We start from the raw sequence: 144,179 nt of genomic DNA on the forward strand, positions 1-144,179 counted from the left end.
ATATACTGTAATGATCAGTAAAGTATTATAATTAAATGACGGTGTGCTTAGCACATATTGAACTAGAATGTATTCAATGAATGGATGAATTGCATTCCTTTTCTGTAGTTTTAATTAAAAGATTCATTTCTCTTAAATAACAGCCTTGTGTTAGATCAGCCTGTCCCACTGTGTATACAGGTTTTAAAATGGGCGTTGGCAGACCAAGTAGTGGGATAAGCAGTTTTATTCTGAGAGTTCTGTTTACCCACGGGTGAGGCCGGGTGGTTACTGTAACTCCACACCCAACCTCTTTGGAGGTCCTGGTGAAGTCAAACATGGCACTTTGAAGTTTCTACAGGCTGAAGCCATTTGACAAAAAAAAGTTAAGCTAACTGCAATGGTTATCTAAATCAGTGCTTCTCACACTCAGTCCTGGGGACTCACTGAGGCTGCAGGTTGTTGTTCTAACTTCTGTTTGTAGCTGGACTCCTTGTCTAATTAAACAAACTAGTGTTTCCTAGTTTCTCTTAGTTTTGTCGTTTCAACATTGACAATAAATAAGCTTGATAATTTTTCCTAAAATGTATTAAAGAGTTATACTTTTTTTTTTCCTTTTTAACAATATTTTCATTCTGCCTTTCCAGGGGTTCTGCTTACTTAATCCATTATTTACTCTTTTTAATCAGTGAGTCTGATGCTGAAGTAGTTGCAGGCTTTCATCATTCAGTGTTGTTTGTCCGGGTGTCTGCCCTGCTTGTTGTTAATTGTCATCATGAGGATACAATGAAGGGAGCAAACTACATAGAAAAAGGGCAAAAAAACAGGAAAACAACAAAACAGTCAAGCATTTAAAGCTATAGCAAAAATCTAAATATTTCTAAAGATTTTATCTCTCTATTATATAAAAAATCCTGGGACGAGACAAGACTTTCATGTCCTGTGAGATGAGACTTTGTGCCAAGAAATTTAACTACGCCCAGGGCCGGAAATAAAAGACAAAGAGTAGATGACAAAGTAGAATGTTGTAAAGAATTCAAAAACGTTGGCGTGATACACATGCAGAGCAAAATAGATAATGAAAGTACTAAAATTCAAAAGTCTCAAAAACATGATAGTAAAGATCACATTAGCACAAACAAACGGAAATTATTACTCAGTGAAATAAAGGAACTAGTGAAAAGAGATTGAATATATCGTTCAGATTTCAACTTTAAGTCGGAGACTTGTAGATCGTCTAATTCATGTTGCCATCAGGGAAAAGTAGTGTTTCTTCCCAATGAAGAGGCCTGACCGCGAGAATTAAAAGATTTGTTGTTTGGTGAAAGTGAAATCCACATACATGAGCAACAGAGACGTGAAGTGGCTGGCGCGTAGAGCAGGCTGGGGAGTTTCACTCGCCAACGGCACGTAGCGCAGACCGGGGGGTTGGTGAAGCACCCTAGTAAATGTAAAAATCATACTACTGTGTTGTTCTGAATGCACAATATGAAGAGAGAAAAAAAGACCACCTAATTAAAAGAGATCAATAATTATGGTCACTGATTGTGAATCTGGTTGGAACAAAAACCGGCAGCTACAGTAGGTTCTATTTTGGACGTTTGTCTTGAAAATAATTTACAAGAGAGATTATTCATAAAATTTGAAAGGAATAAGTCATGTAAATGAAGACTGAAGAAATTCTTACTGGTGATCGGACCATTTTATTCTAGATTTTTTTCCTTGTGTTTTGTGGGAAAACCTTACATGATGGGAAAAAATGGAAGTTATTTTTTTAATTCAGCGCCCCAAAAGACATAAGGTACAGTTGAAAGATTGAAGACAGTTTTCAAGTCATTGAGTTCTGCAAGCCTGTGTTATAGTAACTGATTGTGAATCTGCTTGGAACAAAAGCCTGGGGCTACAAGTGGCTCTCCAGTACCGAATTTGAGAACCACTAATCTAAAGGAATGTTTAGCCAGACTTTGGTGTTTCTACACTGGATAGACCCTATGATACAAAGGACTGGCCTGAGAATATAAGACAGCAAAGCACTTTGATACCAGTTTATAGATGGTAAAATAAGCAAAAGGAGACAGAAAACGGTTTGGGGGTAACCACACTATATACTTGTTGGAAGTGGAAAAAAAATGCAAAAAAAGCAATAAGAGGTCTTAACAGACTTGAATCCAAAACAGAACTGAGGTATAATGACAAAGATGGCTGATATATAGTTGACTGACAGGAAGAGGTAGAATTGGAAGCGGACATGATGTGATAAGGAGGCAGGTTCTGAGGGACTGGAGGTGGAAGTGACATACAGAAAGGTCCATAAATATTTGGACAGAGACAACTTTTTTCTAATTTTAGTTCTGTACATTACCACAATGAATTTTAAATGAAACAACTCAGATGCAGTTGAAGTGCAGACTTTCAGCTTTAATTCAGTGGGTGAACAAAAAGATTGCATAAAATGTGAGGCAACTAAAGCATTTTGTTAACACAATCCCTTCATTTCAGGGGCTCAAAAGTAATTGGACAATTGACTCAAAGGCTATTTCATGGGCAAGTCCGTCATTGTGTCATTATCAATTAAGCAGATAAAGGCCTGGAGTTGATTTGAGGTGTGGTGCTTTAATGTGGAAGATTTTGCTGTGAACAGACAACATGCGGTCAAAGGAGCTCTCCATGTAGGTGAAAAAGGCCATCCTTAAGCTGTGAAAACAGAAAAACCCATCCGAGAAATTGCTACAATATTACGAGTGGCAAAATCTACAGTTTGGTACATCCTGAGAAAGAAAGCAAGCACTGGTGAACTCAGCAACACAAAAAGACCTGGACGTCCACGGAAGACAACAGTGGTGGATGATCGCAGAATCATTTCCATGGTGAAGAGAAACCCCTTCACAACAGCCAACCAAGTGAACAACACTCTCCAGGGGTGGCGTATCGATATCCAAGTCTACCATAAAGAGAAGACTGCATGAAAGTAAATACAGAGGGTGCACTGCAAGGTGCAAGCCACTCATAAGCCTCAAGAATAGAAAGGCTAGATTGGACTTTGCTAAAGAACATCTAAAAAGCCAGCACAGTTCTGGAAAAACATTCTTTGGACAGATGAAACCAAGATCAACCTCTACCAGAATGATGGCAAGAAAAAAGTATGGAGAAGGCGTGGAACAGCTCATTATCCAAAGCATACCACATCATCTGTAAAACACGGTGGAGGCAGTGTGATGGCTTGGGTGTGCATGGCTGCCAGTGGCACTGGGACACTAGTGTTTATTGATGATGTGACACAGGACAGAAGCAGCCAAATGAATTCTGAGGTGTTCAGAGACATACTGTCTGCTCAAATCCAGCTAAATGCAGTCAAATTGATTGGGCGCATTTCATGATACAGATGGACAATGACCCAAAACATACAGCCAAAGCAACCCAGGAGTTTATTAAAGCAAAGAAGTGGAAAATTCTTGAATGGCCAAGTCAGTCACCTGATCTTAACCCAATTGAGCATGCATTTCACTTGTTGAAGACTAAACTTCGACAGAAAGGCCCACAAACAAACAGCAACTGAAAGCCGCTGCAGTAAAGGCCTGGCAGAGCATTAAAAAGAAGGAAACCCAGCATCTGGTGATGTCCATGAGTTCAAGACTTCAGGCTGTCATTGCCAGCAAAGGGTTTTCAACCAAGTATTAGAAATGAACATTTTATTTCCAGTTATTTAATTTGTCCAATTACTTTTGAGCCCCTGAAATAAAGGGATTGTGTTAAAAAAATACTTTAGTTGCCTCACATTTTTATGCAATCTTTTTGTTCAACCCACTGAATTAAAGCTGAAAGTCTGCACTTCAACTGCATTTGAGTTGTTTCATTTAAAATTCATTGTGGTAATGTACAGAACCAAAATTAGAAAAAAGTTGTCAAATATTTATGGACCTAACTGTATGTATCAGGATGGTTGTTCTGATGGTCTGCAGAAGGAAAGAGGAGAAAGATTTACATTATGGTGCCAACCTCCTGTCCAGCAGAGAAACGCAGATTTATTTATTCAAGCCCATAAACTGTCTCCCATGCGCACGTGTGTTACAAGATGGATGCTGATGTCAGCCGTCTGCCCTTGAAGGGTAGAAGAATACAATCCGGCAGCTCATCATTTTGTATTGAACTGGTATAAAAAAAAACTAGAGCCCTCTTTCATTACAATATTTTATCTACTCAGGAACATGGAGGAGAAGGACAGGAATTCTTTAAAAAAAACTTTTTTCAGAGATTGTTCACCCTTACAGGAGCTAACTGGTAACACAATGCAGTCTGGCCTATTTAGTAACATGTGAACTACTGACACAAACTGACAAAACACTTTTCAGTTGTGTCTGTTAGCAAAAGTAATCTTTTGTGGGCTTTATTTTTCAATAAATGCATGGCTTTTATAAATCTGGCATTATCCCGAGTGTAGCTGACTTTTCTGTTGTAACAGTTTTTGCAAACAGTGAGTGTTTCTGTGCAATTTGCAGTAGTCGTAGTAGTATTGTTGTGTAGCTCCATTTTATTGAATAGAAAACAAAAAAAGCTTACCTGCCGTACTCCCTACCCACATTCATACCACTTGTTCAGTAACGCTCTCAGTGCCTGAATGCTTGAGGAACAAACCCGGACAAAATCTGCACTATAATTAGCTGCAGGGAGACATTACTATTGGAGAACTACTGTAAAATAGCCCTTTGGCAAGCCCTTTCAACATTTAATCCCTTTAACTTGATATTATGTTGTTTAAATTTGATATCAGGCTCATAAAATTTGATATTACACTTTTAAAATGTGATATTTGGACTTTAAAATGATAAAATGACCTTTGATACTTGTCACATAAAAAAAAAAACAGCATTCCTGCACAAGCGAAGAGACAGAAAGTGAGCACACAGATAGGACTGCGGCCGGTTTTAAATATTCTCTGCATCAACCAGTGGGCCACTCCTAGTATTTTGTGTAGGTAGGGCCCCAAAAATGCCCCCAGCACTGAGGCCTCTGCCCACCTTAATCTGGGCCTGGTGTCCATATTAAATCAATGCAGAATATACCCCAGTGTTTGTGTTTACTGTATATCCCTGATCATTGAATAGCTGCAACTAGAGACACGGTACAGCAATATAATAATAAAAGGCAAGTCCTTAGATATATGTTACATCACTGTCATTTATTTCATTACACATGTACTTTTAAAAATAACTAGAGTTAGACCTCTTATATCATTAAGAGATGCTGAGAAATTAGTTCATGCGTTTGTTTTCAGTCGACTAGATTACTTAACGCACTCCTCTCAGGCTACCCAAAATAGACATAAATCGTTTGCAACGAGTGCAGAATGAAGCTGCTAGAATCCTAACTAGGAAAAGAAAATCTGAACACATTACTCCAGTTTTGATGTCACTACACTGGTTACCTGTGACTTTAAAATTCTGCTTATGATTTATAAAGCCTTAAATAATCTCGCCCCATCTTATATATCGGAATATCTGACACCTTATATTCCAAATCGTAACCTTAGATCTTCAAATGAGTGTCTGCTTAGAATTCCAAGAGCAAAACTTAAAAGAAGTGATGAGGCGGCCTTCTGCTGCTATGCACCTAAAATCTGCAATAGCCTGCCAATATGAATTCGCCAGGCTAATACAGTAGAGCACTTTAAAACACTGCTGAAAACACATTACTTTAACATGGCCTTCTCATAACTTCACTTTAACTTAATCCTGATACTCTGTATATTCAATGGTGGCTCTAAAATCCGTACTGACCCCTACTCTTTCTTCTGTTTCTTTTCCTGGTTTTCTGTAGTGGCGATCTGTGCCATCGCCACCTACTCAAAGCACCATGATGTTCCTACATTGATGGATTAAAAGCCGGAAGTCCACATGACCGTCATCATCAAGTCCTTCTAAGAGAACCCTGAATACAAAGAGGACTGTCTCATTTATGGTAGGTAGAATGCCCAGAGGGCACTGGGCGGTCCCGAGGCCTAGAAACCCTGCAGATTTTATTTTTTCTCTCCAGCCGTCTGGAGTTTTTTTTTTGTTTTTTCTGTCCTCCCTGGCCATCGGACCTTACTCCTTTTCTATGTTAATTAGTGTTGTCTTATTTTAATTCTTACTTTGTCTTTTATCTCTCTTTTCTTCATCATGTAAAGCACTTTGAGCTACATTATTTGTATGAAAATGTGGTATATAAATTAATGTTGTTGTTGTAGACACCCTCAACAAACACCTCCTCCTTAGGCGTCCAGGACAATGTCATGTCAGTCCTTAAATTTTATTAAATGACACTTGTGAAAGCTTTGAAATTATTGCTTTATAAATTGATAGTACTAGGGTGTTGTACTGTGTTAGCCATTATGAATGTAGAGAAAAGCCAAGCAAAATGACACCTTTTATTGGCTAACTAAAAAGATTACAGTATGCAAGCAATCGAGGCAACTCAGGCCCCTTCTTCAGGCAAAATGTAATACAGAAACTGGAGTTCCCTGTGTTTATATACACACTAGGACAATTAGGACAAGAAACAACACTGGTAAATCTTTAAATGAGAAATCTTAAATGTAAAAAATTAATACAGTAGATTCCTTCAGGCTAGGGTTAATTTTTTTTTTTTTTTATTAATTTTATTACAATCCATACAAAGCAATCAAGTTTTTACAAAAAGAAAAATTAAGTTAAGAACAGATTGATCCCCACCCCTAAGAAAGAGAGCAAGCCAAACGGCATTAAATTTAAGGCTTGTAAACATACCTAAATTAATAAATTCTCTGTGCTTTATAAACTTATTTTAAAATATTACTGATTAGATCCTGCCATGTTTTGAAAAAGGTCTGTACAGATCCTCTAACTGAGTATTTGATTTTTTCCAATTTTAAATAATATAACACATCAGTTTCCCACTGACTTAAAAGAGGAGAGTTTGGATTCTTCCAGTTTATCAGAATAAGTCTGCGTGCCAAGAGTGTAGTGAATGCAATCACAATTTGTTTGTCCTTCTCCACTTTAAGCCCCTCTGGAAGAACCCCAAACACAGCTGTTAATGGGTTAGGAGGGATTGTGAGTCCAAGGCTGTCTGAGAGGTAAGTAAAACTTTTTGTCCAGAATAATGTTAATTTGGTGTACACCTAGAACATGTGACCTAGTGAGGCTGGGGCTTGATTGTAACGTTCGCAGGTTGGATCATGCCCTGGAAACATTTTGGAGAGTTTTAGTCGAGACAGATGTGCTCGATATATAATTTTGAGTTGTATAATTGTATGCTTTGCGCATATGGAGCTCGAGTGAATTCTCTGCATTGCTACTTTCCACTCCTTTTCTGATATATTAATTGAGAGATCTTTTTCCCAGTGTCCTCTTGGATCTTTGAAAGGGAGGGATTGTAAAATGATTTTATATATTGTAGAGATGGAGTCCTTGAGATTGAGCAATATTTTTTCCAGCATGGATGAGGGTGCAAGATAAGGAAAATCTGGAAGGTTTTGTTTAACAAAGTTTCTGATTTGAAGATAGTGAAAGAAATGTGTAGCTGGAATGTTAAATTTGGAATGTAATTGTTCATAGGATGCAAAGACATTGTCTATATAAAGATCTCTAAGCAAGTTAATTCCAAATTTTTTCCAGATATTAAAAACTGCATATGTTTGTGAAGGTTGAAAGAGGTGGTTCTCTTGCAGAGGTGCCACAGATAGAAGCTTCTCGGTCTTAAAATGCTTTCTACATTGGTTCCAGATTCTAAGTGAGTGGAGCACAATTGGGTTATTAGTGTATTGCCGATAACGTGTGTTTATTGGAGCGCAGAGCAGGGAATACAAAGAAGTACTGCAGGATTTTACTTCTATTGCGGTCCAAGCCTGAGTATGTTCTTCTATTTGTGTCCAGGTTCTTATCGCATGTATATTTGCCGCCCAGTAATAAAACTGAAAGTTAGGTAGAGCCATGCCACCTTCATCCTTTTGTCTTTGTAGGGTCGCTCTTTTGATGCATGGATGTTTTGAATTCCAAATAAATGAGGTTATTGTTGAATCTAATTGCCTAAAGAATGATTTATTAATGTATATTGGGATGTTTTGAAATAAAAAAGGAGTTTAGGAGGAATATTCATCTTAATAGTGTTAATTCTTCCAGCTAGTGTGAGATGAAGGGTTGACCATCTATGCAAGTCTTGTTTGATTTTTTCCATGCAGGGTTAATTTAACAAGAGAGAGAGGAACAATGTATGGTCAAGATCTTTGGATGAGATAACCGTCCAACAAAGTCTTTTGAAGTTTCTAAGGAGTTTTTCCATACAATGTGGATCTGTAGTCAGGTTGTCTGTGTTAGTCTGGGAGATGCAAACAATTCTCATACCTGACCATAAAACTCTTGTCTCTATTCAAACCATGTTGTAATGTATTACATTTTAGCATGAGTTTAACTTCCCATTCTTTTCTCTCTTGCTTTGTTCTGAAGTTGCCCATAAGCACTGTGACTTTAAAGTCCCTCTCACAGTGTCCATGGCGCTGTTGAAGTAGGCCACTACAGGAACATCTGTGTTGCCATGTTTAATGTGGAACCTGTGTAAACTCATTCTCTGGAAGAGCGTTTGTCCAGTTTCTCCCACATAGCATGCAGTGTCAGGACATTTCATGCAGAGAATTAAGTAGACCACATTAGATGATCTGCAGGAAAATGATCCCTTTATGTGATGTTCAAGTTGGCAGTGTGGTCTAACTATACAGTCTGTATTATAAATGTGAGCACACATTTTACATCTTTTCTGTAGGCAGGGAGATGAGCCATTTTCTGTTGGTTCACTTAGGGAGCTTCGGACAATTAATTGCTTCAGGTTTGGTGGTTGTCTGTATGCCAGGAGGGGAGGTTCAGGAAATACATTTTTCAGTGTTTGGTCATTGTTTAGCATTGGCTGAAGTTCTTTTATAATTTTTTTAAGTGTTTCAGGATGTGGGTTGTAGGTGACAACAAGGGGGATGTGGTTCTTGTTGTCTTTGTTTTTATATTCCAGAAGGTTGTCTCTGGGTATGGCAGTAGTTCATCTTATTTGAGTGCCTGTTGTTTTGGGGGTATAACCTTGACTGATGAAATCTTGTTTGAGCTCCTGCAGTTATTTATCCCGGTCTGTCGGGTCTGAGCAAATACAATTGTATTGTATTGCTTGGCTGAAAATAATGGACATCTTATATGCTTGGGGTGGAAGCTCTCACTTCTTGGGTAGGTCCACCTTTCTGTTGGTTTGTGAAAAACAGAAGTTACAAGGGTGTTGCCTTTCAGTTGAATGGTGGTGTCAAGGAAGCTGACTTCTGTTTTTGAGTAATTCAGCTTCAGCTTTATGTTGGGGTGAAAAGAATTGTATTCATTATGAAAATGGAAGAGGTCTTCCTCACTGGCAGTCCAGATTATGAAGATGTCATCTATGTTTAAATTGCTATAATGGATTGCATGATGGACATACTTCCAGAGATTATGTTCTTTTAATTTATTCTAACATTCGTATCTTTTTAATTGTGCCTTTGCCTGAAAGCAGTTGTTTAACATATTTAGAATTTTCTTGCATGCACTTTTTAACTATTTAGGTCTGTTAAATTAAATGAATGTGCGCGGCTGTTACATCCTTTGGGGCTTTTTTTCTTTGCACCAGTGGTGAACCTTGAGCAGAGCTCCGCATTGGCTTCGCCTTGCACTGCTTAAGTAAAGTCTTCCCCAATTATATCACAATACTGTAATAAAAGCCAATCCCTCATTTATTTGTGTATTCCGTTTAGGTCATACCTTATTAGTTACTGCACATCCGTCTACAGCTAAACTTTTACAGTTCCGTAACCTCCTCGCTGTGACTACCCGACTTGGACCGGAAACCCGATTTGAACTACGCGACACCCACCTTCTATATGTTTTCTCGTAATATTTAATAACTTACGTGGAAAGGTGAGTTGGTATCCAGCTATGGGCTGTGTTAAAAGGCGGGGCTTTCCAATAAACGAAAGGTTACTTCCCGGAAGCGCTGGAGTGACAGCAGGTGGTTCTACGCTCTACTGTGCGCTCGGTGGGTAAGTTCGATCGCTTGTCTCATTTGCTCGCTGAGTCACTGAGGAGGACGTTACTGGTGGGATGTCGGGTGCTCTTTTCATCTAAGTGGTAACTCTGAGCTGAAGGGTTCTGGAGTCACTGCGCGTGTTTTCTACGCTTGAGCAATTCACTGTACCTGTGCGCTTTCTGTTTTGTTCATGCGGATGACTCATAATTCGATGGCCGCAGGTGTGTACCAAAGGTTCAAGACATTGTGATTCGCGCCCCTGAAGTGCGTGTACTTCGGAGCTCGTGGGCGCAGTATACCGCCGCTCGGGGTGCTCCGTCTCTTATGCTCACATGTCACGATATGGAGAGTCGACTCGTTTGTACTGCTCATAGGCAAGGCGTACAGTCTGCGATTAAACGGACTCGTGAAAGGATGGAGGCCTTTTTCAACAATCTCACGCGAGATTGCGTAGCGAGACACTGTACCCGGACAATTTCACGTATATATCTCTGAAGCCAGGAGCAGAATGTCGAGTGGAACGGACTACAGCATCGAGTGGGAGGGGTTTATGGCTTGTTAACATTTGGAAATATTTCCCCGAGTCCTTGTTTTTTGCAATAAGTTAAACGTACGTATGTTCGCTATCAGGGTTTACTTGGTTAGCTCGTACAGTTTATTTATAGCTATGTAAATTATGCTGAGATGTTTAAAGTATAAACCTGCATTATTACCAGGATCTGTGTAGCCGCTGGGCTCAGTATTTCTTCTCTGAAGACCCGATCATGATGTTTCTCGGAAGCGATAAGAGACAGTGGGTTGTTCCTTTTGCACCTACCTGACCAGTTTGCCCTCTCTATCTCGCGTCCACAAACATTCCACAGCCCTGCTTGCAAAATAATAAACATGGAGTCGCTTCCTGATTGGTCAGTGGGAGTTGAAGGACAGAATTGGCTCATGTGACCCCTCACACCTGACGAGCTCATGCCGACAGAGTCCGAATTTGTTTTTGCTCATGGCAAAAAGCATTGGGAGTTTTAGTTGCGACATTAACACCTTCCTTGACTTTCTTTCGATTTTGTGCCGATTTAAAAAAAAAAAAAGAACAGAAACCCACAGGTTAACATTTTCCGTCGTTGATTTGTCTAAAACATTTAATCCGTGGGGTATTAAAAAAAGTGTTTCCTCCGGGCGCTCCGGTTTCCTCCCACAGTTCAAAGACATGCAGGTTAGGTGCACTGGCGATTCTAAATTGTCCCTAGTGTGTGCCCTGCGGTGGGTTGGCGCCCTGCTTGTTTCTTGCCTTGCGCCCTTTGTTGGCTGGGATTGGCTCTAGCAGACCCCCGTGACCCTGTAGTTAGAATATAGCGGGTTGGATAATGGATAGAATTAAACTTAAGAACGGTTACTGAATCAAAGAATAGGTAAGTAAGCAAAGCACAAGATGAAACAGCAGTAATGCTCTTAATGCCGTATGACCATAAGTGGAATTAAAGGGGGGCTTGCAGATTGTTACTAAAAAATACATGTCCAATAAAAGACTTGTTACTAAAAATACATTTCCAATAAAAGACTTGTTACTAAAAATACATTTCCAATAAAAGACTGTTTTTTTTTCTTCTAAGGGTTGTTATTTTTAAAAGTCACTGATAATCAATGAATGTGATAATTAAGTCCATCCTACCTAAGCAACTCTCACTTGCATGTCCTTACAACCAACCTAAAAACCTTCTGTACTCTATAAATTACAGATTACTGTTTCAAATTCAGCTTTAGAGAGCTTACTTCAATTTGTATATTTTGTATACAGTGTTTTCCTCTTTGACATGTCACACAGCCACTCCGGTCAGGAAATAGCTCCTCATTCTTTTATTTAAATGGCTGCAAAGTTGCATATCTCCATCTTGTGCCTGTTTTATACTTACTGTGTGAAGACTGAGCTCATACCACAAAGTAATGTGGGTGCATGATGAGTGACGAAAATCCATTTATACTTGTTATGAGTCTGTTCGATAAATGCACTCCTAGTCATTAAGTTACAGTTTCCGTCAAGACACATGGCTCACAGTCAGTGCATTTATATGCGTCAATGACCTGGGTATTCACAGAAACCTGATTTCTAAGATGCCATGTAAACCCTTATTCCAGTTAGAGAAATTGAGTTATTGGCCTCTGAGAAACCTGATTCTCCACTAATAACCCAGGTATAAACCAGCCTTTATGCCTGAATGTGCCGCATCTACAAGCAGCAGTGTGACGGTCTGAGCAAACCTCAGTCTCATGTCACACACACCACTGTGGCAAATATTTGTCAATCCAAAAATGTCTCTTTGATGAAGTGAGTGCAAAATTAAAAGTGCTTCAACTTTCCATTTTCTAAACCCACATATCTAGAGCAGGTAAGCAGAGAAACTCATTGGGCACAAGGCTGGTACAATCCCTAGAGAGGAGGCCAGGCCATTGCAGGGTGAACAAGCACAACACACACACACACACACACAGGCCAATTTAGCATTACCAATCCACCAGAACTGCTTGTCTTCAAAAATAAATCAATCCCAGAATATCTGAGACCATACATACAGTTTTTAACTTCATTTAAAAAATAAAATGTTTAAAATTTTGCCACAAGTACAATAAGCAAGCAAGAAAGGTTTTCTGTCATTTTAATATTGTTAAAGGTACTTGTGTAATTGTAATTGAAATTTACGTTATAACTTTATATTATAAAAATGTTTGATACCTGACTTTGCATATGATATATACATACAGTATGTAGCGGTATGGTTGAAATGGCCATACTCTGCCCCTGCCTATGACCTTTTCACAGCCTTCTCATCTAATGCACTCTCCAAAATGAGCAGAGATCCTCCTCCAAGGGGAAGCACTCAATGCCAGCCTTGCTAAAACCATGGTGCTCTTCTCATTTGTTTTTCCTTTTAGCTAAAATCTGCAAGTGATGACTGGCTACAGAAGACATATTGCACTGCGGCTTATTGTTCTGACAATTGTTGTTCTGGCTCTCTTCAAAGTGTTCTTCAGAGCAAGGTAATGCTGAGAGGGTGTGTTTGTTTGTCTCTCTTTTGGTGCTCTGTAATAAATGGCACTTGTGCAGGGTAGGCATAAAAGACCACTGTGTCATACATTGTACATAATGCTTCATTGTGTGTTGCAGGTTAGTACCCAAGCCTACGTTACCATCTAGTTTCTGGGGGAACAATGTCAAATTCATGGCACCCATTGCACAGGAAGGTAAGGCGACATCAGATGAGAAACATTTCAAGGAAGCTTTGCCACCTCCAGAGCCAGAGAAGCCACAAAGACCCATGGTCACATCACCCTTGAGACTCGTTCATCTAGACCTTAAAGGAGCGGCCCCCAAAGTTTCCTACTTAGAACAAGTGAGTACTCTGCTGTCTTTCCCTTCTTGATTAACCTGTCAGTATGTGTGACCATCATAGGTATCTCCTGTTATATTTGTTCTTGCATTTGACTGCAAGAAGATGCCTCTTGCCATCAAGGAGGCTACAGCTGCTACCACACGGATCAAATCCGAGTCCTGGTATATACAGGCTGCAAGTGGGTCTGAGAATGTTTTTGTAAGATTATGTCTGGGAAAGTTAGACCACTTTTAGTTGTCGGTGTGGTATTTATGTCGATTTGCCCCCTCCAGTGACAATGTGTGACTGCCCAGAATGGCCCCTTCTCATCGCTCCACACTTCTCAGTCATCATCTTCTGGAGTCTGTTTGTCCCGTACAGGTTTGTGACAGGATCTGTTCATAAGGCAGCTCTGTACCCGAACAAATGGCAAAAGGGAAGGGAAGCCATTAATAACCCTGACTACAACTAAATTAGAATATTAAAGACATTTTTACTTAACAAAAAAGTTCAGAACAAAATATCAAAAAGTAGAAATCTCAGTAACACTAAATACAAAAATTTAGTAAAAGAGTACTATAGGAAAAAGGTAAATAAGTCATATCTCAAAAGAGAAAACGGACGTTTTGAAGTTTCACTACATACACTTTTGCAAAAATTGACATTAAAAATGGTTTGCGAAAAACAAAGCTTTTTTTATTTATTTATTTATTTTTTTGAAGAATTTTATGAAGTAAGGAATATTGCTCCTTAAGTCTTTGCATACATGTGGCATGATGTATATCTTCTACATACATCGCAGTGCACCATCGCATACATTACAGCATTTTCTCTGCAGAAAAAGGCACTACACGGGAAGCCCACCACTTGCCATTACCTAGCAACTATCATTTCCTGTGTCTTGCTTCCTGCTGATGGTGCACAAGAATTGCTTCAGCCTTTGATGCCTCTTTAGGATTGCAATCACAAAGATTCTCATAATTGGCAAAACAGGAATCATGCTGAAAAATTTGCTGGACTTGTAACAATAATGACCCTAGAAATACACATCTCAACAAAATGTCAACAACGGGAAGTGACTTGTGACTTCTTTTTTTCCCCTTTCTAGAGTTTTTTATTTAAACACTAAGAGCCAGGCAGATGCATGTGGAATAAGCACATGACGTTGCTCTGAGATGGGAATGAAACACCTTTCTTCCCCGCAATTATGCTCATTTCACTGGTTGCGAAACACCATAGTTTTCTTTTTGACAAGTGAACTGTAAGTGAATGTAAGAAATCAATTTTTCACAAATCGTTACATTACTACAGAGAACTACAAAACAAATATAAAGATCTAGGTCAAATATCCAAAAATCAAATACATAATTTAAATGCCAGGAATCAAAAGTCCAAAAATGACAAACAAATTCAGACTTGAAGCTCATCTCTCCACAAAACCATACAGATACCACAAGTAAAAGGGAGCAGAAAGCACAGTTAGAATTAACTAATGGCACTGCAAAGATGGAGAGGCTTCCAGTGATTTCACTATACCTTAGGTGCTGTAAGAAAACTAATTACTGCAGCTGAGAGAAGTTTCCTAAGTCATCATCCTCATCCACACTATTAGCATGATTGGTAATATTGAGCAGAGATAATTAAGCTAACAGATGGAACAAGAGCTACATAATTAACATTTACTAAATGATTAAGGTATGAAAACCTCAATGAAACAACAAAGACAACAGAAAAGGAAAAACATGCAAAAAACAAACACTTAGTTCTAGACCCATGTGAAACAACAGCTACCTATTCATCCTGAGAAAACACAGAGCTGCTGCTTTCATTGCTGCTTTTTCTGCCACTTTGCTGAAGGAGATCATTTTAACAGAAGAACTTGCTGCTTGAAATTCCATTGTCCTGAATTAACAGCCCACTGCTGACATCTCAGGGAGAATACTTCAATGCGAGGGAATGGTTGAAACCCTGAGTGAATTTTTCACTAGAGACACCCTGAAAAAGACTGGATGCCAGAACATTCCGGAAAACTCAGTCACACCAGGGCCAGTTTCGTACTATCTGTTAACCTCCCATGCATGTGTTTTGACATGTGGGAGAAAAACCCATGTGGGCAGGAGGAGAAAGTTCTAGTCCCACAATAATGGCACATGGTGGCTTGGAATAAAACCCAGGATGCTGAAAATAAGAGGCAGCAGTACAAACCATCCTGCCACCACGTTGCTTTGAAGAATAACTCGATCCATCCATCCATTTTCCAACCCGCTGAATCCGAACACAGGGGTCTGCTGGAGCCAAACCCAGCCAACACAGGGCACAAGGCAGGAACCAATCCCGGGCAGGGTGCCAACCCACCGCAGGACACACACGAACACACCCATACACCAAACACACACTAGGGCCAATTTAGAATCGCCAATCCACCTAAACTGCATTGTTTGGACTGTGGGAGGAAACCGGAGCACCCAGGAGAATAACCCATCTTCTCAAAATGATTCCCCTACAGGTCTTCCCCCTGCTGTCCACCCTGGGTGCCACAGGAATTCTTCTTGAGTATGAGGACATGTTTCCATATGAAGGTGACCTTGCAATCTTGCGGTCGCCACATGCATACAGGTGAGGAGGAAACTACTTGCCATGTTTCATGCATCTAATACATTTTATTGGTAAACTCATGCTGATGCCCATCCATCAAAGCTGATAACCAAGTAAAACTTAGTGCTGCACTTCACACCTGGCTTTAATTAACTAGACAAGTCATTCATTTTGTTTTTCTTTTTTGATTCAATCTTTAAAGATGATAATGAAAGTCTCTTTATTTGTAACTTGGGAAGCAGGTGATGTGGCAAGTGAAGTCATTCTGTAAGTCAGACTGTTGTGCATAGTCGAAGCTGGACATTGCTACATTGCCCTCTAACTCAAACTTGGGAATCACCTTTGCATTTGCTTATCTAGTTTTTGTGTGCTCTGTGTTACTGCAGCATTGAAGATGTGGAGAAGATTCAGCAACTTGCAGAATTCAATAAACTAGAGGTTATTCCTCTGATCCAGACATTTGGTCATCTGGAAGTAAGTGAAGAAAAGCAGGGCTGCTCCGTGTCTACAGGCTAAGTGGTGACATTCTGACACAGTCTTTTTTTAGACACAGTAGCTGGATAGTTTTCAGAAATAGAAGGGTTAATTTTTGTGGCAGTGGAGTGTTTGGGAGTTCCACCCCAGAGACCTCCTTGAACGCGTGGGTAGAAGACATCCTGATGTCAAATGTGAAGCAGATGCTTTGTCAGCACAACTTGCCTGATATATTGGGAGTGGTCAGCTCCTTTCATGTGGTTTCTTGCTAAGGGAGAGAGAAATCTGCCGTTTACAGACATGTGCACATAGTACTGCTTATTCTTTTTCTGATGTCCTCCTCTAACATGTCTTGGCAGTTTGTCCTGAAGCATGAAAAATACTGGTCTTTCAGGGAATTTCAACGCTTTCCCAACAGCCTAAATCCTCATCATCCAGAGTCTCTGGGGCTGGTGAAAGCCATTCTAACTCAGGTGCTTGATCGACACCGTAAAGCCAAGTGGATTCACATTGGAGCAGATGAGGTAGGATTGGTTACCCATCCTGATCAGCAGATGGCTTTTGGGTTGAAGGCTTATCATTTTCCTGGTCTTCTTTTGGAACAGGTTTTCCATCTTGGGGAGGGAATAGATTCCAAGAACTGGCTCAGGAACAACAATGGTAACTTGGGCCAGATGTACTTGAACCATGTGAAGGCGGTTAGCGCCTTTTTGGTGGATAAATACCCTTCAATGGGTGTGATATTGTGGGATGACATGATGAGACGGACAAGCATTGACCTGATTAAAGGTGAGCCATCTTGTCACATGCAGTTTGCTTGGTGGAGAGTTGCATACAGTGAAGCACCCTGAAAGACTCATTTTTCTCATTACTTCTTGACAGAATCTGGAATAACTCGCCTTGCTGCACCTATGATCTGGCAGTATGGTGAACAACTAAATTTTGAGGCCATTGGTAAGGAGAGTGCTTATTTATTCTGGTTGGACTATTAGAAAGAGTTTTCTTTCAAACATTTTTCTTCTCTTTCTACAGACAAGTACATCACCAGCTATGCTAATGCTGGCTTTCAGACTGTATGGTTTGCCAGTGCTTTCAAGGGGGCATCTGATGTGGCACAAATATGGACTCCTGTTGGAGTCCACCTGAACAACCACCTTTCCTGGCACAAGGTAATCTCTTCCATGGCCAAATACCCGGGCATCCAGTGGCAAGGGATTGCATTGACTGGTTGGCAGAGGTGAGTGTAGTCTATACTACACATCTAATGGGCAAAGGCAGTGGTTTGCAGGAAGCTCCAGTGTGTTTCTGTTTCTAGGTATGACCACTTTTCCGTATTGTGTGAACTGCTGCCTGTGAGCCTGCCATCCCTGGGGGTCTGCCTGCAGAGTCTTATTCATGGTAAGCCAGTCAACAGCGTTCCATTACTGTACAAGCCTTAGTTGCCCAAGTTTATCTCCCAAATCTCTCCTGTTTGCCACAGGTGCCTTTAATGGTGAGTCAAAGAAGACCACACTTGACATTTTGGGTTGCACCAATATTGACATAAAGAACAATCTATGGTAAGCCCTTCTATTCCACAGTTTGGAAAAGGGGACTAGTGCTATTGATAGTGTAAGGTACCCTGCTACAACAATCATTAGAATGACAATAGCTAGGGTTATTCTGCTTGGCTAATTGTTTCAACTGCCACCTGCATTTTTACACCAGACTACACCAACACATGGAATTGCTTCTCCTCATCTCCCTCTTAGTGATAATTCCCCTCATTGAAGATGGAGACTCCAACTCCCCAGGCATTTAGCATTTCTATAGAAAGCTTAATAAGTTGTCTCTTTTTGGTTGAATATGACTATTTCACACTTTTGGTCCCTTGCCACTCTTCTATACCATCAGTCTTCATGCAAGAGTGTGTCTGCTCCCATGTTGTTCTCCACTCATATCTCTGCTTCTTTTCTTCTTTGTTAAGTGAGGGTGGCGGGGTGTTTCCGGGCAGTGACATCTACCGGATGGTCCTTCATATCAGAGACAAACTGAAGTCGGAGACAGAGACATTCTTAAACCATAAGTGAGTGACTCGCTGCAGCTCCACTAGGACCTAGATTTGGTTTGATGATATGTCATGAATTCAGTCACAGGACCTCTTTTATTCATCTCTTTCAGGTACATCAGAGGATGGTTCTCTCATTACCAAAGAAAATATCGCTTTGGGAACCCACGTAATCTGGATTTATTTGGCGAGAAAATGCTGAAGTAAGTTTAGAAGCCATTGAGCTAAGGGGCTTCCTTCATTCACATGCTACCTGTTTTGGGTAGAGAAGCCTACTGGATTATGACCATAGCTGGCAAGTAATGGATGTGTTACATAATCCACAAGAACAGTCTGGTGCTCATTTCAACCTTTGTTTTCTGTGTGAGCCAAAGGCCTCTTGGTAGTTGGTGAGTGGTTAAGGAAGTCAAAATGCCCCTTTCCAGACAGTAAGAGTCCTAATTCTGAGTATTTTCTGTCCATCATGGTCCCTTGATGACCAATATCGTGTTCTTCTGTGAATTTTGTACATTTTTTTTTCCCCTCCATTTTTTGAAATTAGATAGGTGTGTATTAATTATTGTATCATTTTCCATACCGCATCCACTTCAGAAGAGGTCATCCACCTGAAGCTAAGCATGCTTGAGCCTGGCCAGTACTAGAATGGGAGACCATCTAGGAAAAGCTTGGGTTGCTACTGGAAGAAGTGTTGGTGAGGCCAGCAGGGGATGCTACCCAGAGGTCTGAATGCCAATCCCAATACCCCAGTGCAGTGACAGGGACACTGTGCTGTAAATATGGCAGTGTTCTTCGGATGAGACATCAACTCGAGGTCCTGACTCTATTTGGTCATAAAAGATCACCGAGCCTCCTTTGTAAAGAGTAGGGTGTATCCTGATGTCTAGGTTAAATTGCTCACCACATCCTAATCATTCTGACCCCCTAATTGTCCCCTGTCTCTAATTAGCTGTGTCTTTCACCCCTTCACCACCTAACAGCTATTGTGTGGTGAGTGTACTGGTGCAAAAATGGCTGCTGTGGAAAAATTGTCCAGTGGCTCCTCACTCACTATATAAAGCATTTTGAGTAGTGAGAAAAGTGCTATAAAAACGTAAAGAATTATTTTTTTATTTTGAATATAGTATTTGTTTGGCTGAAATTTTTGTTAATATAATTCTTTGAGTGGCCAGGGTTTTTCTCAATAGGTTCCTATTCATTTTTTGTTATTTTGGCCAGTCTCTGATCACTATTTATATTTTTTTAATGTTGGTTTTGTGCAGGTTCCTAGAAGAATGGGAGAACTTTATCCAAAGTTTTCGCACCCAAATGGAGAGTATCTACTTCCCTGATACAATAGAAGAGTGGATGGAAGATAACGTGAATATCTACATGGATCCGTTGAGGAAGCTGGCAAAGGATTTTAAGGAGGCCATTGACAAAAACGGTGGCGTGAAGAAAGCATTAAAGTGAGATCGTGATCTTGGTGCAATAGCACATTTCCCAAGGTCCCAGGAACAATGGAAGAACTCTATAGACATGTCAATCATGAACTTGGAAAGCACCAGTCCATGTAACTGTTAACATTATTTTGGATGGTGCGTCCAGAACACTGCCCTTTTGTGCTAGTGTGTTCAGGACAGGGACAGAGCCGTAGTGTGGCCTAATGGCTGAGCTCAGCTGTACAGTCAGCCGCTGAGGTATAGCATCAGTAATGGAGTTACAGGCTACTGATCTCTTGGCTGTTGAAAGAGGGGGGAGATGGGAAATCACTGTAACTATACCTGGACAAATTCAAAATGTTTGCTGTCGATCAATGAGCATGTGCTCCTCTGTGAGGAACTACAGCTTGCTGTAACACACTTTCTTGGAGTGGCCATTTGCAGGAAGTCTTTGGGTGAATGAGTGGTATTGTGAATGTGAAGTTACCAATACGAGATGAGCTTCCAGGCCAGGATTATATCAAATAAATAATAATTTAAAAAAAAAAAGGTACCCTGTCAATTTTTGTGTGTGGTATCCAACACTTTTGGTGCTGTGGTCTAGAAATCCGTATACTTAGTGTTTATCCCCTGGCTTTGGCTGCCGCCTCAGAGGAACAGCACTAAGCAGGACAAAAGGTTGGCATGTGTACCAATACTTGAACCAAGAATACACGTCTTGCACTTGCCACTAAGCAACCAGTCACTGTGATTAGACATACTGAGAAAGTGGGGGATCTGAAGGGTGTGAACCCCATTCCTCTTGAATATGTCGGGGTCAGAACTGCTGTAAGTAAGGTGGGAAAAGCTGTTGTGTTCACGTGAATATGGACATGCATGCATTTTTTTTATAATTTTGTCTTTTGATCTAGGTTCCACAAAAAAAAAAAAAAAAACTTCTAGAGATCCAAATGTAAAAGCAAAGTGAAAAAAAAATTAAATTAGAGGAAAGAAACGGCCAAGACACAATACACTATAAAGTTCTGAAGTTAGCCAAGGGTTGATTGAATTGAGAAGTTGTGGTTATTCCAAAACTTGTGGGACTGTTGTGAAGAGACACATCTTCAGGGATCATCTAAAACTTCCTTGTCCATCACATGATCATCATGAGCTTTCTCAGCAAGTATCAGTGGCCACCACCTTCATGAATGTTTGCTTCTGAAATCTGCTTCTGTTTGCTTCCTTGAGTTGTCCAGTAAGATTTATTAAAAAGGGCTATTTAAGCACAACAATGGGCAGACATCTGTGATGAATGATACCAACTATGAAAAATGCTAACAGCAACACAAATGGGGGAAAAAATGACCACGGCCTGGTGTGGTTAAAGTCTAGTCATGTGAGAAAAAGAATCGATGTTAGTCAATTGATCAACTAATTATCAGTTTTGCCTTTGGCAATTCCAGTAATGTAATGATTTGGTAAGGTTCCCACTTTATTTTGCTTCCATTTCTCTAGCTGTTAAGAAATTTATCAAGGTAACTAAAGGCCACTCATTTTAAGAAACAGAAAAATACAACTTATTGATCAACACAAGGATTCTAAAAGTATGACAGCTACTGACGTGGACAAATCTGGTGGTACCTTTACTGCTCAATTAAAAAGTGCTGCATGCCCCTGACAAGTGATGACATGACAAGCAATTGTGCCCTGAATACGTGCCTGCCTTTTGATATGTCATCAAGTACAGCAAAGCAAGTGTGAAAAGCGATCAAGTATTGCCATTCTAAAATGATCTGGACACATTTGTTGGTACCCCTAGAAAAGATGATAATAATTTGATTAGAGCAGGGGTCTCCAACCTTTTTTCCCCTGAGACCTAGTTTTACAAAATTAAAAAAATGGCAGAGAGCTACTCATGTTTTCTAACATTTATTCTCATAGCTTATTTCAACCCAAACAAACTGAATAAGTTTGTTTTACCTGAAACTTTACAAAATGTTGGTGCCCACAACTCACATTTTGCATTAAAACATCACAAAAATAGTTAGTTCACCTGCAAGTGCATTTTGTATGTCTGTATGCATTTTCTAGTGTATCTCAGAATATTGAATTAAAACATGAATACTGTCAAAATAAAACAATGCAACTATAAATACAAATCCACAGATATTCCTTATTCATTTGTCATTTTGTCACATGTCACTGTGTCACTTTATTCACATGTCCAGTTGCATGTGTGATGTGTCTTTTAGTTAGTCAGATGACTGGCACTGAGGTGTATGGTGGAGTGTAGCCACTCAGGTTCACTCTAATGGAGTCATTTAAATGTTCGTCTGTCAGTCTTGTTCTGAACTTTGATTTCATGACATTCATGTCAGACTCACAGAGGTATGGAGACCCAAGCAAAGCAGACATTTTCAGAGCTGCTTGGTGAAGATTCTTATAGTTATCTGGCTCTACTAAGCTCCAGACATGCTGAGAATGCTGTTGAAATTTTAACTGCACATTATTTTGAAGGTTTACTAATATATAATACTAGGGGGCTTCGCCTCCTGCTCGCTTTGCTTGCTAACCCCCGTTTTTGTTTTTCCGGATACACATTTTTAAGATTTTTTTTTGTCTTTGAATTGTTGCTATTTCATTAGTTTCACTTTTATATCAGAACTTCTGTAAAACAATATTTGGGTATCTTTCGAGTCCCAATGTGCTGAATTTTTTTAATGAGGTCAGTGAGACGTGTTTAATGACTTTGTACCCTAATTCAGGATAGGTTTCTCTGGAATTTCAGCACAGACAAAATGATCATCAGCAGTTAATAATTTTTTTTGCAAAGTAACCAATAAATGCATGTGAGGTAAACCACGTTTTTGAAATTCTCTTGATTTAAACGTCAAAGCCTTACAATATTTACATACTTCTGACATATCACCTATGTCCATATATTAGATCTCTATTCGCCTTTTCGTTATTTCTCTTTGTTTGCGCTAATGCGATGTTTACTTTCTTTGTTTTGACACTTTAGTTTTCTTTCTACTTTCATATTGTGTATCTTGGTCTGCATGTGTTTGGCCCACTTGTTTTTTAACCTCTTTATGACGTTTTACTTTGTTTTCTACTCTGTCTTTTATTTCTAACCTCACTTTATCCTGCTTTTTTTCCAATAACACCTGGGGCCTCATGTATAAACGGTGCGTACGCACAGAAATGTTGCGTAAGAACTTTTCCACATTCAAATCGCGATGTATAAAACCTACACTTGGCGTAAAGCCACGCACTTTTCCACAGTACCTCATGCCTTGTCGTACGCAAGTTCTCCGCTCGGTTTTGCAGACTGGCGGTACCCAGCGTCAAAGCAATGGTACTGTTCCTGTGTGGTTACTCATTATTTTCATGACGCGGCTTTATAAATACACAGAAACTAACCGCATATTGTTTATTAGTGTAATGCATCTGATTGTAATTAACTCGTAACAATATAATGGTCCACAGAATGGTCAAACTATTCTAAATACCATAACTGCTTTAGCGTTGTTACTCTCACTTCTCCTTCTTCTTCTTCTTCTTCTTTCAGCTCCTCTCGTTAGGAGTTGCCACAGCAGTTCATCTTTTTCCATATTACTCTCACTGCACGACTCGGAGTATTTATATCACTGTATCTGAGTGTGAATCACAGCAGCAGCTGATCGGAAAGAGAATTATCGGTATACAGCTTTAAGGACACGCTACCTCAGCCACTGCAAAATGTTTTAAAGCCTTTCCTGTACGGACCTCGAGGTTCAGAAACAGTTTAATCCCAAGAACTTTAAATGCACTCAATCAATTGCTCCTTGTAGAACGGTTTGTACTTATAAGTACAATCACCTCACTGTAAACTTGCACTACAGTTATAATATCTCACAACCTGGGCCACTTTATAAAGCGCGATTTACATATGATGACGATATCATTTTTAAGGTGAAATGCAGCAAAATATGTTTGTTAAATTATACAGATAAAACTTTAACTTCATTTAAATAATCTATATTCTTCACTGGGAGTGTCGTGAAGGATAGAATAATTAAACATGTACTACGAAGATATTTCAATGTTCTTTAAACGTTTTGAAGAATCGGCGCTAACCTTACAGATGGCTTAACGTCTATTACAGAGCTGATTGTATGCCGATCGGTTACTTGGGGAAAGAAAAGCAAGGACTCTTGGGACGGCCACGCCAATATATATTGAATATAAAACAGAAAGAGAAAATAACAACACAGCTAAAAACGCAGACAAATTTCGACAAAAGATAATGCTTGTCATGAGCACGAGGCTCATGAAACACATGTTTAATAATGTGCTTTAACTCCTATCATCATGAAAATGACATCACGTATACATCTCAGTATTTTAGTTATTCAGAGAGCTGTAATATCACAAATGTAATGGATTCTGTGTCCAGTTGGAGGAAGAGAGCCAGTTTAAGAAGCAAGTAGTGATTCACACACATAGATCACATACAGTAGAAGATCAAATACAAAACAAAGCATTTAACGTGCTACTTTAATTACGATGTGATTTGAGAAACTGGTTAATTAAACGATTTTAAGATGAAGTTTATGATGTTCTACTAAATGACAAAATAAACTACGTGATTAAAGTGGAAAATTCGAGATTAAAGTTGACATTTCGTGCTTTTTCCCCACCGTGTGCCTTTTTTCTCTGTACCCTAATAAGCTTTCATATGACACTCAGACAGTGGGCTTACAACTCTTCTTTTCACGGCAACCTTGATATGTGACTTCTTTTTTATTTCCGGCACTGTGCAATTTTGTGAATGTGAGCTTTCAAGTTTGTCCAACACGCTATGTCACTCGATCAACTTCCTATTGTTGATTATACCACGGTTTATTTGAACAAATAGTATGTTTTTCCTTTGCCTCCACTTGGTATTCGCTGAAATTCTTATATTTTCCCAGTGCTTTTCCCATTGTCTTTTCACAGAAGGCTGCGCTTAAGGGCGATTTATATTGATTTGCATATTCAAATAGGCGTAATTCTGGGAGGATTTGGGGCATTACATAATGCGTGCACGAGCGTTAGTTTTCACGCTGATCGGGATTTATGTAGCGGAAGAACGTGGAAGTTGGAGTACGCACAGATTCCTGCATCTGGATTTTTCTGTGCGTAAACACATTTTGGCTTTTGTGCTTACGCCATGTTATAGTGCGATTTCTACGCACGGCGTTATACATGAGGCCCCTGGTCCGTGGTGATTACTTTCCCTTTTTCAAGTAATAATTTCCGTTTGTTTGCGCTACTGCAATCTTTACTTTCTTTTTTTTATACTTTCTAATTTTCCTACTTTCATATTCTTTAACTTTCTCCACATGTGTATTGTGCCAATGTTTTTTTTTTGAGCCTTTCGAATTCCACTGCTTTCATAATCTCTAACCTGCTCTGCATGTGTATAGCGCCAAAGTCCGGATTGGACATGCTTTTTTTTCAATTCCACTTGTTCCAGGTTGATAATTACTTTCCTTATTTTGCAACTTCTCTCATTTTGTTATGTATGATAATTCCCTTGTGATACCGATTTATTTGTGTGAATCCGAGAAACACGCAGCGGGCCGAGGGGAGGGTCCTTCCTCACTCACTCGCCAGCTTCAGGACGTGTTCCTTAACTCCGCTTAGCTAGCAATTGAACAATTGAATTCAACTTTGTTTGATATTTAACTCTTTCAGGGCTGATGTTGACTTTTGTCGAAATTCAGGGTAGAGGGCAGTAATTGGCTATAAACCACGACAAAACTCGCCCTTATGTTTTAATTCGACTCTCTTTGCTTGAAGTACAGTTACATAGTTTTCTTGATTTGACCTCTACAGTATTCCCTGCACATGAATGAGTAGTGAAGAGTAAACAGCCTCTAAAATAGCATCGACATCTGGCGAGACCAAAGCAAATGTGCAAAGAAAAATACTCCATGGACGTTTTACGTATTATTGCTGAATCAGGCTCTGAGTTTGATGCAAGTGATCTATCTGGAGATGAATATCGAAAATGAAAATGAGTTACCAGCATCAGCCTATCGGTCCCCAGTTGATTGTGCTGCTGAATGCGTTTGTGTACCAGATGCGCCTACAACAGCGTTCACCTAGGAGGACCACCACTTATGATGACAAGAGATACAAACCATATTGCGTCACACTGCGACTGCCACCGTTGCCAACCTGCTGTGCAAAGACAGAGAGTTAGCTGGCCCGCCATGCATTCCTGCTGATCATCAATCCGGCCCTGTGCATCCACTGCTGACAGAGATGCCGAACAGGCGCCAACAGCAGCCACAGCACATAGCAACAGACGGTTTATGTTGATTTTATGTGTGAAACCAGTGCATTGTGTGCTTTTCAGAAAACTGAGTTTTTTTTGGAAAAAATATTCAGTCCTCAAAGAGTTAAAATAAAGTGTTACTTAGGTCTTGATGAGTCTGAGTCCAGATATTCCCTTAAATGTATGTCACATTGAAAAGAGAGATTGCAGTTTAGATTGTGGATCGTGATATGATTTTTTGGAAAGATCGCCCACCTCTAATTTGACTAATCAAGTTTTCAAATTTATGTAGGATTCATTAACCCTTTGGAGAGCTACTTGGAAAGTAGTGGTGAGCTAGCGGTAGCTCGTGAGCGACGTGTTAGAGACCCCTGGATTAGAGTGATGTTTCAGATTAGTTGTTTTCTTTAATTAGTATCACACTAAAGTGCAGAGCTGACTGAAGTGTTGGTAGAGCTGAAGTTCAGCCATTCACCTTAGTGTTCACTCTGAGATGCAGGTGGGGATAGAGCTGGAGTTCCATCTGGTGTCATAACAGGCATGGTGTGCCACTGAAAGCTGAGCAAAATGACCAGTGCCCACTTTGTCCTACTCTGTTAAATGTGCACACAGCATGAATGGCAGGCTTTCACAAGATGGTTTTCTCACTCTGCCTTAGCCTCACTCTCCTTTTATTATACGTATTTTAAATGATGGCTAATTCAGAATGATCACAGTAAACACGAAAAACATTACATTAGAAAAAAGCACCAAAAAACTGAACAAGAGGATGATTGGAAATTGATATTTAAACCTGAACATCGTAACAGAGATGTGTCACTTGTATTAACACTAAGGCCTGACATATGTAAGACATCAGCTGAAGGAAGTTAGTAAACCCTAAGCCTAACCCTAAAACTGACTGAAAGGCAGCTACCCACTCACCAATACAGTGTATTGCCGCACCCACCACACGACGAACCACCTCATATTAGGACCCGAGGGCAGCCGTGCAACATGTGACACCTCAGCACCACACTGGCTCAAATGGAATGGAATAGTGTGTGTTATACAGCAGCTGGAGAGCCAGTCCTGCCACCAACCTCCGAGTTTTCCCTGCAGGTTTGTGGACCTTGCATGGAAGGATAACGGTTAACGTCATACACACTCACAGTCAGAAACAAACCCTTTAACATTCACCTGTGAAAAGCAGAGTCACTCACAACCTGGCATTGAAGCACAGGCTGCTTAATTTTTTTAAAAAGTGTGATTTCAGTTCAGTGCTAAATCTGGCATATGGAGTTGAGATTTATTTTAAATTTCAAATTGTAAACTTAGTTTTCACTGTTCTAGTGATGGGTAGCACAGCAATCTGCATTGCAGCCTCGTGTCTCCAAATTTAAATCAGAGCCCAGACACTCTATCTGGCCACTTTGTGCGTAAATCTTTGTCCTGTTACTCCAGTTTTCCTCCCACATCCCAAAAATGTGTGTTCAGTAAGCTGGTCCAGTGTGAGCGATTCGGCTTTACAAGGTCTGGTAAGATAAGCAGTAGTGCTATGATATTCTTACTTGCATATCTGACCAATATGCAAACATGCTTACCCTCCAGCACCACGATAAACAAGAAAGTACCAAACTTAATTTTAATTAATAGAAAATAAGTCTGCCTACCTGATGTACCCCTTCCTCCTGATTCTATGGCCTACAGCCAGCACCACCCAGAAGTGCATTAAATGAGTTCACTTATGGAGGGATGCTGAAGATATGACTGATTACGTACAAGTGTTAGGCAGCATGAAAATTGTCTTGCCCAGTGGTGGAGTGGCATCCCATTCAGGCTTGGTTCAAACTGTGTACTTATGTTGCCGTGTTAGGCTTTTGCTCCATCTAACCCTGAATTGTATTTATTGATTAAAGACTGGACAGATAATGCATAATTTGCCTATGTTAAGTACTAGAGGGCTTTGCCCCCTGCTCGTTTCGCTCACTAACCCCCGGGCCGGCACTATGCACTAGCCACTTTGTGGTTCAGCCGCTCACATAAGGGGAAGCGGATGTACTGTACAATTTAAACAGATTGTTATTTTCATGGGAATTGTTACATATGCACAATAGAAGTAACTATTTTATATTACAGCAAGTAATTAACCATAGTACAAAATAGTAAAACATAATAATTTGAAAGAAAATTATGTTTCATGTTGCGTTAGAAGTATTTGTTGCGTAATACATTTTCGTTCTGTTTGGAGTGGAAATTAACACACAAATACTTTTTAAACTTACACTTTTGCTGTGAAACTTCAGTAAAAACAATTTTTTGAATTCAATTTTCATCAATATCAAATTGAAGTTTGCTTACGTTTTTGGACTTCCATTATGACAATGTATAACTAACTGCCCGTGAGTGAATTTCGTTTCTTTTTGATAAACTGACTTTTTCGAATGTTTGTCTCTGTGATTTGTCAATTGTCTTTGCAAAAGCTATTCTAATGGGAAACTGTAAACGTTTTAATATGAATGGCATATCAAGAATTCCTTTGGTGCTGTCACAAAAAGACTCCAGACAGTCAGAAAGGCTTGGGCAGCTACCTGTATATTATGATCCTGGCTGCAAAAGGTTAAAAATTGATTGAGTAGTTTACAAGACTGTGTCCAAAACAGAAATAAACTGGTGGAGGTAAGATGTCAGTTTTAAGGGCTGGTGGAGAAAATGACATCATCTATACCGGAGCTGGAAGTAACATCATCAGGGGTGCCGGAGGTGCAAGTGACATCATCAGGGGTGCCGGAGGTGCAAGTAACGTCATTACAGGTGCTGGGACCTGGCGGGATTTCCTGGGAATGGTCTGCAAGGAACTGACAGTCAGCACACTCCGCCACCCCCTGGTCTGATGTAGTCTCCTAATTGCACGTGTGTAGCAGTGTCTAATATTATCCGCGGGAGATGTACTACATTACCTTTCTTGGATACATCCTTCTTTCAACAGTAATTCGGGTGGTGGAAGACCATACGGTGTTAATGGTTGTAGATATTCTTTGGAATATTGTAAGTTGATGTTTTCATCTTCCTCACGATCACCACCAACTGTTTGAGCATAGTCTATTGATACGCATTTAACCAATTTTCCGTGTAACCAATCGACAATTTTCACGTTAATTAGTATTACTACGTCATTTCTTGGTGCTAGGATTGCCTGTGCACTCATTTCTTCGGGATGAAATTCTTCAATAAGATTTGGACATAAGTTTTCTTTTATTGGGAACTTAAAGTGAGAAAAAACGTAAAAATGTATAAGAGCTAAGAGAGCAGGAACTGTGTCTGTCAAAAGCATTCACACGAATGGGAGGTGAGAGGGCTGCGTGCATCATTGAATATGGTTGAGAGGAGGGTGGGACTTGAAAAAATCTCATGTCCAAAGTCTCGTCTCGTGGGACTTGAAATTATCTCTTTCAAAAAAAAGAGGATTTCCTTTTATAATAGAGAGATATATAAACAGATAAACTATTAAACAAAACAAATAGTTTGATTAAAGGGTGATGATCAATACCTTTAACATAACTGTAGTAATGGACATTAACAGAGGGTACATTAAGCCAAGTGCAATAGACAGCAACACATTAAAGTGAAATGGTGTTTTTCACAGTGTATTACAGGTGAAACTTAGCAATTATTAAAATAATGCAGAATTGTGGGTTCAAAAATAGTGGCTGCATGTATGTACTGTCACACATGTGCATCAGAAGATCCCCTCATGTTCTCTATCGAGGTATGTAATAACCACCCGCTGGGATGACAGGGTGAACTGATGCTAACAGTCTTCTTCTTCTCTTCCTGCAGAACTGAGAAACCACCCAGTGATGACACTTAGCCCAATCCCTTCCAGTTCCCTAGTTATAAGAACCCCAGCTGCTCGGAAGGAAGCGTCTTTTCGGCTAGAGTGACCCGCCGGATGAAGTTCCAAAACAAACAGACCCTGAACCCATGGTAAAAGCTGAGCATTTTTTGTTTATTTGGAAGTCTGAGGGCAAGATGCCTATACGTCATAAAGTATTTATTTTTGTTTGAACATCTGTTAAAATTAAACAGGACAACCCAGTTGGTGCCCCAACTTTTATTTTGAGGCCTGTTATTCCTGCTCTGGGCTACAACACCTGCTGTAAATGATCAAAGCACTTGACATTTACACACTTTTGTCAATTGCTGAGAATAGCTGGTCCATTGCAATGGCTTTACTGGTGCATTGATGGAGTCAGAGATAAAGCAGCAAATGGAAGTGGAAGACTGGAACCTGAACTTGGTGTGGTAGCTATGAACACATTTTAATGGGTGCACACCACGCCAAAATGTTTGCCAGAGAGGTCCAAATGGGCAATATATTGGAAATGTCCCCTCATATAATTTTATTTCAATGACATACAGTATGCCCGCCTTATTTGGCTCTCATTACAGTTTGTTATGCCGAGATAACGCTGCCCACTTTTGATTTAACACTGGGTTGGAGGGGAGCCTACTAGCAGTTAATGTGGCCAACTCAAATTCAACAGCATGAATTTCAATTAGAACTAATGCACACTGCTCAAAAAAAATTAAGGAAACTAAAATTAAATCACTCATCGGACGTCGATGAACCAAGTATTCAAGTGGAAAATCTTTACTGAGTAAACTATGTAATTTGCTGGGAACAAAATGATGTAACAACGTTCAATAGAAACCAAAATCATCAACCAATGGAGAGCTGGAGTCAGCATCGAAAATCAAAGTCAAAAATTGAAATCACAGGCTGATCCAACTTGTGTGAATTTCATCACGACAACTCATAATCTGACTCAGTAGTGTGTAAGACCCTCAATGTGCCTGTATGTACTCCTGACAACGCCTGGGCATGCTCTTAATGAGATGGCAGATGGTATCCTGGGGATCTCCTTCTAGACCTGGATCAAGGCATCAGTGAGCTCCTGGACAGATTGTGGTGCTATTTGGTGGCATCTGATGCACTGATACATAATGGCCAAAGGATTTCTGTTGGATTCAGGTCTGGGAAACATGCGAGCCAGTCAATGACATCAAAACCTTTTTCATCCGGGAACTGCCTATACACTATGGCCACATGAGCCCGGGTATTGTCTTTCACCAGGAAGAACCCAGGGCCCACTGCATCAGCGCAAGGTCTGGCAGCAGTTTCGAGGGATTCATCCTGGTACCTGACAGACGTCAGAGTAAGTTTAGTTATAGCACATTGACCCTCCAATTATACACTTCCCTAGACCATCACTGACCCACTATAAACCGGTCATGCTGGATGATGTTGCAGGCTGTGATAACGCTCACCTTGGCATCTAAGGAGTCTTTCCTGTCTGTCACATGTGCTCAGTGTGAACCTGCTTTCATCTGTTAAGAGATTGGGGTACTAATGGTGGATGTGCCAATTTTGTATGCTCTGCTGAATGTCAGTCAAGCTGCACAGTGATGGGCTATGAACACAGGTCTCACTAGAGGATGTTGGGCCTTAATGCCACCCTCATGGAGTCTATTACTGGCAGTTTGGTCAGAAACATGTACACCAGTAGCCAGCTGGAGGTCATTTTGTTGGGCTCTGGCAATGCTCCTCCTGTCCCTACTCGCACAATGGAGAAGATACCGGTCCTATTGCTGGGTTGATGTCCTTCTACAGCCCTTTCCAGCTCTTCCTGTGTAACAGTCCCATATCTGGAATCTCCTTGAGACTGTGCTAGGAGACATAGCAAACCTTTTTGCTATGGCACATATGGATGTACCAGCCTGGAGGAGGTGAATGATCTGTGCAACCTGAATTGGCTGCAGTTCCCACCTTATGCCATCAGTAGCAACAAGGACATGAGCAAATCTAGAGAAGAATCAGTCAGGAAGGATAAGGAGAGAGCAATTATCTGTGGCCACCACCTGCAAAACCATTCCCTCTTGGGGGGTCTTGCTGTTGCCTCTCCAGTGCGCCTGTTGTCACTTTCATTTGCACCAAAGCAAGTGAAGCTGATTCACAGTCGCTTATGCTTCTTATCTTGACAAACTGATATCCCTGTAGCTTCATTGACTTGGTGTTAGACTGTGATGACAAGTGTTCCCTTATTTTTTTAAGCAGTGTAGATTTAAACTGTTGGTTCATTTATTATTAACTGAAGTTGAGAATAATATCATAGAAATTAAACCATTATCTCCCATACTATGATATTTGTTGATGAATTTTGTTTTGTAAGTTTCAGATACCAAAAGGAAACATACCTAGTATGAATCAAGACCAAATATAAAGTGCTCAAAAATGAGCACACTGTGACCAAAAGAAGCAGACATCAAAAACAAAATTCCCACTTTTATTTTTATGCAAATCAAAATCTACAGTATAGTAAAACACCTGCACATACCCGCCACAGTCCTTTTCAAGACTGAGAAATGGCAAGAAATGCACAATTGAAATCCCCCTTACCAGTCGATCAGTGCCCAGCCAGCCCAGTCAACTGGCAGAATTAAAGGAAACACATTACGTCCATAATTTGAGCTCCAGAAGAGAATAAATAAAGTAAGATATGCCATCAATGGGTTAAGGCACGACAACAAAAATGCTCTTCTAAAAATAGAAAAGGAAGTAATAACCCTTCCGATAATAAAAGCAGCCCTCACAACTCAGTAGCCCTGTAGTTATTGCATTGTATTATAATTTAATTGCTGTATGCCCATTATATGTGAATGCACCTTTAGGATTGTTGCAGTTTCGTGGTAATACATGCAATTGGCAATGAAAGATAGATAGATAGATAGATAGATAGATAGATAGATAGATAGATAGATAGATAGATAGATAGATAGATAGATAGATAGATAGATAGATAGATAGATAGATACTTTATTAATCCCAAGGGGAAATTCACATACTCCAGCAGCAGCATACTGATAAACAATATTAAATTAAAAAGTGATGAAAATGCAGGTAAAACAGACAATAACTTTGTATAATGTTAATGTTTACCCCCCCGGGTGGAACTGAAGAGTCGTATAGTGTGGTGGGGGAACGATCTCCTCAGTCTGTCACTGAAGCTGCTCCTCTGTCTGGTGATGATCCTGTTCAGTGGATGCAGTGGATTCTTCATGACTGACAGGAGCCTGCTCTGTGCCCGTCACTCTGCCACGGATGTCAAACTGCCCAGCTCCGTGTCTACAATAGAGCCTGCCTTCCTCACCAGTTTGTCCAGGCGTGAGGTGTCCCTCTTCTTTATGCTGCCACCCCAGCACACCACCACGTAGAAGAGGGCACTCACCACAACCAGCTGATAGAACATCTACAACATCTTATTGCAGATGTTGAAGGACGCCAGTCTTCTAAGGAAGTATAGTCGGTCTGTCCTCTCTTGCATAGAGCATCAGTATTGGCAGTCCAGTCCAATTTATCATCCAGCTGTACTCCCAGGTGTTTATAGGTCTGTACCCTCTGCACACATTCTCCTCTAATGATCGCGGGGTCCAGGAGGGGCCTGGGCCATCTAAAATTCACCACCAGCTCCTTGGTTTTGCTGGTGTTCAGTTGTAAATGGTTTGAGTCACACCTTTTAACAAAGTCCTTGATTAGGTTCCTATATTCCTCCTCCTGCCCACTCCTGATGCAACCCACGATAGCAGTGTCATCAGTGAACTTTTGCGCGTGGCAGGACTCCGAGTTGTATTGGAAGTCTGACATATATAGTATGACAGATAGGGGGTGCTATCGCTCCCTTGAACCCTTGTCCATTACGCCAGACACCAGATAAAAGTCCAAATGTTGACTTTATTCATAAGCCACAGTGCACAAAGCACCCTCTCCTCCACTGTACTCATAAATACAATAACAATAATCACAATAAACAATTCCTCCACTCCCAGACGCATTGCCCTCTTACCACCCAGCTCAGCTCAACGTTCTGGTGTTTTGTAGTCCTTTTTATAGTCCTTGACCTGGAAGTGTTTAACCCTCTCTGTCAATGTGACCTGGAACACTTCCGGGTCAGATAAAAATCCTTCTTTTCTTCACCCAGGAAGCACATCATTCCCTTTGTCCACGTGACTCTGACATACTTCCTGGGCGTAAGGAAAATAACCATTGTTCCTCCCTGCAGCGTCTCCTAGTGGTTCCTATGGCATCCAGCAGGGCTGTGTATAAAAACTGCAATGTCCAGGATGCCCTGCTGGTCTTCGGGGAACCTCCATACTGCAGGGAGGGCTCCACCTGGCGGCTTGGGGGTATTGGCCGGGATAAACGGATAACCACCACCAATAGGCTGAACAGGACTGGAGAAAGTACAGTGCCCTGCGGCACTCCTGTGTTGCTGACCACAATGTCAGACCTGCAGTTCCAGAGACGCACATACTGAGATCTGTCTGTAAGATAGTCCATGATCCATGCCACCAGATATGAATCTACTCCCATCTCTGTCAGCTTGTCCCTAAGGAGCAGATGTTGGATGATGTTGAAGGCACTAGAGAAGTCCAAAAACATAATTATTACAGCACCACTGCCTCTGTCCAAGTGGGAGAGGGATTGGTGTAGCATATAGATGATGGCATCCTCTGCTCCCACCTTCTCCTGGTATGCGAACTGCAGAGGGTCGAGGGCGTGGCGGACCTGTGGCCTCAGGTGGTGAAGCAGAAATCTGAATCTGAAGCAGCCCTCATGCAGAGCTACTTCAGCACTGCCACCTACTAAGAAATGGCCACTAACTCTCCACCAGGGTTGCCAGACGTCCTGATTTGAGTGGGACTGTCCCGAGTTCAACAGACAAATCCCAAGTCCCGCATTGCATCTGAAAATCCCCATTGAACAAAAATTGTGTGTAGAAAAAAATCTTAATTCAATTGTTATATTGAATATCTAATTAAAGAAGCTTGCTAACTTTTTGCAGACAACTTGGCATACCACCTTTTGTGAATAAAATCTGTAACTGTCAGCTGAATCCGAGTATTTGAATCGTGTGTATTTGTGTCGTCGTACGTTTCTCGTACTCATCATGGCTGCTCATGTGTAATTCATTTTGAAAGTGAAATGATAATGATCAAAACTTTTCGACTAACAACGTTGGTCATATCTACATTTCTGCATTCTATTTATCGTGTTGTATTATATGAAACATAAAATATGTTACAAGTTATATCAAACATACCTGTACCTAAGTTTTGAATGAAAAAGAAATGATAAGTGAGGTTCTTTCGCCTTTTTTTTTGGTCACACAAAATGGTGGCTATCCTGATCAGTGATTTTGGAAATCTGGTAACCCTGTTCACCCACCAGCTCAACACTCTCGCTCTTCCATTGCTTTGTGCTCCTCGTTTAGCAATTATCACTCTCAGCTGTTCTTCATTTCACCGCTTTAATATTTAATTAAAAGCAGTGAACGGGACTTTATTTATTTACTTCCTCTAGGAGCTACAAATGTATAAGGGGACGTGGGTTGTTTCTCCATCAACATGAAGTTTTAAGATTCTAAAAATCAGTAACATTAAAGTCAAGCTATACTCCACTCAACCCCCCACATATATTTGAAAGGGAGACAGAGCACATAATATTCTCAAATCCACTAAATCCAATTGAGGGGCACAGAGGGGCAGAGTCAATCTCAATAGAAATCAGCACTTGGCAAGAAACAACCTTGAAGAGACCACCAGTTCATCAGGGGGGCGATTCACTCATTTACACACCACTACTCACTTTGGGCCAGTTTGGAATCCCCAGTCAACCTAACCCAGTGGTTCCCAAGTTTAGCCCTCGAGACCCACTGTGGCTGTAGATTTTTGTTCTAACCAGTTTCACAGTCAGTGAGTAATTTCCCTCTAACTGATCAAATTCAATTGACTGCTCTTTTCCATCCTCTTGTTACACATTCATAACAGCAGAGCAGTGTGATTTGTACATTTATAGGGCATTTAAAATATTTGTATTTTGCTTTATTTTTAAATGCTTCACTATGTTTATAGTTTCCTATTAATTTGACTTTTTCTGTGTATTTTGCTCCCTTAATTGTGACAATTAACAACAAGTAGAGCAGACACCCTGGCAAATGACACCAAATACTGAATGGATGGAACTGCTTCAGTGTCCGATCCACTAATGTGCTAATTAGGAAATAACAGCTTAAATAAACAGAACATCTGGAAAATTGAATGAAAATCCTGATGATAATGAAAATCTTAAAAACCAAATTAACAAAAAAAACCACTAAGGTATCCTCATGTAACACATAAATGCTTGGTATTTTCTAATAAACATTTGCCATACTTAGCTTTGTAACTTTTACATTGACCCCAAAACACTAAAACTGGAAAATAACAGTGTGTCTTATTAGGCTGCAGTTCAATTATAAACAGAAGTTGGTTGGAACAAAAACAAAGACACATGAAGTCCCCAGAACGGAGTCTGAGGACCTCAAGAATGCCTTTAGGGATGAACTCAGAGGAAAACCAACATCAGACACAGGGAGGCCATGCAAACTTCACACAGACATTTACTTGGTGGTACATCTGAACCAAGAAGGCTGGGCCTATGAAATAGCAAAGCTACACTTCAGCACGTTTACATGCACTTTAATAGCCCAGTTATTAGATTATCATAGATAATAGCAAAGCTACACTTCAGCACGTTTATATGCATTTTAATAGCCCAGTTATTAGATTATCATAGATAATAGCAAAGCTACACTTCAGCACATTTATATGCACTTTAATAGCCCGGTTATTAGATTATCATAGATAGATAGCATAGATAGATAGTTAAAAAAACAGTGAGCAGCTTGGTTATGTGGCCCTGTTGACTAATAATATCCAACCGCAGTGCCCGAGCACCACATGTCATTGCAGGTCTACACCAGGGGTTAGTATGGTTAATGTGAAGGATAAATGGTTAATGTTAGGGGTTAGTTTTGTTAAGGTTAGATTTTGGTGTTGTTAGCGTGTCAATCAATTTGATTTGTGATGAGTTATAAACGTTTATTATGGTCTAGACATGTGAAGATATCACTTCCAACCCTGAAACTGCTGGTGCAGACCTGGGGTGACATATGGTGCTGTGACTCTGCAGAATGATACATCTCCTGATACCCCTTAACCTGGTTATTGTTAAGGGGTCCATTGCGCTCTCAACCAGCACATGTATTTTTCCTTTGCATTTCAGAAATAGGTACATTTATATTGATTAGCTGAACATACAGTGCTTGACACTGCAACACAATCACAAGAACAGTAGGGTAACACATCAAAAGTAATGTGTGTTACACAGTTTGATTACTGTTTAAGATAACAAGTAATGCAACACAACACTTATCTTATTGAAGTAAAAATACCTGTGTTGTTATTATTCCAGCAGCACTGGATGTAAGGCGCACTTATCGGATCCTTTGAAGGCCTCAATTGCCCCGCCAGGCAGTAAAAAAGTGTGCTGCATGGGCACAATTCTTTGGCAGAAACCTATAAAGTCAATTCGACTGAACATATTATAACACAAGAAGAATATCACAGTCATGATACATATTTTTGGATTCACAGTGGCCAATGATGAGGTTTAACTATTTTTTGTGCAGTTTAATTAGGTTGGAGCATTTTGCCAAAGTAGAATTCCAGAAGATTACTTGTGCATGTAAACGTGGTTTATTAAGAAATCAGGCTTCTTCCTAAATTGGGTTATTCATTTTAATCCAGTTATGTGTGTATAAACACACTCAGTGTGCCGCACTCGTTTTGGATAAGGAAGGTAAATAAACATGAAGCAATAAAATACCACTAAGGTATGTTAATGTCAAATGACATTGGAAGAGCTGTGTGAAAGCAGCAGTATGGTGGTAATATGATCATCTAGATACAATAAAGTGTTGTGAATGTATCACACAGTTACCTTCAGAGTCATCCTTGACCAATCATAGTCACAAACTAAATGAGAACATGGGCTGCAACACTGAGGTGGATCTGAAACCCCGTAGTTGAGAAGATTTCAGTTGGAAATCACTTAAACCAAAAAGGAGGCCTGGTAACTCGTTTTCACCCTGCTCTCAATCTACCATACCAAGTAGGTGATATCAGGGAACATTAATGAAACTCCAAGGAACCAGAACAACATCAGGATGTTTGGGATGGGGGATCAACAAAGAAAAACACAAAAGAATAAATATACAGAATATGAGCTATCCAAAACTGAACTCTGGACCCTGGAGCTGTGAAGGCCCATTGCCTTAATGCAATGTTCCATAAGCAAGCAAACAAACAAAAAGATACACAGCATGCACATAAAACTAAGAAAATGTTGAAGTGTGCAATTTGGTGTAAAAGTGTCTAGGAAAGGCACTTTAATGTCTGAGGTTCTTTTTATACTGATAGACAAGTTAATACTGGAAATGCCTAAACCGTTAGGCTTGATTTGTACATATGTCCTGCAAAACATATACCCTAACAGAATACCCTAGAAAAAGCCAGGAACAACTACTCCTGACGGTCTTCTGTATCCAAGTGGCTACTTTTGAAAGGGCTACACAATCTAACAAAAACTGAAGGGCTAATCGCTAGCCCAGAGAGTACATAACCTACATGGACACAGTTTGTTTCATTAACAATCATTGGTCATTGCTAAATGCCAATAAACAATGGGGTCAACTTCAGCAAAGCAATAATCAGACTATTTCAATCATTACTTACATTTATTTGAAGAAGAAACCAGGTGTAAATGTTAGATATGAAAGCATACAACCTGAGCGAGCGATTCAAGTCAGGGTCACACAGCAAGCTTCATACCAGGTAGCTGGCTGCAACTTTGATTGTTGTGGTCTTTGTTTTCTTAAACCAATTGTGATGATTGGGAGTGTAGGTGTGGTCTGTAAATGTCAAAGTCTAACCAAGTTTTCTTCTTTTTGGCATTTGTTTCTCTCTCTCTCCTCCAAATGCTTCTTTTAAAATCCTTTGAATTTTATAGTGCCATGTTGGCTGCCTTATGCCAGATACTGTATCAGGCAAAAAACTGGGACAACTGGCATGTTGTCACAATCTGGTTGATTGTTGATTAAGTTTTTTTGAAACGTTTATTTTAGAGTTCCAAGCTTCCATTTCATATATTCATACAAGCATACATAAGCTTAAGCATATACTGTACATTCTAATAAACAATGCAACTCATGGTGTTATGGCTATGCAAGTGGATAGTATTGGAGAATGTTATCCATGCCCACATCTGACACGCTTCGAAAACTACGTCATGAATAATTAGGGTCCAACGGGAGCTCTGGGTCCACGAGTTAAGAATCATCTAAATTATTGTAAAATAAAAACATACTGAAATAAAACACATACATGAAATATTATGAGTTGTATGCTACAAAAGCACAATTTTCCAACACAATTACACATGGCAGTTATCAGAACAACGATATTATAAGTATTAGTTATGTAGTAAAATTAATGAATTGATTGGCAAAATAAGCTTATACTGCAATCAAAATGAATAAATGAATTAACCAGATAAGGATTTGGACAAAGTTTATAGGGAAAGGGAAGCATGAATTGAAGTTAAAGCCTACGTGTTTCTGTCAGATTAAAAAAAAAGATACTAAATTCACATCATTTGTTCGCGCCAGGTTATTTTTAGCTTGACGCTAATCGATTGACAGTGACAGGAGTAATACTAAAAATCTTCACATCTCGAGAATAGAGTTGTCCAGCAAACTGAGCAGAGCAAGCCTATGGAGAATGGCGTGAAAAGGCGTTGAATGAATAATACAGCCCACGGAAAATAGTGCAGAAGTTCCTCTATGCAATCTAACTCAAAAAATGTATTTTTAATTGTAATTTACTTATGCTTTTAGTATCCTTTTGTGTTGGAATGGATGGATGTTTCTCTAATCGGTACAGTTTCGACGCTTTTCCGCTTTTAGCCCCGCCCTTTTCCTCAAGTAGCGCTATGTCTTAGCTGACGTCATGCGTTCGCGACAATGTTGTCAAGTTAAAATTCGTCTGGCTTCAAAGAATGGCGTCGCGCTTCAGTGGGGTGCTACAGTTAACTGATTTGGACGATTTTATTACTCCTTCACAGGTGCGCATTTTGCTTTTTTGTTTTGGAAGATATTTAGAGATGCATTAGTAGCTTGCCGATATGTTTGTCTTACAGTTTTCGGAATGACAACGTTCTGTTCAGTGGTAACCGGCTAGGCGTACCTGGGCTGACGTTTACCTGGTTCGATTAGTTTCTGTAATTACTATTTTAAATTCCGATTATTTCTTTAGACGTCAACGAGCATACTCAACATACATACATATTTGGAGGAAAGTCAAGTTATCCTTTATAGATTGTTATTATTTACTTATTATGGTTGATGCCTTTATTCTTTGCGATTTACACTGAGATACAATTGGTTACACTTCTTTAGTTTTTCCAGTTGGCGTACAGACAAGTTAAATGATTTGAGCCCACAACTTCGGGCTTTGAAGTCCAAAGTCTCAACCACTACTCCTTCCAGTGTGATTCGAATGTGTTAATTATGATGTAGTTTCATGTCGAACAAATGATTCCTCTCAAATGAATTTGCTCAGACTGATAACCCATCATCTCATAAGATAGATCGATAGATTCATCGAAGTTTATTTTGCCCGGGAGAAAAGTGATGTTATCAGGAAATAGTGAAGTTTTATCCAAGATTTGGAATAAACCTGCTTCTTGTTTGTCAGCTTTTCTAAGGAGCCATTTATTAAGAATTTCGTTGTACTGTATACACATGACAATAACCCTGACTTGACTTGTGTTGAAGGAATGTGTCAAACCAGTCAAAATCGAGAAGAAACCTGGGAGATCTGTGGCCAAGATTAGAATTGAAGATGACGGAACTTATATTCAGGTTAACTCGGTAAGAAAACATTTTTCTTGAACTGTTGTGTGAAGTGCTATGTACAGTGTAAGAGTTCCTATAGGACATTTCTCCTCTTAGCAGTTGTAATACCTGCTTCCTGAAACACTCTGTCCGTGTAGTCACTTACAGATTCAACATTTACAAAGGTTTCTCAAATTTAAACAGACTCTTCTAAACTTCAAGAGTGTAATGAAAAGAGATGGCAGCCAAGTCACTAGTCAACTGTGAGCCCTCCTAGGCTACTTCTTTAATTAGGCATCCAGTTATCTGCTAATTTTTCTTGACCTATTATGTTTATTCTATCAGCCTGGAGATGTGCAGAAGCTGGAGAAAGCTAAGATTACTCTGAACGATTGCTTAGCGTGCAGTGGCTGCATCACCTCTGCAGAAAGTGTCCTAATCACACAGCAGAGTCACGAGGAGCTGCTCAGGGTGTTAAATGAGAATAAGGTAAACCAAAAAAGAAATGCTGTGTATGTCTTGGTGATATTTTTCAGAACAAGAGGGTTTTGTAGCAAACTGAGGTAAATAAGTTGAAGAAGATCGACTGTACAGGGGAGGTGACCCTTAGAGACCAGTAACACACTCAGTGTGTACACCACTTTGAGCTACTGTTTGTATGAAAATGTGCTATATAAATAAATGTTGTTGTTGTTGTACCAGTGGCAAGAAATGTGTAAGGGGAAGGGAGGACACTGAGCTAAATCTTAGTTTCATTCAGGTAAGCAATTCATCACATGTAGGACCTACAAAGCCAATAAGATTGTGTATTCTTTGAGGTATTTGTTTGTATACTGTTTTTATTATGGGTCTGCTTTGTTATAACTACTAAATGAAGTGGTAACCTTTTAAGTGTATCGGAGAAAACATACAAGTACAGTAATATGAAAAAGTAAGTAAACTCCAAGAAATCTTTTCTTTATATATATGTGTGTGTGTGTATATATATATATATATATATATATATATATATATATATATATATAAAACTGTGATATAACAAACATCATGCGACATTTCTATTTTGCAGTCCATTGTATAATTTAAATAGCATTAATGCAAATTTAACATTTGGAAAAAAGTAAGTGCACCCCTTTATCACTACTTCAAATAACAATTAGAATCTGGTGCACCAGATCGGTGCCATTGATTAGAACATCATTATAGAGAATCATGTAGGGCCTTGTCATATTTAAACCTCAGATGTTTGGTTTACTCTTGGTTGTCAAAGTGTGTGTTAACACCATGCCTAGATCAAAAGAGCTCTACAATGTCTTCAGAAGAAGGTTGTAGATGTCTGTGAGTCTGGGAAGGGATTTAAAAAGATTATGACTGGAAATCAACCACTCCACTGCCCATAAGATCATCTACAAGTGGAGAAAGTTTCAAACAACTGCCACATTAGTCAGGCCAGAATGCCCCAGATGCTGAAATAAGTCTTTAAGAACCCCAAAATTTCAAAATAGGTCCTATATTTAGCTCTTGCCACTTTTGATGTTAAACTGCATAAGCCTACTATTTGAAAGATACTGCACAACATGGGAGGAATACTTAAAAAATGCTGTCCAGGCTGAGGGAAAGATTGTTATTTCGTCACAGAACTAACAGTCATGCTTAATGACTAGAAGAACCAGATTCCATCTGTAAAGCATGGTGGTGGAAATGTTATGGTGTATCTTATTGCTGCTTTGTTGCATCAGGGCCTGGGCAACCCATCATTACAGAATCCACTATGAATTCTTCATTATTCTAGGGGGTGCTTGATAATAAATTGAGACCAACCTGTCAGAAGCTTGAAGTTTAACTGAAAATTGAGGTTGCAACATGATAATGAACCTAAACATACCAGTAATTCTGCCAAGAAGTGGCTGAAAAGAACAAAATGGATTGTGCTGCAATGACCAAGTCAAAGGAGCTTAATCCATCAAGATAGTGTGAGAGGATCTGTAACTGGCCGTGCATTCAAGACACCCCTCAAACATCATGTCAGGAAACCTCTACTTAAGGTTGTTGCCATCAAAGGGGGCAAAACCAGCTATTGAAGACATGGGGTATTTACGTTTTCAACTGACAACAATGGAATATGTGTTTGTTTCTTTGAATACAACTTTTTTTTCTTCAATTAAGTTATCTTTATGTAAAGATACCATCTAAATTAAGATTAAATCTTGCTCTGTCCACATTATTGAAAAAGGAAAAAAAAAACATGAGATTTATGGGGACCATGATGCCTAATTGATGTGCATAATACAATAATAAGGAGGCATTTGGGATTTTTAGCTTGGTGAGGTGATGCTTACTGCAAAAGGGTGATCATTGGCACTACAGAGGAATGCTGTGTGACACGAAGCAAGAAAGAAATGGTTCAACCAGAAAGTGTGTAGAGGAGGTCTGCCAAGGTGACCCACGAATGGAATATGGAAACAAGGTAACTTGACGTGTAATGTTGGTTCCCTCATTTTACAGACTGGACTTCAGCAGAAGGTGATTGTTGTGTCTGTGTCCCCACAATCAAGAGCCTCTCTAGCTGCAAAGTTTCATCTTAGTGTGACTGACACAGCAAAGAAGCTGAGTGCATTCTTCAAAAGCCTGGGTGAGCCAAAACAGCTCCTGCATGCTCTCTATTTTCTCTTTTTAGACTGGAAAGTCTTCCACGTTAAAATTTAACAACTTGATTATCTGACTCTTTGTTGGTTATTTTTTTCTAGGGGTGCACCATGTTTTTGACACCACCTTTGCACGCAATTTCAGTCTGTTGGAATGTCCGCAAGAGTTTGTTGAGAGGTTTCAGCGTCAGGCTGAAGATTCAAAGGCTTTTCCTATGTTAGCATCCTCCTGTCCAGGTAAAGATAAAAGAATGAAATCAGTGACTACAAAGGCTTATTTATAGTTCATATGGGTATATAGAGATAGAAAAGAGGACATCTACTCTCACTTTAACAATAGTGATAACATTGATATTTATGCTACTTTAGGTAGAAGCTATGTAACCCTTTAGGTCACTGTCTTTCACAGGGTGGATATGTTATGCAGAAAAAACACATGGTGATTTTATACTGCCCTACATCAGTACTACCAGATCTCCACAGCAGGTCATGGGCTCACTGGTGAAGGACTATTTTGCCAAGCAGCAGGTACACAAGATTGCAAAAACAGAGCTTTTTTGGTGCCACTAGGTGAAATGCTAGCCTTAGTCTTCTACTGTTAATCTTCCATGTCTAGAATCTGAGACCTGAGCAGATCTACCATATCACCATCATGCCTTGCTATGACAAGAAGCTTGAGGCATCCAGACCAGACTTTTACTTTTCTGAGTCCCAGACGCGGGAAGTGGACTGTGTTATTACTTCAGGTAAGCAGGATAACAGAGAAGTTGGCCACGGAAGAAACACCAGCTGCAAAATGGACTTGGAGTGCTAGACAGCTATGGGAAGGTACAAAGAGCAACACATTTTGGAATTAGCTGATTTTTTTTTTTTTTTTGCTTGCATATTTGACTACTGATGTTTGGCCTTTTTTGTCTACCTGAAGTGCAATAACACAATTATCATTTATTTAGGAGAGGTACTCCAGTTGCTGGAACAGGAAGGAGTTTCTCTGGCAGAAGTCGATCCTGTACCTTTGGATGCCTTTCATGTTTCTAGGTGAGATTCCACTGTTGGAATCTGGCTAGCTTGTACTATTTACTTGCTTTTTATGTCTTTTTTTACTATATAGAACACCCTAATCATATAATTTGAGCAATTGTTGAGCCAACTGCACATTGCAGGGGCACTTGGCAAAGTGAATAGTTTATCCTTAAGGTTAAAGAACCTGAGACTGGCATCTTGATTGGTGATGTATAGTTAAGACAACACACTTGTTTGACACTATTAGAGTGTCAACGCTGCAGCTTTGCAATATATTCTTGCTGTAGCTTTCATTTGCTAAATAATGATGTTGTGAGTCAAATCATAAGCATACTGAAGAAAACATTGCTTGTAGGCTAAAGGGAATTTGTAAAACATGTATCCACTCCTCAATTGTCTAACCTGATCATCAGAGTTGTAGGAAAGTGGTGACTGTTCCAACAATGCTGACTGCAAGGGGGGAAATAAACCCTGAATGGGGTGACAATAAATTAGAATATATAATTGTTTTAATGCAAGATTTTCATGAAGAAAATGAGAGATGTCACAGAGTGTCAAATTTGACTATATTAGCAACCCCTGCCAATAGAAATGAAAAGAAGGAAAATGTCCCAAAGGATACTGAACATTTTATTTTACTGGACAAGGTTTAATGTCTTAGAATCATTACAATCACTAGTGGCTGAGGAAAGCCCATGGCATTCTTCAATTATAATACCATGGCTGTTCATTTGTCTGTCCAGGATTTTAAATCACCTGTAGCTCGCAAACTGTTTCACCTATTTACTTGAAATTTGGTACACATATACTACGTGACATCTACTATCTGCTTTCGGGGAGATTATTTTTATTACTCTTTTTATTTTTACTTTATTGTAGAATAAACTTTGGACAGCGCGGCCGTGCAGCGCATGCGTATGGGCGCCGTTCTCATCTCACGAAAAGATGCTGATGAAAGAAGAGATGCAGCAGGCTGTTAGGGTAGAGAAAAGAAGAGCTACTCAGGAAGTAACAAGCGCATCAAACTCTGAGCAAATGAAAGCTAAACGTACAGAGAAAGAGGAGGAAAACTATGAATGCTCAAGTCAAGTGTATTCACTGCATGTTATCGTGCAGTATGCCGTTACTGGTGTAGAGATAATCCCTGCATCGAAGTCTTAAAAGTCAATTCAGTGCCAACTCAAAAGAAGTGTAGAGAGTATTTTAGGCACTACATAATATGTTGGGCATATTATTCTAGTGAGCTTCAAAAACGTTTGACTTGGGATCCTAGTTAAATGTCTTATTGCTCTATCCATGAAGGCAGGACAGAGTTATTTGATTGGTTACAAGATGGTTTCTTAACAGGCTAATACATGTGTTGTTCTAACCTGTGAACTATTGGGAGTGTGTCAATGGTGATGAGAGCAGATGAGTTCTTTTTCCTTATCAGTTCCATTCAATTCAGGTGATGCCAACTATTATTTTTTTTATGAATAGAGAGTTGCATTTGATGAAAAACTGCAAAAATAACCTTCACGTAAAAACTTGCCAGTCAACCTGAGGCCCATTAATACTAAAATATACCAAAGGTTTTTAAGCCATGCTGAAGTGGCAGTACCTATAACAAAGTACAATATCAGAAGTATAGCTGTCATTAGCACATTTCATAGCAGGCATGAACAAATAGTGTTAAATTGTTTGTTATACCAAACTTTATGCACATTTTTTTAAAAGGCCATTAGCAATTTTATTGTTACCGAATTAACTTAATGCCAGTAAAATGTGTGCTTTTCTGTATTGCATTTCTATTTACTTTTACGCAGAACGTTTTTAATTTTAAAGAGTTTCAATGTGAACACCAAGATTTTGTTTAAAATTGTCATTTTTGTTGAAGAAAGAACCAAGACTTGTTCCTTAATAATAATTAAGATGACAACAATGGTCCAGCAGAAATAAGAGCGAGATTGCATTTTCAATTGGAAATTACAGATAGGGTTCTGTTGAATTTCTGGCATGATTTAAGTCCTGTTCCTGCCTTGTCAAAGCAGGAGAAACGTGACTGCTTGTTGAAATGTTGTGATGATTCAAGTTTTTCAGTATTGAAAATAGAATTATTTAAATTCCCTTTTTTTTATTTTTTTAAACTGATGCAAAGCCTTAATGCATTTACATCTGGGACTATGGCTACAAGTCAACTTTCAACAAAGCTGATACTGTTGCAGCAAGTTTAATGTGTCCTGGTGAGGTCTCGCTCTTGCAGCCTCATCACTGAACTGTTTTCTGTAAATGAATGTCTGGGGAACTATCTGACATGGATACCAGGTGCTGAAGAATGAATCTACTGTGCCTGAAGAGCACTTACATGAACTGGTTGCCTCTTTTATTGAAAGTCGAACACTGGTGGACATTTTTTGTTTAATGGAAAATTTCAGAGAGCTGTTAGAATTTTTGTCTTGTGAGAACCATAGATAAGTTATTACTTTGGGGACCCTGATAATACTTTGGATTCATTACGTTCATAGGGATTGAAAAGTCTTTTTGCGCTAAGTGGTCTTTTCTCATTAAAATTTTTCATATTATAAAAAAATCCATGCGCTTCACATCTCCCCATCCACACTGTCATTAATTGAAACACATCGCAGCCACCATCTCAAATTTAATTGATATTACTTTTCTTTTTGCCAGCATTAAACAAAAACATAATTGTATTTACAGTACCAGCTTTTAATCAAGGGAAAGACAAGTAATCGCAGGCACTTTTTTTCCCCCTCTTTGCTGTAAAGAGATTGCCACAAAAAGAGATACAAACTTGTTTTAATACGATATCATGACTTTGTGTGAGAGAGACAAAAATTTAGATTGCAAATGGAATTTATCAACTGTTCTTGAACTGCGGTGTGGCCATGATGACAAAGTGCATCAGAATATGGATAAACGGACATTGATATATATTTACTTTCTGTGGTTTCTAGTTTTTATAAATGTTACAGTACAATTTAAATTTTACAGGTGTCAAAAACAATTAGGAAAGATCTTTTAAAGTTCCAGAAGTGGGTGCATCCACCAACATTGATTGTAATGGAAATAAATTCAAATGGTAGCTTCATTCTCACAACCTCCATAAGTTAGTAGGCACAATGCACTGGATAAGATCTTGCCCTACAGTCATTTTTCTTTTTTATTGATGCCTTAAGTTAGTCAGATTGTTACACTTCTGTGACGTTATACTTAATGTATTTTATGGACATTTCTGCTCTCTAGTTGTGGCAGCATGGATGGAGAGAAAATCTTTAGTCATGCAGGAGGCGGGTCTGGTGGCTACTTAGAACATGTCTACGTTTATGCGGCAAAGGAACTTTTTGGGGTGGAGGTGAAAGACATTGTCTACAAAGTTCTCAAGTAGGTATTGATAATTTCATTTTATTAGCCACATGCTTGCACTGCTTATTTGAAATGATGAAGCAGTTCATTCACCATCCATGTGTGTCTTTATATATATATATATATGTGTGTGTGTGTGTGTATATATATATATATATATAATTTATGTCTTAGGAATAAAGACTTCCAGGAAGTGACTTTAGAGAAAGAAGGGAAAACCTTGCTGCGTTTTGCCATTGCCTATGGTTTCCGGAACATTCAAAATCTTGTCCAGAAACTGAAACGGGGCAAATCACCTTATCACTTTGTGGAAGTTATGGCTTGCCCTTCAGGTGAGTGTTGAACGAGCTAAGCTGTGTTGTACCATGCCAGAGTCTTGTTCTCAATTGGCTTTTCTAAATGCCAAAAGAAACAAACATCTGCCTTTCTTTTGCAGGGTGTCTTAATGGAGGTGGTCAGATTAGAGCAAATGCAGGAGAAACAAGCAAAGAACTCTTGCAGAGAGTTGAAGAGCTATATAATTCTGTGCAGACTGAGATTCCAAAGAAAAACACTGCTGTGGCCGAACTTTATAGGACCTGGCTGGAAAGTATAGGCCCACAGGAGGCCAGGAGACTGTTACACACCCAATACCATGCTGTTGAGAAGAGCACTAGCAGCCTTGCTATCAAGTGGTGATCCTCACTGCCTTAAAATTCAAGACTACTCCGCAGCTAATCTGCCTTGGCTATAAGAAAATTTCACAAAGAGCACTAATTTGTTTTAAAAGAGGTGCTTTATTTGTAGAATATTTGAATAAAAATCTAACATTATTGGGCACTTGCACTGGCAATTCAGTGTTTACAAGTCTTGTTTCCAGGTCTTTGCACACAAGCTACCTTTAACTGTTGGAATTGTGTGTGCAGCATTCGGACGTTTCTGCCTAATTGTGCATGTTTAGTGGAGCCTAGGAAATAGATTCAATTAGTGGAAGATGGGGGGAAAAAATCAGTACTTTAGGTTTATGGCTTTTTGCGTACGTGTGTAAAAGGCAGATGGAACTATTGAGTTAAGTGCAGAATTACCTGGAATCCCTTTGTGTGCATTTCTGCACATCACAGCTTTTGGTATTTGCATGCATGTGCACAGTCATGCAGGGCAGCAGAAGGTCACTGCTGATGTTCATCAGAATTGAATTAAAGAGCTGAAAGTTTAGCAGGCCAGCTGCTACAGGAAAGCACAGAAATACAAGAACATGGGCTTCCAACAGCCTTTGAGGTTGAGTCTGTGCATCAGCTCATTTTTTAGTCATATTTCTGTCAGTTGGCCCTTGAAGGGTTTCAGATTTTGACATGGACAGAGCCCACTGGAATGCAAGCATTGCTGGTGTTGGCAACCTTTCCTTAGGCTTTTTAAATTTGTCTTTCTCAGCCCGTAGAATGCTGAGCACTTCGACTGGGTCAGTCTTTCCAGTGAACTTCTGCACAGCTTCTTCCCTGCAAATGCAAAAAAAAAAAAAGTGCTTGGAAAAAAAGGTGCTAAACACACAGGAGCAAATGTGTGTGGTAGCAATTAGGCAAGCATGACTCACGAGAGTCGAAGGAAGGGATTATACTGAAACTCATCCTCTAGTGAGGATGGCACAGTGGGCTTGTCATCATCATCCCGGGCCTGTGGAGAAAACAATGACACTGATTTTAGGAGAGGCAAAAGTCTGTCTCTTCTTTTGAGGCATGGTCAGAAGGCCCTGTATCCACTGAGCTAAGTGTCGAGCCACAGCCAAGGAATAAGGCACGTCAAAGTGAAAGCATGATGCTACTGACCAGACTGGCTGCTTTTAACATAACAGCTTCAGTGTTATACACAACGCTATATATGTTCAGACAACTACACACATGTGTAGTGAGCTCTTTAGATATTCAGAAAGAGTGCCCCAAACCTGCTCACCTTAGCCCAAGCCAGCATCTCCTTTACCTTCGCATTGTCAGGCTCCACTTTCAAAGCAAACTTGAGGTTTTTCACAGTGTACTCATGTCCACAAAATACTTTCTGGAATGAAAGAGCAGGAGTCAGTGTAAGCCCTGCTGTAGCATGACAGGAGATGGAAATACAAAAATGGGGTAAATGTGCATTGGCTTGTTGGCCTGTTGCATGAAGGATAAAACTAACACCTTCAAAGATTTACTCACCGTTTCAAGCGGCAGGGTGCTCAAGACCTCAGTGAGATTTTTATACATTTGCTGGGCTGTGCCCTCAAAAAACCTACCACATCCAGCCACAAATAGGGTATCTCCTGCCAGAAGAAGCATTAAGCTCATTAGGTACTGTAATCATGGCTCCCTTACCAGTCATAATTTATACAGCTTCCAATATCTGTAAACTAGAAAAACCTCTCATACCTGTAAAAACTGCTGGAGCATCTGTGCAGCCATCCTCCCAAACAAAGTAGCACATGTGTCCAGATGTGTGGCACGGAGTGAACAGACACCGAACATTCAGAGTACCAAACTAAAGAAAGATGACAGGAATGAATCACAAACCTTCACTCAGCTCAATTTAAAAAATAAAGCAGCTCCTTCTAAAACCTGTCAGGCCTTAAAAGGAGAAAACAAATACAGGAATGTAGACATAACTAACAATGCCTATTCAAATAAACGAGTTGCACAAGGATAAATACTTGGGAAGTCTAGAAGATGCCAGAGAAAATCAGACATGCAAAGATCCTAGAAACTGTACACACACCAAGAGCTTAGCAGCAGAGCCTCTAGGGACACATGGGGATCCCTGTGTTGCAACAGAGGTTGGTGAAGTGTGATCTGTGTGTTTATCCTCCTCTAGGGAATATGTGTATTTTACACACACAAGTATGTAATTTCTTATAAAAATGTGTTGTTATACTTTGCGTTTAATTATATATATTTTGAACATGCACACACATGGGACCAGTTAATCCTATACAGGCCTCTACCACCTTTTTTATTCATACTTGGGTGTGATTACTGTTGGAACAACTAAGGTGATAGAGTCCCAGGTCAGCACAAATCATTTAAATTAAGGCAGTCTTAATGTATATACTGTAAGTGAACCTAAACATCATAAATAAAGCCCTTTGACAAACATAGGATGTCTTAAAGCCGTATATGGAGAGGATTAGTTTTACACTCCCATTTCCTAAAAAATTGGGACAGGATGTAAAATACAAATAAAAAGAGAAAGCAGTGATTTGTAAATGTTCTTTTACTTGTATTTAATTGAAAACACTACAAAGACAACACAGATAAACTTTAACCCTAATAACCTTCATTCATTTAGGTTAATAAACTCTCATTGTAAATGTGGTGCCTGCAACACTTTTCAAAAAACTTGTGACATGGAGTGCATTTACCACTGTGTCACATCATGTTTCCTTTTAGTGACATTCAATAATTGTTTGGGGACTGATGATACTGAATTTTCTAATGTTGAAAGTGAAATTTCCTTTCATTCACACTTGCTATAGTATAGGACTTAAGTTGCACAACAGTCCCAGGTCTCCAATTTCATATTTTGTGGTTCATAAAGCACCACATGTTTTCAGTAATAGACAACTGTGAATTGCAGGCAGGTCCTGTCCGACTGCTAAACCACATACATGTAAAATGCTGAATGTGGCTTGCTGTTATCTTACTAAAATAAGCAAGGATGTCACTGAAAAAAGTCTACATGGCAGCATACAGTGCATCAGTATTCACAGCGTATCACTTTTTCCACATTTTGTTTATGTTACAGCCTTATTCCAAAATGGACTAAATTAATTTTTTTCAGAATTCTACACACAAACACCCCATAAAGACAACATGAAAAAAGTTTACTTGGGGTTTTTGCAAATTTATTAAAAATAAAAAAACTGAGAAATTAAATGTACATAAGTATTCACAGCCTTTGCTTCAATACTTTGTCGATGCACCTTTGGCAGCAATTACAGCCTCAAGTCTTTTTGAATATGATGCCACAAGCTTGGTGCACCTATCTTTGTCCAGTTTTGCCCATTCCTCTTTGCAGCACCTCTCAAGCTCCATCAGGTTGGATGGGAAGCGTCGGTGCACAGCCATTTTAAGATCTCTCCAGAGATGTTCCATCAGATTCAAGTCTGGGCTCTGGCTGGGCCACTCAAGGACATTCACAGAGTTGTCCTGAAGCCACTCCTTTGATACCTTGGCTGTGTGGTTAGGGTCGCTGTCCTGCTGAAAGATGAACCGTCGCCCCAGTCTGAGGTCAAGAGCGCTCTGGAGCAGGTTTACATCCAGGATGTCTCTGTACACTTGTTCCATTCATCTTTCCCTTTATCCTGACTAGTCTCCCAGTCCCTGCCGCTGAAAAACATCCCCACAGCAAGATACTGCCACCACCATGCTTCACTGTAGGTATGGTATTGGCCTGTTGATGAGCGGTGCCTGGTTTCCTCCAAATGTGACGCCTGGCATTCGCACCAAAGAGTTCAGTCTTTGTCTCATCAGACCAGAGAATTTTGTTTCTCATAGTCTGAGAGTCCTTCAGGTGCCTTTTGGTAAACTCCAGGTGGGCTGCCATGTGCCTTTTACTAAGTTTTGGCTTCCGTCTGGCCACTCTACCATACAGGCCTGATTGGTGGATTGGTGCAGAGATGGTTGTCCTTCTGAAAGGTTCGCCTCTCTCCACAGAGGACCTCAGGTTCTTGGTCACCTCCCTGACTTAAGGCCCTTCTCTCCTGATCGCTCAGTTTAGATGGCCGGCCAGCTCTAGGAAGAGTCCTGGTGGTTTCAAACTTCTTCCACTTACGGATGATGGAGGCCACTGTGCTCATTGGGACCTTCAAAGCAGCAGAAATTTTTCATAACCTTCCCCAGATTTGTGCCCTGAGACAATCCTGTCTCGGAGGTCTACAGATTATTCCTTTGACTTCATGCTTGGTTTGTGCTCTGACATGAACTGTCAACTGTGGGACCTTATATAGACAGGTGTGCGCCTTTCCAAATCATGTCCAATCAACTGAATTTACCACAGGTGGACTCCAATTAAGCTGCAGAAACATCTCAAGGATGATCAGGGGAAACAGGATGCACCTGAGCTCAATTTTTACTTATGTACATGTGCTTTTTCAATTTGTTTATTTTTAATAAATTTGCAAAAATCTCAAGTAAACTTTTTTCACATTGTCATTAATGGGGGGGTTGTGTGTAGAATTCTGAGGAAAAAAATGAAATTAATCCATTTTGGAATAAGGCTGTAATATAACAAAATGTGGAAAAAGTGATGCGCTGTGAATACTTTCCAGATGCACTGTATGTTGCTCTAAAATGCATATGTATTCTTCAGCATTATTGGTACCTTCACAGCTGCATTGTTTATTATGCCTTGGGCACTAACACACCCTCATACCATGTTGTTTTTGGAGAAGATGGACTCTTTGTTACCAGAACCAAGTTGAAAGGTGGATTCCCCAGACCGCAGCCCACATTTCCACTTTGTGTTACTCCATTTCAAATGAGTTTTATCCCAAAATAGTCACAGACTATTGCAAAGTACAGTCTTAGCTTCCTTTTGTAGATGCTGCAACAAACTATCTTTACTGACAAACTTATTTTTTAGGTACTCCCAAGCCCATGTGTTTACATTCATTACAGATGATTGGTTTTTCTTATGTAGTTCTGTCTGAGGGCTTGCAGATGGTCAGCATTCAAAACTGGTTTGCAACCTTCACGCACACTGACTTCCCCAAATTCTCTGAATCTTTTAATGATACTGTCAATTGCAGATGGTTAAATACTTTGCATTTCATGTGGGAAATGTTGTTTCTAAGCTGTATGACTATTTTCTTATGTATTTTAGCACAAAGTCATGAGACTTGACCCATTCAGAGCCTTTTGTCGATGCCTAATCACTTGTTTAGTTATGCAATGTTCCATACTGGTTTTCATTCCACTGGTAAACAGGCACTTTTCCCAACTTTTGTGCAATGTGTTACAGTCATTAAAATTGGAATTAGATTATATTTACACATTTATTTTAATTTTATGAGGTAAAACATTAACTTGTTTTTGAACAGTTTTAAATTACATATGGGTAAAGGGGCTTTTACAAATCACCACATTCTGTTCTACTTTGCATTTTACCTATTGTTTCAACTTTTTTGGAAATGGGTTTGTACACCAAGAGATGGAGTAAATTTCCAGAGGACCTCTGTAATGTTAGTCCACTCGAATCACTCATGTCAGTAAAGTTATGGACCCTTTAATCTTCCTAAAAAAGTCTGGAAAAATTTAGCCCAGGTAAAACTATCCATCCATCCATTACCCAACCCACTATAACCTAATACAGGGTCACGAGGGTCTGCTGGAGCCAATCCCAGCTAACACAGGGTGCAAAGGAAGGAACAAATCCCTAGGAAGGGCGCCAGCCCACCGCAGGGCGGGCACACATACACCAAGCACACACTAGGGACAATTTAGGATCGCCAATGCACCTAATCTGCATGTCTTTGGACTGTGGGAGGAAACCGGAGCACCCAGGGGAAACCCACGCAGGGAGGACCTATGAAGCAAACTCAGGTCTCCTTACTGCGAGGCAGCAGCACTACCACTGCGCCATCGTCACTGTGTGAATCGAAATGTCAGTAAAATTCTATTATTTGAGCAATTTGGACAGCTAAATTTACAGAGATCCTGCGGTAATAATTTTAATTAACCTCCTTGTGTAAAACTAAATACAGTAATCCCTCCTCGATCGCGGGGGTTGCGATTCAGAACCCCCCGCGATAGGTGACAATCCGCGAAGTAGAAACCATATGTTTGAATGGTTATTTTTATATATTTTAATCCCTTAGAAACTCTCCCACACTGTTTATAAATATTCTCTGCACAGTTATACAGTAAACCCTTGTTTATCGCGGTTAATCCGCTCCAGACAGATAAATGAATTTCCACGAAGTAGGATTCTTTATTTATAAATCTTTATTTATAAATATTTTCGCAGTTGGAGCATAGAAAACCTGTTTACGACTTTCTAAATACGTTTTTTAACATTATTAGAGCCCTCTAGACATGAAATAACACCCTTTAGTCAAAAGTTTAAACTGTGCTCCATGACAAGACAGAGATGACAGTTCTTTCTCACAATTAAAAGAATGCAAACATATCTTCCTCTTCAAAGAATGCGTGTCAGGAGCAGAGAATATCAGAGAGAGAGAGAAAAGTAAACAAAAATCAATAGGGCTGTTGGGCTTTTAAGTAAACGAAGCACCGCGATAAAGCCGCCGCAATGAAGGGATCAATGTGAAGGTAGACTTTTCAGCATTTTTTAGAGCATCCGTATCTTCTAAGCAAACAGCCTCTGTGCAAACAGCCCCTCTGCTCACACCCCCTCCGTCAGGCGCAGAGAAAAGCAAACAATCAAAAATCAATACGGGCTGTTAGAGCTTTGAAATGTACAAAGCACCGCGCAGGAAGCATATCGTATATCATTGAGGAGTTTTATTTAATACGTAATACGTGCTCTGATTGGGTAGCTTCTCAGCCATCCGCCAATAGCGCCCCTTGTATGAAATCAACTGGGCAAACAAACTGAGGAAGCATGTACCATAGATTAAAAGACACATTGTCCGCAGAAATCCGCAAACCAGCGAAAAATCCGTGATATATATTTAGATATGCTTACATTTAAAATCCGTGATAAAGTGAAGCCACAAAAGTCGAAGCACGATATAGCGAGGGATCACTGTACATCCAAATGGAGCTTTAGAAATCTCCTCAGTCAAAGCATAATTCTTGAGAATTGCCTTGATACAGATGAACAAAAAAAGATGAGCTGATACTGATGCAATTCTGAACATGGGACCAATCTTCTGCTCAAGCTAAAAAGGAAATTGTAGCACATGATGAGCAGTAGATGCAGCCGTGTGCTGTCCTATTCACAGACAAAGTTTTTGAACTGCAAAGTGAAAGGTACATTCATGCAGTGAAGTAACAGAGGCACGTATTAGAATGAATCTGAGCTTTTTATAGTTTTGGGAAAAGAAAAAATACAGTAACATTTGCCTGCATAGTCTTGCTGCTGTACACGGTGTTTCCCGTTTTCAGTTTCAAATCCATAGTAATTTTTTAAACTGTAATGAGTCTTCATGACTGACACGTTATGCTAAAATAAGCACATACTCACCTTTGTATTTTCTTTAACCACAAACAAAGAAAAAGAAACAAAAACTGATATCACAAACTATGGACCTTCTCTAGGATCAAACTGCCATATCATCCTGACACGTGTGAACAAGTAAATCCTTCTAAATTTTTGGAATAGCTAACTCTGGATTTTTATAGGCTCTACATCTGATAGGGTTTAAACACTATAGTAAAACACAACAACAGCCAGTCATAACAGCAACACTAGGACCTGCTTTAACAAACACTGTCATACACCACTGCTCCTCCTACCTTTAGCTCCTGGTTGTGGACAACTTTGTGAGTTAACGCACCAATCCTGTCATCTGCACCATATACCTGTACCCCTGGAACCTCTTTGGCCAAGTTTTCATTACCCCTAGCATGATCCCTAAAAAAAATTCAAAGTAAATAAATTTAAAAGAAAAAAATCACATGGCATGTTTACAAACATGCATCACAAATGTGTAGTTTTGCCACCACACAGCATTAGATTTCAGTTTGTGTGTTATTTCTGTACTCAAGAAGTGTTAAAGACTTCTAACAGGCACAGCAGCATCTGTTAATTTCTCTAAGGTTTCTGCTGTGTCTTCAGCCTACTAGGTAGCAAGCCTGAGATTTCACAGAAATGCAGCTAATTATGACAGTACTGTTGACAAGCAGGCTGTGCAGTTGGTATACAAAACCTTCAACTCTGACTACTTCATTTATGGTACGTCTGCCATAGATGCTGACATTTGTAATTAAGACTATTATATTTACTATGTTGATTTAAAGCACACAACATTCAAGATACAGGACATTTTATCACTGTCAATGTGAATCTTCAGGCCACATTTTAGCATCCTAAACTGTTAAATTAGGTTTAAAGTCTGTAACTATGCCACTGTAGCTTTTTTATATTATTTATTAAAGAAGTTACAAACATTAAGGAACACTAAATGTAAGATAAAACTTACACAATTAAAAATGAGGCTACATTTTTATCAAAATCTAGAAGAAGAAATAGTGTAAAACTGTGAAACTGGCCATTTTAACATATTATATTACAGTTTACATTTAGTCAGTTTCCATACTTGTTCGGCTTTCAACTCCAAACCCATGACTCTGGCTCCATAGCCCTGTTGATAAAATTCCTTTTTGGCACATGTATAATTTATAAAAAAAGAGAGGGGAAAAAAAAAAAAACCAAAACACACAAATATGAGTGTTCATAACTTGCTAGTTGAACTGAAATATGAAAGGGTAATGATAATAAACGGGTTACTGCTAACACTCTTTTGTTGACTTTCTGTAACTGGATGTCCGTAGTGGGTTCAATGTTCCTCAAATCAGCAATACATAATTGTAAAATTTGCAGGTGCCACATCTTTTACAGGTAGGCTTCTCTAATAACTTAAAAATATTATTCATACAATACGAGTCAAAATGACTTGCAATGTTAAACTGCTCTGGTCTAGATGGATGCACTGTCTTCATACTGGAATTACAACCCTTTGTGAACCTCTTGTGATATATACAAGTTTAAAACGAATGTTTGTTTAAAAAATACACAAAATAATGTTGGGTCTTTATTCTTCTTTGTCTCTTTGTTTGTACAAATCATTCAGTAGTATCTGTGATACAGCAAGGAAATTTGCAACATCATACTGGAAAAAAAGACACTTCTCTCATTCTCCCCTTCCCCAAAAAAGTTTCACTACAAAGCAGTAAAACATGCTCTTTGAGCCAATTAACTATTTCAAGTAAGTATCACAATTGTAAACATGATGAAAAATGTATTAAGTATAATAAAAACAATTGATAGAAATGCCTATGTTAATGCCTGACAAATATAATTATTTCATTCTTTATCATCAAGTGTTGACAGCAGCCCTCAAGAGTTGCCCTGTTGGTCTAGGTGTGTTACGTCCCAATTCAAATCCTAGACAAGCCTTAGTTTAAATTTTTATAGCATGTTTCTGGTTGTTCTTGTACTGTTTTAAAACACGTGTTGTTTCCAAATTGCCAAAAAGGCTTTGTATAACTTGATGAACTGACACATAGACTTTAAGCCCAAAGATGGTCACTTCACTTTCCACATCCAAATCACCATTCAACTCTAAGCAAGTCTCTTAACCGCCTTCTGCTCCAAGCTCAAAACATCTGAAAATATGCCAACACATCCTAATGTTGTAAGCTGCCTTGGATAAAATGTGTTGGCCAAATGTAAAATTAATGGTAATTTAATCTCATAACTTGTCAGGCATTGCAGTAGTACAAACAGTGAAACACTGGTCATAGCTCACTCACCAGTGATGATGCGTGGTCAGTACAGCGTCAAGTGTCACACCCTCTCGTTTCACAATATCAAGAAGCTGAAACAATAAGTCACAGGGTCAACATTCAGTTATGTGTGGACAAGAGCAATTTGCCTGCTCTAGTGCAACTTGTGTCTGCCATTTTTTATATTCTTCCTCTGGATCACTAACATCAGTTATACGTCTAACACTGAATTGCAGTCTATAGTTATTAAATTGAGAGGCTAAAACAGTTGACATAAAGGCTTACTGGCTGAGACCACGGAATTAGACACATACTCGATGAGGAACAGCAGGGTCCACTGCGATGGCCTTCTTGCCATTCTCTTCAATCACCAAGTACATATAATTGTCCTCCAGGATGGAGATGACCTTCACCTTCATTGTCACAAAGTGAGTGTCTGTCAAAATAAAAAATTAGGAACTAGGATCCAAGTTAACAAGCAAAACGTAAAAGCTAAAAAAAACTACAAAACAGGACCGGTTCAGAACACCTGTATGACTGAGATAGCCATCTGGTGACATTTTTGCCAGACCATTTACTCTTTTTTGGAGTTGTTCCTTTATCAATGAACTGATTAGTTTTGCTTTGCTTATTTAAATTGATTTAGGTGATCCTTCCATTTCCCATTCATCAATGCAGGCAGCAGGAGTCTTTCTCAGAAGCACGTAGGAGGGCCAATAAGAGCACTGACCGGGCCACGTCAAGAAACGCTCACACTTACATCATGTTCTTTATATGATGGCATGAAAATTTGCAACTCACCATTGACAAGTCAGTCCCTTTTGAAAACATTCCAAACATTACGGGGTGCTCCCTGCAAACTTACTGGGTGGCTAATGTGACTATCATCCCTTATCTGTGTTTCTCTTCCATTTACATTAGAAAAACACATCTTCCCTGAATTGGAATTGAATTAATGAGTTGTCCATCTGACAGGCACAGCAGCATCTGTGCTTTCTGTATTCTGGTAAAGACATTCCACTAATAAGAAAACAGGAAATCTCGAAGCATCTCATGCTGACATTAGTCAGTGATGGAACGTGAAAAAGGGCAAGCCATCTTCAAAAACTGAAGCCGGGGCGCCACCCAGAGTAAAACAGTGGATTTTGCACCACTCTTTAGACTCCAAGCTCCATGTGGCTAGAGACGCCTCATTCTTTAATATATCTTTCACAAATTACACCCAAGAAAATTAATGCTGCTACATAGACAAAAAATAGCATACCATTCTGCAAAATTCATTCTTCTGTGTAATTTGAAATCCAGATCATATTTCATGACTGTAAGAGCATCTGAAAACTCTGAGGGTTCAAGAACATAAATCAGACCACAAGACAACATGCTGGACACAAAAGAACTTGGTTATGTGATTAAAAAATATTACTAGGTGGAAATGACAATTGGAAACCACACGAACAAGAAGCCTATAGAGTTACTGACAAGGATACGTTTAGTAGTGTTAACCTCATGCTGCACAGATCTACTTACAAGTTGTTTTCATCAAGTTCCTTGTCAAAAAAAAAAAAAAAAAGATTAAATAAACTAAACAAGCAATGGCTCCCTTTGGTCAGTAATACTTTACTCACCTGTAACAAACAAATTAATTGAATCTTAATAAAATGATACCTAGCTTCTCCAATTTTCATGATTTTTTGGAATGCTAATGTACTATTAACAGATTCTTTGGAAGTCAGTTATACACATTTTTAGACATGTTTAACCCTTAACTGAAAAATACGCCATTGTTCAAGTAAATGTGTTGTGTTATGTATTGACCTATTTTTTTGTGTCACTGAATTAATACCAAGGCTTTATGTAGCACCATACAGTGCATCTTTATATATAATATGCTACCTTGGGCTGTCCGTTTGTCTGTCCAAGATTTTAAATCACCTGTAACTCGCAAACCGTTTGACCTATTGACCTGAAATTTGGTACAAATGTATTACATTGTGTCTGTTATCTGCTTATTAGGTGATAATTGACCTCCAAGATCATTCCTCTTTTTATTACTGGAGAATCAACTCTCGGCAGCGGACGTGCGGCGCATGTGTAAGGGCGCCGTTCTCATTCCCTCCCACCTTTGCCGTCACTTCCTCTACCTCTTCATATTATAATCATTCTTGCGGCAGATTGAAGACTTAAGTGCCAGCTTAAGGAAAACGTACTAAGTAATTGCAACGCAAACAAAGACTTGATAATTTTTAACACGAAAAGATGCCGATGAAAAAAGAGAAGAAGCGGGCCGCTAGGGTGGACAAAAGAAGAGCTGCTCAGGAAGCAGCAAGCACATCAACCTCTGAGCAAACGAATGCAAAACATATAAAGAAAGAATATGAAAACTAGGAATGCTCGAGTCGAGTGTATTCAGTGCACATTATCGTGCAGTGCGCCGTTACTGGTTTAAAATATTACAGTAACGTTTTTGAATGAGTGACACTGCCATGAAATGGTCTAGATGTTAGACTTTCCACTCTTTCGAGTCAGCATGCACACCCACTGGAGAAGCTGCAACTGTTGAGAAACAAGGAATGTCACAATGCAGGTCATTTAACTAATCAAGGTAAGTAGCACTGAAGAATCAATGGAAAGAGGTTCAGTGACACAACTGCCACCCTTCAAGCAATGGGAGTCAAATGGTGTCAAACACCACTACACAGGTCAACAGGCAGGTTGAACTGCATGGATATGTTCATTGTGTCAGTATTGTCACATGTATGGAGTACAGTGCTACTGATAGGTTCATAGCGCTAAAATACGGCCTTGTGCATTAAGTACAGTGAAACTCTTACTGTCCTGTGCTAATCAAAGTGCAACATGGCGACACTCTCTGGTCCCATGATCAATAAATATTGCAACCTTACCTCAAGACTTACATCTTCTCTGCCTTGAAACTTGTCTTCTGTATCTGAAATGACTACTTTACAAATAAGTGTACTTTTAGAAAGTAAAAAAATGTCCTGTTGTAGACACTAATAATCGTTTATCATTTGGAGCCAGGTCATTTCTGCCCTGTTTTGCTTCCTTATGCTACAAGAAAAACAGCATAACATAACAGTACATTAACATCCCCAGACTCACTTAATTCACCTCTTTAACACTGTATTGCACACAGCAGAATTTTGCACCCAGACAACCACAGGGCACATTGATGCTGAAATGCTACAGTTTTCTTTGAAATGTGACCTGTGCCAAGTGAAATAAAAAAAAAAAATCATGGGTATTCTATTATAGAAGATGTTGAGCAGCACTGATGTCTCCTATCATTTACAAATTAATCAGCAGATAACCTTTCAGATTATCCATACATTTCTATTAGTCTCAACAACTATGTACTGTAAATACCCCAGACAATACAAATTATGCTCAGATATACACACATAGAACCTTATAAACCTATAGTCAGATTTTTGTTGTTGCTGTTCTATTTTCTTTACCAGAGGCCAACTCCTTTTTTTCCCAGAGTCACAAACTCATCGATTTACAAAGGAAATTCTAGGAGACGTCTAATCCTATTAGAGATTTAACAAGCTGGTTTACAGAGCACTTTCGGTCTGTGAGTTGTCCTCACAGTCTCTTCCACCGCTGCCAACTCAAAGATGCAGACAATTCCGATCCATTCACTGTCATTTCCACCCGTGCACTCTTCGTCAGCGGGTGGCTGCTTTGCGCCATGCTCTTTATTTTAAAGTGCATAAAACTCAAAAACAACGAAAATCCTTTATGTGAGGTAAAATAAAAAAGTACATAAACTGGACTGGCGCCCGGTTTATGAGCCGGTCGTCGCAGCCCAAAGCGAGCCCTGCGCGTAGTCGACGGCTCCTTAAGCTGCCACCCAAAAAATTGCCTAGTCACATTTAACTTTTGGGGGAGACAACCTCATATCACGAGAGCATGGCTTGCAGTTTTAGTGTAGGACAAATTGTACTGTACTTATTTTAACCCCGTTTCAATTTTCTCTTGAACTGAACCCAATGTTTGCTCCACCGAGGACGCAGCACTGACAACGCCGTTCTCGGCTTTAGTTTTGCAGCACCCCAGAAGGCGTCCTCTACAGTCTCAGCTCCGCGGGACACGCACCTGCCGACCCCTACGATCACTTCTGACTAAACACCAGCATGAAGTCCTTCACATCGCTTCCGTAATGTCAAACGCTTCCAAAAAAACAAAAACAAACAACAACGGAGGACGCAAGCGATTGCGTCACACGCCTGGTGTTCACGGGCAGGCGCCTCAGCGGATCGCAGAACTTCACCACGTCCTGATCAGATCAGGGCAGCCTAATCGAAATGTGAGCAACGTAGTGGCTGCGATGCATTTGTGCGAAACAATTTGCCTCCGTAGTTGAGGCAAACGAGCAAATGCATAGATGTTTCAAAGCAGGTGTAGGTTCGATATTATAATGTGACTTGTTAGCGTTATCCAGTCACAGAAGTACAGTACAACGTTTTGCGCTATTGCCTCGCGTCTACTTATTCTTGGGTTCGAATGCCCGCCCAGAGGGTGACGTCTTGTTCAACATCATAAAGATTAAAAGTTTGAATTAACTGGTGACTACAAGTTTACCCTTTTATTGTCATACGTATATAATGCAATGAAATGCATACTTGTGTGTCTCTTCAGAGTACTGACAGTCATATAACACTTGTCTTGCTACTATTTCTGTGACAGCATTTTTCAAATGTCACATAAATGGAAACAGGAGAACACTGTGGATTGGATTACTTGAGCTTCAGCTCCAGGCACAGCAGTTCACTTGTGGTGGTCCAGTGTTATCATCAAAGTTAAGAGTTATTACCAACATAAGTGATAATATAAGATATTCGCTTGCTTTTTGTTATGCTGCTTAGTTATGGCAAATGTGTTTTTAAAATCTTTCAGGTACAGATGACAAAGTTCAAGTTAAGGCAGTTATTTAATGTAACAACGACAGAAGTTTCGAGGTAAGGCAGTCACACTCGCTAATTTTGGTGCTAGAGAGTGTTGGATTTCACTGTACGCATTATCAGTTATGATTCTGTAAACCTCTGTAGAACTTGCAGATGCCCCCATGTCCCTTTGGGATTCCTGTTTAGGTAGTTGTCATCCCCAGTTAGTTCAGGTTTGGTTGAGAACTTGCCCCACAATTGAAGGTTTCAGTTTTGAGACTGTCAGATTAGAACAACAACAACAACATTTATTTATATAGCACATTTTCATACAAATAATGTAGCTCAAAGTGCTTAACATGATGAAGAAAAGAGAAAAAAGACAAAGTAAGAATTAAAATAAGACAACACTAATTAACATAGAATAAGAGTAAGGTCCGATGCCAGGGAGGACAGAAAAAACAACAACAACAAAAAACCAAAAACTCCAGATGGCCGGAGAGAAAAAAAAATAAAATCTGCAGGGGTTCCAGACCATTAAACTGCCCAGCCCCCTCTGGGCATTCTACCTAACATAAATTAGAATAGTCCTCTTTGTATTTAGGGTTCTCATGGAAGGACTTGATGATGATGGTCATGTGGACTTCCTGCTTTTAATCCATCAATGTAAGAACATCATGGTGCTTTGATTAGGTGGTGGTGGCGCTGGTCACCTCCACAGAAAACTGGGAAAAGAAACAGAAGAGAGAATAGGGGTTAGTATGAATTTTAGAGCCACCATGAATAGTTATGATGATAAATATACAGTGTATCAGGATTAAATTAAAATGAAGTTATGAGAAGGCCATGTTAAAGTAATGGGTTTTTATCAGTGTTTTAAAGTGCTCTACTGTATTTGCCTGGCGAATTCCTATTGGCAGGCTATTCCAGATTTTAGGTGTATAACAGCAGAAGGCCGCCTCACCACTTAAGTTTAGAACAGAAATCTTACAAGCAACAGTGGACATTCAGTACAGCCCTTTTGGTTAGCTAACAGTTAAATGTATGGGGATCTCATCCTGATATTTATTTGGCTATTTGTAAGCTGTGTTTCAATGATATGACTCAGCAGTTTGAATTGTAAACTACATAATTTTTTTTTTTCTAAATGACTGTCATTGTGAATTATCAAGAGAAAGATCTCACCTATTTCCCTTGCACTTGTTAATCTGCCTGTTTGTGTTACCTCCACTTCTTTTAAATATTTCTGGTTGTTTATTAATGTTATCATTGTGCCGAGGTATTTTCTTTATTTAGGTATATGTTATGTTAAACAATGAAATAAAAAGTTTGCTCCACATTCCCCCTGCTCTATGTGTGAAAATGATTGCTGGTTTCATTCTTGATTGTGCTTCCAACTTAATTTCTTGGTGGTGTCTTTGAGTACACATTTGACTATTTAATTGATAGAACTGCAGCTTTGGGCAGATCCAACCACAATCTGATCCATCTTACACACAGCTACAAGCCTGTTATTAGGCACTTACCTGTTACCACCAGGCAGGTAGGGAAGTGGAGCCTGGAGCTCTGAATGTCTGCTCCTAAAGGACAAACATGGAAATGAGTGTGACTGCACTTTTTAATCTTTAGTCAAATGTTTTATTTCTTTTTAGTCATTTGAGAGGGGGGGTTGTTGTGTGTCATAATTTAACAATATTTATTTGTTGACCTTCTGTGAAAAGCCAGATTTTCCCCCTGGGGACAAATAAAGTACTATCTATTTATCGAGTAGTATTGCACATGTCATTTTGTCCAGGGTTGTACTTAGTTGCTTTTCTCTGTGCAGATTCTTGTGCTGCTGCATACTTTTTTATAGTGAGATGACCAGAACTGCACAGTGGAGTACAGAAGCTATGCTCCTTATGCATTACAGGGTCCATATAATATTTTTTGTTTTTATAAACCTAACATAATTTGTTGCTTTTAAACTGATTCCCTGATGATGAGAACTGAGTGTGAATCCCTTTACAGATTTTGTTTCCTGTGGGCTTGTTTTGCCCATCTTGCATTTATAATTAACAGCCATTTTGCTTGCATGTCTACGTTAAACTGCAAATTCCAAGTTTATAAAACTCTATCTGAGATGTTTTACTGACTACTCAGTATTCACTGCTGCTTCAATTTTGGTGTCATCTGCTTATTTAAAGGTTTATGTACTACCTAAAAATTAATGTCATTAATATAAAGAAGAACAGTCTGAGCACAGATCCCCAATAGACTCCACATGATGCCCTCATCATTCGCACTGTCCTCTTCATCCGTGGCCTTGTAAATCATTTGTTCACCTGTCAAAGAAGGGCTTAGTGTGATATGACGGGGATGGGACAGGTTAGGTCTGTATTTTAAAACTGGTGCACATGACTGTTTCTAGGGAGCCCTTTCAATTGACAGTCAGAATAAATAGCCACTGGGATGATGTGACATAGTTTAAAGTACAGTAACCTTTCCTTACTTCCTAGGACAGTCCTATATTTCAGTCCAAATTTAGGTGTCCTTGCGTAACCTTAAATAATCCTTTTTGCCCTGTAATTTAGACATGACTAATATCTTGCTGCAGTAACTTATGCAGACACAGCACTGTGCACTTTGGTGCAGGCAGCCAGCACAGCCTTATGTCAACACGCTCAGTGTCTAGCTTGCTCGCTTTAATCCTAGAAAGCCATCAGTATAATGTCTAGAATTCGTTCATGGTCATTAAGCCATGACTCTCAAAAGAAGCCTAAATATCTGAAAAAAGATCTCATTTTGAGAACAATAAAGTGATATATCAAATGTCATGTATGTGAATAGTGTGTGGAAAAAAAATGGTGTAGTGTTATAAAAACTGGAAGAGAATTAAAATGTGTGCAAAATCTGTATGAACCATTATAATTTATCCTACACTCTGTAGACATTGACATTTAAGATATAGTTTTTGCTTTGGGAGCCTTATAATGCACATTACAATATTCCACTGTCTTTCTACTGCCACATATACCACTACATCCAGTTTGATTTTGTCTTTAAAAGTTTGTAGGTATAACTTAATGAGAACGTGAGCAAAATGACACCTTTTATTGGCTAACTAAAAGATGATAACAACTTTATTAGCCAATAGCTTTGCATCCATAATGACTAACATGGTACAACACCTTACTACTATAGATATGACTTAAAAAGTAAAGACCTAACCTTTTATTACTACAGCCATTCTTTCTCACCACAGCTTATTTATTCATAAGCCTGTCTTTGACTGTTTTGCCAAATTATCCATTATTTTAAAGGATAAGTTTGGTATTTTTCAAGTCAAAGTTATTTCTTTACAAATATGGTATGTATGCATCTGTCGTGTATTTCCAGACCAGCTTTTCGGGACAGGGGGTTGGATGCTGGAGTCTATCCCAGCTAAAATAGGGCACAAGGCAGGAACAAATCCTGGACAGGATGCCAGTCCATTTCAGGGCAACCACTCACACACATGGGCCAATTTAGCACCACTAAATCACCATGTCTTTGGACAGTGGGAGGAAACTAAGCACCTGGACAAAACCCACGCAGACATCAGGAGAACATGCAAACTCCACACAGGGAAGACCCAGGACACAAACCCCGTTTTTCTTACTGCAAGGCAATAGTACAACTTTTCAATTTTAAAACATACACTGCCAGTCCTAGTATTTTATAATGGAACCTATGGAGCACAGGGTGCCACTGAAACATAAAAGCCTAACAATTTACTGAATATGTCCTCTTTGAAGCAGCAAAAGCTTTGAAGTAAACTATATTGCCAAAAGTATTGGGACACCCCTCCAAATCATTGAATTCTGTTGTTCCAATCACTTCCATGGCCACAGGTGTATAAAATCAAGCACCTAGGCATGCAGATGGCTTCTACAAACATTTATGAAAGAATGGGTCACTCTCAGGAGCTCATTGAATACAAGTGTGGTACCGTGATAGGATGCCACCTGTGCAATAGGTCCATTTGTGACATTTCCTCTCTACTAAATATTCCACGGTCAACTGTTAGTGGTATTATAACAAAGTGGAAGATAAAATCCCAGAGCGGGGACAGCACATGCCGAGGCACTCAGTGTGCAGAAGTCACCAACTTCCTGCAGAGTCAATAGCTACAGACCAAAAGCTCAAGAACAGTGCGTAGGGAGCTTCATGGAATGGGTTTTCATGGCCGAGCAGCTTCATCCAAGCCTTACATCACCAAGTGCAATGCAAAGCGTTGGATGCAGTGGTGTACAGCACACCGCCACTGGACTCTAGAGCAATGGAGATGTGTCCTCTGGAGTGACGAATTATGCTTCTCTGTCTGGCAATCCAATGGACAAGTCTCGGTTTGGTGGTTGCCAGGAGAACAGTACTTTCCTGACTGAATTGTACCAAGTGTAAAATTTGGTGGAGGTGGGGTTATGGTGTGGGGTTGTTTTTCAAGGGTTGGGCTTGGCCCCTTAGTTCCAGTGAAAGGAACTCTTAATGCTTCCGCATACAAAGCCATTTTGGACAATTTCATACTCCCAACTTTGTGGGAACAGTTTGAGGATGGCCCCTTCCTGTTCCAACATGACTGCGCCTATAAAGAAATGGATGAGCGAGTTTGGTGTGGAGGAACTTGACTGGCCTGCACAGGGCCCTGACCTCAACTCTAAAGAACACCTTTGGAATGAATTTAGAGCGGAGACTGTGAACCAGGCCTTCTTGTCTAACATCAGTGCCTGACCTCACAAATGCTCTCCTGGAAGAACGGTAAAAAATTCCCATAAACACAACCCTGAACCTTGTGGAAAGCCTTCCCAGAAGAGTTGATGCTGTTATAGCTGTAAAGGGTGGGCGAACTCCATATTAAAGCCTATGTATTAAGAATGAGCAGTCATTACAGTTCATGAGTGTGTAAAGGCAGGCGTCCCAATACTTTTGGCAATATAGTGTATGTTTGTGTTAACAAAAGAGACCTGGAAATAATCATTTTGTCTCCTATTTCTGGTACTGTTTTTCTCAAGGTAAGGCTACATTGTCTGTTCACTTGTGTGATAGAAGTGGCCTTCAAGATAGAAGTTCTTACAAAGGATGTGGCACCAACAGCTTGCTGTGATTTTTTGGAGGAAAACACACCCCTGGGGGTGAAAGGTTGTTTCAAAGGAAGACTAACGTGCACTAACTAAGATGCGCACAGCTGCTCATCTTTTAAAAATGGCTGAATCTCACAGTATTGGTATTTTTTTGTTCACAAATAACTTAGTCAAAGAAAAATAGTCAAAGATTGTAACTTCACACCAGTAATGTTTATTAGGCATTTCATTAACTACTTTATTCCTTACATCCTCTATAATAGGCTCTGCATTGTTGTTATTGTTAATTAGAATTTATTACAATAGTCTGGTTCATAGTTAGTTATCGGCTGTTCAGTATTTCGACTGATGCAACATCTTGCATAAAGCAGCCAGCGAGTCACTATAAATTCAAAGGATTTGAAAGATTTTTTTAGAATTACAACATAATTGCCAGCAAGAAGACAACTCACTCAGATTTTGCCATCTATAGACCACCCCTCCACTCCCAAGCATCACACCTGGCTTAAGAAAACAAACACTACAATAAGTAAAGCTGTGGCCATCTGATAAGAAGCTTGCCATGGGACCCTGATGTGAATCGTTCAGGTTGTATATTTTCATATTAATATTTATGCCCTTTATTTCCTGCAAATAATGATTGTAGTAAGTAAAGAGTCTGCGGTGGGCTGGCGCCTTGCCCGGGGTTTGTTTCCTGCCTTGCACCTTGTGTTGGCTGGGATTGGCTCCAGCAGACCCCCATGACCCTGCATTTAGGATATAGTGGGTTGGATAATGGATGGATGGATAAGTAAAGAGTGCAGTAATGATTAAAATTGAGTTTGAGTATTGCTTTGCTGAAGTTGTCCTGTTGTTTGCTGCAATGACAATGATAGTTAACGAAACCAAAGGCATTCATTTAGCTTATGTTCTTTCAGAGGTAGTGACTAGCCCTTTGGCTTCTGTTATATTGTGCATCCGTTTTAAATGTAGCTATCGGAATACAAAAAACCCATCAGGAGTAGCTGCATTGGCTCCTGGTTGTTTTTGCTAAGGTATTCTGAAGTGTAGCCTTTTTAGGGCAAGCAATCTGAAGACGGATGGACATTTCCATGAATCACGGCTTGTAAACAGAGTGGCAGAGGGTTAAGGTATCGAAGTAGAGGTTGCCAACCTCGGCCAATGTTGAGGCATTCTTGTTTTGTACTTGAGATTATCTGTGCTGAGTGAATGTTAAATAGGGTAGTAATGCAGGATGCAAGTGTGAATCAAGGCTAACAGTTTAAGCAGCATTAATGTCCATCCATCCATTATCCAAACCACTATATCCTAACTACAGGGTCACGGGGGTACGCTGGAGCCAATCCCAGCCAACACAGGGCACAAGGCAGGAAACTAACCCCAGGCAGGGCGCCAGCCCACCGCAGCAGCACCAATATTAAACAATATTAGTTGTCCTTTTTGTGAATACCTTTTTCACAACAAAGCATCACCATATTGAGATAAACAGGTTCTGGATTAAAGTCTTCTTAAGTAATATGTCAACCCACCCAGGCTGTATAAGGAATCATAAAATGGAAAAAAAAAGTTTATAAAAATGAAGCAGTTTTAAACAGCACATATAACTAAGACACGATATAGTAGAGATAATGTCGGCCAAGTATCGCAGAAGCAGCAAAACTCACCAAGGGTTCAATATGATGTAGAGCAAAGGAAGTAACATTCAAGGTTTCAATGTAAGACAAACGAGTCACCAATATAAATCTCTGCGTGTTATCTCTTGGATAGGAAATCCCATAGAAACTTTTAGCATAAGCACCACCACCCTGACTCCACAGGGGACACGCTTGATGATCGTCTCACCTATAGTTGAAGGGCGGACACCGCAGGCATCTACTCGGCCTCTTGACAGGTTCCAGGAGACCCATGTGCAGAAGCTCCATGCCCTGCGGTCCACCCTGCCACTTACCTTCAGTGGAGGAACACTGTATTGACTGGTGTATTTTACTGAATCCTTTGGCAGTCACCATCATCTCTGGAAAGACCATATTTGCAATGTAACACTCCTCACTCAACAGATCCTAGGACACACATCTATAGGAAATCCAATGCCTGGTGACAAGTCAGAGAAGTTACTTCCTCAACTACAGATTTGAATTCAGATTATTAACGGATCTTTTTGTAGAAGTGCTCCTGTGCCCACTAGAGAAATCAGCTGAAAAGAGCTGAGCATGTTTGGTGAAGTCACCAAGATAATATTTTCAGCACTATCAAGGCAGAGAGACACAATAACCTACCACTATTCTTTTATATCTGTGGTGTCAACCTCAGATCCTGGATGACTGCAGTGGCTGTAGGTTTTCATTCTAGCAACTTTCTTAATAAGTAGCTAATTGCTGCTACTAAGTTAACAGACGTATTCTGCCTTAACTGGCAAAGCTGAATAATAAAGAGATGCAAAGCAATCCAACAGATGACCTGTTAACGCTGGGGTATCAAACAGCCCATTTTCATTCCAGCCACTTTGTGGTTCATGAAACACATTATTTACTGTAATGCTATGTCTTGTTAGTGTTCTCATTTTGCCACGCCAGTTATATACAGAACTACCTGTAATTTTCTTTTTCTTTTCAAATATTTTTTGTATGAAAGATACTTAGCCTGGTTATCTGTTGACTCATTTTGTATCTGTCTCAGTATTGCTTGATTGCTGGTTAAGGAGAAAATGAGAACTTTTAAAATGGAAGTCAATTAAAATCAAGGCAAAATAGTCTGTTCCATAAGCATTAGTAATTGGTTAATACTGGATAAAGAAGCTGGAAAGAAAACCTGCTGCTGCCCCTGCAGTCCTCCAGGAACCGAGTTTGTCACCCATTTTATATGATTGGCACAGGAAGTGACACGTTTTGAAACACCTTAACATGCCAATTAGGCCATGAAGATACTTAAACATACAGCAACTATACATATGAGCGCACAAAAAAGTGGCAGAATGATAAAAGAAAAAGATTGAAGGAGTTGAACTTTTTTAATATGTACAAATATAGATTAAGAGGTGGCATTAATGAAGTATTTAAAATTCTGACAGCCATTAGCATGATGTATGCGTACTATTTTTTTAAAATAAATTCTTGAACAAGGACATGCTAATGCACACAGAAACATTTTAAGGATAAATTTTGCACAATCCAGAAAAGGTTTTCCTTCACAAGAAGAATTATAAGCACATATAATATATTACCAACTAGTGTGGTAGACCATAGTACTTTATGGACCTGAAGTGATTTTGGAGAAATGACATGAATAGAATTAACAAGCTTTGTTAAGCTGAATGACCTCTTCTCATCAATATTATTCTGGTGTTCTAATAAGACACTTGCATGGGTGGACTGCTGGAGCAGAAGATAGAAAAGCTAGGCACACAATTGATAATCTTCACTTTAATAGATTTTTACTTAAATGAGGCACAAGCTCTGTTTAATTTATAGAGGCTGAGTCTAAGCAGCAGCGCAAAATTACACAAGTCCGTTGGCATTTCCAAAGGGCCAGCTCTACCTAGTGGTCATAAGGATGGCTCAAGAGCCAGGCCCACTACAGTAGGGACAGGAAACTACCTACATACACATGAAGCATGTTGAAGAGAAAGTGTATGGCTAGTATTTAGCAGCCTCGTACAGAGCACTGCAATGCCAGTGTAATCTTTTGTCCACTCAACATTAATGTCACGCTGGTATTGAACCTAAAACATCACACAGAACATGTGACAGTGTGCCTTGCATTAAAAATCACTCCTCCGTTCTTAGTAAAACATTTAAGGAATGAAAATGAACTTATTGTCATTTAAAATGCAAATATGTCTCTATATACATTCATATTATTCAAAATAGTAGTGCTGAAGGTGACAAGTGGTGAAGTGCTACTAGCCAGGTCTTCTGCCCCCATCTTCAGTCTTTGGGGACTCGAAAGCCATCCTTTTCTTTGCGAATGCTTGCCATTGTGCTGATAGGATCAGTCTTCCCAGCATGCTCCTGAACAGACCTCTCCCTAGTGTGGGGAAAGATGATGTGAAACAGTGATATGAACAGCTCTTATCTTCTGCTGGAGATGTGCTCCAGGTTCCCTTTTTATAGTTTAAAAACACATCCTGCAAGATTCTGCTTTACCAATGCCAGAATTTACATTAATTTCATGGGCCCACTTTTTCTCTTATAGGCCAGCAGTGAGTTGGAGTCTACTCTAACAGCATCAGGAGCAAGAAAAGAACCTGCCGTGTAAGGGATGCACTCCACTGTGGATCACATTTATGCACGCACTCAACCACACACATTCATGCATCTATTAGTTTTATAAACTTGCTTTGTCCTCTACAGAGTTGGAGCGTACAAATCACTTCTCACACTGGGCCAATTTCACACTGCAAAATAACCAATTGACACATCTTCAGCATGTGGGAGAAAAATTCTTTAACCCTTTATTAATCATTGTGTACCTGGGACTATTCTTCACAACAACTGATGCTACACCCTGCTGTTGTACATTGAATCACAAAGAGAGACAGGTCGGGTACAAAACAGCTAAAACGAATGGTGAAAGCTGAAATAAGGCTGGCCGGATACTTGTGTACTAAACAGACGGCAGTGAAACCTCCCCCACGGAGCCCAACACTATAATGGGTAAGGGGAAGCCTTATGCAACCTCCCCTCTTCAATTTGGTGTTTTTTATCCCAATAAATATGTTATGAATTCGTCAAAACACTTCTGTTTTCCTTTGTCATGGATCATGAAGAACACATTAAAAGCTTAATGACAGAAATCAGTCGGTAATTAGACCAAGATGGAACAAAATGCAGCAGTGCTGAAGTCCTGACTCAATGTAATAACCCTAAAGGATTTTTAAAACTGGTTAAACAAGAAGCAACCAGCTTGACAAATGTGAGGGGGGGGGTTGGGAAGCAAGTAGCTTCTACAGTAGTTGCGGGAGATGGATGTGCAAAGGTGGACATGAGCAACATGGTGGTGCAATCTTAAGTGCTGGCACCTCACAGCTCCAGAGAGGTGGGTTAAGATTTCTGGCATGGTCACTGCCTTCCTTGAATATGTATGTTTTCCCGGTGTACTTGTGGGTTTTCTTTAGGCCCACTAGTTTCCTATTTACACACACAGACACATAATCCATTTCAGGGTGAAAGGTGGCCACAGAATATCCTGGAAGCACTGGGCAAAAGGAGGAAACAACCCAGGAGAACGAATCATTGCAGGGTCCGCACACCCACACACACACACAGTGAATTCAGGAAGTATTCAGACCCCTTTACTTTCTACACAATTTATGTTGTAGATATAATTTTAAATGAACAAATTTTGTTATTTTTGCCAATCAATCTACTGTACATTCAACAACCAAAAATGACAAAGTGAAAATGTTTTCTGAAAGGTGTGAAAATGTACTGAAAATTAAAAACTGAAATCTCTCTTTCATATAAATATTCAGACACTTTGCTGTGGCCAGGTTCTTCCAGATTTTTAATCATCCTTGAAATGTGTCTAGAAATTGATTGATATTCACTTGTGGCAAACTGAAATGATTGGACATTTTTAGAAAGGCTCACACCTGTGTATAGAGAGTCCCACAATTCACTCTGCCTGCCAGGAAAAAGGTGTATGTATGAAGTTCAATGAACTCTCTGTAGACCTCTGCGATCAAACTGTGGTGAGGCACAGATCAAGGCAAGAAAATAAAATATTTTCTAAAACGTTGAATGTTGCCAGGTGCACAATGGCCTCTTTGCAATGGAAACGTTTAGAACAAGAGTTCCCAAACTTTTTGGCCTCAGACCCCTTTATCAAAAACTTTTAAAACCATCGACCCCTAGTCATTTACTTTACTCAAATTAATAAATTTGTACAGTACTCGATATTAAATATTTCACTAGATATCATACTTTTAATTTTAATCACTTGTAATTAATGATGGAAAAAGATAAAAGGACTATGGAATATGGCATTATCTCGTGCAACATTTAATTAATTTATAATTAATTTTAATTTATCGAAACATGCACTAACAAAAATTAAAGCAACAAAATATGAGCAGAGTTTTTTACATTTTTGACATTTATGAAATAAATATGTAAATTCAAAATAAGTACAAATAGTCCAAGCTGTACTGTCTGCATTTCTTTTTTGGTTCAGTCATATTATTATCTGAAGAAATAAAAACTTTTATTAACAAACAATTTTGACAGCCCCATGATAAAAAAAAACAATAAAGTATGTACTTACTTGAAACACAAGGTTTTTGTTCAAACTTGAATAAATAAACTGTGTCCTCTGATTTTCTTTTTCATAGTACTGCTCCTCAATAAATAACTATATTCAAAGTTCAATTCACAAATAAGTACATGTCACATCAAACGAACCAATTTATAGTGTTTTATTAAAGCATGACTGTATAAGATTGATAGATTCTGCTAATATTGAGTATCTGTCGTCTCGTCCCACCGCAAGCAAGTGCACTTGCTTTAATACGTTCAATAAGACAATGCACAGACATGTTTGTGCTACATGTATTTTCATGCATTCTTACATGTGACTCTTTTAATGACACATTTTACCTTTTCATTTGCAAGTTTGGTATGTAATGTGTTTTTATCAAAAAAGTTTTTTTTTTTTTTTTTTAAATTATTTTACTTCTTAATTAGGTACCTATTGGAATCATAGATATTTTGAAGCAATAAACAAGTAGCAGTAATAAGTGGGTCTATTTTTGCTGTTGTCGACCCCAAAATGTTTTTATTGAAACTATTGACCCCTAGAAAGTTCAAATTGACCCCAGGGGGTCGATATCGACCACTTTGGGAACTCTTGGTTTAGAACCACCAGGACTCAGCTGTCTAGCCAAACTGAGTAACCAAGCAAGAAGGGCCTTGGTGAAGGAGGTGACCAAGAACCCAATTATCTCTCTAACAGAGCTTCACACGTCCTCTGCGTAGATGTGAGAAACTGTTGGGAGAACAGCAATTTCACCAGCACTCCATCAATCAGGCATTTATGGTGGAGTGGCTAGAAGGAAGCCACTCTTCAGTTATAATGAAAACAAAATTATCTGGTCAGATGTGACAAAAAAAAAAAATCACCTCTTTGGACAGAACTCCAAGCATTATGACTGGCAAAGATCAGGACACTGCTCATCACCTGCCTAATACCATCATAATGGAGAAACATGGTGATGACCTAATCATGCTGTAACGGTCGTCCGGAATACATGTGTGTGTCCCTGTAAGTTTGAACCTTATCCCATTCCTGTTTCTAGTGGAATGCTTTAATTTGTAAGGCCGGCCCTTTGTACAGAGGGAGGGGAGCACCTGGCTTGGAGGGTCAACAGACTGTACGGGGAGGAGCTATCAGTATGTAAATAGGTGGCGGGAAAAAAGAAAAGGAGAGCTAGGAGAAAGGAGGAGGCCAGCACAGAAAGAGGCACCAGGGAAAGGATTGACCCTTCATGGATATCATCAGGTGAACCCGGGTTCATTTTCAGATAAATTATTTCTACTTTCGAGCGAAAGGTATTCGTGAGAGGACTTGACGGACCAGCACAAGGAACGGTTAAACTGTACGTTTGCCGGAATAGGAGGTATGGTCGGCGCCTCATTCCCCACTTCAGACTGAGCTCAACTACCACGTACAGATAAAACTTTAAAGGACTATAAAATCCATTGGTTTTTTTTTGTTTTATTTCCCTTGCTCAAATCTCCATTAGTAATGTATGTTGTTAAGTATTTAATGCCGTGATTTGTGGGAGGGAAGCACAGCAGTACAATATTATGTATATAAGGTTTTTTGTTACAGTGTGCATGTGTATTGTCTTATAATAATCATTTTTTTTACTTGACCCTGCTTTCACTGGTGTGTCTCTATACTTAAATTGGTGTAATAGGAAAGTAGTGTTGGTCACTCACACCCCAGATTATTTATTTTCTTTCCTTTGCTGCCTCTCAAGGAGGGCAGCACATATTATAATCATGCTGGATCTGAGTACTGTACAATGCCACGGGTGCTTCTCAGCACTAGGGACAGGGAGGACAGTCAGAACTGAGTGACGGATGAATGTATCCAAATACAAAGATGTCCTTGAAGAAAACCTGCTTCATACTTCACACAACCTCAGATTGGGGCAACAGTTCATCTTTTTAGCACAACAATGGCCTGAAGCATACATCCAAGTCATCTCTGGGGTGGCTTTGGAACAAGTCTCAGACTCTCCTTGTTTAGCAAAGTCCAGACTTAAACCTAAAAGAATATGAGTAGACAGATCTGAAGATGGCACTTTACAGATGCTTCCCATCCAGTCTAATTGAGCCAGAGAGAATCTGCCAGGAAGAATGGGGTAAACTGCTCAAATTCAGGTGTACAAAGCCTATCCAAGAAGACTTGAAGCTGTAATTTCTGCCAAAAGGGCTTTCAAAAAGTTCTGAATTAAGGTCTGAATACTTATATTAATGAATCTTCACTTTTGCAGTATGGGTTATTAGAGTGTAGCTCAAAGGGCAAAAATTGCAAATGTATCCATTTAAAAGTAAATTTATAACACAATACAATGTGAAGAAAGTGAGAGGGTCTGAACTGAATGAGAAAAAAAACAAAAAAAACAAACACACAACATGGGAAGAAAATCTGCACTCTACAGCGACAATTCAGGACACAGGCTCCATAAGGCAAGCTGCACTAAATGACTTAGTTTTACATACCGTATATATATTGTTTACTATGTTTCAAATTTACCCTGAAATTTAGCAAAAAAAAAAAAAAAGGAAAATGGCCAAAAATGTTAGGCACAGTTTAAAAGACACCAAAAGTAAATACATTGCATTCACTCATCATATTTCGCACAGTGGGTAGTGTAATTATTACACAGAAGCTGGATTTGGTGTGGATAATAATAATAATAATTCTTTGCATTTATATAGTGCTTTTCTTACTACTCAAAGCGCTCAGCAATTGCAGGTTAAGGGCCTTGCTCAATGGCCCAACAGAGCAGAGTCCCTTTTGGCATTTACAGGATTCGAACCGGCAACCTTCCGATTGCCAGTGCAGTGCGCATTTTATTCTCCTCATTCCCCAAAAATATGAATGTTAGGTTAACTACTCTAAACTGTCCTGGCATAACCGCATCTTGGTTCTGCCTACCCCTTAACCCTATGAGCAGGTATGGATCGAAGGACTGTTGGGCACATACACTTAATCATGCCCACACTATAGTCATTAAGGGTTGTTCAATAGCAGTAGACTACTGGCATAAAACCTAACTCACTGCGGGTCTTTTAGTCCAAACTATGTACATTATGTGTGGGGTAAACAACTTGTTCAAGGTCACACAAGGAGTGTGCTTCAAGTTTAGCACATACACAGTTCACGACCATTCTTAACTCAGAGGCTGGAGGTGAACCATTAAACTTAGGATTGACAGTCCAGGTCCTCGGCCAGCTATGTTACCTTTGGACTACCATTTACAGTGTCCTGAACACTCAGAACATGTGCAGGGTCTTCTGTGCCCCGCCTTCCACCACTGACATTTCTACTTACTTTTCCAGTTTCGGCCAGTGTCAGTCACCTTACTATCTAGATGGTGCTCTTTGCTTATGGCAACCTCTTTAGAACTGTTATAAAAGAACATGTATTCTTGATCCTCGGGCATATGGCTGCTCAGCCTATTTACAGTATGCTAACTCATCTAGAGTTTTTCTCAGGGTTTTTCCCAAAAGGTTTCGAAAAAGGAGTCAGGATTACATGCACATAAGCTGATTTATGTTTCTAGTATTTAATATAAGGTTCTGTATTTTAACACATTTTTGTTTACCATCACACCACAAAGGGGCCATGTGTTGCATTTTGGCCAAATATGCAAATTAAACTTTCACTGTCCACTGCACATGTAACAATACTACTACAACTTTATCACTCATCATTTATTATTGTCCACAAACAACATCAGCATGGGAAAGACAAAGCCAGAGTGTATCAGCCTGTACTAAATACACAAATACAGTACAACATGCCAGAATGTTACATGACTAAGTAAACCTTTTTCTCCCTCCGATGAGAAATCCTTAAAAGAATACTCTATCCAAAAATGTGACTTCTCTTGTTACCTAACCCACGTGGTATGTAGTGAGGGCAGAGTACAATTTATAATCTCATGTCTTCATGGTGATCCAAATGACAAAGTTTCTGTTAGAATAGGCTTCCATGGAGACGGACATTGGATGACAGCAAACAATAACAAACACATCCATGACAAAATCTCCTGTTTCTTTTGCTGCATAGACACGTCAAGTCCACCAATCATATGCTCACAATGTACAAAAATGCATTCATTTACTGGCTAAAACTTAAATATTTTGTGAGCTGCTCGGATTTTCCCAAATGCTTTTGAATTGAAAGCCTGCCTCTCATCCTGATTCATTGGTCAAAAGTCCTGTCCTCAATTCAAAAGCTCAATCCCATTTGAACATGTTCTGTGTTTGTACACTGCACTTACAGTATTTTTCAAGATTGTATTACAAATCAACAAATGCAAGACTTTTTCAGGGATGTTTTTCACATTTTTTGCAGCTGTCCAGCATTGGTCACCACAGACATCTGTTATGTAAGAAAAGTTATCTGTGTTGTGCTCATAAACATGGGATCACAAAATTTTCTCAGCCACCAATACAAACCACATGGAGCAAGAAAACATACTTAAAAAAGGTCATTTTTGGGTGGAATATTCCTTTAAACTCCCCATCATTATACCCATATGATTACCAGTGTTTCCTTTGGGCTCTAATATTGTCAAAATGAGATAGAGGCATAAAAGGTTAGGGTCACACACCATTCAAAGGACAAGAAAAAAAAAATGTTATATTGTTGTTGATCACCTTTAAAAATTGTTAAATGGACAACTAACACCACCCCAAGCACCCAGCTCCTTCTGCCCCAGATGAAATAATGAACTCAAGTAAGTACAGATCAAGCTTCTCTGATATTTCCTGTGTCACACTATGGACTCACCTGACTCTCATGAATGGATTAAATGTAAACTCATCAGAAATTGTGGATGGGATGGTGGGCTCTCCCCGGTCATATGTTGCCTGCAAGAAGAGTTGAATAGTTGCCATCAACAAGCACCATTTTACTCTCCCGGCAGTGGCAATTAAATCAATAATAAAAGAGACCGTTCTGAACCAGTTGACCAGTCTGTGTCATGTTCTTCATTATCTGTGTCATTAACAGCCTAAGTACTGGATGGCCCAGTTTGTTCATAAAAGATCCCATCAACAACACCCCCTTGAACTCATTAATTGGATATCAGAATGCCCCCCCTTTATATCTTTATTCAAGACAACACAAAATCATGAGGTCCAAATCTTATTGTACTTTACCTTTGCCCATGCCAGTTTCTTTCTGATGGCTTCATTGTTTGGCTCGACATGCCGTGCAAACTTGAGGTTGTTGATTGTGTACTCATGGCCACAGAAGACTCTCTGAAAAAGGTTCAGTCTTAAAGATTGCATACTTCTGACTAAAATCCAAACCGTAACCCAATGGGTAGAGTCTATGTTTTCAAGAGTGAGACTGTCATTCATGCTTACCGTCTCTGGAGGAAGGCGTCCCAAAACATCGAGCAGGGCTTTGCACATCTCATCTGCAGTGCCTTCAAAGAACTTCCCGCAGCCAGCAACAAACAAGGTGTCACCTAAAAGGGACACATTCACACGAAGACCTTGGCATCAAGAGCAGAAAAGGACATCACATCTTTTCCTGTTATGGTCTGCACAGGATAACAGACCACCCTTTCCTTTAAATGAATGTCATGATTAATTTACATCCAATCCTGCAAATATGCAGTGATAGCTGCACCAAAAATGTTTGAAAAGATTGAATGAAAAAGATTTGCACCTTTCAAGTGCTACAGGGGGGTTGGGGCTTAGAACCGATTTCAAATGTAATAGCAGAGCTGAACAATGATTCTCTGATTGATGGGTTGCGCCCACTATATAAGGAAGACAGTACTCTAGGTGGCCAGTGGATGTCATCTCAATATGGCCAAGAAGCCCTCTTTCCTGCCTGCCACTATCTCACTTTCTGTCATCTTTCAGCGTTCTTGAGCTCAATAAAAATGTCATATCAAACCACACATTTCTGCCCATGGGTATACTAAAGTCTCATGAGTGAAGACAAACATCACAAACAGACAAGCAGGATTCCTGCACATGTGAACTAGTCACCCATCAACACCTGTTTCAGTATTTAGCCTGAATTCTGAATAACCAATTCATGGAGTACTCAAAAAAAAAGCAGGCAGTACCAAGCTCAAAACTCTGGTGTTTGCGTTGTACCCTGGCAGGATCTAAAGCTTTATTCTCTTACCAGTAAACACAGCTGGTGGGTCTGGACTTTTCTCCTTGGAAACAAAGTAGCAGATGTGTCCTGATGTGTGGCATGGTGTGAACAGGCACTTGACATTCAGTGAGCCAACCTGATTTAAAAAAAAATGAAGGGTCAGATGGTTTTTAAAGTAGGGGCGGAGAGCAGTGAAGACATGGCTTAGATAGGGTGAACTGGTAATAAATGCCATCCAGAGAGACAGGCCACAGATTTAAAGTCAGTTGGCTAACCGGGCTTAGGGAAACACCAAGATGGCCTACTGGATTCAGGTGGTCTGAAAATGGGTCTTTGGGGAAGTTGGGGTATAATCACCACCAGCTTTATAAAGTTTTCTTTCATACCTTGAACGTGTCATAATGAGTCACTTTCTGAGTAAGTGCATCCACACGTGGATCTCCTCCATAAACCTTCAGCCCTGGCACCATTTTAACAAGCTTTGCATTTCCTCCTGCATGGTCCCTGTGGAGAGAACTATATAATTTATCTGTGGATATGTATATCTACAACAGAATATGGAATTGGTGGTATAGGCTGAACTAGTTGCTTGTGTCAAATTAGCACAGTGCACTATAACAGCATGCCAAAGCCACACATACAACCTTTAACATTTAGTAAAGCTGAAGCAGATGCAAAGCAGTTGACTAGATGGGTTCAGGAATCAAGTCCTAGGCATTGGCTTACCAGTGGTGGTGTGTGGTCAGGACGGTTGTCAGCTTTACCCCATGTTTCTTGACAGCATCTACAACCTGGATATGAAAGTAAAAGTACACAGGTTTGAGAAATAAATTTGTGTCCTAACCAGAACTCCCAATTCCCTCCATCCATTACAGAATAATTCAGTGTGCACATGAACATGAGACTCAAACCTTATGTGGTTCCACGGGGTCAACAATGGCAGCCTCGTGGGTCTCATCGTCGATAAGGAGGTACATGTAGTTGTCCGTCAGCGCAGGCAGCAACTCGATCCTCATGTCAGACTGAGCAACTAGGAGTGTCCTTTGGGAGGTGTGAACAGAAGACGTGCCCACCCGCACAGGGCCTGCAAATAAGAGATCACATCTAATGGCTAGCCTTACCCAACACCTGCAGCAACTTGGTTGGGTGTAATCAGCTTTCAGAATGCTACAGATATCCTGATGTGTGTTTCTCTACAGAATTTCCTTTTCACACACTTACGCACACATACTCCATAAAGAGTATAATGTTCTATCTGCACATGAATTGAATATCGGCTCCTTTCACGTATGTTCACACACACATAAACATAGCCATTACAGACACTTCTCTGCGCAGATTCCAGTCTCACTTTGACTAATATGTTAACTGTAAACACTCAAATATGACTAATCTCATCTTCTCCGCGGACTGGATCAAAGTCTCTCACTTTCATACTGCCCACAAAACCAACTCCTCATTTGTAAAGTACACAAGTACACACACGTATACAATTAATCACAACTTCTTCTGAGCACACGGGGCACCGGGTCTTGTGCAAGCTTCAACAAACTCGTGACTCATCCCATCTTTTAAATTAGCATCATCAACACCCCGGCACACACTGCTGATTCGTTTCCTACACGTGCACATGACCATTTCTTCTCTCGTTCACGGATGCGTACTCTCCTCCATATTTATGCAGAATCCTCGTCTTGTACCTGTACTTGCAGAAATGACAACATATTCAGTTATCTCACTTTCTTTTAGCATATAGCTGTACAGAAAGACGACTCTTCTCTTGCGCGTGCACACACACCCACGACCACCTACTGTTACAATTAATTTTCGCCAAGTACTTTTTCTGTCTCTCTCTCTCTCTCTCACACACACACACACACACACACACACAGACAGACAGACAGACATACGCACGCGCGCGCGACTTCACCCTTCAATTTGACGATAGGAATGTCCCACTTTCTGTTAAAGTGTAGATCGGCAGCTTCACCCCTTTATCCACCTCGACTCAAGGAGGCATTATGACTGCTGACCGGCTGCCTCTTTCACGTTCACCGTTTCCTCTCAGTAACCCTCCTAAATCCCATGCCAAATGCTGCCCCACATACCCAATCTGTACGCAGCAGCTCCCAACACGGCGAGGGCGCAGACACCCGTGAGCCGTGCCAAACCCCTCATCGCACACAGGAACTGAACTCTGTTTGGACCCAAGTGCAGCTTCAGTTCCCTCCCTCTTACTTTGACCTCATCTATCAGCCAATCAGATCGGGAGGTGTGTTATGATAAACAAGGTCGCGTGTAGAGGCGGCACGCTGTGCTCAGACCAGTCTGTCCTTCTTGGCAATGTACTTCAGTAAGACGCACGTAGAAGGTTTGGTTTAAGAGGTCAGCCAATCAGAGCATGCGCCGGTGAATCGGATTCTGCCCTCTGTCTGAATTCACTATGGCTTCTGTTGGAAACGTGCAACGATTTTGGGAGTGGGGTAAGAAAATTATCTGCGTGGGTAGGAACTACACCGCACATGCAGCGGAGCTTCGTAACGTGGTGCCAAGTGAGCCGTTGCTATTCCTTAAGCCACCCAGCGCTTACGTAAGAGAAGGGAGCCCAATCCAAGTGCCCTACTACTGTCACAACTTGCACCACGAGGTCGAGCTGGGTGTAGTGATTGGGAAAAGGGGAACAGCTATTCCGCAGGAAGTCGCTATGCAGCACGTTGCCGGCTATGCACTCTGCCTGGACATGACGGCTCGAGACGCCCAAGACGAATGTAAATCTAAAGGTCAACCGTGGACTCTGGCAAAGGCCTTTGACACTTCTTGTCCAGTAAGCGATTTCATACCCAAAGAACAACTTTGTGACCCAGGAAATGTCAGGATCTGGCTGAAGGTAAACGATCAACTGAGACAGGAAGGCAGCACATCACAAATGATTTTTTCCATCCCATACCTTATCAGCTATATCAGCGAGATCATCACGCTGGAGGAGGGAGATCTGATCTTGACTGGGACACCAAAGGGAGTTTCAAGTGTTCAAGAAAATGACGAATTGGAGGCGGGGATTGAGGGCATCTTGAAGATGAAGTTCAGGGTGGGTAGAAGAGACTGATCTATGGCTAAATCAGCACCACTGAAATTAAAGTGACCCAGAATCAAATAATAGCATGTGTTTTGTGGAAAGAAGCTTCATGACCTTTTCAAGAGAATCAGGGAAAAGTACATTTTAATGCCTTTCAGACGACATAAATTTTTGACTGTGTAGCAATTTCTTTCATAAGCTAATTCTAATGCAGAGTACTGTAACTGCCTGGATGCTTATTGATGATTCAATAATCGTTCAAATATGTATTACTGTTTTTAACACGTTTCTCAGGGTTTGCATCGTACTTCAATCTGTTTGTTGTACAGAACATCAACGTTTATCATATTGTATTATCTTAATTCACTTTTAACATACAAAAAATATATATTACCTATAACATCAAATCAAAATGTTTTACTTTGATGTATTAAAATATCTGCACGACCCAACACCAGTTATATTTTCACCCCTCCCACAAATTCCACATATTCAGTGTACAATTGCAAAGAATCAAGGTTTTTTAATTCAATAATAAAATTTACAATACAATTAAACAAACAATCGCATTCATTTTATCATGTACTTGTTTACTTTTAACAAGAAGTATATATTCTAAAAGACCACATTAAACCATTGCAAAGTCTTTTAAATTTAAACAAGAGAAAAGAAAAAACTCTTTTAATCAAATAACATGAACATATGACTAGCAGAAAAAAGTTGTACCATACTTAAGAACAATAAAAGCAAGCAATGTTTGAGACAAATGTCCTTTTGCAAATCGTTGGACGATGTTAATGTAGAGATATGTTATTTGGCATGTATCAGTGCCTCTCTGTCAGCTTGTCACTGTCCAGGGAAGTAAAAGTCTGGCAAACTTCTTCAGGATCAGCTAAAGTACATGACAGTATGTTGACTCTTAGGCCACTTCTTGCTTGGGATGCTGGAAATATCTTAAAAGAGTATTTGAATGGTAGGTTAATGCAAACGTACAATGCTGTAATATATTTTTATTTAAGAATTTCTTTACAAGACAGTCAACATAGATATATTGCACAATGAGAGATATTCAGTTTCATCAGCTTCATGAAAGCTAATTAACTATATCTGAAAATGTCATAATAGGGAAATAAGAAACAAATGCAATGCTTTTGGTTTGTTGTGTTTCCTTTGTTACTTGTATTTAGAAAAGACCATTACACAAATCAGCTATGTTACAACTGTCAAGCTAATGAAAATATGAAAGTGTTAAATATTTAAAATGATTGAAATTATTAAAGTTGAAATAGAAATGCATGCACTAAATATTTTATATTGTTCAGGGTTTATATGATATTTCAAGTATATTAAATTATTTAGAGAAGTATTCACTTAATTTGCAAAAATTGCCAAACATATATAGATAAATTGAAATCTTGACTTTTTTAAGTATGACGTTACATTGAATCATTTATTTTATTTTGTATATTTACAAGAATAAAAGATATTTTACATTACTGTCTTAAACAGTGAGATCATCATAAGGTGCTTTACAAAACAGGCCAGGATACAATACAAAGTAAAGCTGAATAAAAAAATATACACAAAGTACAAGGTAAAAAACAAGAGAATACTGAGATACTACAAAGGATCCGGAATAACTAGTCTTAGATCTAAATAAATGCAGTTAAATGCTTTACGTTTGTTTTCATACTAGTTTAATTATAAGTTTGTACAAGCATTAGCTATTTGTTATTTATTTACTCTCTAAAAATTATTTTATGTGATTAAACATTTAATGTTAATTAGTGAAAAACTAGTATTGCAAAGTTGATTTCAGCATACATTTACTTATTAATTAAAAGTGACCAATACTATGTCATTAATAGTTAGGTCATTAGGTCTTGTCTGTAATTTTGGTACAGAAACTTCATTCAGTGTATGTTAACTATGCTTTCTGCCAAGTAGGCAGCCAAGTAGCTCAGTAGATAACTTTGTTGCCTTACAGCAACTGGACTCTGATTCAATTCTCAGTATCCTGAATTCTTTAAAAAAAATGTGTTTGTCCCTTTTGTATTTATGTGGACTTCCTGTAGAAACTCTGTGCTCCTTCCACACTCTAGTTAACTGGCAACTCTAAATTAGTAAGTTTGAACAAATATGGGTGCGTAATATGAATGAGTGTGTCAAACCATAGACATAAAAAACAAACTGGAGTTGGCTCCTACATTTTGTGATAGGCTAGTACCTGGTAGGTTCAGAATATACAGTAAAGGCATAGATGAATGTTTTATGAGCATACCTGGACACATCCAGAAACTAAACCATACCTATGATATTAATAATCTGCAAACTGCAGTTTTTGGGTTTGGGTGTAATATTATTACCTGAAATAATGTGTGCCATGTTTATGTACCTCTTTCTTTTGGGCAAAGCACAGACATCAATCGACACATATCAGTAATTTTGCTAGGATGTTTAGTAGCTCCTTTAAATCAAACCCGAAGTAATTGGTTAACTGGTGCGCAATAGGTTTTCAGGGGAGAAAGGAGGGCACAGGACATATATTGAGAACATTTTGGCTGTGGATGAGAAATAACCTCTGCTGATACAGGGGATCATAAACTGACATGGCAGTGCATTATGTAGGATATACTCAGGGTATATATGCAGGAGTAGAAGACTTTATAATATGGGATGCCTAGCCCTCTTTCTAAAGTGAAAAAAGAAAGCCTTAAAGGGTTTGTCAAATGTACCTCTTTTCTTATAAAGGGCAGCACATTAGAGGACTGACAGAAGGCAACTTATAACATTACAGTCCATCTGGTGGCAGCACAGCACCTCTGACAATCGGCGACACCCTTTAAGGGCTACTGAAGGCTTAGAAGAGAAGTTCAAGGAAAATCAAGCCACTACCAAAGGCAATACCAAGGTTTGAAAGGAGGCAGATCCAAGAAGAAATTTAATAGCTCATTGTGCTTAAAATAAGGAGAGGAGCTGTGATAATAGCCATAGTAAGGATGAAACGGCCAGTATCATGTGAAACAATTTGAGGTAAGAGGTGGTATTTTAGAGGGGGGCAGATTATGTGAACCACTATAATTATACAAGAAAATCTGGTTACCTTCACAAAAATTTTACAGCGCTCTAAAAGGAATTGCCACTTCAAAGATGTTTTTTGGTCTTCTGTTAGGTTCAAAAAGTTATCAACCTGTAAGTATTAACAAAGTTATTTATTTTTAGAATGAACAACTGTACAAAAGATACATAACAATGGAAACATAAATTTAATAGATTAGTAATGTGGACTCCCTGTTTGAATAAATTTGCATAACGAGTTTCTGCTTGGGTGCAACTCTAAATTAACAAATAAGAGGATTAACATATGATTTTGTTTGACAACATGTTTCAGTTTTCCAAACAGAGTCAAAGCTGGGTCATGCTTTCTTAATTTATGCCATTGTGGAAAGCAGTATCTAGGAAGACTTCATCTGCAAGAAGTTTTAAGTTTATCTACCATCTTATTAGTGTGCACATTAATATCAACTCAGAGAATGTATAACAGCATTGTTAATCACTACCCCTTCTTGCTCCCCTTTGTTTTTAATTATGGCCTCCATTAATCTTCCTGTGATACTAATCTAGAGTTTCTACAGTTCACCTGATCACCTTTTTAATAATACAGAGCAAAGATTACTAGCATCCAATCTGTAGGCATTTCCAGAGTAGGTTATTATTTCTCAAAATACTTATATTAAGGATTTACAGTAAATATATAATCAAACGCTTACTTATACACTCTTGGGTCCTCAACATTTACTTGATTTTACCCATTAGATTTTTAGCACATCTATCCTGTAATCTCCAAATAGTGTTTCATTCAGCATATTCACCTATTGTTATTTATAGATACTGCTTTTAGATATCGGGACATGTGCAAGGTTCCAGTCTTTAGGAGTTTCCTCAGTGTGCTGTGAAAAAGTACACATCAAGACTTTATGTATGTACTCATTAACCTCCTAAAGTACTCTAAAGGTAAATGTTCTGGTCACAGTACTTTTTGTATTGCAGCCTTTTTATTAAGCACAACTTCTCTGTCAAGTTTCCAAATCACTGTGTACCAGTAACTACTGGGGGTTACTGACTCCTTCACGTGGCAAAATGTATGGAGAAAAAAAAAAACCAAAACAAAATTAGAGCATTCACTATTTTCCATTACAATTCTTTTACTGCTAAAATGCTCATAAGCCCAACAGTTAGTGCTGGAGTTATTGGTCTTGTAGTTATTGTACGTGTTTTGTTTTTATACATTTTTGTTTTTGTAGCTTTCTTTTTAGCTCCTTATTTATCCCCCTTAGACTTCTCTTTTATTTTGTGATGCTTTTAAAATTTTGAGAAATACTGTAACTTGTTTTCGGTATTGTATGTAAAATTCTTAAATCTGCTCCACCGCTTGTTGGCTGTCTTCCCATCTAGTTCTTCTACTTTCATTGTAGGCTTTGCTACATAAGATCAACAATTGCACTATTATTAGTTTTTGAATAGGTGTTCTGCAAAACCCTGTGAAATGTATTATAGTATATTCACAAAATTTTGAATCAATTCCTATCACCCTGAATCTTGATTTTACAGAATCATAAATCTAACAGACTTCTCTCATTGAGATTTTCAAATACAGTGTCACCCAAACCACCCCAATGCAGACAGTAGTTTCAATATGCAATGTTCTTAATAATATAAAAAGTAATGTTTAAGATGAATATTATAATAAAAGAGGATTTACACAAAAACTAGCTAGGATAACCATACAAATAGCAATAATTAATAGTAATAAATGTGGCCATTAACTGTTGCCTTTTATTAGACTTTTTCAAAGAGAGTTGTCATGGTACAATTGCTGCTATGGACTCTCTAATAAATCTTTCAGTTTAGTTTCTGATTTTCTGATACATTTCTAATTGACCATAGTCAATTGTTTAAAATACAACTTATAATCTGGTCAATCCGAAAATGCTATTGTTAGGTTGAAATTCATTTAGAGTAAAGTGATACATATTTAATAGATTTATTTTTCAAGATATTTCCACAAAAAAGGCCATTTATCATTAATTGCTTATTTTTGTATATCAGCAACTATTTATCATTTTTCTGAATAGCCCAAACAGAAACTCACATGAACACACTGAAGTGGGAAACACTTCAACTTGGAGATCTTCTTATACATAACACATACAAATTGCTTACTCATAAATGCAGCAATAGATCAACTTCCACATGGCCACACCAAAGCACAGAGAAGAAGGAACTCCCAAGATACACTAAACATATTGTTATGGTGATAGTCAGTTTATTTATGTTCATTATAATTTTATTTTTAACATTATAAATAGGAGGTGATCTAACACTTGAATAAGTGTCATCTTTGAATGAGGAGAGGGTTTAAAAAAAAGCAAATATGATGAACATCACAACAGCATCAAAACCTGCTGACAGCTGGGTTGCTGTTATCTGTAATGTACAGCTGTAGTGGGCGTCACTCAGCTATCATCTGTGACATAATTATGCACAAAGTGCTTTCCAATGACAGAACAAAAAGGCATAAAAAAGAATAATAGAAGTAATATCAAGAACCATTACAATATTTCATATACAGTGGTGTGAAAAACTATCTGCCCCCTTCCTGATTTCTTATTCTGTTGCATGTTTGTCACACAAAATGTTTCTGATCATCAAACACATTTAACCATTAGTCAAATATAACACAGGTAAACACAAAAATGCAGTTTTTAAATGATGGTTTTTATTATCTAGGGAGAAAAAAAATCCAAACCTACATGGCCCTGTGTGAAAAAGTAATTGCCCCTCTGTTAAAAAATAACCTAACTGTGGTGTATCACACCTGAGTTCAATTTCCGTAGCCACCCCAGGCCTGATTACTGCCACACCTGTTTCAATCAAGAAATCACTTAACTAGGAGCTGCCTGACACAGAGAAGTAGACCAAAAGCACCTCAAAAGCTAGACATCATGCCAAGATCCAAAGAAATTCAGGAACAAATGAGAACAGAAGTAATTGAGATCTATCAATCTGGTAAAGGTTATAAAGCCATTTCTAAAGCTTTGGGACTCCAGCGAACCACAGTGAGAGCCATTATCCACAAATGGCAAAAACATGGAACAGTGGTGAACCTTCCCAGGAGTGGCCGGCCGACCAAAATTAACCCAGAGACAACTCATCCGAGAGGTCACAAAAGACCCCAGGACAACGTCTAAAGAACTGCAGGCCTCACTTGCCTCAATTAAGGTCAGTGTTCACGACTCCACCATAAGAAGGAGACTGGGCAAAACGGCCTGCATGGCAGATTTCCAAGACGCAAACCACTGTTAAGCAAAAAGAACATTAGGGCTCGTCTCAATTTTGCTAAGAAACATCTCAATGATTGCCAAGACTTTTGGGAAAATACCTTGTGGACTGATGAGACAAAAGTTGAACTTTTGGAAGGCAAATGTCCCGTTACATCTGGTGTAAAAGGAACACAGCATTTCAGAAAAGAACATCATACCAACAGTAAAATATGGTGGTGGTAGTGTGATGGTCTGGGGTTGTTTTGCTGCTTCAGGACCTGGAAGGCTTGCTGTGATAGATGGAACCATGAATTCTACTGTCTACCAAAAATCCTGAAGGAGAATGTCCGCCATCTGTTCGTCAACTCAAGCTGAAGCGATCTTGGGTGCTGCAACAGGACAATGACCCAAAACACACCAGCAAATCCACCTTGAATGGCTGAAGAAAAACAAAATGAAGACTTTGGAGTGGCCTAGTCAAAGTCCTGATCTGAATCCAATTGAGATGCTATGGCATGACCTTAAAAAGGTGATTCATGCTAGAAAACCCTCAAATAAAGCTGAATTACAACAATTCTGCAAAGATGAGTGGGCCAAAATTCCTCCAGAGCGCTGTAAAAGACTCATTGCAAGTTATCATAAGCGCTTGATTGCAGTTATTGCTGCTAAGGGTGGCCCAACCAGTTATTTGGTTCAGGGGGCAATTACTTTTTCACACAGGGCCATGTAGGTTTGGATTTTTTTTTCTCCCTAAATAATAAAACCATCATTTAAAAACTGCATTTTGTGTTTACTTGTGTTATATTTGACTAATGGTTAAATGTGTTTGATGATCAGAAACATTTTGTGTGACAAACATGCAAAAGAATAAGAAATCAGGAAGGGGGCAAATAGTTTTTCACACCACTGTAAAGTTGAATAAGAAAAGAATAAGATTTGCAAGCCATCATAGCTAAAACAAATAAATAGATAAAATACATAATAAAAAGATCTAAGAGCAACCTAACAAGAAAGAAATGCCTGTCTGAAAGAATATGGTTTTAATCAGGTTTTAAGTGTAATTACAGAATTAGATGTTCTGATATCAAGGGGGAGACAGTTCTAGAGTCTGGTTGCCATAACAGAGAAGGCCCTTTTGTTTTTAAACTAGTGCATGGAATAACAAGTAAACACTGGTCACATGATCTAAGATCTACCTGTATGATAAAAAAATAATAATGTCTTTAACATATACTGGAGCCAGACCATTCAGGGCTTTATAGGGTAAAAGTAGGACCTTAAACTGGATCCTATAACTAACGAGCACCCAATGTAATGATGCTAAAATAGGGGTGATAGGAGCAGAGGACTTAGACATGGTGTGGAGTCTTGCAGCAGAATTTTACACCATTGCAGCTTAGACAGACTGGTTTTGCTAAGAGTTAAGCACAAGAAGTTACAGTAATCCAGCTGTGAAGAAATAAAAACAAGATTGAGACAGTTTTTTGACATAAAATTCAAAGTGTAATCTAGAGTAAAAAAGAACACCTAGGTTTCTGGCCACTGTTTTAATGTTAAGATCTAGGTTTCCCAATGAAGCTTTAACCAGATTAGCATTTTATCAGTCATCCAAGTGCTTCTGTTTTGTCTGAATTTAGTAGAAGGAAATTAAAAGACATCCACTTCTTTATGTCAGTAATACAATCATGAAGCATGGCAAACCTATGATCCAAAGCCAAGTAAAGCTGTAGATTATCAGCATAGCAATGGAACTGAATGTTATGCTTTCTAATAAAAAAGCCTATGGGTATCTTATAAACATAAAATAATAAAGAACCCAGGATAGAACCTTGTGGTATACCATAATTTAAAATGGAACGGGTAGATGCTGTATTGCCACAGCCAACATTACATTTTATATTTGACAAACAAGTAGAAACCAATTTTAATGTTGTTCCAGATAAACCAACACTATGATTCAGTCTATTTAGCAATATACAGTTAGGTCCATAAATATTTGGACAGAGACAATTTTTTTCTAATTTTGGTTCTGTACATTACCACAATGAATTTTAAATGAAACAACTCAGATGCAGTTGAAGTGCAGACTTTCAGCTTTAATTTAGTGGGTTGAACAAAAAGATTGCATAAAAATGTGAGGCAACTAAAGCATTTTTTTAACACAATCCCTTTATTTCAGGGGCTCAAAAATAATTGGACAAATTAAATAACTGAAAATAAAATGTTCATTTCTAATACTTGGTTGAAACCCCTTTGCTGGCAATGACAGCCTGAAGTCTTGAACTCATGGACATCACCAGATGCTGGGTTACCTTCTTTTTAATGCTCTGCCAGGCCTTTACTGTAGCAGCATTCAATTGCTGTTTGTTAGTGGGCCGTACCGTCCAAAGTTTAGTCTTCAACAAGTGAAATGCATGCTCAATTGGGTTAAGATCAGATGGCTGACTTGGCCATTCAAGAATTTTCCACTTCTTTGCTCAACTCCAGGCCTTTTATCTGCTTAATTGATAATGACACAATGACGGACTTGCCCACACCTGCCCATGAAATAGCCTTTGAGTCAATTGTCCAATTACTTTTGAGCCCCTGAAATGAAGGGATTGTGTTAAAAAAATGCTTTAGTTGCCTCACATATTTATGCAATCATTTTGTTCAACCCACTGAACTAAAGCTGAAAGTCTGCACTTCAACTGCATCTGAGTTGTTTCATTTAAAATTCATTGTGGTAATGTACAAACCAAAATTAGAAAAAGGTTGTCTCTGTCCAGATATTTATGGACCTAACTGTTGAGAGATCAATGGTGTCAAAGGCTTTACTTAGATAAAAGAGAACTAAAACTTAGGTCTTGCTCGAGTCCTCATTTCTAAGAATGTCATTAGTGACCCTAAGGAGTACAGTCTCAGTCTCAGTCCTGTGGTTTTCTCTGAATCCTGATTGAAAATTTTCAGAAATATGGTGTGTATTTATAACTGTTAAACTTGACCAGCTACAACCTTTTCTAGCACCTTAGACAAAAAAGGGAGCTTTGGGATAGTCCTATAATTATTTAAATTAGACTGTCTAGATCAGGCTTTTTAAGTAGAGGATGGACAATTGAAGTTTTAAAATGATCTGGTACACAGCCACTTAATAGGGAACTGTTAATAATGGTCACCCCCAACAGATCTGATGACTTCCTTGAGAAATTTTGTTGGAAGAATGTCAAGGGAACAGCAGGAAGACTTCATGTAAGATATCAGGTCAGAAAATGTCTGCTTTAATATAGACTTAGATGAAGTTAAAAGATTTAAACTGGGACCTGGCATTCTCAGCATAGGAGACTGGGCAAGTGTCAATTTTATCAGTAAAAAAAGATAAAAATTCATCACAGTTAAACATACATTAGCACTGTTGGCCATCCTTGATGCTGGATAGACAAGGCCATTTAAAGTTGATGAACCTGTTGATGTTCATCAAGTTGAACATTTGCGCAACCCCATAAGCAGATGTAAATAACACAAGTACCTTTTGTACTGCTTTTCAAATTCAGGAAACTTAGCCTCGCTCAGTGATGTATAGAATTAATGCAGTTTTACAGAAGAAACTTTTCCTTCATTGTTGTGTAATATTGCAGATCGATCATTTCCAGCTGCAGCTCTTGTGCTGCTACGTTACAGGCAAAAGTTCAATAGACACAATAATTTAATAAGGTTCCTTCATAATTTAGAAAATTTCACCAAATCCCTTAGCAAAAACTAAAAGTTCTGCAGTGCTCCTTTACATTATTACAAGTACATTTACTGCAACTGAATAAAACTTAAAATTCCAAATTTTCATTTTCAACTCTGAAGGCAAATCTTAACCAATTATTAGTTTGAACAGATATTTGTTCTGAATGATAAACTTATTTTCTCAAATTTGTTTTGCTTTCAGAACAAATATCTGTAGTTTATATCATATACTTCTTCAAAAAATCCCTTTCAGAGAACAGTTTGCTTTGTTTTGCTGTTTAATATGTAAGAAGGTAGCCTTCCTTTATGCTGGTATCTTATATAGCTGAATCCTGAAAAAATGCATTTTGCTGAGCCTGTAAACAAGCAAATAATCTGGATGCTAGTCTACTCCCCACATGACAAATTTCTAGCTTGGAATATTTGGTAGTAAAATGCCAATTGAGGTTGTACTTTTTGCATACTACAATACTCTCCTATTAAACATTTAACTTTTAATCTAACCTCTGTTTAAAAAGTACTTGCAGGTGATTCTTTCTTGAACTCTCTGTATTCATTATCAACTGCTCACTTCTGCACTCTGTTCACTTTAGCACAGGTTTCCTCACAGTACAAAGAATCCACAGTAATCAGTGAATGAATCTTGTATAGCATTTTTGCACCATCTAACATCAAGAATAATGAAGTGAAAAAATAGAACCAAAAATGGTGAAATATGGCAAATACTGATTAACTTAATTTTTACCTTAAGGTGTAGTTGAAACTTGTTGGTGGGACGGATATGAACCACAGGCAACAGAACCAAATGTTTATGATCAAAACAGGAACAGCCTTGCAAAAATATTGGAAGGAGGAATAACTCCGAAAAACTTCTTAAACGTAAAACGGCAAGCAAAAATTAAATATAATAATAATTGCTAGAATGGAATATATCAAAAGGCATAGCATTTCCACAAGAGAAAAAGGTCCATTTTAATCTACAAAGTTTATTTAAAAATTCTTGTCAAACAAACATATTTCAGATTTAGTTTTCAGTACATAAACAGAGAGGAAACTCACTGTGCAGTTTAACATTTCTTCTGCTGTGTTCCCAGATAAGCTGCAGCTCTGAAGTGTGCCTGTATGATCAGTCAGGTCAACTAATAAATCAAATCTCATGGTCGCTTGGACTGGGTTTCCAGAGTCAATACAAGTCTCATTGATGCAAGTGCCTGCTTTTTCATTGATTTCAAACCTGCATCTGGCACTATAATGAATGGTTCAATAGTTAAAAAAATTAAACAGGTCAATTTATATGACACTTTTTTAAATTTAGATTTAATGGTCATATACTTGAGAGTACATTGATATATATTAAGTATTATTGGTAAATATAACTAATTAAATTGATATTTTTGCTTCTATGAAGTATACGTTCATACCATGTAAACATAAGCTTTCACATATGTGTTAGAGTAGGAATACTTACCACCTTGTTCTTATCAACTTTGTGACAGAAGAATCAAGATTAAGTGCCGTAATGAAAGCGTATGTAACTCCATATATGGGGCCTGACTTGCCAGTGTCCTGTTGAGCCCGGACTTTTAATTGGTTTACAGTGTATGTGTCTATTATGGATTCCACTGAAAAACATAGTAATTTATGTTCGCGTTTATCTGATGAAGTACACAGTAATACATGGTTAACTTAGCTATGTTTTTAAACACTTCAGAAAACACTACTAAGAATTATTTTGACATGGACTTACAGTTCACTTGCTCTTCCATCTGATCCTCAAACTCATCCAGTCCTCCACTTTCAATAAATTCTCTCATATAGTTAAAAATTAAGTTGGCTTCTTTTATATCTTGAAAAGAAAAAAGGAATCCCCATTTCTCGATTGGCTTATACATTTTAAATTGTGTTATCCAGTTAATTTAAAATGGGCTGCTTTCTGTCATTATACATTTAATCGATGTATTCAATTTTTAGCATGACTACTTGGAGAAACAACAGCAAAACAAATGGTAAAATAAAGCTTCTTGTATATTCAGCAAACGGGGAGCTACCCAGATACAATTATCCATGTAAAGGTTGGTTAAGGCCAGAGTCTATCTTGGAGGCAATGCCTTATGTACAAGGAACAAGGGAAAATCAACCTGAATGCTTGTCTTTAAATTTTCTGAGGTAGATACAATAACTGAATAAAAATTGGAGAACATGTGGATTCTATAAAGAAGCAATCATAGCTACAGATCAAGGTAGGACCTATGTACTGTAAAACAACAGTTAATACTGTTGACATTTTCTACAAAAATGAGCCTAATATGAATTTTTTACTGTTTATTTAATTTAAAATGGATGAAGGAAAACTTTTAAAAAGATACTAACTTTCTTTTCCCAGATTTATTAAATTAGTAAAACCATCCGGACTACAAAACACAATGTTTCCTTCTTACCTGGATTTATTGTAACAATGGTTTTAGAAATTATTGTTGCAGTCATACAATTGCGGAAGTTGTCAAAATTAATTCGGACATCAGCAATAAAAAGTACTGTGAAAATAAAATGTATGTCTTAATCACAAAGAAACCTTTACAAGTATTAATATATTTTGCTTTAAATAATATACCTGTTTCTCCAGGTATCCAGGTCTGTGCAAATTTGATTGATTCATTATCCCAACTGGAAAAATAATATAATAATAATAATGTTATAATATATAGTAAATGTATTTTTCTTCCTATTTTAATGCATTTGTATTGAATTAAAAAAAAAAATACATCTTCTTATAATATGGGTTCAATATACCATTTATCAGGACTTGTTTAAATATCCAAACCATTTTCTATATTATTTGCAGTTTTAATAATCTAAATTTAATAATTTGAATTTTAGCTCCAAAAATGTAATTTTCAGAGTGATCTTAAATGCAGTAAGATCTAGGTGATTTATAACACTATTCAAAGTGAGCTTGCCTCCTGCCAGTCCAAGCTGTGGGAGACATGCTTGACTAGGAAGGGGTTGCCAGGGGCAAGGTAACCACTGGGTTGGCACAAAGCATAAGTAATTCCCTCAGATGGCTCCTAAAACAAGGAAAGAAAACATCAGAGCCCCTAGTGGATGATATGCCCTGCATGTGATAATTATTTTGGATGAGCAGAAGGTGGGGAGACAGCATATCTGGGAGAAAGCAGCGATCTTGGTGGGAAGCATGCTTCCATGACACTCTTTTAGGATAAAGACTGAGGTCAGTGTGGAAACAATGGAAGTGGTACACAGCCCCAGATGGGAGGGAGTGCTGTGCTGGTGTGGACTCCAGTGAAAACTGGACATGCCATGTATTGCATATTGACTGCTGTCAAAGGACACACTAAAATGATACTCACAAAAAATACAGTGGTAAGTGACCTATAAGAAAGAGTGGATTTTATTACTCGGGATAGTCAATTGTATGACATTGCTCTGATAAAGGTTTTAGTACATTTACACAGTCCTGCAACACTTTTCAGCAGAATGTAATTTTAGCTCTGTGAACAGGAATTAGCAGACATTTAAGAGGAGGTGAAACTGTTAAAATGCAGACAGGATCATGAAATCTAAAAAATAATGTACCTGGAGACACCTGGAAATTAAGGACAAATGTGGGCTTAGGTGTGCAGGGCCACTAGGATCTCCTAGTGGGAATTCCAGTCATGTATCCCTGGAGCATATTTAAAGCCACTTTGATGCCGTAAAGTAATTTGGGGAAATGATGAATGATTCTGGGACAGGATTTAAAGCTATAACATAGATGGTGTCTCACTGAGTGGAAATTGGTAAGAGTTATAATAAGCAAATGTCAAAAAAGTGAGTTTCCCTTTTAAAATTATAAAAATACATGGAGACAGCATTCCATCCTCTTACCATACTAGTGGGAACGAAGTTGTGGTTTCATCAAACAGCTTGACTTCACACCTCTGACCTGTCCTTCTATCTGCAGTTGTGAAAAACTTTGGTTCACCTATCTGTGGAAATAATTATTTTTAGCATGATTTTGTGATGCTGGAATAATGTTAGTATTTCAATTCAATTTTAAGCTGCACCAGAATACTCACAATGTCTTCAAAGATTTATTTACTGTACTACACGTTTTGTTGTGCATACTGAACTTGTAGTGGAGGAAGCGGTGTGCCTCAGTAGCCCTTAGAGCTATATTATGAGTAGCCTTGGTTTTCTAAGTGGAATTATCCATGGCAATCTGATATATGTGAACATGCCAGAAAGTGAGCAATTCTCAACAAATTCACTTGAAACCTGTGTCCATATAGTGTTTTAGAGAGGGAAAGAGGGCCTGGCTCAAAAGTTTTAGATATGCAAATTTGGTTTTACTCTTAGGAGTAGGAGTACAACCATTTTATCAATTCTCCAACTTTAGGAAACTTCTCCTAACTTCATCAGGATTTAGGAGACTTTGTCAGCTGTCCAAACTAACTAGGAGCTGACAGAAAATGGAGTTGAGGCAGAGATCAGTATGCACATTCCGGAAGAGGTGGAATGTTTTGCAAACACTGTACAAAAACAAACTCATTACAAGAGATTGATTTGACAGAAATAAAATAATATTTCTAACAAATATTGTATGTCATGTGATCACTCTATCAACATGAAGAAGCTCTGCCAGGCAAAATGAAAGTATTGGTAATGTTACATTTTTTTGCCCATGGGAAAAAGGCAGCTTTGCAATAACAATGAATTGGGTTTGTCACAATTAACCATTTCTCGCACCAAACTTTAAATGCCCTTATAACGCCTGAGGTAACAGATATATACATTTACAACCAATCCATATGAGGTAGTATTAAAAAAAGCACCATTCATGCAGATACCTAGAATTGTTGGTGTGATTGATGACATGCACACATAAACATCAAATGTGAATTAGCATGCATATGTGAATTGCAATTGATTAGACAGTATCAATGCACACAAGTGGTCATGGACACAAACTATGTTTTATCAGCCTGCATATTACCCTAAAGATAGGCAGGGCTAGATGGGTGATTAAGAGCAAAATGTGACACAGATACGCCATGTTCTGTGTTTCAAGAACCCCTGGAACATTTGCACTTCCCTATAAAAACCTGGGGAAATTTCAAGAAGGCAGAGGAGACACCAGGAGCAATGGACAAATAGAGTCTTGCAAAAGTCAAGAGCTTGATAGAATCAAGATATACACAGATGCATCATGCAATCCTTTGAGATGATTGGGAACACTGGAAGAGTGCACAAGATTTATAGCTATGGCTATTTAGTAACTGTTGCTTTATGAGGTGCTTCCCATGGTAATATGAGCAAGAAGGCGATTGTTCTGACAGTACAGCTGTGGATCACTGCTTGTTAAATAAACATGCCTGTTACCTGTAACTCTCACTTAGTATGTGTGTCTTGGTCTTTCCATCTCAGAGCATGTTACAGTATTATTCTTGATGTTGTTGTTATTTCATGCAGCTTAGTGCAGTATCCTACCTTATTATGTTTTCTTTTTTCTTCATCTTCTTCTCCTCCTACTACTTTGAATATTATACAGTATTATTGTTTTTCTGGTGAATCCTTAACATTAGTATCAGATAACTACAAAATGTCACTATAAGCGGCAATTTGTGGTAAAAGGGGCACCATAAAATAAAAGGGATGTTGTAAAATTGTGACTTTGTTAAATTTCAGACATGGACTCCTACTCCTTGCTTGGACTCTGAGTAGGATGCTTTGTAACTACTACTTATATTCTACTCTGAGGTGGGACAAATTCTTACCATGGTCAGATCTTTAGTGCAATTCCTAGGAGTAATTCTGAAATACTTGATAAATACAGGCACATAACAAGGAAATTGTGACCAATACTAAGTGTGGGGTTTACTTGACAGAAAGTGTCTGGATGGCCTAGCCTGAAAAAGTCAACTGTAGACACCAGTTGATGAATGAGTTACCTCAATGCTAAGCTGAGTCAGAAAGAGGTAAACATTTCACAGCTTTTTTCCATTGAGGTTAACAATTATTTGGAGCATTTTTCTTTCCAGAGTAATGGGTAGGAAACTAACGCCACTTTAGTCCTACTGGGAGAATTCAAAACCCTTGTTGGAAATGATGCATATGGCTGAAAAGACATGGTTTTGAAGAAACGACCCATCTAATGTCAATCAAGGGCTGAATTGTTATTTGATTGTTGTGCTACTCAAAAAAACTCTCACACACTCACACATTGAACTGAGCTTAAGATATAGACAAGAACTGAAAGTAATATTTTGGTGATTTCAAAATCCAGTGGATACACTCTTGTAAGAGGAGGAGGAGGAGGGAGTGCCTGTGTCATTTGTTAATTCACTGAGAACCCCATGAGGGCTAATGAGATTCAGCTGGAAATATTGAAAGCACTGTATATTATGGAGGTGTCTGGGTTAACATGCCTCTTCAATGTTGCCTGGAAGTTATGGTCAGTGCTACAAGCCAAGTAAATTAAGACGGTAGTCCCCATTTTTTAAATGAGGGAAAACATGTGTACAGAAAGCTTGCATTCATTAGTCACTCTGGAAAAGGCTATGATGAGGGGAAATGGAACAGAAACTATTTCTGCAAATTCATCTTCAGATGCCAGACAAACAATGCAGCTGTGTCCTGGCCATGTAAGAGTTGAGTAAATCTTTGTTCTTGCTTCACTGTCAAAGGGGTCATGTGAGACACTGCAAGAGCATACAATGCTGAATCCTGCTGAGCGAGTTATGTTCCCATAACCGCCATTAAGTCAGGTCTGCTTAAAGTGGGTTGTGACATATATTGTTTATCCCGGCCAATACCCCCAGACCGCCAGATGGAGCCCTCCCTGCAGCATGGAGGTGCCCCGAAGACCAGCAGTGAATCCTGGACAATGGAGTTTTTATCCACAGCCCTGCTGGATACCATGGGGGGCGCTAGAGGATGCTGCAGGGAGGATCAAAGACTATTGGCCCTACACCCCGGAAGTACGTCTGAGTCACATGGACTAGGGTAATGACATGCTTCCGGGGTGAATAAAAAGACTTTTGATCTGACCCGGAAGTGATAGGAGATCACATGGACTGGAGATTGGAACACTTCCGGGTCAGGGACTGTAAAAGACTCTGGGAGCTCCCAGACGGTGAGCTGAGCTGGGTGGAAGGGTGGCAACACGTCTGGGAGTGGAGGATTGTATTACTATTGTGTATTGGTGTAATTTAATGAGTATTGTGGAGGAGAGGGTGATTTGGGCACTGTGCAGAATAAAAATAGTCTACTTTTGGACTTTTATCTGGTGTCTGGCGTCTTGGACAAGGGTTCAAGGGAGCGATAGTGCCCCCTATCTGTCACAGAGTACAGGTCTCTTCCAAGTCTACATTTAGTCTATTCTGTTGTTCATTACTTTCAAAGACAGTATATCACAAATACTTGGAGACTGTCTAGTGTGAATACATGAAGAATTACTCTCTGATGTTTGTAGATGATGTATACTCAGTGAAATATTATATTACAGTATTTGCTTTGTAAAATTATTCTTAATTAAAATTGAGATCACTTTGTCTAAGCATTTTCAGTCAAAAACTGGGTATAAAATGACTGATAATTTTGATTGTTGTTAACAAGTGCCTCAAACACTTGCTTTCTATGTGGAGTTTCTGTATTCTTGTTCTGTTTAAGTAGATTTCTGGCAACCTACAGGCTTATAGATCAGACCTTGCCTAAAGCAGCTCAGCTTCCTTCAGCAGTATTAGGGAATAACATTACACTGGAAAATTCAAACTGTGTGAGTATTGGAGTGTTCATGAATATGTCCAGTATTTAACTGGTATTGCATCCTGGATGATTCCTTCCTTTCAACTGACTACATTTTCCTTTAAATTATTTAGCTACATATAGTTACAGAAATGTTTAAGGTAGGCTGGGAATGTAAACATAAAACAATATCACAAGAACAGTCCATATACTGTAGCTCAACATAACTAATCAATTCCTATTCACATAGCTTTTGCAAAAATGTAATCCAGTCAAATCCCTGAAATTGATGGAGTTTTTGTTAAGAAATGGAAAGTAAAATGTAATTTCAATTTAAAAAACAATCCTGCAGTGCTTATTTTATTTACCAACCCATGATATGCTAAACTAAGCTTCAGATCATTACAAAAAAACATTTTACTTACCGACCTAACTCCAGCAAGAATGTTTATTACTTTTCCATCAAGAGCTTGTCCATTTGCAACAATATCTCTTAAACAGTAGTAGTCCTGTGGATTCTTCATTGGCAAGTGTAAAAAAAGAGGTAGTTTTGCATCTTCTTCACTTTCAGTACAGCTTCTGACTGTCGAGTGAAACTCACTCACCATTAATCTGTACAGGCTTCAACATACAGCAAAAACATTTAAGCACTCCATGTCAAGCTATGAAATAGTATATAAAGTACTATATTATAACTGCATGAAGGAAAACCTAAGTGCTACTAAACAAAATAAAAATATGACATTTAAATACATAATGGAAGAGTATGAAGCTGGTAAATACTAGTTAATTTAAGCCAAATAGTACCAATTATGAATAAGACAAAATTGTACAGTACAAAAAATTAAATAGGCTAACAGGATGCTAAGTTATGCTGTAACATTGTGAGTTTTGAATTCATTTATGAGGCCAAATCTGGAATACCATGGACTGTCTTCATCTCTATATTACCATAATATGTTAAAATAATTTGATAAAAAAAAAAAGTTTTGAGACATGACATAGTGATTAAAGAGCATGAATGAACTATACTAACAAACTGAATGATTTAAATAATTTTGGCAATAAATAAACATAGACTGAGATTAGAAATTCTAAATTTAAATTATGTGAATAATTAAGGTTAATGGCAATTGTTACGTTAAATTATAATAACTAGCCAACCTGCGGCTTACCATATGCCGCATAATCAGGCCGGTTTTTTTAATGATTTTTAAGCAGAGGGAGAAAATTAACATTTGAAAAATTGGTAATGTAATAAATCAGCAAGAAAAGCAACATTGTAACAATGCACAGAACGAACCAACACACAATCGTCCGTGACTGAAAACTGGCACACTGTCCTCGCGCCTTCTCCTGCCAGACAGAGGGATGGGGGTGCACGGCGCGGAGTGTGGAATGGGATGAAAGGAGAATGACGTCCATTCAGCTCCGTCCGTCATGCTAGTCTGATGATTTCTCGTTCAGTATGCACTGCCCACTCATGTGCCCACCTCCAACTTGTCACTTGAGTCGCCGTCTTTACATAGTCCAGATGTACCTGTGAGTGACGTAGACTTTTCATTGCTCTGTGCGGTTTTGGCTGCTATTCTATATATAATCCACCAAGACACCCTACCACGGTAGTAGCGAGGTGGGAGGGGTGTGTGTACAAAGGGTTGGGACGCAACCAGTGGGAGCGTATGAGTCGCACTTAGTGGGAATTCCACGGTTTGCAGCCCGAATGGGGTTCAACGGCTTACCCACGCTGGGTAGACACACGCTCAATGTCATGCATAACTATTTATTGAATGCTAAACACTTCTGGAAAGACACGGTTGTCTAAAACAGGTTGCTGTGAGAATACAACAGTAAGTGAATGAAAAGATGGAACTCTGGAGATAGCAAAATACAACACAATAGCGAACCCGCGGCGTAACAAATGCTGCATAATTATTTATTGATTTTTTAACACTTCTGGAAAGACACAGTTGTCTAAAAAGGGAGGGTTTGAGGGTACAACAGAAAGAGAATGAAAAGATGGAACTGTAGACTTTTCATTGCTCTGTGTGGTTTTGGCTGCCTTTATATATATAATCCAACCAAGACACCCGATCACGGTAGTAGCGAGGGGGGTGTGAACAAAGTGCAGGAGCATCTAAGAAGACGCATGTTTGTCGCGGATGCGAATTGCTGCATGTAGCGTGTAAAACAGTTTGCTATGGTGCATGCGGGCGTGCGTCGTAACCGAAAACTCGGTTTTTAAAGACTGCCTACTTCATTGTGTTTTAACCTCAGTTGTAAAGGAATGTTTTAAGGACCCCATGGGATACCCTCGGTTTTGGTTGCTTTTCTATATATAATCCACCAAGATACCCGACCACGGTAGGAGGGGGTGTGCACAAAGGGTAGGGACGTAATGAGTGGGAGCGTATGAGTCACATTTAGTAGGAATTCCACGGCTTGCAGCCCGAATGGGGTTCAACGGCTTACCCACGCCTCTCTGCGCTGGGCAGACACACGGTCAATATCATGCATAATTATTTATTGAATGCTAAACACTTCTGGAAAGACACGGATGTCTAAAACGGGTTGGTGTGAGAATGCAACAGTCAGTGAATGAAAAGATGGAACTCTGGAGAGAGCAAAATACAGTACAACACAATAGTGAACCTGCGGCATAACAAACGCCACGTGGCTCAGACGTGCATGCGGACTGTTACCACAGACGAAAGGGACTAACTGAGTGGTTGGTGAGTTTTTGCATCCGGGCAAATGGGCAGGCAGTGTGAATGCCTAGAGAGCGAGGGTAGACGCCGGCCGGTGAAAAAGGAGCGTTGGTGGGCAGGAAAACGTCTTCCGTGTTCCTGCAGGAGCATCTAAGAAGACGCATGTTTGTCGCGGAAGCGAATAGCTGTATGTAGCGTGTAAAACAGTTTGCTATGGTGCACGCGATCATGCGTCGTAACCGAAAAGTTGGTTTTTAAAGACTGCTTACTTCATTGTGCTTCATCCTCAGTTGTAAAGGATTGTTTTAAGGATCCCATGGGATACCCCTCGCAAACCGTTTCACACGCTGCATATGGCGATTCACCTCCGCGAGAAACATGCCTCTATGAACAGTCAACGTAGCTTGGAGGTGCATGACATGCACATGACATTAACCTGACCTACACTGCATGTGGCCTCTATGACAGACGAATATAAATTAGGCCATTTTTTCTGTGTCGTCGCGTCCGAGTTGGTGGGCGTGGCCCTGCGAGTTGTCGTCATATCCAATGGTCTTGGAGTTTGTGGGCGTGGCTCTTTCCTGCGTGGGCCATAGGTGTCTCACTTGTCGGCGGCTTAGTGAATCCACGCTCCTTCCGGCGTGCTTTCCATGGTTGTCTTGCCTTAGTGAATTATATATATAGATTAATGAAGATGACAGTGGGCTGGATGGCCAATTGTAAAACAAAACCATTTTATATTGCTTTGCAGATGTACTTTATGTTCACAAAATTTTTAAATTCACAAATCATATCAGTAAATGACCTTTTGAAGTAAATGTTATTATTGCTATATATTTTTAAAAACAATATGCTTACCTTGGAGTCCATGGACTGTACCTCTCCTCTTTTTCTATATCTTTGGTAACAACTAATGGGTTTTCAATTAGCACTATAAAATGAAACCACCAGTCAAAGAACTACCATGGGAAACAATAGAAGAGGCCTTTAATTATGTTTCACTTTAAATATCATTATTTCTTTCAAAAATGCCCTGAAGCCTGATTGTCAGATTTAAAAAACTATGGCATAAAAAATGAGTTTGATTCTCTGACAGAAACAGGAGTTTATATATGAAAAGAGCTGAATTTGTATTTTTCCTGATTTCTCTCTTCAACAGCTCCCAAATGAGCTGCATTCTACATCATCAAACAGCGCTTACACAAAGCTGAAATCAAATATAACATCTGTTTCCAGTTAAACTGAAAGTGATAGTCGATGGCCAATTCTGTACCTTTAGTTCCCCAGAACATCCCGACATCCTTTAAAACATGAACATGAGTCATATTGTGTCTAGGCAATGTAAAGAATAATGTGTTTGCAGCTTGGTCTATCTTTATTATAACATTTGTTGCAACTATACCCTATTTTTGTTCTTCCCTTTTTCAGTTACTATATTGAAATGTATTATATTAAATATATATATGTATTTAGGTAACCATATAGTAACTGAAAGTGACAATAGACTTAATATAAGAGTACATACGGACTATATGTTTATAGGCACATGCATGAATTTATATGTGCACCTGCCATCCCAACCAACACAAATAGGCATCAGTTTCATCCAACAAAAGCCCTTTATTCAGGGAAAGGAACCCAAACCCAGAGCAGACTCCAAGGACTGATACCAACAGTAACACGCACTATAATAAACACTGTCCCTTTCTTTAGATTCTTGCAGCCTCCTTCTTTCTCCAGAGGTCAGCCCCCCTGAATTGCATGGGGGCCACCGAGCTTGGAAGCTCAACTCTGTGGGGTGCTGAGGCCACTGCCGGGGGTGCCTGGATGGTTCCAGAGCCATGGACTGCAGCACTTCCGCCACACCAGGAAGTGCTGCCAAAACAGGAACCAGGTACACCTGGAGTGCCTTTGGGTGCCCATGCAGTACTTCTGCCACACTAGGAAGGTCATCAAGGAGCACCTGGAGCACATCTGGGTACATTATAAAAGGGGCCGCCTCACTCCATTTGGAAAGCCCGAATCGGGAGGCAGAGGACAGACCTTGCAGGAGAGGAGTGGAGGTGGCAGAAGAAAAGAAAAGAGAGAAGGACAGAGTTTATTGGGGTTTGTGCACTGTGTGTGTTGTGAAGGAAGAAGGAACAAAATAAACGTGTGTTTTTGGGAGTCCTTAGTCTGTATGTCTGTCTGGTTCGGCTGATCTTCCACTATATATATATATATATATATATATATATATATATATATATATATATATATATATATATATATATACACACTCACCTAAAGGATTATTAGGAACACCATACTAGTACAGTGTTTGTCCCCCTTTTGCCTTCAGAACTGCCTTAATTCTATGTGGCATTGATTCAACAAGGTGCTGAAAGCATTCTTTAGAAATGTTGGCCCATAATGATAAGATAGCTTCTTGCAGTTGATGGAGATTTGTGGGATGCAGATCCAGGGCACGAAGCTCCCGTTCCACTACATCCCAAAGATGCTCTATTGGGTTGAGATCTGGTGAGTGTGGGGACCATTTTAGTACAGTGAACTCATTGTCATGTTCAAAAAACCAGTTTGAAATGATTCGAGCTTTGTGACATGGTGCATTATCCTGCTGGAAGTAGCCATCAGAGGATGGGTACATGGTGGTCATGAAGGGATGGACATGGTCAGAAACAATGCTCAGGTAGCCCGTGGCATTTAAACGATGCCCAATTGGCACTAAGGGGCCTAAAGTGTGCCAAGAAAACATCCCCCACACTATTACACCACCACCACCAGCCTGCACAGTGGTAACAAGGCATGATGGATCCATATTCTCATTCTGTTTACGCCAAATTCTGACTCTACCATTTGAATGTCTCAATAGAAATCGAGACTCATCAGACCAGGCAACATTTTTCCAGTCTTCAACTGTCCAATTTTAGTGAGCTCGTGCAAATTGTAGCCTCTTTTTTTGTCTGTTTGTAGTGGAGATGAGTGGTACCCGGTGGGGTCTTCTGCTGTTGTAGCCCATCCGCCTCAAGGTTGTGCGTGTTGTGGCTTCACAAATGCTTTGCTGCATACCTCGGTTGTAATGAGTGGTTATTTCAGTGAAAGTTGCTCTTCTATCAACTTATATCAGTCGGCCCATTCTCCTTTGACCTCTAGCATCAACAAGGCATTTTCGCCCACAGAACTGCCGCATACTGGATGTTGTTCCCTTTTCACACCATTCTTTGTAAACCCTAGAAATGGTTGTGCGTGAAAATCCCAGTAACTGAGCAGATTGTGAAATACTCAGAACGGCCCGTCTGGCACCAACAACCATGCCACGCTTCAAAATTGCTTAAATCGCCTTTCTTTCCCATTCTGACATTCAGTTTGGAGTTCAGGAGATTGTCTTGACCAGGACCACACCCCTAAATACATTGAAGCAACTGCCATGTGATTGGTTGATTAGATAATTGCATTAATGAGAAATTGAACAGGTGTTCCTAATAATCCTTTAGGTTAGTGTATATATATATATATATATATATAATATATATATATATATATATATATATATATATATATATATATATAAATATATATACAGTGGGTATGGAAAGTCCTCTAATGTGCTGCCGTTTATAAAAAAGAGGTACATTTGACAAAACCTTTAAGGCTTTCTTTTTTCACTTTAGAAAGAGGGCTAGGCATTCCATATTATGAAGTCTTCTACTCCTGCAGTTATACCACTGACTATATCCTACATAATGCACTGCCATGTCAGTTTAAGATCCCCTGTATCAGCAGAGGTTATTTTTCATCCACAGCCAAAATGTTCTCAATATATGTCCTGTGCCCTCCTTTCTCCCCTGAAAACCTATTGCGCACCAGTTAACCAGTTACTTCGGGTTTGATTTAAAGGAGCTACTAAACATCCTAGCAAAATTACAGATATGTGTTGATTGATGTCTGTGCTTTGCCCAAAGAAAGAGGTACATAAACAAGGCACACATTATTTCAGGTAACAATATTACACCCAAATCCAAAAACTGCAGTTTGCAGAGTATTAAGATCATAGGTATGGTTTAGTTTCTGGATGTGTCCAGGTATGCTCATAAAGCATTCATCTATGCCTTTACTGTATATTCTGAACCTACCAGGTACTAGCCTATCACAAAATGTAGGAGCCAACTCTAGTTTGGATGCCAGTCTATGGTCTGACACACTCATTCATATTATGCACCCATATTTGCTCAAACTTACTAATTTAGAGTTGCCAGTTAACTAGAGTGTGGAAGGAGCACAGAGTTTCTACAGGAAGTCCACATAAATACAAAAAGGACAAACACATTTTTTTAAAGAATTCAGGATACTGAGAATTGAATCAGAGTCCAGTTGCTGTAAGGCAACAAAGTTATCTACTGAGCTACTTGGCTGCTTACTTGGCAGAAAGCATAGTTAACATACACTGAATGAAGTTTCTGTACCAAAATTACAGACAAGACCTAATGACCTAACTATTAATGACATAGTATTGGTCACTTTTAATTAATAAGTAAATGTATGCTGAAATCAACTTTGCAATACTAGTTTTTCACTAATTAACATTAAATGTTTAATCGCATAAAATAATTTTTAGAGAGTAAATAAAGAACAAATAGCTAATGCTTGTACAAACTCTTTCCCAAGAGGACTCATGGCTGTATTAGCTCAAAAGGGTGCTTCTACTATATACTGAGCAAAGGGTCTGAATACTTAGGACCATGTGATATTTCAGTTTTTCTTTTTTAATAAATCTGCAACAATTTCAAAAATTCTTTTTTTTGTCTGTCAATATGGGGTGCTGTGTGTACATTAATGAGGGAAAAAATTAATTTCAATGATTTTAGCAAATGGCTGCAATATAACAAAGAGTGAAAAATTGAAGTGGGTCTGAATACTTTCTGTATACCTATATGTATATATATATATATATATATATAGGCGCTGTTGCTCCGTTGAACCCACCAGACGGATGTCCAAGACACACTTGTAAAAGCACAAAGAAGATTTTAATAATAAAATTCTTCAATAAAGTGCTCCAAGCACCACACACTCCACAATTCTTCCAATAATTAACAAATACAATAACCCACGATGCTCCACTCGCAGCAGCTCTGTCACTCTACCACCCAACTCCGGCTCGATCTGCTGGGGTTTCCCATAGTCCTTTTAAAGTCTTTGACCCAGAAGTATTCCGTCTCCGGACCAAAAGCCTTCTTCAGGTGTCTCAGAAGAACTGCAGGTTTCCGTCCTCATGACTTCTAATTACTTCTGGGTTAACGTCACCATAATAGTCCCTGGGTTCTTGGTGAGCTCCCCCTGGTGGCACCCACTGCACCCAACAGGGCTGAAGAACTGGACTCCATGTCCCCTGCGGGAATCCGGGGAACCATTTACGTCCAGGGGAGCTGCCATCTAGCGTCCCGGGGGATGTATTGCCCTAAAGAGGCTCTTTCTCTTGATTGAGGGACGTCCCGGCCATCACAATATATATAAGGCGGCATTGTGGCACAATGGAAATGCTGCTGCCTCGCAGTTAGGAGACCTGGGATCACTTCCCGGGTCCTCCCTGCTTGGACTTTGCATGTTCTATATATATAAAAAGTGCACAACAAAATTAAAGGAACACTTTGAAATCACAGATCTCAATGGGATAAAAATCATGCTGGATATCTATACTGATATGGACTGGGTAATGTGTAAGGAACGAAAGGATGCCACATAGTTTGATGGAAATGAAAATTACCAACCTACAGAGGGCTGGCTGGCTGGAGGTCATTTTGTAGAGCTCATGTGGCAGTGCTCATCCTGTTCCTCCTTGCCGAAAGGATCAGATACCAGTCCTGCTTATGGGTTTAGGACCTTCAACGGCCCTGTCCAGCTCTCCTAAAGTAACTGCCTGTCTCCTGGAATCTCCTCTATATCCTTGAGACTGTGCTAGGAGACACAGCAAACCTTCTGTCAATGGCACATATTGATGTGCCATCCTGGACATTCTGGACTACCTGTGCAACATCTGTAGGGTCCAGGTATCACCTCATGCTACCAGTAGTGACACTGACCATAGCCAAATGCAAAACTAGTGAAAAAACAGTCAGAAAAGATGAGGATGAAAAAATGTCAGTAGCCTTCTTCCGTTAAACCATTCCTGTTTTAGGGTTTGTCTCATTGTTGCCCCTCTTGTTCACCTGTTGTCAATTTCATGAACATCAAAGCAGCTCAAACTAAATAACAACCCCTTCTGCTGCTTAATTGACCAGATCAGTATCCCAGAGGTTTCATTGTCTTGATACTATACTCTGATTAAAAAGTGTTCCTTTAATTTTTTGAGCAGTATATATAGGGTGGTCCAGATCTAATTATGCAATTTTCATTACACTATAACTTATTAAGTTTATTATATAGAAAATCACCAGAAAAATCCCAGACCATCGAGAATTGTGTGAACTGACACATGAAGATTCATTTTCGCTCCGAACTGGAATCTTCCCCACATAAATCAAAGTCATCTAGATGATCTGGATCTGTATAAATAGATCTGGACCACCCTAATCCCAGTATTCTATTTTATAAAAATTAAATTCTTTCACCAGGATAGATTTACCTGATCTATGTAGAATAATTTCTCAACTGAAACCCTTCACCTTCATCCTTGAGCCAGTACCAACAAGCTTTTTCAAAGAAGTATCTGATGTGCTAATTGATGGTGTGCTTGACATAGTAAATTCATCATTAGATACAGAGGTCTTCCCAGACTATCTTAAGACTGCTGTTGTTAAACCCCTGCTCAAGAAAAATAATCTCGACTCCTCCCTGTTTGACAATTTTAGACCTATTTCTAACCTGCCTTTCGTAAGTACAAATCTAGAAAAGGCAGTCATTACACAGCTAAATGATCACTTTAATAAACAAACTATTTTTGACAAGTTTCAGTCAGGTTTTAGAACAAATCACAGTACATAAACTAAAGTAAACTCAAGCCCTCTGGGTTTTTTTTTTGTTTTATCTGTCCTCCTGTCCATTAGACCTTATTTTATTCTTTGTTATTTAGTATTGCCTAATGTTATTTTTATTTTTTATAAAATTTAGTTTCTTCATCTTATAAAGCACTTTGAGCTACACCACTTGTATGAAAATGTACTATATAAATAAATATTGTTGTTATTATTGTTGTTATTAATCTTTACTGCACAGCTGCCAGGGATTTGTTTTGTTTGGGATGTGCCCTATCTCTTGGCATGTGAGAGGACTGCGATTCTGTGAAGTGTGGTCTAGCCTCACTTGGGGAGGCAAAATGGAGGAGGAGGGGGAAGAGAGCAAATTACCTTTTATCTATTCTTTTTACCGACACAATTGTAAGTGTGAACAAAATGATGAAATCTTTAGCTATAAAACCTTACAGTAATGATATAAAATCATAGTTAAAGCCAATCTCTAAAATAACACACTACTTTTACTTAAGATTACAAAATGTCCAGAAGCAGTATCTCTCTGACCAAACACTGAAATTTGTAAGCTGGAATGTCAAAGATCTCAATAGAAAAAGAGAAAAAAAAATTCTTCCACCTTACAGTCCTAGATGCTAAGCTATATTTACAGGAGACTTGCTTAACTAGTAAGGACCGGTTTCATTTCAACTATATAAAGAAAATCAGAGGTGTTGGAATCTTAATACGTAAATCAACTAAATCTTAATACATAAATCAATCTCATTTGTAACATCAATTGTAGTAGCTGATACAATTGGTGTTATGCCATGACGATGGTTAATTTGTTAAAATCTACTGTAAAGTAATTCTGATAAATGTTTATGAACCTAATGATGATGATACAGATTTTTTTCAAAATGTATCTGCATCAATTCTCAATATGAGCACTCATAAAATTATAATGGCTGGAGATTTTGTGTTTTAAATTGAGACATTGAAAGATAATCAACTACAATGATAATAACATCTAATACTGCAGAGACAATCACAGAGTTTGTATTGGATTACAATTTATCAGGCCCATGGATATTCTTAAATCCAAATTCAAAAGAATATTCCTTCTTCTCACCAGTACATCACAGTTACTCAATAATGAATTATTTCTTCATTGATAATAATTTATTCCCCACTATGAAATCTTGTAAGTACAACAGTATTGTTATTTCTGACAACGTTCCTCTTATTTTGGAGCTTGAAACACTATGCCCTACACACTTATTTTGTAGTTGGTGTCTTAACCTCCTATTGTTAGAAGATGTGAAATTTATGATGTTCATCTCCAAACAAATTTATTATTTATAAGAGACTAATGCATTCACAGAGCTTTCCACAGGAGGGAAACTCTGAAGGCATTTTTAAGAGGATAGATTATTTCATATCTTTCCCATAAAAAAAAATTTGGACACCAAGATGTCATCGGAGTTAATCAAGAATACGCCAGGTCTCAAAATGAGGCACTTATCAGGAAAAGGCAGGCTCTACAATCAGAATTTAACCTCTTGACAACAAAAGAAACTGAACAACTAATCTTTAAATCACAACATCACTATGATGAACATAGAAAGAAGGCTAATAAGATCTTAGCTCAACAAATCCACAAGTGTGAAATATGCAACCCAATGTCAGAAGTTACCAACAAAACTGAAGACAAAATTACTGACCACAAAAATATAACGTAAATATTTAGGGAGTAAAGACGAGAAGGACAAACTGATTGTAATAACCTATACTACACTACTAGCACATAGAATTTACTGGAAGAATCCCATCCTACTTTTTAAGTCAATGAGTAACTAATGTTTTATGCTGTTTGAAAGTGGAAAAAAAACATTCTCTTCTAGAGGATCTGTTGGAAACTTTTTAAAAATATGGCAAGATGTAATTAGTAAAATTACAGAATAAGCATTTATCAGTGAAAGGGAATATTTTGCCTTCTTTTTTTCCTATTTTTGCCTATGCTCTTAGCTCATCTCTTTCTCTCAAGTGGGGGTTGAATTCTGTTTTGTTTGGTTTTGTCTTTTTTTGTTCCTGTTTTCATTTTAAACTTTCTGATGTTTGCTTTTTCTCTTTTCTAGTTTGACTATGTAATCAATAGGTTTGACATGATTGTATGCACTTATTTTCTATAAATAATAAATAAATAAATACACGTGAAATTTTTAACAAGTAATTATTTAAAGGACAGCTTCCTTAATTAATGATTTGGTTAGGTCAATTTTAATAAAAAATTAACAATTAAATTGTGGTTTATAGGTAAATTATTTAACTTGTTAATTTTCTAACATTAATTTTATTTCAAGAAATCATCTGATCATGCTGTTCATTGCTTTGGTAGTGAATTCTGAGTATTAACTTGCAGTAAAGGCTACGGTGGTAAAGAAGTGGTGAAGCCATTGTTTAGACAAAAAGTACTAAAGGTAAATGGCAGAAAATTATGATAAACATTTAGATATACTTTTCACATATGGGCAGTCTTTTTTTTAGAATATGATGTCACACAGACTCACCCCCAATTACAGCATTTAAAATAAAATAGCAAAAACAACTACATTAAAAAAAATCCATATTTCAGGAGACCACTTTTCAAACATTGTCATCAGAATTATGTACAAATTATCCAAATTGTGAAAAGGTTTAATGTTTAATAATATAATCAAAGAAAGGAAATTAAAAAGGTCAAAAATGTATTTATATTATACTGGTGACAGAATAAACCTACCCCTATCTCCAATGCTGAAGCTGTCAGACAGGACTCGAATGTAGTCTTGACTACCCCAACAAGATACATTGATGGAATCATTTGGAGAGTCTTTTATAATAAAACTAAATGTATGTCTCTCTGAACCCACATCTGAAATATGTAAAAATATGTTTTTCATTTATACAACTAAAAACATATTTAAAAAAAATACTTTCTGCTACTGAAAATTTACAGTAGAGGGCATAGGTTCCATTGTAAAAGAATCTAAAATGCCTCTCTAAAATTGAGTAAAGGAAGACAGTTTACCCAACAAGTACTTCATTAGCAGTTATCAATTAATTTATTGACAAAATTTCAAACTAAACAAGTAAAAATTGTTTATATGTCATATTAAAATAGATTTAACTAAGTTTCTGTAGAAAAGTCTAATCAGACACAAAATGAAACAGGAAATGGCAACAATTAATTACAAGATAGTACTGACATCACACACTCAACTTTTCTTATCTGGAAATCCTTTGCTATCATTTTTTCTAATAACAACTCCAACCACTTTCTGAGGGGGAAAAAAAACTTTGGGTTATTATCATTTATTAAATGCATACATGTGATACAGCATGTATGTGATTTATATTATTTATATCACATTCTAAAATGGACAAATAAAGGGTTTGCATTAAGCTTCACTGTCGTTTTATATATACACAGGTAATAACAAATATTCACTTCACAATCTCTTTGCATTAATTTTGTCAAAATGCATCTAGAAAAAGTCTGTATACTAACAATTCAATAGCATGTGAGAGTTAGAGAGTACAGCAGTTGGTATCACTTATAAGGATTAATGTATTGTATCAATAAACAACTTTTGAAAAGGCGCCTTAATGACACTTATAAAGAAAAACAAGCAGCTCACTTCTTATCTTCTTTCGTCAGCATCTTTTCATGTCAAAACTGATTAAGTCAGTGTTTGTGTTGCAATTATTTATTACGCTTTCTTTAATTTTTCACTTAAGTCTTCAATCTGCGTCAAGAATGATTTAAGATATGAAGAGGTAGGGGAAGTGACGGCAACGGTGATAGGGAATGAAAACAGCGCTCGAATGCGTGCTGGCCGCTGACGAGAGTTGATTCTAAAATAAAATAAAAATAAAAAGAGGAATAACCTTGGAGGTCAGTCATCACCTCTAAAGCGGATAGTAGACGTCATGTAGTATATGTGTATCAAATTTCAGGTCAATAGGTCAAACGGTTTGCAAACTACAGGTGATTTAAAATCCTGGACAGACAAATTAACAGCCATGGTAGTATTATATATAAAGATATATACAGTATATATATATATATATATATATATATATATATATATATATATATATATATGGTGGTCCAGATCTAATTATGCAATGTTCATTACGCTATAACTTATTAAGTTTATTACATAGAAAATCACCTGAAAAATCCTAGACCATTGAAAAGTGAGCAAACTGACGACACGAAGAATCGCCTTCGTGCCAAACTGGAATCTTCCCTGCATAATTAGATCTGGACCACCCCGTACACTGTATATATTCTAACTTTTTAGTAAAGCATTTCAGTTTTAATCCTTTTAGTTACAAATACAGTAATTTCAAAATTACATCAATATACATAAAATCTTTGTCTTTAAATCAGAGCCTTCTTCAGAACTAAGCAGATAGTCCACTCAGACTAAATATTTTTTTAGCTAATTACTGAAGCTTCCTCTAGGCTTCCCTACATCTAAACCACTACTTTGTATTATCTCTTTAATGTGCAGATAAATAAAGTCCAATCCAGAAAACAATTATGTATAAATTGGGCAAGTGTACAGATCTGAGAGAAAAACAGAATCTCTGCCAGTAATAAACCAGAGAATATTCAAAATGACATGAATATGACTTGGCAAAAAATGTATTCTGCTGGGTTAACAAAAAATCATGCATTCAGTAGTTCAAGCATTTTGATAACATACTTTATCTGATAAAAAAAACTAAACACTTGAATTTAAAATCTATTTTGAGCACAACAGAAACTTACAGGATGAACTGTATTTGGATGCAGATCAGAAATGGCAACAGAGGTTTTGGGTAAAGCATTGAATGACATTCTCAAGTGTGAAGATTCTAGTAAGGAAAAAAGAGCAAAACATCACAAACAAATATGCCAATTGACTTCATTAATCCTGTAAATTATTCGATCCATATTCTAAACTTACTTCCATTTTCTAAACCTAAAGTTCTACTTTACTTTTATCCAAACCAAGTGGAATGTCAGTTCAGTAAGCAGCACTGTTTTTATGCAGTGTCACCCATAGAAGTGTCAGAACAAGCTGCTTTTCAATTCACCCATTTCAAAATTATTCCCATAATAAAAGAGTAACTAATTAGTAAAAGAAGGATTTTAGTTGATGGATTACAAAAATAAGATTTTAAAACAATTTTACTGAAACACAATGTATCTTTAGGTACACAATTATCTTGGTTTTACTGTTCAACGTACTGTGCATTTATTTATTTGGTATTTGGTACACTGTTTTAATCCCCTCATTAGTAAAATAAAAGCTTCATGAAGGCACAATGTTTAATGCTGCTGCTTCACAACTCAAGGAGAAAAAGTTCTCGATCCATATACATCTCTGCAAACTGGTCTGCAAGTGTAATGTACATTTAATATAGCATTCTAAAAGCAAATACTGATTGATTAGTGCACTGCATCACTGTGCCACAATGGTTAGCATTGCTAATTGCCAATTATTTGAGTCTACGTTTTGTTCTTTGCAAGAGCACAGTACTGAGTTGTGTATGTGTGTGTTTTTTCTATGGGTTTATGTCCAGCATTTCAAAGATGCAAGGTTATTTTATGTATCTAAATTTGTCCAGTCTGAGTTAGTCTGTGCATGTAATTGTGCCCTGCAATGGGCGGCCATCCCATTCAAAGCGGAGGTTAGGGTCAACCTGATAAGTTACTGGAATGAATTCTGCCTCCCCAAGACCATGAAATTTGATTAACTGTGTTCAGTAAATGAATGGAAAATAGCTGCATCTCTTCCAAATATCAGAGAAATTACAACAAAATGAAAGTGGTGTACGTATAAAGAATGTGACACCACATTTTTTTTAAAGAAAAATGGATACCCCTTCCAAATTTAAAACAGCATCTCTTACTCTTGTGATACAAATTGTTTATACATAATAATTCACCACCCTAACGACAATGGACAACATCCTTCTGGTAGTTTCTTATTCTTCAGAAAGAAAGAGTTAGAAATAACATTGCAAACACAAGGCTAATCTTAATTAATTGAAAGTAGGAAATTAAAAGCTTTTCTGTGCAGTTCAAAAGGGAAACAAGTGCTAAAATCAATCACGTCACAACGGGTTCAGAAAAAATACAAAAGTCACACTAATGTCAAACGCCTTAGAGGGTAAACAACAGCAGTAAAATGCCCTTTTTGATAGTTCACTTTGCACAGATTCTGCTACTACATAACATTATTATTATTGATGTTATTTGGTATGAGGTACATTAATTCTGGTACTTACTTCTACACTTCTGAGACAGCAGTCTACATAACGATGACAGCAACCGCCACAGAACGAAACGCGTGGCAAACACACAGGCGCGTGTCTCATTGTTGGCGCGAGCTCTGCAGCCGACAAGTTTACAGTAAATGGGCGGGAAATTCAATCTTAAGCCAATCACAGACATCCTTAAGTTAAAGACTCGCACGTTCATTAAGCTACGACGTGCCTAAGGTAAGTTTGTTCTAAAATTGATTGTATACACAACCAAAATAAATTATTAACATCGTATCGGTATTTGGTCAGTGGTCTTTAAATCTGATACTTTTATTTCGGATTTTCATTATAATTAATTTCTTCTGCCTATTCTTCTTATTATTATTCTTATTACCCTGTGCTAGTGTGTTCTGGGGAAAAAAAAACAACGCCACTTTAAAAATATTTTCTGTCATGCGCGAGGAATCTCTGAACTGGAATAAACAGGTCAGGAAATAGACGAATTCAGTAAACTAATGCATGTCGAACATTTTCTGTTTACGTTTTTATACTTACAAATAAGAAACAACAATTTCACATTTTTGAGAAATTTGCCTAAGTGCCATGTGTTTATTATTATTGAAATCTTCAAATAAACTCATAAAATGACAGCTTAACGTATTAGCTTCTTGGTGGTTGATCAGCTACTCAATGCCATAAACTATCACAAGATGCTTTGCAAATCAGAAGAGAACGGAATGTACCATCAAATAAATAAGCAAGAAAGTTTTATCTGTCCCTATGTTCGTCACAACGCAATCAGCAAGTGACAGGAAGAGTAAATATCCAAAAGCTACAGTTTCGGTGATTAATAAAAATCATTAAATTCGTGAACATAACTCATGAGTAAATTCAAATTTAATTCGGAAAAATATATATGAAGGTTGTGAGAAATGTGCCAACACACATCATCCACACATGATCTAGGCTATATTCTAACCGGAAAAGTAAAATGAGAGGACGTTTTCATTCTACTTACTCCAATGGGATTCCCTTTCGAATTCAAAAGACTTCATCTTCCAGTACTCCTGCATTTGCGATGTCCATAAATAAAGCGCAAGGACAATCGCTTAAACGTACTGCAGTTTACCTCAAAGAACCGTGCTATTCACACGGCCAGCTATACGTCGCCTGTTCCAGAGTAGGAATAGGAAAAAATGTATACGTTCTTGCCCCTAACGGCGAAACGAAAAACGTTGTCTCATACGGCACTCTTAATCCGTTATTAGTTAATAATGCCGGTTTAAAAGGAATTGAACAGTATTCAAATAATACATTAATTGCCAAAAAATAAATTGAAACAGTTTCGCCTTTTTCCTGTACCGACCGGCAGCCGAACATACTGTCCAAAGCAATACTGTACAATGAAGCAAAAACAAGGTTTCAAGTTTAGCTTCCACCACTACATTTCAGAATTTTTTTAAAAATTGTGTTTTAAGTGTAAAGTGATTTGGTATGGTACAGTATTCCATTGATATAGGCCTACTGCATAAAATTATCTTTGCTTGCTACTTGAATACACAATTGGAGGCCTGAAAATCGAAAGTACACTTTATGAGAAGGATTTAGTAGTGGGCCTGATGCTATCAACTGTCAAACAGTGTTCAGAAGCCTTTAAGAAATATAACAGAATGTTAGGTTATATAGCATGATGTGTAGGGTACAAGTCCAAGTAGGTTATGCTCAGGCTTTATAACTCACTGGTGAGGCCTCATCAGGAGTACTGTGTGCAGTTTTGGTCCTCAGGCTACAAAAAGGACATTGCAGCACTTGGAAAAAGTCCAGGGAAGAGTGACTAAGCTGATTCCAGGGCTACAGGGGATGAATTATAAGGAAAGATTAAAAGAGCTGAGCCTTTAAGTTTAAGCAAAAGAAAATTAAGAGGAGACGTGACTGAACTGTTTACAATTATGAAGGGAATTAATACAGTGGATCAAAACTATTATTTTAAAATGAGTTCATCAAGAACGGGGACACAGTTGGAAACTTGTTAAGAGTAAATTTGGCACAAGCATTAGGAAGTTTTTCTTTACACAGAGAATGCTACCAAGTAGCGTGATAGACAGTAGCACTTTCCAGGATTTGTTCCTGTCGTGTGCCCTGTGTTGGCTGGGATTGGCTCCAGCAGCCTAGAGGAGTAACATTTATTCATCAGACCTTCATGAAGGGAGAACCTGTTCAGGACGCAGTGTGAATAAAAAGGGAAGCAAGCCCAGGATAATCAATTTGCATTTTCTACTGACCACCAGAACAAAAGAACAGGCATGGGTAATTGGCATAGAGTCCCATTGCTCTTTACACAGCATATCTTTAACTTATCGCTTCTGTCTTTCAATATTCTACTCCACATAACTGCATCATACAAGGTGGAGTCTGCAAAAAAGTTTTTTATTTTTTTTTGACGCAGCCAATATATTGAGGCGGACCTCAGAGCTATTTGACAATGTATGTGTCTCTTGTCCTGGAGGTGATAGCACATAAAACTATGCTGCATATTTTATATTAAGTAACATTCATACGAGTGGTGAGCAAACAATAGATTTATGATAGTCAGTGGTGAAAACACATCTGAATGTATTGAATAGCCAATGAATCAACATTTTAATAAAAATAACAAAGAAGAATAGGAAGGTGTGCAACAGTCTGAGCAAAATTAGCTTAGCATTAGCAAAAAGAGAAAGGTATAATCTATACATGAGAAGCACAGAATGTTCTGGGACAAGAGGACAGACATCATGGAGCCAATGCACAATGCCCAATCTGCCACAAAATATGCTCTGGTTTCATACTATGTTAATAAAAACAATATTTTCAAACCATGCACACAACATTCAGTGGCACATTACTTGGATAAACATTCAGACAATCAAAACTGAACAGCTTGCAGCTTCACTGTGTGAGTGACAAAAGTTCAATCACAAAAGAAACTTAGTGTAAAAGCATTGGAGACAGCGTTTTTGAGTGTGTGGGTTTTAGCAACAGCAAAAACAAATACAATTTACTTGTATTTAAGTACGAAATGTCATTTTTACTGTCACTGCTTAGCCAAACTAGACGTCCGACACACAAGTTTTTTTTTTTTTTTAAAAATGTCAGTGTGACTGTTACCTCTTTAAGCCCAGTCATTATGCAGCTCTGCCCTACTCAACATGCTGCATTTGAAAATGAAGTAGTGGAGTTCTCAAAACAGATGTTGACCATTTCTGGAGCCTGGCCTCTGAGGTATCCTATTGTAAAATATAATGTTCTTTTTGTCATCACATATACATGTGAATCCACATTTTCCACAATAAATGCTGTGAAAACGAAACACGGAAATTGACTGACCAATAAACACTTCAAGCTGTTAATACAACAGTAAAATGTCAAACTAATGCTTGCACACTACTGTGCAGTTCACATTCAAGGTAGGCCACTTTTAATTTGCATTGCTACAGTATATTTGTTTGACTGCTTAATAATCTTGATATACCCTTAATGGCAAGGAAAGTAGCTAATGAGAATTTTTGGATTCTTTTTGAAAGATGGCTCATTTTCAGTACACCCACTTACATGGTGATACAGGAAAAGTCCAGCAGCTGCTGTTTTCATTACACTCAGGGTGGGATTAACTATTAAGAAAAATAAACAGGTGCTTAGGGCATTAAGTGGGGTGGGGGGCATCATTTACCATTGACCATATGATGCAAAACTGCAAATAGTGAAGCTGAACCAGATTCCACAAAAAGGGGCTCCCACATTAAATGAAAAAATTACACACATACAGTATATACAATAATAATAATAATAATAATAATAATAATAATAATAATAATAATAGAGGTTAATGATATATATATTTATCTTGGGGACACAACAAAACTACAATCTGGTAACTGACACACAGTCCACAGAGGCTCATGTGATCATTATAGTCTTGGTCATGTTGGCTGTCCTGTGCAATTGTCCAGTCATGCTGAACTTTATAAAATATTTGTAGAAGAAAATACTGAGTGTGCCTTTCCAAATGTAGACATTTGCTTTTGTATATTTTTAACATTCATGATCACAAATTGTCTCAACTGATCATTCATTTTCTCAGTTGAAGTATATTAGAAATCCCAACAGAATAACTATGCAACAAGGCAGGCTGGATGCCTTATCTCTGTTAAGAATAGAAGCAGATGTGTTTCGTAAGATTAGTTTTTAGGATGTGATATAAGACTTTACAAGTAGAAAAAGTAAAAGAAAACTTTTCAAATTTAAATAAAAGTATATAAAAATAAACATTATTTTCCATTTTATTGTAAAGTTTTGTTTCATTTTGAAAAATAAAATTGTATTTTATGGTTTAGTATTCTTTATATTTTGAATTAATTATATATGGGGGCATCAAAATCATTTAATTGCTTAGGGCCTGTAAACGTCTTAATCCAGTCCTGATTGCATTCCTGTTAGTCCCCACTACCTTGCTATATTCAAACCCACTAAAATATTTTGTCCTACCTATTCTTAATTGGAATTGGATGTACACACACTCTTTTGTGAAACAGAACATACAACACCGTCTGTAACTGAGCAATTATGTAGAATTATTAATTGTTGATTTGTCTGAACAATTGATAAAGGGAGTGGATAGGACCCCCTTCCCGCTAACACCCATGCCCCATGGCAATAAGTACAAGGGAGGAGGCAGAAAAGTTTGGAATTACTCTTTCCTGATGGAATTTCTTTTTTTTGTTTTCGTATAGGAGGCAGTTTGAGGTCTGTGAACGTTATGCACTATCAAACACAAGAAGTATTTTTTTTTTTAAAACTTAGAAGCAGTTTCAAATGCAATAAGCAATTCCACAGGACATCTCATTGTAGATGCTGAAAGTTTAGCAATAAATACAGAAACAGAATCCAGGACATGTCTCTGGTGTCCGCTACTCCCCACCCAAGGTGATGCACTTACTTTCCACTTCATTTATCCCTTCAAATTAAGTCTGGATGCCAAGATAGGAAATGAAATAGCTTCTGCCATTAGCTCTGATGGGTAATGAATAAAATAAAAATGGAATGCTTGATTGTTGTGAATCATAGTTGATGATATGCTCATTTTGTAGTTTGATCCCTATCTTAGGTTCCTTCTATCTGGAGTTTAAATACTTCTACGATGTTTCTACTCATAGCTGTTACACATGTGCTATTGGTATTGATTACTCTAGTAATAGAATTCAGGGTCTATGAATGGCCATAGCCTATCCTGGAAGCACTAGTAACTGGTAATCAGCTAGAGACAGGATGTCAGTCCATCATGGAGTCCATTCACTCTTACAGCAATACAGGCAAGTCCAATTTGGAATTGTTATTCATCCTAACCATTATGTAAGAAAACTAGAGGATCCAGAGGAAAATTCATGCAGATATGGAGAGACTGCACAATTTCCATATGGACAAGGACTGGCTGTGGCACTTGTACCTAAAATACTGGTACTTGTGGAACAGAACAGAAGTGCTGCCCACAGTGCCACTCCACATTCTTCATTTGTGTTGAAAAGTAATTGTTAGGTACAATTTACAAACAGAACTGTCATGCTGGAAATAGATTTCTGAGTAATTCAAAAAACTTCATAAAAAAGACACAGACATGTCACATACTATGTTAGAGTAGCTGTAAATATTTTCACTGCCTTTAAGGAGGAGGCTGAAAAAAAGTTTGATATTGTGTTTAAAAATGTAATTGCTGATTTTATTGTAAATGGTATAGCTGATTAATGAGCATGCCTGTTTTTACCAGATAAAAGGGGTTGGGAAAAAATCAATGTTTTTATCTGGGATCTGTTTTAACTTCCAGAATTATGTGGTTTCAGTGAACACAGAGATGAATATTAAAATTGCAACACAAAAGTCTGCCGGCAATTTGAATGCTAGATGATATAATCTTGGGAAAGAATTCGTCTTAGAAGTATATTATATACAATGTCTTACAAATGAAGTAGTTTTAATTGCTGTTGCTAACATAGACTGGACTGATTAACAATGAACTGTGCAGTACAATGCCATTGCTGAAACTGCAGTTAAACTTAAAATAATCACTGAGGCAAATGCTAAAATCATGTATAAAGAGACTGTTATCATTTGATAGTTATGAAGCATTCTACATTTTCACCAATCCATCCTTGCATTTGTCTTGACTAGGACAATTTCACACCAAAAAAGTAATACTCATGGCATTGCTGTACTGCTCTACTACATCATAAAAATGACAAAACTGACAATGGTGATAAATAATGATTAAACTTATGACACTCTTAAACAGAACACACACAAGTGCACACTTACCTATAGAACATGCAGTCATATGTTGTTAACAGTATACTATATTCTGCTCCATGTCATTCAATTGTGGAGAACTGCATGCTATAGGAGAGTATGGTCTTATAACATAACAAATCCCAGTAACTGGCATGTTCCAGTGAGACCAATCAGGCAACAGGCAAAGTACACATAGGTGCTGACTTAAAGAAATTTAACAAAGCTGTTGAGAATGATAATTGCAGAAGAGATTAAATAAATGTGCACCTTCAATATTTTATTATCAAAAGGCAGTTTTTATTGGGGTTTTGGCAAATACAGTATAGTCCATCTCTGTCTTTATTTAAATCGGCCAGTATATGTTACGAGGAGAAGATGGATGCCTTAAATCTCATCCTGGCATTCTGTCACTTTTTAGTGCAGATATGTTTTGTCCGTTTTGAGGGACAGCCCTGGAAAGAAAGCCGTCGTTTTGCCCGGAGTGTGGCAGATCTTTGGAATGTCTATCTCACATAGAGGATGCCGAAACAACAGGTAAGGACGAAATCTTTTCAAGTCATTCATTCATTTACGTCATAAAAATGTGTTTATACGCGCATATTGTTTGAAGTTTTATATTTCGTATATATGTATTTAACAGGAATTATCAATGGACCAAGTGAAAACCACCTTATAGACGGATACTTCAACAAAGGTTATCCCTATGAGGTGATTATGGACTTTCTGAAAACACATCACGGAATAACCATTTACCTCCGTACTTTAAAAAACCGTCTGAAGCATCTTCACTTATCAAAACATAGTAATTATTCCTGCATGCATGTTTTGCGAGCTGCGTTTCAGAGGGAGCTCAGAGGACCTGGTCGTTTATTTGGATACAGAACTATGTTTAATCTGTTAAAGCAAAAATATTTATTGCGTGTCAGAAGGCGGAGTATAATGAAGCTGATATCGGAGATAAATCCGGCTGGATCACTTTCCAGAAGAAGATTTTGCAGGAGGAGTTACCATTCTTTAGGACCAAATTATGCTTGGCATGTCGATGGTTATGACAAATTGAAACCGTACGGATTTGCAATAAGTGGATGTATGGATGGCTTTTCCAGGAAGATTTTGTGGCTAACTTGTGGGCCAACGAACAATAATCCTTTCTGTCTTGGCTTCTCTTTATGTAAAATGCGTATCTGACTTGGGGATTGTACCGATGCGTTTAAGAACGGATTGTGGCACAGAGAATGGTATAATGGCCGCTATGCAGTGTACTTTAAGTTCAACATACTGATATTTTTTCTGGTGCTAGAAGTCACAATTATGGAACATCTGTTACAATTCAGAGGATCGAATCCTGGTGGGCACATTTTAGAAAACAAAGGTATTGTATAGATTAACAATTTAAAAATATGGTTACATTTTTGCAATTCCTTATTAGAATTGTGATTTTTTTTTACATCTTTATTACATTGTCACAGTGTGGTTAAACATGTCTGTTTCATTCTCATCCCTTTATATAAATTTCTTCACCATTCTTAAACCCACCTAATGCAATTGGGGTGGGGGTTGCAGTGCCTAATTTTCTGCAACTGTATACTTTTTTCAAGGAACTACACACAAAGTGAGAACATGCACACTGGTAGGAATCCAGCTGCTATTCAAACTTTAAATGCTGGAGTCAATGAGGGAATTGTGTCAACCACTCCGCTGTCACATGCAACAAAAAAATTATTATAGGTTTTATGGATTGGCAGAGTTAAGATGTTGCCACAAGTATTGGCCACTGGCAATAGGGACCGATCATGGTGAAAGCAAATTGTTGGTCTTGGCTGCAGTCCTAATGGTGGTATAGCACGAAGGCCAGTTGCAAACATTAAAATGTCTTCTAAGGAAGGATCACAAGTTGAAGTTTTATCAGAGGCTGTAAGGAGAAGAAAAAGGTAAAGTACTTTATAGATATTGTTTTTAGGCCTCTGCGTCTTTTTAAATATACTTTAAAACATTTACAAAATAGTACTTTTCCCAAAATGTTTTAAATACTCCCTTATTTAGATAAAGCATCTCAACATTTACAAACATGTAATGGCAACTGTGAGTATGTGAGTATTTCATTCTTCTTTAAGCAGGAGAAACATATCTTTTACCACCTTCTGCAGACTTCTTGCTAAATATCAACACAAGCAAATGCACTGATAACATTGGTTAAAATATTATTTTACTTTTTCTAACCTTCAATATCCAGGAGGTGGTCTGCCCAATAGGCAGCAGTTCTTCCTTCCTCATGTCTCCAGCTGCTGCCTGCCTCACTGAAATTTATCTTAAAAATATCTTCAATGGGGGGGCGGCACGGTGGTGCAGTGGTAGCGCTGCTGCCTCGCAGTTAGGGGACCCGGGTTCGCTTCCCGGGTTCTCCCTGCGTGGAGTTTGCATGTTCTCCCGTGTCTGCGTGGGTTTCCTCCGGGCGCTCCGGTTTCCTCCCACAATCCAAAGACATGCAGGTTAGGTGGATTGGCGATTCTAAATTGGCCCTGGTGTGTGGGTGTGTTTGTGTGTGTCCTGTGGTGGGTTGGCACCCTGCCCAGGATTGGTTCCTGCCTTGTGCCCTGTGTTGGCTGGGATTGGCTCCAGCAGACCCCCGTGACCCTGTATTTGGATTCAGCGGGTTAGAAAATGGATGGATGGATATCTTCAATGGCTTCTGCATTGATCTTTCTTTGAGAAAAGCACATGCAATTTACAAATACACCTGGGTACTGCTTCAGTTTTTCAAGTAGATTGAGAGTGGATAATCCATCTTTAAATCTGTGATGAAGCAAAAGACAAAAAGGTCAGGACACTTTAAATAATGTTTAAAAGGCACAGCAAAAGGACCAACTATTCTCAGTTGCACAAAATGTAGATTACTTTCCAATACATTGATTGTTTCTTGTAAAAAAGTACCATTCCAGATAATCCTGAACAAGTTTCTCTCTTTCATCAACTTCTTTAACATGGTTAAAGCATCCTGCTATCAGAAGCATTGTGCCATTTTCTTCTATAGTATCTCTCAGGATGTTTAGACTTGTTGCCATTTTTATCTGGATTTAATATACAATAGGGTTATCAGATGTTCACAGACATGCACTTGCAATATTAAACACCAATATTATGAAAACATATACCAAATGTAAGGAAACAGTATATTAAACGCTTTTTTAAATAACTGAACCATAAAACCCACCCCCACAATGTCACAAACTTCAGACTGTTCTCTACAAAAATATAACCTGCCACTGTGATGCCGTATTTAAAAAGGTATCTCTTTGCTGTATAAAACAGGGACTTACAGTTTTCCAGTCTAGTCAATGTCTGTGGATTTTGGTTGTTTTCATCAGTGCAGGTGGAAGGGGCATCTGGCACTTCAAATTCCTCTATCACATGCAGGTATTTTTATTTGTTACCCCATAATAAACAAGGGTAGGCCAGTGTGTGCTCTCTATAACTGACTGGTATCTAATGCTTCCACCTTTCATTTTGAATTGGACAATGTGGGTTTACAGAATAAAATGACAGGACACACCATATTGAGGAAAAAAAAAACAGAGACCTATGTAAGAAATGAACATTCATAAGGTGGAGATCTTTTCAAACACCCCAAAATATATATATATATTAGTCATACCTTTTGGAGCATCTTGTAAATATCAGGATCTGATATATCTTTAATTGATGGAGAAATCTCACCAGTTCCCACAACGTAATTCACAAGGTTATGAGATAAAAACTGTGGGCCAGGACCACCATGGATAAGTGATACAGCAATCATACTTCCAATGGTAAAGTACTCATCATTGGCAAGGGCTTTAGAAAAGAGGAGCTATAAATCAGTATGTTCTGCTAAAAGGAATATACAAGTTACACACAGACATACAAAACAATAAAGTAAAACAAATGTCACTGATATTCAGTAGGTTAAAACATAAGATATTGAAATTCCATATTGCTAATATATAAATATGTCTCAGAAACGAGTTTAATTTCTATAAGATACAAATTAGATAAAGTGTTAAACCCTGTCTAAAAAACAAAACATAAGTACAAGGAAAAGGTTTGGAAAAGTCCTACTTTTTATTTATGTAGGCTGTAGTTTTCTTAATGTCTTGCTTATGCAAATTTGGGCAAAGCCAAAAAAAAAACACTGTTCATGTTAAAACTGCACTCTTTTGTATACTTACCTGCTTTATCACACCTTAAATATTTTTCATTTTCTTTGCCTTCAAAAATTCTTCGATACTGTACATCTTGAATTAAGAGCTGAAGAAACTCTCTTTTTGGTCCACCAGCATCAATTGCATGTTCAGTATTGCCAGAATCATCAGTAAAATTTACCAACATAGTATAAGTGGGATTATAAATGCTTCGTCTGAACACACGGAGAGCTCCATCCCAGATATCTCCACGATTTATATTAAATCTTGACACCTTGTTAGACTGAATCTGTTTGGCAAGTTCAGCCAAGATTTCTTCCACTGGAATATTGTGCTCTGTTAACCTACTGAATGACAGATATAGAAGAATAAACAATTAACTAAAATAGCACACACAAATTTAGATTAGATATACTTTATTAATCCCCAAGAGAAAATATGAATGCATATCACGACAAAACATTAAACAAAGTATAAAATACGGAGATGTTGACTCAAAGTACAATATAAGACAATACAGTAAAACCATATCATAAATATGATAAAAATAACCAGTAAATTGAAATTTGTTCAGATTTACTATGGCTTTTGTCAGGAGTAAAGGAAGGTACACATTGGCAACTTCCTCCCAACATTATCAATCCTACTTCATGCAGTTCAGTTCTGTGGGGTTATCTCTCATTAAACTCCTCAGTTAGCCTCACATGTACATCATCAGGAAGAGACTGAAACAATGTCTGTGGTAATCTGTGGTAATAGGCTGCAAGTCATCTGTGGTATTTTAAATATAAATTTGTAATAACTATTAAGTATTTCCTAACTCACTTTAAACCTTACCATTCCACAGCTTCCTCAGATTCCTGTTCTGTCGTGCTATCTTCATCTTCAACAAGGATTGGTGCATACATCTCAGTATAATTTCTAAATAAAAGAAATACATGCATTTAGAATCTCATGGCTTTGTTAAAATAATTTAAACATTTCTCTATATCAGGAAGTAAAACAAAATATACATTGGAATCTTAAATTCTATATTATACTAATTACCCAAAAAAAGCTGCCTGGTTAAAAAAATCCAACAGTTATATTAAATATATAAAAATAAAACTGCAAAAGAAAATAAACAACAGATCCCCTAGACTCTGGTCACTTGCATAAAACATAATAATTAGAAAGTACTTAACTTTAACACATTAAAACAAAAATTTAACAACCTTTTTATTAATACATTTTATTCTTATACAGTATGTAGAAATCATACCAGTTCAACCAAGATAAAATCATAAGTTACTTGTCATTTGTTGCCTTGTTTGGAGAAAACTTCACAGTTAAGTTTAACTATTCTTTCAATACACATGTTGTTCACTACAGCTCTGAGTCCTGTAAACCGTAACCAACTAATTTGATTAATCACCATTAATGTCCTTAAGCAAAAATGCATGTCTGTACCCTTTTAATTTACAAATGAACTGCTATATACTGTATGGTGGAAAACTTCTAATTCTGCATGGCAGTACCTGAACCTGTGACCCCTTTCAATACTGGAAGCACCTTCACTTGCATCCTTTGCTGCTGCTGCTCCGTCATCAAACTTCGTTTGTTTTTCAGATGAATCTATCTGGTTCTAAAAAAAGGGAGGAATACCGTGTTAACAAGGCTTTCAACTGTTTAAATATGGAATACAGCTATTATGAAATAAAACAAATTTTTAGCTAAAAATAAATTCAGCAAGCATATATGTTGCTACATTTATATACATTATATATATCTGGTGTCAAAACCAATTAAATTTTTACATAAAACTGACTTTATCACTTGAAATTTCTTGTCACTTCTGCCTTAATATGAAATGTCTGGAGCATTGACAAATTAAGGCAATATGTTAAACTGAATTATATAAAGTTAATAATAATAATAATAATAATAATAATTTACCTGTGAATTCACATGGCTGGCCTTAATGGCTGAAGTGTTTGGTGAGCTCTGAAACCACGGCTTGGAAAAGTGAGAAAAAACACTCACACGTATTGTTTGGATCATAACTAAAGTAAAAAAGATGCACATAGGTTAAATGATTTTACAGACATCACTCATGTAACTAGTAGTAAAAAACTGACAGGTTTAGAAACACACATCTATAAATAAGGAGACATATTAATGTTATTTTAACAATCAATCTCTATCACGTCTTTTAAAAATATGACTGAGTTAACCATTAAATACCAGTGTGTCATTCAATGAATCTTCTTCAGAATGTTTTGGCTGAACTACTACTTCATTATCACTATCTTCAGTCTTATCTACAAAAAAAAGAAATCCTTTGTGAGCATAATATGGACATTACTACTTCAACAAACTATGTCACCATCACAATGAATAAGTTATATGTACATTCTTAACAGGATGGTAAATTCTTTATTTTTCAGTAGATCACACTGCACAACTTTGGACTTGAGTACAAATAAAACTAGTTATTTTTTCCCAACTGCATTTACATTCAAGTTTATTCTTTGGTACAAAAGTTCAAAAGTAATATTTTAATGCATTTTTACATAAAACAATTTGCGATGAGATAAACTGTGAATACAGAATTAACAGAAGTAGGCCATAGTATTCCGTCTTTAGATCATCATATCCAATGCAATGCCATCAGGGTTTTTTTTTTTTTGAGTTAAAGGAATGAATTATTACATTATAATAAAAAACATCAAAGTGCATTTCATATGGAGACAGTCAACTAAAGTAAGAAGATCAAAATGTTTGTTATAATGAAAACTAACAAACACAAGAATGATCCTGTAATCTGAATAAAACAAAAGCCAAAAAACATAACTGCTTATTTTTTTCTTACTTACCAAGTTCACTGTATTTTCTCTCAGTGTAGATGAAAACGCTAAGTCTATTAAATGGTTTTCCAATTGCATCCTTAAAATCTTGCAGCATAAATGATTTTTCAGTTCCAAGTACATTATCCACAATTGACCCATTATAATGTAAAAGTTGGTATGGCTCATCAGAAATATTAAAAAATGTTCTCAGTTTTCTTTCAGCTGCCTATAAAAGTTGTCTTTTGGAGTATAATGGCGAAACATGCAGTGGCAACTGTTTTCCTCTCTCCTTTTTCAGTACGCCACACGGGTAGTCATTGTTCCAACGTAACCTAAAATTGCATAAGCGAATTTAAATAATTAAAAAGTAACAACTGTAAATTACAGCACAGTGACAATAAATGACAATATTGAAATAAAATTAATCAAGCTTTTCAGATACTGCCATGTTATTAAGAGCACTAAATGTGCTTCTATAATTATAAATTATGTGTTGATAACTTGTTTTAAAATGTTTAGACCTTTTAATTATACAGTTTGTACATAAATGTGAGAAAATAAATGAGTGCGACCTGGGGGAACGTCATTCACTGGATGCTTATGATACAAACTCTCCTTGCTGTATCTGCAACACGTTTTACGGAAACGTGAAAGAATTTTAAAAAAATGAACTACATATACATTTTACTAAAATTATATTGCTTAAATAACATTTTATTACAAAACTCTAACGATTATGTTTTAGTGTAAGATTTAAAAAAAATCATTATTAAACCACTACCCTTTAGGTCCTGATTTTGACATTTTCTTCAAACTACACACAAACATATTTTATCTAAAACATACCTGCACAGACCTTTCCGCGTGTTTTTTCGTATTTTTCGACCATTTACATCTCTCTTTTTGTTTTTGGTCTCTGAATGAAAGAAATTCCGATAGAGTGCTAGACCTTCCTTCACCTTAAGAAAGGAACGACATGGAATAATGTTTCACGGCGTCTTTATTGTAAAACAGACACGTAGGGCATTAGCTACGAACCTAAGCTGCATGTAGCCGCTGCTTCATCTTTTCTTCTGGAATCACAATGGTCCGAGTTTTCATGTGGCAAAACCCCCAAAGACCTGCCACACTCCGGGCAAAACGACGGCTTTCTTTCCAGGGCTGTCCCGCAAAACGGACAAAACATATCTGCACTAAAAAGTGACAGAATGCCAGGATGAGATTTAATATCATGCTAGGCATCCATCTTCTCCTCGTAACATATACTGGCCGATTTAAATAAAGACGGAAATTGACTATACTTACAACTAGCGCTCCCAAGTTTGAAATCCGTTCGAACGTACAGATTTTTTTTTCTACGCCGCGAGCCCACAAGACACTCTACCGCACAACAAAAACGCGATGTATATCTGTGAAAGGAAAGATTAGCCGTAGACCTTCTCAATTAGAAAGTGTTATTTTAATCAACCTTACTGTAATCTGTTTATACCAGTAACATAAGCTTTACAGGTTGCACTAAACTTCGTCAGGATCACGGAATATCGTTACCAACGCTTCCTTGGCTTTTCCGCCCCACCGCCCCTCCACCGCGAGGACATTTCTGTTTTGACTTTTAGTTTGTGTTTTCAATTTTTTAACTGCATGTTCAATATTTTGTTTGCACTTTCACTTTTTCAATTGCGTTTTCTCCTTTTTTTTGCGCTTTCACTTTAATTTGCATTTTTATTTTTTTGTTTGTGCTTTCAGTTTTTAATTTGTGTTTTCAATTTTTTATTTGTATTTTTAATTATTGGACTTCTGTGCTCGTCACGGATTGTCCATAACGAACACCATGTTCAAGCATAAGGGTGTTCATATGTGCACTTGGCACCAGGACACCCTAGGCCTCAGGTCGATGATCGACTTTGTGGTCGTGTCGTCGGACTTGCGGCCATATGTCTTGGACACTCGGGTGAAGAGAGGGCGGAGCTGTCAACTGATCACCACCTGGTGGTGAGTTGGCTTCGATGGTGGGGAAGATGCGGTCAGACCTGGTAGGCCCAAACGTGTTGTGAGGGTCTGCTGGGAACGGCTGGCAGAGTCTCCTGTCAGAAGTAGCTTCAACTCCCACCTCCGGCAGAACTTCAACCACGTCCCGAGGGAGGTGGGGGACATTGAGTCGAATGGGCCATGTTCCGTGCCTCTATTGTTGAGGCGGCTGACGGAGCTGTGGCCGCAAGGTGGTGGTGCCTGTCGTGGCGGCAATCTCCGAACCCGTTGGTGGACACCGGCGGTGAGGGATGCTGTCAAGCTGAAGAAGGAGTCCTATAGGACTTTTTTGTCCTGTGGGTCTCTGGAGGCAGCTGATAGGTACCAGCAGGCCAAGCGGAATGCGGCTTCGGTTGTTGCTGAGGCAAAACTTCGGGCATGGGAGGAGTTTGGAGGCCATGGAGAGCGACTTTGGACGGCCGAGGAGATTCTGGTCCACCGTCCGGCGTCTCAGGAGGGGGAAGCAGTGCAGTGTCAACACCGTATATAGTGGGGATGGTGCGCTGCTGACCTCGACTTCGGGCGTTGTGGGTGGTGGGAGGAGTACTTGAAGACCTCCTCAATCCCACTAACATGCCTTCCAATGAGGAAGCAGAGCCTGGGGACTCTGAGGTGGGCTCTCCCATCTCTGGGACTGAAGTCACCGAGGTGGTCAAAAACTCCTTGGTGGCAGGGCCCGGGGTGGATGAGATCGCCGGAGTTCCTTAAGGCTCTGGATGTTGTAGGACTGTCTTGGTTGACACGTCTCTGCAACATCGCATGGACATCAGGGACAGTGCCTCTGGATTGGCAGACCGGGGTGGTGGTCCCCCTCTTTAAAAGGGGGACGGAGGGTGTGTTCCAACTATAGAGGGATCACACTCCTCAGCCTCCCTGGAAAAGTCTATTCGGGGTTCTGGAGAGGAGGGTCCGTCGGATAGTGAACCTCGGATTCAGGAGGAACAGTGTGGTTTTTGTCCTGGTCGCGGAACAGTGGACCAGCTCTTCACCCTTAGCAGAGTCCTGGAGGGTGCATGGGAGTTTGCCCGACCGGTCTACATGTGTTTTGTGGACTTGGAAAAGGCATTCGACCGTGTCCCTCGGGGAATCCTGTGGGGGTGCTCGGGAGTATGGGGTACGGACCCCTGATAAGAGCTGTTGGTCTCTGTACAACCGGTGTCAGAGCTTGGTCCGCATTGCGGCAGTAAGTCGAGCCCGTTTCCAGTGAGAGTTGGACTCCGCCAGGGCTGCCCTTTGTCACCGATTCTGTTCATAACTTTTATGGACAGAATTTCTAGGCGCAACCAGGGTGTTGAAGGGGTCGGTTTGGTGGACTCAGGATTGGGTCACTGCTTTTGCAGATGATGTTGTCCTGTTTGCTTCATCAGGCCGTGATCTTCAGCTCTCTCTGGATCGGTTCGCAGCTGAGTGTGAAGCGGCTGGGATGAGAATCAGCACCTCCAAATCCGAGAGCATGGTCCTCAGCCGGAAAAGGGTGGAGTGCCCTCTCAGGGTTGGGGGAGAGATCCTGCCCCAAGTGGAGGAGTTCAAGTATCTCGGGGTCTTGTTCACGAGTGAGGGAAGAATGGAGCGTGAGATCGACAGGCGGATCGGTGCGGCATCCGCAGTGATGCGGGCTCTGCATCGGTCTGTCGTGGTGAAAAAGGAGCTGAGCCGTAAGGCAAAGCTCTCAATTTACCAGTCGATCTACCTTCCTACCCTCACCTGTGGTCATGAGCTATGGGTAGTGACCGAAAGAATGAGATCGCGAATACAAGCGGCTGAAATGAGTTTCCTCCGCAGGGTGTCTGGGCTTTCCCTTAAAGATAGGGTGAGAAGCTCAGTCATCCGGGAGGGGCTCAGAGTAGAGCCGCTGCTCCTCCGCATCGAGAGGAGTCAGATGAGGTGGCTCGGGCATCTGATCAGGATGCCTCCTGGACGCCTCCCTGGTGAGGTGTTCCGGGCACGTCCAACGGGAGGAGGCCCGGGGAAGACCCAGGACACGCTGGAGGGACTATGTCTCCGGCTGGCCTGGGAACGCATGGGATTCTCCCGGAAGAGCTGGAAGAAGTGGCGGGGAGAGGGAAGTCTGGGCCTCTCTGCTTAAGCTGCTGCCCCCGAGACCCGACCTCGGATAAGCGGAAGAGAATGGATGGATGGATGGATGGATTTTTAATTATTTTAATTTGTGTTTTCAATTGTTTGTATGTGTTTTTTTTTATTTTTTGTACTTTCTGTATGTTTGTGGGTGTTTTTATTTTTGTTTGTGTTTTGCCCTTCAGGGCCACCGTACATATCCAGCTACAGTAGTGTTTGAAGAACTGTGTGAAGAAGGTTTGAAGAATCTAGTGTTAGAAGAACACTAGATTGACAAGTCATATGTGAGACTATAGCCACACAATGAGAGGGTGATTTGACAATTTCTACAGCACAAAACAGAGCTAAAAAAAGTCTTGGTCAGTTGTATTAGCGTAAATTAATATAAAAAGAGACATTGAGGAATAAATAGTAGAAGAACACAAAATAACAACACTGTAAACAGAAAGAAAATACTAGCTACAACCTTGGACCTATCTGTAAAAATGTTTGCCCTTTCTATGAGGTTGACTTGAGCACGAAAAATCAATTCCTTCTTTCATCCTACTCTTGCCACACTGCTATCCCATGTCAGGCAAGGTTTTGTCCCAAGTCACCTCCTGACTCCAGGTGGAACTGGTTGCTTGCTCTTTTGGAATGTTCTGTGTTTGAATTTCCCCCAAATGGCCCTCTCCCTGCACCCCTTGAGCAAAGTAAATACAATATATAATAGGTCAAGTAGGGTCTACTCTTAGCATTACTAACCTCATCTGTTTACCACAACAGGGCACAGACTGAGCTTTTTCTTGTGCTGCCACCTGATGATATAGAGGAACACTTGTAGTTCCTCCATTATCTCCATTACTTCTGGTACACTTTGTAAAATTCACTCAGATTTGTATCCACTGTGCCTCTGTTGTTCATCTACCACTCAATCTGAGATGCAGTATGCGGCAGGTACTAATCAAGGGAGACCACTGCTGTATTCAGTAATCCTCTTCTCACATGTAGACTTCTGGCCTTTAATCCATCAATGTAGGGATATCACAGTGCTTTGATCAGGCGGTTGTTTCATGGTAAATTTCTTTTGGGTTCATTTATTACAAGTGAGCAGAAAAAACCCTTGCTCATATAGGAGCTACATAAAAATATCCTATTATTTAGTGAATTTTGATTTGCAATCTATTGAATGAATTTTTCCTTTAAGCCATTTAATACGGATCACTATCTGAAAAACGATGTTTAAAACAAAACAGAAAATCATAAAGAAAATTAAAATATTACTGATAACTGTGAGAAAGGACAAAGTGAGATATCTGCTTCACATCTTTAATAACGAGTATTAAAAAGGTCAGCTGTAAGGCAAATTAAAGAAAGCCCATAAATATGATGAAGATCAACTTGGTTTGTGATTTTAGAAATTTGCACTGCCAGTGAGGAAGAGCTTATTTCACTATATGTGATTCCTTACAAAACATTGCAGAATTACAAAACATTCAGCCCAAAACATTGCCATTTAAATGTAAAACCCGAAAAATACTGTAGGCGAAGCTTGCAAAATCTTTGACAATAGATGCAGAGATTTTAAAATCTTACAGGATATAATGTTTGTTATGACGGGTGATAAAAATGATAAAAAAAGTAAATCTTCATATGATGTGGCGAGTAACAAAATTTGGAACTGCTGAAGTGGCACTGTAGAACCTGCAGACAAAGCAGTGGTGCAGGTAATGAGTGGGGATTTATATAGCATAATTATTTGTCATACTACCTCACAAGTGAGAAAATTACAATACAGTGCAATGCAATTTATTTTTGTATAACCCAAAATCACACAAGGAGTGCCGCAATCGGCTTTAACAGACCCTGCCTTTTGACCGAAAGCCTTGACTCTAAGAAGACAAGGAAAAACTCCCAAAAAGCCCTGGGGCCTCATGTATAAATGGTGCGTACGCACAGAAACGTTGCGTAAGAACTTTTCCAAGTTCAAATCGCGTTGTATAAAACCTACACTTGGCGTAAATCCATGCACTTTTCCACGGTACCTCATGCCTTGTCGTACGCAAGTTCTCCGCTCGGTTTTGCAGACTGGCGGCACCCAGCGTCAAAGCAGTGCTACTGTTCCTGTGTGGTTACTCATTTTCCTGACGCGGCTTTATAAATACACCGAAACTAACCGCATATTGTTTATTAGTGTAATGCATCTGATTGTAATTAACTTGTAACAATATAATGGTAGAGGGAACAGCCATAGTATTCCAAATACCATAACTGCATTAGCGTTGTTACTCTCACTTCTTCTTCTTCTTCTTCTTTCAGCTCCTCTTGTTAGGAGTTGCCACTGCGGATCATCTTTTTCAATATTTCTCTCACTGCAACACTCAGAGTATTTATATCACTGTATCTGAGTGTGAATCACAACAGCAGCTGATCGGAAAGAGAATTATCGGTATACAGCTTCAAGGACACGCTGTCTCAGCCACTGCAAAATGTTTTAAAGCCTTTCTTGTACGGACCTCGCGGTTCAGAAACAGAAACGATATCATTTATAAGGTGAAATTCAGCAAAATATGTTTATTAAATTATACAGATAAAACTTTAACTTCATTTAAATAATCTATATTCTTCACTGGGAGTGTTGTTAAGGATAGAATAATTAAACATGTACTAAGAAGATATTTCAATGTTCTTTAAACGTTTTGAAGAATCGGCGCTAAGCTTACAGATGGCTTAACGTCTATTATAGAGCTGATTGTATGGCGATCGGTTACTTGGGGAAAGAAAAGCACTGACTGCAGTGACGCTACCAATATATATCTATACTAATAAAGGCAAAGCCCTCACTCACTCACTCACTCACTCACTCACTCACTGACTCATCACTAATTCTCCAACTTCCCGTGTGGGTGGAAGGCTGAAATTTGGCAGGTTCATTCCTTACAGCTTCCTTACAAAAGTTGGGCAGGTTTTATATCGAAATTCTACGCGTAATGGTCATAACTGGAAGCAGTTTTTCTCCATTTACTGTAATGGAGATGAGCTTCAACGCCGTGGGGGCGGAGTTTCGTGTGACATCATCACGCCTCCCACGTAATCACGCAGTACATAGAAAACCAGGAAGACCTCAAAAAGCGCTGAAGAAAACATGCATTATATAATTGAGAAGGCAGCGAAACAATAAGAAGCGGCGAGTGACATATACAACCATATTCATGAGTTCTGCTACTTGAAACAAAGCACGATGTAAACCTACACTTTAAATTAAGTTCATAGACAGGCTGCGCTGGCGTTTGTAATTTAGTGCCTGCCCATATAAGGCCGTCCGTCAGCGGCAATCCAATAGCAAACTGCCACGGGTAAATATTCACGGGTGAAGGACTGTGCTTATGGAGAGGAAGATGAGATGGTCAGGGTGGTGTTTGACACAAACTCAGCGAAACTGCGAGAGAAAGTTTTAAGTGCCAGGACTAAGGTAACATTAAATAAAGCTATGGACATAGCACGAGATGGCACCAGCACAGCTGGGAACCTTCGATGCAAGTACACCGAGTGGCTCACGTGAACTGGCGCAGTGCACAGATAAAAGCAACAGTTCCAAAGAGCTGAACAAAACCGAATTACACAATTGAAAAGGCAGCAAAAAATATGAAGCGTCTGATAAGCATATTCATAAATGCAGCTACTGTGGAAACAAAGCACACGGTGGAAAAAGTCAATGTCCGCTAAAGGAAGACAGTGTAAAAAACCCGTGCATGCAGTGTGTCAGGTCTCAGATAAAGAAGAAGGCGAGCTGTTTATTGATGCAGTAAAAACGAATCGATGAATGAAACCTGTCATCTTTACAGCGATTGACAAACACGGAATGTAACTTGAACACAACACATCCTACAAATACGAACCTGATTGAAAGAAATAATGATAATCAAATCCTTGATGACAGCAACACTCAGTAACACTCACAAAACAAATACTGTATATTGACAGTCATGTTACGTTATTTTTAAAATGTTCCCTTTTCTTTTTCTACCTTTTTTAACACACTACTTCTCCGCTGCGATACGCGGGTATATATATATGTATATATATATATCCCGCTCTACATACTCGAATAATGGATACTTTATTTGCCATCAATGATTGTTTTGGTAAAGCCATACTCAGTGTATTCATTAGATGAGCGGTAAAAAGTAAGAGCGAGGGAGGATGACTCATTGAGGCATGCAGGCTGTAGTCTTGCGTCAACTCTATCTGAATTGCGATCACATTTGAAAAAATATATCTTTTCAAGTTCTATTTAGTCCATATGTGTCAAACTCAAGGGCGCGGGCCACATCCGCCCGCGTGTAATTATATCCGGCCCGAGATCATTTTATATACTGTATTATTGTTATTAAAGCCCGGGTATATGAAGCGCTGGTAACACAATAAACTACAGATCCCATAATGCAGCGCTTCAGCTGCCTTGCCGAACACTTACTGCGTTAATCAAGTCTACCTTATGATGCTGCAAGTTATTGCGAAGCTAGAGTTATTAGCGCACTGAGTTTGCACGGCGCTTTGGTGACTTTGAAGAACAAAAAGTCCGTCTACATGCGGCTCGAACCTTGTGCATGTTTGGTAGCACATATCTGTGTGAGAAGCTCTTCTCAGTGATAAAGACTAACAAAACAGCACACAGGAGTCGCCTCACTGATGAGCACCTGCAATCCATCCTGAGAATCTCCACAACACAGAACCTCACACCAAACAGAAACGAACTTGTGGCCAAAAAAAGATGCCAGGCGTCCAGCTCTAAAATGACATATGAGCAAAGACAACTGAATGATTTGATTTGTTATTGCACGTAAGAGCGGAGTCAACCGTTTTAACAAACAGCGTATTGCACTGATCTGAAATAGCTGTGTGTGTATATATGTAGATATGTATGTATATGTATATATATGTTTATATATGTGTGTGTGTATGTATGTATATATATATATATGTTTATGTGTGTGTGTAAATATATATATATATATATATATATATATATATATATATATATATGACAACAACACTCATCACTCACAACAGTGACAAAACAATTACATTGACAATCAGGTTACGTTATTTTCAAAATGTTTCCTTTTCTTTTCATTGCTTCTTTAACACACTACTTCTCCACTGCGAAGCGCGGGTATTTTGCTAGTTGAATATAAAACAGAAGGAGAAAATAAAAACACAGCTAAAAACACAGCGACAAATTTCGGCAAAAGTTAAATGCTTGTGTCATGAGCACGAGGCTGCTATGCAGTGTCCGCAACGGACGTAGCCATCCACTGTGCATAAGCTACCTTACTGACGGGCGGGCGAAGGAGCCACCGATTCTTCCTCTGCCCAGTGCCACCACAAGCCTAGAGCCGCCCCTGATTGTACTGCTGCAATAAATTATTTCATCGAAGTGAAACACATGTTTAATAACGTGCTTTAACTCCTATCATCATGAAAATGATATCATCTCAGTATTTTAGTTATTCAGAGAACTGTAATATTACGAATGTAATTGATTCTGTGTCCAGTTGGAGGAAGAGAGCCGGTTTAAAAAGCAAGTAGTGATTCACACACATAGAGCACATAGAAGATCAAATACAAAACAAAGCATTTAACGTGCTACTTTAATTACGATGTGATTTGAGAAACTGGTTAATTAAACGATTTTAAGATGAAGTTTATGATGTTCTACTTTAATGACAAAATAAACTACGTGATTAAAGTGGAAATGTCGAGACTGAAGTTGACATTTCGTGCTTTTTCCTCACTGTGTGCCTTTTTTCTCTGTACTCTAATAAGCTTTCATATGACACTCAGACAGTGGGCTTACAACTCGGCTTTTCACGGCGACTTTGATATGTGACTTCTTTTTTATTTCCGGCACTGTGCGATTTGTGAATGTGAGCTTTCAAGTTTCTCCAACACGCTATGTCACTCGATCAACTTCCTTTTGTTGATTATACCACGGTTTATTTGAACAAATAGTATGTTTTTCCTTTGCCTCCACTTGGTGTTCGCTGAAATTCTTATATTTTCCCCCGTGCTTTTCCCATCGTCTTTTCACAGAAGGCTGCGCTTAAGGGCGATTTATATTGATTTGCATATTCAAATAGGCATAATTCTGGGAGGATTTGGGGCGTTACATAATGCGCGTGCACGGCATTAGTTTTCACGCTGATCGGGATTTATGTAGCGGAAGAACGTGGAAGTTGGAGTACGCACAGATTCCTGCATCTGGATTTTTCTGTGCGTAAACACATTTTCGCTTTTGTGCTTACGCCATGTTATAGTGCGAGTTCTACGCACGGCGTTATACATGAGGCCCCTGGTAGGGAAAAAATGGAAGAAATCTTGGGAAAGGCAGTTCAAAGAGAGACCCCTTTCCAGTTAGGTTAAGCATGCAGTGGGTGTCAAAAAAGGGGGTAAATACAATACAATATGCAGAACAGAACACAAGTAATCCTTAACACAACATAATAGTGCAATTGAAATATCAAGTACAGAATTCAACATTAGATGATATTATATGATACGATTTGGATTTGTTCAAAGTCCTGTTGACCTCGGCCATCAACCTGCCTTCAGCTATTGGCCATTCCACAGCTGAGTCAGCACTGGGCCAGCCAATCCTATGAAAGGACCCCTCTACCTGACGATTCTTGTGATCAGAGATGACTTTACCTTAGGCAGGCAAAATAACTTGGCAGGTGGGCAGTGGCACCAAGTGCCACATTTGAGTACCAAGAAGAGAAACAGAATAGGTAAGGTTTAGTAACAAATTTTAACTATCGTATTACTTATGTTTTAGTGCTAATAGCTAACAACAGATATGCAGTCTGTACAGTTAATGAGCAGCTCTAGTCAGGATATGCTAAACTGAAGTAATGAGCCTTGAAAACTGAGACTGAAGTGGCATATGTTATAGTAGCAGGCAGACCATTCCATAGTTTAAGGGCCCTGTGACTAAAAGCTTAACCTCCCACTATTATTTTATTAATCCTTGGAATCATAAGCAGACCGGCAACTTGAGATCATAATGTACGTTCTGGTGTGTAAGTCGTGATAAGCTCAGATAAGTAAGCTGAACCCTGGCCACTTAAGGCTTTATATGTTAAAGGAAGGATTTTGAAATCTGTCCAAAGCTTAACTGGGAACCAATGTAAGGATTTAAGAGTTTGGTGTTCATATTTTCTTGTTCTTGTAATAATTCTTGCAGCAGCATTTTGGATTAACTGGAAGCTGTATAAAGAACAGTTTGCAGTAGTCAATCCTACTAGAAATAAATGGATGAACTAATTTCTCAGAATCCTGCTTATTTAGAAAACGCCTTTATTTCCTAACATTTTTAAGATGGAAGAAACACGATATAGACAACTTTGTAATGTGCGCTTTAAATGACACGCTAAAGGCAAAAATAACTCGTAGATTGCAGGCTGATTTAGTAAAATGAATGGTAATTCCAACTGAGTTAAATGATGACAAAATATTGTAGTGATCATTCCCTCCAATAATTATCATCTCTGTTTTTACTGTGTTTAAAGACAAGTAGTTCTCATCCATCTGCTCCTTTAATTCACTAACACAACTAATTAAAGACATCATCGGAGAAATTTCATTTGGTCTAAAAGAAAGGTATAACTGGGTGTCATCTGTGTATGAGTGGAAATTAACGTTATGTTTTCTAATGATAGATCCCAGTGGAACCATGTAAAGTGAAAACAGTTCTGTGTATAATAATGGAGCACTGTCAGCACATTTCTGTACATATTGTAATCGATTTGATAAATAAGAGCCAAACCAGGCAAGGACAGTGCCTGTATTTTCTAGCCTGTGCAGTAAAATAGAATGGTCAATGGTGTCAAACGCTGCGCTTAAGTCTAACAACGTGATCACAATGGAGTTTCATTCATCAGAAGATATCAGAATGTCGTTTACAACACGCGTTAGTACCATTTCTGTATTATGACCAGTGCATTAGCCAGACTGGAATTTCTCAAATAAATTGTGATGCGTAAGGTGTAACTGAAACTGATTGGCGACTACTTTTAGTATTTTAGAGAGAAAGGGTAAATTTGAAATGTGTCTATAGATACTAAGTATATGTGGGTCTAGGTCTGACTTTTAAAGCAATGGTTTGATGACTGACAATTTTAGTACTTCAGGTACTGTGCCATTCAATAATGAACTCTTAATAATGTTAAGAATAGGCGCTGCAAGAACATCCATTGCGCTTTTTACTAGTTTTGTTGGCACTGGATCTAGGGAATAAGTAGTAGGTTGCATTTTAGACATTAAAGTCAAGACTTCTTGCTCTGTTACAGGATTAATATTTCTAAAGTGCTGAATGCAATTTGAGACAGGGTCTGCCAAGCTGATACATAGTTTGCAAAATGATGCTGAGATCTGGGATTTATATTTTTAATGTTCTCATTAAAGAAGTTCATAAAGTCTGTACTGCTAATGTCTGTTGGTATTCTGAACTGTATATCTGAATTCCCATTTGTTAAATTAGTCACTGTTCTAAACAGTACCTGAGGATTTTTATTATTGTTATCTATAATTTTAGAATAGTAGTCTGAGCGAGCTTTTAAAAGCTTTTTATATTTCTTAACACTCTCTGTCCATGCAATTTGAAAAACCTGCAACTTTGTTATTCTCCATCTGCGCTCCAGTTTCCGACACTCTAATTTAAGAGCTCAAGTGTTCCCATTAAACCAGGGAGAGTTTCTATGTGCTTTGATCACTTTTGTTTTAAGGGGAGCCACTGTGTCCAGAGCACCTCTCAAGATTGTGCTATAATGTGATGTTAGCTGATCTAAATTCTTTTCCATTTTTAAATTTGATGTTAACTAAATGGTTTTCCAAATTTAAACTTGACTTACTCAAAGTATCTATAACTTTTGAAGCTGAATTACAATATAGATGTCACATAGGCTTTGTTTTAATCTGTGAGTGTATTGGTAAGGGCAGAATCAAATCAAACGTAATTAAGTAGCGATCAGAAATAACTTAATTATTGGTTCTTAGTATTATTCAAGAACTTCATTATTGGTTCTTGGTAAAATTCTTGGTAGAATCATTGAAACGGCCTAAAATAAACTGCTATTTTG

General features: G+C 38.6%; 6 protein-coding genes across 16 annotated transcripts; 3 read left to right on the forward strand and 3 right to left on the reverse strand.

Moving 5' to 3' along the window:
• Positions 1–9,757: 9,757 nt before the first annotated feature.
• Positions 9,758–20,448, forward strand: zgc:113333 (beta-N-acetylhexosaminidase). Of its 4 annotated transcripts, none has more exons than XM_039774875.1 (14): positions 9,758–9,911; positions 12,943–13,047; positions 13,175–13,400; positions 15,886–15,995; positions 16,361–16,448; positions 16,808–16,972; positions 17,054–17,237; positions 17,331–17,402; positions 17,481–17,685; positions 17,764–17,846; positions 17,929–18,007; positions 18,415–18,513; positions 18,609–18,698; positions 19,755–20,448. In XM_039774875.1, the coding sequence occupies exons 2-14, from the start codon at positions 12,959–12,961 to the stop codon at positions 19,942–19,944; spliced, it is 1,680 nt and encodes a 559-aa protein (XP_039630809.1). In that variant the 5' UTR covers positions 9,758–9,911; positions 12,943–12,958; the 3' UTR covers positions 19,945–20,448. The 4 variants fall into 4 exon arrangements, with proteins under 4 accessions (XP_039630809.1, XP_039630806.1, XP_039630808.1 ...); XM_039774872.1 differs by lacking the exon at positions 9,758–9,911 and adding an exon at positions 9,934–10,033; XM_039774874.1 differs by lacking the exon at positions 9,758–9,911 and adding an exon at positions 9,986–10,029.
• A 19,679-nt stretch (positions 20,449–40,127) lies between these two features.
• On the forward strand, positions 40,128–48,862 carry narfl (nuclear prelamin A recognition factor-like). Its single transcript, XM_039775499.1, has 11 exons — positions 40,128–40,240; positions 40,953–41,048; positions 41,358–41,501; positions 43,518–43,644; positions 43,760–43,894; positions 44,067–44,185; positions 44,274–44,403; positions 44,611–44,695; positions 47,924–48,061; positions 48,218–48,375; positions 48,480–48,862. The coding sequence occupies exons 1-11, from the start codon at positions 40,175–40,177 to the stop codon at positions 48,719–48,721; spliced, it is 1,440 nt and encodes a 479-aa protein (XP_039631433.1). The 5' UTR covers positions 40,128–40,174; the 3' UTR covers positions 48,722–48,862.
• Positions 48,846–62,736, reverse strand: LOC120542824 (hydroxyacylglutathione hydrolase-like protein). 8 transcript variants are annotated; one of them, XM_039775505.1, is made up of 10 exons: positions 62,578–62,736; positions 59,723–59,798; positions 58,773–58,894; positions 58,486–58,550; positions 56,467–56,584; positions 50,422–50,530; positions 50,212–50,315; positions 49,970–50,071; positions 49,614–49,693; positions 48,846–49,518 (listed from the first exon to the last, which is right to left on the reverse strand). In XM_039775505.1, the coding sequence occupies exons 3-10, from the start codon at positions 58,875–58,877 to the stop codon at positions 49,320–49,322; spliced, it is 882 nt and encodes a 293-aa protein (XP_039631439.1). In that variant the 5' UTR covers positions 58,878–58,894; positions 59,723–59,798; positions 62,578–62,736; the 3' UTR covers positions 48,846–49,319. The 8 variants fall into 8 exon arrangements, with proteins under 8 accessions (XP_039631439.1, XP_039631434.1, XP_039631440.1 ...); XM_039775500.1 differs by lacking the exon at positions 59,723–59,798 and adding an exon at positions 59,986–60,005; XM_039775506.1 differs by lacking the exon at positions 62,578–62,736 and adding an exon at positions 59,986–60,005.
• Positions 62,737–71,452: 8,716 nt separating this feature from the next.
• Positions 71,453–83,049, reverse strand: LOC120541956 (hydroxyacylglutathione hydrolase, mitochondrial-like). The gene is made up of 9 exons (XM_039773973.1): positions 82,933–83,049; positions 81,736–81,908; positions 81,551–81,615; positions 81,211–81,328; positions 80,852–80,960; positions 80,074–80,177; positions 79,864–79,965; positions 79,493–79,572; positions 71,453–72,487 (listed from the first exon to the last, which is right to left on the reverse strand). Exons 1-9 carry the CDS (start codon positions 83,000–83,002, stop codon positions 72,388–72,390), a joined length of 921 nt encoding a protein of 306 aa, XP_039629907.1. The 5' UTR covers positions 83,003–83,049; the 3' UTR covers positions 71,453–72,387.
• Positions 83,050–83,101: 52 nt separating this feature from the next.
• fahd1 (fumarylacetoacetate hydrolase domain containing 1) lies at positions 83,102–84,464 on the forward strand. The gene has a single exon (XM_039773974.1). The coding sequence runs from the start codon at positions 83,268–83,270 to the stop codon at positions 83,928–83,930; it is 663 nt and encodes a 220-aa protein (XP_039629908.1). The 5' UTR covers positions 83,102–83,267; the 3' UTR covers positions 83,931–84,464.
• Positions 84,465–84,724: 260 nt separating this feature from the next.
• meiob (meiosis specific with OB-fold) lies at positions 84,725–118,705 on the reverse strand. Its single transcript, XM_039776378.1, has 14 exons — positions 118,651–118,705; positions 116,152–116,237; positions 114,592–114,649; positions 114,112–114,243; positions 105,244–105,316; positions 102,103–102,298; positions 97,820–97,920; positions 96,546–96,598; positions 96,373–96,468; positions 95,682–95,780; positions 95,403–95,556; positions 94,994–95,180; positions 87,004–87,090; positions 84,725–84,853 (listed from the first exon to the last, which is right to left on the reverse strand). The coding sequence occupies exons 1-14, from the start codon at positions 118,703–118,705 to the stop codon at positions 84,725–84,727; spliced, it is 1,506 nt and encodes a 501-aa protein (XP_039632312.1).
• Between the last annotated feature and the right edge of the window lie 25,474 nt (positions 118,706–144,179).

The sequence above is a fragment of the Polypterus senegalus genome, chromosome 13, assembly GCF_016835505.1.
Source record: "Polypterus senegalus isolate Bchr_013 chromosome 13, ASM1683550v1, whole genome shotgun sequence".
Classification (NCBI taxonomy): domain Eukaryota; kingdom Metazoa; phylum Chordata; class Cladistia; order Polypteriformes; family Polypteridae; genus Polypterus; species Polypterus senegalus.

What these genes read in the sequence shown, in the direction of transcription:
- zgc:113333 (XM_039774875.1), top strand. Translation starts at nt 12,959, where the DNA reads ATGACTGGCTACAGAAGACATATTGCACTGCGGCTTATTGTTCTGACA. An exon ending in AGACATTTGGTCATCTGGAA is followed by an intron (nt 16,449 to 16,807) that starts GTAAGTGAAGAA and finishes ATGTCTTGGCAG; the next exon opens with TTTGTCCTGAAGCATGAAAA. An exon ending in GACATAAAGAACAATCTATG is followed by an intron (nt 18,008 to 18,414) that starts GTAAGCCCTTCT and finishes TTCTTTGTTAAG; the next exon opens with TGAGGGTGGCGGGGTGTTTC.
- narfl (XM_039775499.1), top strand. Translation starts at nt 40,175, where the DNA reads ATGGCGTCGCGCTTCAGTGGGGTGCTACAGTTAACTGATTTGGACGAT. An exon ending in ATTGTCTACAAAGTTCTCAA is followed by an intron (nt 48,062 to 48,217) that starts GTAGGTATTGAT and finishes TTTATGTCTTAG; the next exon opens with GAATAAAGACTTCCAGGAAG. An exon ending in AGTTATGGCTTGCCCTTCAG is followed by an intron (nt 48,376 to 48,479) that starts GTGAGTGTTGAA and finishes TTTCTTTTGCAG; the next exon opens with GGTGTCTTAATGGAGGTGGT.
- LOC120542824 (XM_039775500.1), bottom strand. An exon ending in CTGACCACGCATCATCACTG is followed by an intron (nt 56,585 to 58,485) that starts GTGAGTGAGCTA and finishes AATTTTTTTTAG; the next exon opens with GGATCATGCTAGGGGTAATG. An exon ending in AATCCCTTCCTTCGACTCTC is followed by an intron (nt 49,519 to 49,613) that starts GTGAGTCATGCT and finishes TTGCATTTGCAG; the next exon opens with GGAAGAAGCTGTGCAGAAGT.
- LOC120541956 (XM_039773973.1), bottom strand. Translation starts at nt 83,002, where the DNA reads ATGAGGGGTTTGGCACGGCTCACGGGTGTCTGCGCCCTCGCCGTGTTG. An exon ending in CTGACCACACACCACCACTG is followed by an intron (nt 81,329 to 81,550) that starts GTAAGCCAATGC and finishes TTCTCTCCACAG; the next exon opens with GGACCATGCAGGAGGAAATG. An exon ending in AGAAACTGGCATGGGCAAAG is followed by an intron (nt 79,573 to 79,863) that starts GTAAAGTACAAT and finishes CTCTTCTTGCAG; the next exon opens with GCAACATATGACCGGGGAGA.
- fahd1 (XM_039773974.1), top strand. Translation starts at nt 83,268, where the DNA reads ATGGCTTCTGTTGGAAACGTGCAACGATTTTGGGAGTGGGGTAAGAAA.
- meiob (XM_039776378.1), bottom strand. Translation starts at nt 118,705, where the DNA reads ATGCAGGAGTACTGGAAGATGAAGTCTTTTGAATTCGAAAGGGAATCC. An exon ending in CTGGATACCTGGAGAAACAG is followed by an intron (nt 96,469 to 96,545) that starts GTATATTATTTA and finishes TTATTTTCACAG; the next exon opens with TACTTTTTATTGCTGATGTC. An exon ending in CATTGTTACAATAAATCCAG is followed by an intron (nt 95,781 to 96,372) that starts GTAAGAAGGAAA and finishes TTTCTTTTCAAG; the next exon opens with ATATAAAAGAAGCCAACTTA.